We start from the raw sequence: 144,179 nt of genomic DNA on the forward strand, positions 1-144,179 counted from the left end.
GCTCACTAGTTAGATTCAACAGACTGGCATTGCTATTCATCAGAGTGCCTAGATGCAGCCCAGATCATGATGCCATCAGTGGGCAGAGCTTGGCAGCCATTTCAAAGTGGCCAATAGACAATATTTATTTTAAAATAACTTTTACTGTTCCTGCTGCATGATATAGAGCTAGCTGAGCATATCTGGTGAGTCTATGACAAGCCACACATGTGTAGCCACCGGTCAGCACTCAGTAGTACATAAGTTTGAACAGAAGTGAAATTAAAAGTATCATAAAATGACACATTCTATCTAAATCATGAAAGTGTAATTTCCTATCCCTTTAAGTAACAGAAAATGTCTGTGTATAAAGTCTTGCTGGTGATTAATAATATGGGTGGGTTGTGTAGGTTGGGGCTAATTTGATATTGTTTTAAAGGGACAGTAAAGTCAAAATTAGACTTAAATGGATTGAATAGAACATGACATTTCAAACAACTTTCCAATTTACTTCTATTATAATTTGTGCTTTATTCAGTTAGTATCCTTTGTTAAAGAGTAATCCTAGGTGAACTCAGGAGCGTGCACGTATCTTCAGACAGCAGAGTTTGCAAGAACATTTATAGCAATGTTATACATAGTTACAAACACTGCTGCACAGAGTACTAAATACGCGTGCACGCCCCTAAGCTCATATAATATCAGCCTCCTAGGTTTACTCTATAACAAGGGATACCAAAAAAACAAAGCAAATTAGATAATAGAAATAAATTGGAAAGTTGGGTAAAATTTCTGCTCTATCTGAATTAACAGAGTTTAACTATTTGACAGTTTTGGTTTCTGTCTTTGTGTCAGGGTACCAGGAATCAGACTGACACAAGAAGTGCAAAAATAATCCCACCTTTATTAATAAAAAAAGATGACAAAATGCCCACAATTCAAATAATAAGCCAGCAGTCAAAGCCAGAGCTGGTAGTCAGACGATCCGAGTCAGGAGCCTGTCGCACCACGCCCCCTAGCCGTTGCTAGGGGAACAACGTCTCCTTCCCTGCTCGTTGCCAGGGGTAGTGTCGGGTCCGGATTTGTGCGGTGCTGACGTCATCGCTGCACGCTCCTGATGCCGGTCAGACCTCTGTGGCGCGAATCCTGTGCCTATTTAAAACTTTTACTAATGATCTGTCACTGCCCAGGTATATGTGTTACTTTGTGTGCTCGTGGGTGTGACAGATCGTTCTATCTATATGCCTATTACTGTTACTGAACCTGCCTGCCTGACTACTCTACCTGCTTTACCCCATAACTGCTGGATTGTATTACTGTTACTGAACCTGCCTGTCTGACTACTCTACCTGCTTTACCCCTTAACTGCTGGATTGTATTACTGTTACTGAACCTGCCTGCCTGACTACTCTACCTGCTTTACCGCATAACTGCTGGATTGTATTACTGTTACTCAACCTGCCTGCCTGACTACTCTACCTGCTTTACCCCTTAACTGCTGGATTGTATTACTGTTACTGAACTTGCCTGCCTGACTACTCTACCTGCTTTAACCCTTAACTGCTGGATTGTATTACTGTTACTGAACCTACCTGCCTGACTACTCTACCTGCTTTACCCCATAACTGCTGGATTATATTACTGTTACTGAACCTGCCTGCCTGACTACTCTACCTGCTTTACCCCATAACTGCTGGATTGTATTACTGTTACTGAACCTGCCTGTCTGACTACTCTACCTACTTTACCCCATAACTGCTGGATTATATTACTGTTACTGAACCTGCCTGCCTGACTACTCTACCTGCTTTACCCCATAACTGCTGGATTGTATTACTGTTACTGAACCTGCCTGTCTGACTACTCTACCTGCTTTACCCCATAACTGCTGGATTGTATTACTGTTACTGAACCTGCCTGTCTGACTACTCTACCTGCTTTACCCCTTAACTGCTGGATTGTATTACTGTTACTGAACCTGCCTGTCTGACTACTCTACCTACTTTACCCCATAACTGCTGGATTATATTACTGTTACTGAACCTGCCTGCCTGACTACTCTACCTGCTTTACCCCTTAACTGCTGGATTGTATTACTGTTACTGAACCTGCCTGCCTGACTACTCTACCTGCTTTACCCCATAACTGCTGGATTGTATTACTGTTGCTGAACATGCCTGTCTGACTACTCTACCTGCTTTACCCCATAACTGCTGGATTGTATTACTGTTACTGAATCTACCTGCCTGACTACTCTACCTGCTTTACCCCATAACTGCTGGATTGTATTACTGTTACTGAACCTGCCTGACTACTCTACCTGCTTTACCCCATAACTGCTGGATTGTATTACTGTTACTGAACCTGCCTGTCTGACTACTCTACCTGCTTTACCCCATAACTGCTGTGGATTGTATTACTGTTACTGAACCTGCCTGCCTGACTACTCTACCTGCTTTACCCCATAACTGCTGGATTGTATTACTGTTACTGAACCTGCCTGTCTGACTACTCTACCTGCTTTACCCCATAACTGTTGGATTGTATTACTGTTACTGAACCTGCCTGTCTGACTACTCTACCTGCTTTACCCCTTAACTGCTGGATTGTATTACTGTTACTGAACCTGGCTGCCTGACTACTCTACCTGCTTTACCCCTTAATTGCTGGATTGTATATTACTGTTACTGAACCTTCCTGCCTGACTACTCTACTTGCTTTACCCCATAACTGCTGAATTTTATTACTGTTGTCGAACCCTGCCTGCCTGACCATTCTAGTGGTTCATCCTTGGACTACTCTGCCATAGCCACTGGGGACTGTCCTACTTGTGGTGAGTGCCGCCTTCCTCATCTTATTAACTTTCTCTGCTCTGGGATATTCCCTATCATTCCGGCTCGACGCCGGGATAACAAGACTACTGGCCGAGTTTGGTCTGATAGAGGAGTATCCCACAACCATTACAGAGCCAAAGCAAGTAGTCAGACGAGCTGAGTCAGGAGCCAAAGCGAGTAGTCAGACGAGCCAGAATAAGGAACAAGGAGAACAGCAAAGTCAGGAACAAGCCAGGAATCAGGAACCAGAAGAGACATCAGGCAAGCCAGGTAATACACAGAACCTGGAACATAGGAACTAACAAACAGGTCTGAGACAACGCAAGGGCAAAGCATACTGAACAGAGGCCCTTTAAATAATAAGTGATTAAATTAGAATTCTGAGACTGCAACCTGTCTCACACGGATGATGTACAACAGTCTGGCCATAAGAGGGCGTGCAGGAAATGAGCAGCATTACTCACTCTGTACCAGATTCCGTTCCGTAAGAAAGGTGAGTAAAATGGCTCCCAGCAGCACATGGCAAACAAAGCAGGGGGAAAAAATGACAATTTGATGATGTTTTCCTAATTATTCTGTGATATTGGGTTTTTAATAATACAAAACACAAAATACTGGTCTGGATTACAATCACTTTTTATTTGCATGAAAAAGCATTGTATATCATTATATAGTGCAAAGCAGCATTAGATGATATATGCACACAATGGTATAAATATACCTAACACTTCTGTTCTTGATACAAAGGGATTTATCAGACATATAATGTTCCCTTTATTTATACAGTATGTGCTATTATCAGTTCTTGTGGCTTCTAACTAACATGAAAACATCTAACAGACATAATATCAAGTTACAGAACATGACATACATATTACATAGCAAAAGCAAAGGAGAAATGGTAACACTTATATCCGTGTGTGAGTAGAAAATGCCAAACCAGGCACCGGGACTTAGGTCGATAAACACACCCCCAAACAGTACATATGTGAGCCAATATAAGAGGTGTACCTTGAGCACTGAAGAGAGAAATCCTGTGTTTGCACGGAACGATATCCGATGGCAGCGTGTCTGCCGACTTCTCTTGCTTCCGCCTCTATGCAAAACCCGGTCTACAGCTCTGTAAACGTCACCGCGTGACGTAAGGAGGGGGTGTGTGTGTTGACGATCTGTATATTCACCCGGCCCAGCGGTTAGTGAGGAGTAATAACCTGGACTCAATAGCTGGTCAAAGCATCACGGAACAAAGGATGGAGTCCCAGGTTAAAAGATAAAACAAATTCTTTATTCGATTCTTTAAAAGTAAAGTTCAAGTGAGACGCAGCTCACACGGTCACAAAATCAGCCAAAAAAGAGTGGAGAAATGAGCGTAGCACCAGTGGCTTACATGTTTCGGCTAAATGCCGTAATCATAGCCTAAGGTGCTATACCTGTGTGATCTTTAAAAAGAGTGAAAAATGATTCAATTGGCTAAAACACTACAAGGATTAAAAATGTACGCCCATTTTGACACATCTAGCATGCACATAGAAGTTAACCCTACACATGTCATAATGTATTAGAGCAAGGGATGTTTGATGTGAAGAAAACGAAGAAATGCGAGGTGTAAAAGTATATAGAGAAAGATAGTGAAAGAGAGAAAAAATAGGAAAGAGGAAAGAGACTGAAAAGACAGCACATGAATTGGAGGGACAGACTAGCAGCGAGATTAGTAATGTTGACCTGTTATGGACTTGGGATACTTAAAATGCTCACATTAGAGGTTGGATATAACCACAATACACGAGGCAAAAGTCAATGTAAAATAATAATATAATAACTGATATGAACATGGAGATAGTAAGCTGATGTGTCCACACTATAAACTTGAACTCGCACTGTCACTATAGCAATAGGAGGAGAAAAGAAGAATAGAGAGAAGAAAAGAAAAAAGAAGAAAAAAACAAAAAGAAAGAAACTAGGAAAGAAGAAAAGAAACAAAGCTAAAACGGAAAAAGGAAAAATAACAGGGACAAATGTATATACATATAGCACATATATAAATGTACATGAGGATACACCCATATACAAATTAAGCTAATGTATATAAAAAGGAAGACGGAAGGATTGTGTACACAGATTTGATGCTATATATGAGCATATATAAGGTTTATAGGATTTATAACTATGCTACATGAATATGAAGAAACCACAATGGAATCCCTATGTGATAGATTATGCAGCTGTAGCTACACTATATATGACACATAGTACATGCAATACAAGCATTCAAAACATGTGATCATGAGCAACATCTAATTAGAGAATATAAAGAAGAAGAGAAAATTGTGTACACATGTATCTACGATTAGGCACCTAGGAAAACTGTCAGGGAATATAGGACTATAGGAATATGCCAGAGTAAGTGAATAGAACAATAAAAAATAATATATTATAAATTGTCCTATATATTGACATATAAATTTACTCCCAAAAATTGATCAGATCAAATTTGGAGTTTAGACCTTGGGGAAGCCTGGTTTTTAATTGGAAAATCCAAAAGGTTTCACGTTTAGCTAGAACTCTATCTATATCTCCCCCTGTCATAGGGACCTTGGCTTTTTCAATAGCTGCCCACCTGAACGAATTAAGGCAGCAGTTGTGTTTGGTGGCAAAATGTTGCACTAAGGGAGTTGTAGCCGTACCCCTAGTTAGGGAGGAGATATGTTCTCTTATTCTAGAGTTAACATCCCTAGACGTGAGACCAACATATTGAATATTGCAAAGAATGCAGGTGACAAGATATATGACATTGGTGCTGGTACAATTTAAACAGGATTTTATAGGATAAACAGTCCCTGTTACAGTTGATCTGAACTCTGTCGTAATTTGTGCATAGTCACATGGCTTACACTTTTATGGCCACATCTATACATGCCCTGATGTCTCAGCCAAGAGCTAGTATGTTGTGTGGTAGATCTAAGTTGTGTCGGTGATAGAATTGAAGCCAAAGTGGCACATTTTTTGTAAGAGCATCTGATGCCATTTTTCACTACATCAGTGAGCTTGTCATCTGCAATTAGGAGAGGAAAATGCTTCTTGATAATATTGCAAACTTCAGGGTATTGAGCACTGTACTCCGTTACAAAGTAAATACCCTGAAAGTTACTTTTAGTATTCTTGCATTTATCAAGTAGCATTGACTCTCTTGGAATAAGATTAACCTGTTGCCTTGCCTGTTTAATGTGTCGTTTAGAATATTGTCTCGATCTCAGTCTGTTTTCTAATAGGCTAGCTTCATGTTCAAAATCTTCCTCCCTACTACAATTCCTTTTGATGCGCATAAATTGGCCTTTCGCCACAGCGTAAGCGGTGTTGGTGGGATGACAAGAAGTGGCGTGTAGAAGTGTATTGCCTGATATTGGTTTACGAAAGACCTTAGTAGAAATAGTGCCATTACAATTACCAGTGAGTGTGAGGTCAAGATAGTCTATATTGACTGGATCAGAAATGAAGGTGAAACTGAGGTTCAACTCATTCTGATTCAGCCAAGAGACAAATTTGGGCACATCTTCTGAAGGACCAGACCAAATACATAACAGGTCATCTATATATCTCTTGTAGAAATATATAGATGACCTGTAGGGATTAGTGTCTCCATAGATGCAGTTAATCTCCCAGAAGCCTAGGTAGAGATTAGCATATGAGGGGGCAAATTTTGCCCCCATTGCTGTACCCCTTTTCTGAAGGTAGAAGTTTGACTCAAAACAAAAGAAATTGTGAGTGAGTAAAAATTCTAATACACGAATGATAAAGCTTTGAAAGTTCTCAGTGTAATCTGTATAGTTTGCTAAAAAGAATTTTATAGCCATGATGCCTTCTGTATGGGGTATACAAGAGTACAAGGAGACTGCATCTATTGTAACCCATATATAGTTGTCATTCCACTTATGCTTAGCCAATAGGTTAATAATATGTTTTGTATCCTTGGTAAAGGATGGTAAGGTGTTCACTAAAGGCTGCAGAATCGTGTCAAGCCAGGATGAAAGTCTTTCTAGTAGGGAATCAACCCCACTGACGATGGGGCGACCCTTAACATTGATTAAGGATTTATGGACTTTTGGAAAAAGGTGGAACATGGGTGTCTTTGGATGTTGTACATATAAAAATGAAGCAGTCTGTTCATTTAGAAACCCATGTTCAACACCATCATCCAAAATCCCAAGAAGATCCTTTTTAAATCTAGCTGTGGGATTTGTCGTCAGAGGAGTGTACTCTTGTGGATTGTCCAATTGGCGATGGGCTTCTGCCACATAATCAGACCTATTTAGGACAACAATGCTGCCACCTTTATCAGCCGGGCGTATGACAATATTTATGTCATTTTGTAATGTACTCATAGCCTTTTTTAGTCTAATGGGCAAATTTTGGGTGTAACCTGTAGAATGATCATTAAGAGTCTGTAGATCTCGTTCTACCCGAGAGTGAAATGTCTCTATAATTTGTCCTTTGGACTGGATGGGATAGAATTTAGACTTGTCCTTAAAGGTGGCAGCATTGTTGATTGTTCCCTGACTAGAGGAAGATTCAGAGTATAAGTGTTGTAAATTTAGGACATCACAGGCCTCAGTAAAGGACTCCGTGATGTGTGAGTTAGAGACTGTGCTATCGTTATAGGATATGCATTCAGAGATGTTGGATGTAAAATGCTTTTTTAAAGTGATATTTCTAATAAGACGATTAACATCTATCATTGTCTGGAATAAGTCAAATTTAGCTGTAGGGGCAAAACCTAGTCCTAGGCTAAGCAATTCTAGCTGATCCTTGTTAAGCTGAAGGGAAGATAGATTGATAACTGAATCTACTTGTATTTCGTTTGAGTGCGGTTTCCTCTATGCGGTTTCCCTATGAGAGGGGGAGATATAGATAGAGTTCTAGCTAAACGTGAAACCTTTTGGATTTTCCAATTAAAAAACAGGCTTCCCCAAGGTCTATCAAGAAGCATTTTCCTCTCCTAATTGCAGATGACAAGCTCACTGATGTAGTGAAAAATGGCATCAGATGCTCTTACAAAAAATGTGCCACTTTGGCTTCAATTCTATCACCGACACAACTTAGATCTACCACACAACATACTAGCTCTTGGCTGAGACATCAGGGCATGTATAGATGTGGCCATAAAAGTGTAAGCCATGTGACTATGCACAAATTACGACAGAGTTCAGATCAACTGTAACAGGGACTGTTTATCCTATAAAATCCTGTTTAAATTGTACCAGCACCAATGTCATATATCTTGTCACCTGCATTCTTTGCAATATTCAATATGTTGGTCTCACGTCTAGGGATGTTAACTCTAGAATAAGAGAACATATCTCCTCCCTAACTAGGGGTACGGCTACAACTCCCTTAGTGCAACATTTTGCCACCAAACACAACTGCTGCCTTAATTCGTTCAGGTGGGCAGCTATTGAAAAAGCCAAGGTCCCTATGACAGGGGGAGATATAGATAGAGTTCTAGCTAAACGTGAAACCTTTTGGATTTTCCAATTAAAAACCAGGCTTCCCCAAGGTCTAAACTCCAAATTTGATCTGATCAATTTTTGGGAGTAAATTTATATGTCAATATATAGGACAATTTATAATATATTATTTTTTATTGTTCTATTCACTTACTCTGGCATATTCCTATAGTCCTATATTCCCTGACAGTTTTCCTAGGTGCCTAATCGTAGATACATGTGTACACAATTTTCTCTTCTTCTTTATATTCTCTAATTAGATGTTGCTCATGATCACATGTTTTGAATGCTTGTATTGCATGTACTATGTGTCATATATAGTGTAGCTACAGCTGCATAATCTATCACATAGGGATTCCATTGTGGTTTCTTCATATTCATGTAGCATAGTTATAAATCCTATAAACCTTATATATGCTCATATATAGCATCAAATCTGTGTACACAATCCTTCCGTCTTCCTTTTTATATACATTAGCTTAATTTGTATATGGGTGTATCCTCATGTACATTTATATATGTGCTATATGTATATACATTTGTCCCTGTTATTTTTCCTTTTTCCGTTTTAGCTTTGTTTCTTTTCTTCTTTCCTAGTTTCTTTCTTTTTGTTTTTTTCTTCTTTTTTCTTTTCTTCTCTCTATTCTTCTTTTCTCCTCCTATTGCTATAGTGACAGTGCGAGTTCAAGTTTATAGTGTGGACACATCAGCTTACTATCTCCATGTTCATATCAGTTATTATATTATTATTTTACATTGACTTTTGCCTCGTGTATTGTGGTTATATCCAACCTCTAATGTGAGCATTTTAAGTATCCCAAGTCCATAACAGGTCAACATTACTAATCTCGCTGCTAGTCTGTCCCTCCAATTCATGTGCTGTCTTTTCAGTCTCTTTCCTCTTTCCTCTTTTTTCTCTCTTTCACTATCTTTCTCTATATACTTTTACACCTCGCATTTCTTCGTTTTCTTCACATCAAACATCCCTTGCTCTAATACATTATGACATGTGTAGGGTTAACTTCTATGTGCATGCTAGATGTGTCAAAATGGGCGTACATTTTTAATCCTTGTAGTGTTTTAGCCAATTGAATCATTTTTCACTCTTTTTAAAGATCACACAGGTATAGCACCTTAGGCTATGATTACGGCATTTAGCCGAAACATGTAAGCCACTGGTGCTACGCTCATTTCTCCACTCTTTTTTGGCTGATTTTGTGACCGTGTGAGCTGCGTCTCACTTGAACTTTACTTTTAAAGAATCGAATAAAGAATTTGTTTTATCTTTTAACCTGGGACTCCATCCTTTGTTCCGTGATACATATTACATACCCAGTATACATGTAGGTTATAGTAGCCATTTAAATTAAACTGATTATGATCACGTATGTACCGGTTACTGATATTGTGTCTCATGAAATAAAATCAATTTCCCCTCAGTAATTCCTCTGGTATATAACATGTACAATGCTAAGCATATATTGCTAAAAGAAAAGGTTTATCCACAAGATGTGCACGATAAATATATCTCCCAGATGTCAAACATTTGAGACTGATGTTCTTGTTAATATAATTCTCTAATTCTCTATTAATATAAAGACTCCTTTATTCTGTAAATGTAATGATTTCCTCCCTATGGAAATCAAACATACAACTAAGAACACTGGCGTATTAATAAACAACACTGGGGGTGCTTTGGTGGTTAATGGCTATGTAAACTGGTCAGTATGAGGACAGATTTGTATATTCCTGTGTGGTGTTTGTATTCTATCACATTGATATGAGAGAAACTGAGGTGCACATATATAGAGGAACAAAAAACAGCAGGAAAATATAAAGGAGTCTTTATATGAATAGAGTGTTAGAGAATTATATAAACAAGAACATCAGTCTCAAATGATTGACATCTAGGAGATTTCTCCTAGATGTCAATCATTTGAGACTGATGTTCTTGTTTATATAAGTCTCTAACACTCTATTCATATAAAGACTCCTTTATTCTGTAAATGTAATTATTTCCTCCCTATGTAAATCAAGCATACAACTCCTAACACTGGCATATTAATAAACAACACTGGGGAACAAAGTACAGCAGTAGAGCACTTCCAATCTGAGGCTTTTATAACTGGGATTTAGTAAATATAGTAGAATTTTTACTCACTCACAATTTCTTTTGTTTTGAGTCAAACTTCTACCTTCAGAAAAGGGGTACAGCAATGGGGGCAAAATTTGCCCCCTCATATGCTAATCTCTACCTAGGCTTCTGGGAGATTAACTGCATCTATGGAGACACTAATCCCTACAGGTCATCTATATATTTCTACAAGAGATATATAGATGACCTGTTATGTATTTGGTCTGGTCCTTCAGAAGATGTGCCCAAATTTGTCTCTTGGCTGAATCAGAATGAGTTGAACCTCAGTTTCACCTTCATTTCTGATCCAGTCAATATAGACTATCTTGACCTCACACTCACTGGTAATTGTAATGGCACTATTTCTACTAAGGTCTTTCGTAAACCAATATCAGGCAATACACTTCTACACGCCACTTCTTGTCATCCCACCAACACCGCTTACGCTGTGGCGAAAGGCCAATTTATGCGCATCAAAAGGAATTGTAGTAGGGAGGAAGATTTTGAACATGAAGCTAGCCTATTAGAAAACAGACTGAGATCGAGACAATATTCTAAACGACACATTAAACAGGCAAGGCAACAGGTTAATCTTATTCCAAGAGAGTCAATGCTACTTGATAAATGCAAGAATACTAAAAGTAACTTTCAGGGTATTTACTTTGTAACGGAGTACAGTGCTCAATACCCTGAAGTTTGCAATATTATCAAGAAGCATTTTCCTCTCCTAATTGCAGATGACAAGCTCACTGATGTAGTGAAAAATGGCATCAGATGCTCTTACAAAAAATGTGCCACTTTGGCTTCAATTCTATCACCGACACAACTTAGATCTACCACACAACATACTAGCTCTTGGCTGAGACATCAGGGCATGTATAGATGTGGCCATAAAAGTGTAAGCCATGTGACTATGCACAAATTACGACAGAGTTCAGATCAACTGTAACAGGGACTGTTTATCCTATAAAATCCTGTTTAAATTGTACCAGCACCAATGTCATATATCTTGTCACCTGCATTCTTTGCAATATTCAATATGTTGGTCTCACGTCTAGGGATGTTAACTCTAGAATAAGAGAACATATCTCCTCCCTAACTAGGGGTACGGCTACAACTCCCTTAGTGCAACATTTTGCCACCAAACACAACTGCTGCCTTAATTCGTTCAGGTGGGCAGCTATTGAAAAAGCCAAGGTCCCTATGACAGGGGGAGATATAGATAGAGTTCTAGCTAAACGTGAAACCTTTTGGATTTTCCAATTAAAAACCAGGCTTCCCCAAGGTCTAAACTCCAAATTTGATCTGATCAATTTTTGGGAGTAAATTTATATGTCAATATATAGGACAATTTATAATATATTATTTTTTATTGTTCTATTCACTTACTCTGGCATATTCCTATAGTCCTATATTCCCTGACAGTTTTCCTAGGTGCCTAATCGTAGATACATGTGTACACAATTTTCTCTTCTTCTTTATATTCTCTAATTAGATGTTGCTCATGATCACATGTTTTGAATGCTTGTATTGCATGTACTATGTGTCATATATAGTGTAGCTACAGCTGCATAATCTATCACATAGGGATTCCATTGTGGTTTCTTCATATTCATGTAGCATAGTTATAAATCCTATAAACCTTATATATGCTCATATATAGCATCAAATCTGTGTACACAATCCTTCCGTCTTCCTTTTTATATACATTAGCTTAATTTGTATATGGGTGTATCCTCATGTACATTTATATATGTGCTATATGTATATACATTTGTCCCTGTTATTTTTCCTTTTTAGCTTTGTTTCTTTTCTTCTTTCCTAGTTTCTTTCTTTTTGTTTTTTTCTTCTTTTTTCTTTTCTTCTCTCTATTCTTCTTTTCTCCTCCTATTGCTATAGTGACAGTGCGAGTTCAAGTTTATAGTGTGGACACATCAGCTTACTATCTCCATGTTCATATCAGTTATTATATTATTATTTTACATTGACTTTTGCCTCGTGTATTGTGGTTATATCCAACCTCTAATGTGAGCATTTTAAGTATCCCAAGTCCATAACAGGTCAACATTACTAATCTCGCTGCTAGTCTGTCCCTCCAATTCATGTGCTGTCTTTTCAGTCTCTTTCCTCTTTCCTATTTTTTCTCTCTTTCACTATCTTTCTCTATATACTTTTACACCTCGCATTTCTTCGTTTTCTTCACATCAAACATCCCTTGCTCTAATACATTATGACATGTGTAGGGTTAACTTCTATGTGCATGCTAGATGTGTCAAAATGGGCGTACATTTTTAATCCTTGTAGTGTTTTAGCCAATTGAATCATTTTTCACTCTTTTTAAAGATCACACAGGTATAGCACCTTAGGCTATGATTACGGCATTTAGCCGAAACATGTAAGCCACTGGTGCTACGCTCATTTCTCCACTCTTTTTTGGCTGATTTTGTGACCGTGTGAGCTGCGTCTCACTTGAACTTTACTTTTAAAGAATCGAATAAAGAATTTGTTTTATCTTTTAACCTGGGACTCCATCCTTTGTTCCGTGATACATATTACATACCCAGTATACATGTAGGTTATAGTAGCCATTTAAATTAAACTGATTATGATCACGTATGTACCGGTTACTGATATTGTGTCTCATGAAATAAAATCAATTTCCCCTCAGTAATTCCTCTGGTATATAACATGTACAATGCTAAGCATATATTGCTAAAAGAAAAGGTTTATCCACAAGATGTGCACGATAAATATATCTCCCAGATGTCAAACATTTGAGACTGATGTTCTTGTTAATATAATTCTCTAATTCTCTATTAATATAAAGACTCCTTTATTCTGTAAATGTAATGATTTCCTCCCTATGGAAATCAAACATACAACTAAGAACACTGGCGTATTAATAAACAACACTGGGGGTGCTTTGGTGGTTAATGGCTATGTAAACTGGTCAGTATGAGGACAGATTTGTATATTCCTGTGTGGTGTTTGTATTCTATCACATTGATATGAGAGAAACTGAGGTGCACATATATAGAGGAACAAAAAACAGCAGGAAAATATAAAGGAGTCTTTATATGAATAGAGTGTTAGAGAATTATATAAACAAGAACATCAGTCTCAAATGATTGACATCTAGGAGATTTCTCCCAGATGTCAATCATTTGAGACTGATGTTCTTGTTTATATAAGTCTCTAACACTCTATTCATATAAAGACTCCTTTATTCTGTAAATGTAATTATTTCCTCCCTATGTAAATCAAGCATACAACTCCTAACACTGGCATATTAATAAACAACACTGGGGAACAAAGTACAGCAGTAGAGCACTTCCAATCTGAGGCTTTTATAACTGGGATTTAGTAAATATTATCTACAATAGGATCCTTTTTGTTGCTTCTATTTAGAGAGTTTGTCCTCTTTAGGATAATTGTAAAAAGGGTTGTAAACTGTGCATATAAAGTTTATTTGTGTGTAAATATTTGGTGTTTTGTGATACCGGATGTCAATTTTTTTTCCCCTATTTTCTAAATATGTGTAAGGTTTCTTCCCTTGTGAATCTTTTCATGAGTTTTAAGATTATCCATTTGTGTAAAAAAATTTCCACACTCTGTACATGTGAAAGGTTTTTCTCTTGTGTGACTCCTTTCATGAGTTTTCAGACGATCCATTCGTGTAAAACTTTTTCCACACTCTGTACATGTGAACAGCTTTTCCCCTGTGTGAATCCTTTCATGAGTTTTCAGATATCTCTTTTGTGTAAAACTTTTTCCACACTCTGTACATGTGAACGGCTTTTCTCCTGTGTGAATATTTTCATGCTTTTTCAGATCACTCTTTTGTGTAAAACTTTTTCCACACTCTGTACATGTGAAAGGCTTTTCCCCTGTGTGAATCCTTTTATGAGTTCTCAGATTTCTCTTTTGTGTAAAACTTTTTCCACACTCTGTACAAATGAACGGCTTTTCTCCTGTGTGAATCTTTTCATACTTTTTCAGATCACTCTTTTGTGGAAAACTTTTTCCACATTCTGTACATGTGAAAGGCTTTTCTCCTGTGTGACTCCTTTCATGATATTTCAGACTACTCATTTCTGTAAAACTTTTTCCACACTCTGTACATGTGAAAGGCTTTTCTCCTGTGTGACTCCTTTCATGATATTTCAGACTACTCTTTTGTGGAAAACTTTTTCCACACTCTGTACATGTGAAAGGCTTTTCCCCTGTGTGAATCCTTTCATGATTTTTAAGATCACTCTTTTGTGTAAAACCTTTTCCACACTCTGTACATGTGAAAGGCTTTTCCCCTGTGTGAATCCTTTCATGAGTTTTCAGATTTCTCTTTTGTGTAAAACTTTTTCCACACTCTGTACATGTGAACGGCTTTTCTCCTGTGTGAATCTTTTCATGCTTTTTGAGATCACTCTTTTGTTGAAAACTTTTTCCACACTCTGTACATGTGAAAGGCTTTTCTCCTGTGTGACTCCTTTCATGATATTTCAAACTACTTATTTCTGTAAAACTTTTTCCACACTCTGTACATGTGAAAGGCTTTTCTCCTGTGTGAATTCTTTCATGAGTTTTCAGACTACTCTTTTGTGGAAAACTTTTTCCACACTCTGTACATCTGAAAGGCTTTTCCCCTGTGTGAATCTTTTCATGATATTTCAGACTACTCATTTCTGTAAAACTTTTTCCACACTCTGTACATGTGAAAGGCTTTTCTCCTGTGTGAATCCTTTCATGATATTTCAGACTACTCATTTCTGTAAAACTTTTTCCACACTCTGTGCATGTGAATGGCTTTTCCCCTGTGTGAATTCTTTCATGAGTTTTCAGACTACTCTTTTGTGTAAAACTTTTTCCACACTCTGTACATGTGAAAGGCTTTTCCCCTGTGTGAATCCTTTCATGACTTTTCAGATGACTCTTTTGTGTAAAAAAAATTCCACACTCTGTACATGTGAAAGGCTTTTCTCCCGTGTGAATCTTTTTATGAGTTTTCAGGTGTTCCATTCGTGTAAAACATTTGCCGCACTCAGTACATGTGTGTGGTTTGTCACCTGTGTGAATTTTGTGATGTTCTATTAGATGAGATTTACATCTAAAGCTTTTTTCACATTCTGTACATTTGAAAGGTTTCTCCTTTGTATGAATCATTTGGCTAGACTGTAGACCTTTCCCTTCTTTAATATCTTTTGAGTACTCAGTAAATGTGTGTGGTTTATCCTCTTGGATAATCATTTCACTAGATAAGGCAGAAATGTTGTCCTCTTGTTTGATGACTAAATTACTCTCTGTAAATAATGATTGCTGCCCAGTTCCAGCCAAGTCACCATCCTCTCTAAATACCTGCTGTGATATCCCCAATGTTTGTGAATAGTCATTAGTGTATAAGACTTTTGGAGTTTGCGGTATCATTCTGATGTTTCCTGTAGTGAAGGATGGATATGAACTATTCAAGTGTTTGTCTACATAAAAAGAAATGGAATAAAGAAAAATAAGAATTTTTATTTATTTATAATATAATCCATCTCAATAAAAAACTTTTTTTTATACTCAAATGTCTTTCGTTTTGTATTTTTAACTTTATTTACCTGTAAATCACAAATTTAAAAAGGATGACATAGAATGTAAACATTACTACATCATAGTAAACTAAATTACTGATTACTGATGAAAACAAGTTATAGGGCCACATTAAACAAGGTGCATGTGGATAATGTTCTCAGCCAGGGAACAAGTACATCTGTATTCTGGGCAAGAGAGGTGGCATCCACCATCCTAATTTAACATTGCACAAGCAACTGCACATACAGCCCTGCCTGGCTCATGCTTAACCAGTTGAGTGAGAACATGATGTCTTAATCATCACAGAATAATAATCAGTGTGAGATGTTTTGAGAGGGTAAGAAGCAGTGACCTTATGAAAATCTTAATCTTTCGGCTGTGGTTGTTCTATTTATATAAAAAGCCAAAAACTTTATTAGTTTAATAATACTGTAAAATTAAGCACACAAATCAGTGGTGGTTCTGGGGTGGGGAACACTGGGGGAGTTGTGGGTGTTCCATGATCGAGGTCAAGGCAGGGAAAGATGGAGTTACTGGTGTTCTGAGTAATGAACCAGGTCAAGGGGTGAGGTTAGGAAGTTGTTGGACATGATCTGTCTAAAAGGACAGAGAGGGGAGTAGTATTTTTTACCCTACTCCTCAGCCTAATGTGGGTTGCTCCTTCTTTATAACGTCACTGACACAAATGTTCTTAAAGATGCAGATATAAATATAATAGTTTACATTTGTTTAATGAGTGATCTATTTTCCCAGTAATTAAAGTCAGCATAATATCTATTTTACTCACCTAACACATATGAGCTCATGCTGATAACCAGCTCCAATGTCTGTGCTCAGGAAGAGGGTTCCCTTGTTCACTCAATTCCTGATATCTCTCAGTGCTCTGGCTGTGTCTGTTAAAAGTATATTAAATGGTTTAGACAGATAATAATAAATAATGGTTCTGATTAACTGTACGTATGGTATAATTAAAGGCACACATAACAATTCATGTGATACAGATCAGCTGTTTAGGTTATTACATATGTGCTATTGATTCATCACAAACATTTAGTACAGTTAGCTCTGTGGGTGTTATAATTGCCCCTTAAAGGGACAGTCTACACCAGATTTTTTTATTGTTTAAAAAGATAGATAATCCCTTTATTACCCATTGCCCAGTTTTGCACTCCACGGGAGTGAGCACAATGTTATCTATATGACACATATGAACTAGTACTGTCTAACTGCTATGAGCTAAGAGGCGGTTTTCACCGGTTTAAAAATCAGTTTGAGCCTACCTAGGTTTAGATTTTCAAAAATACCAGCAAGGGAACAAAGCAAAATTTAATTTTTTAAGTCAATTGGAAAGTTGATTAAAATTGCATGCACTATCTGAATCATGAAAGTTTAATTTTGACTAGACTGTCCCTTTAAATATGAATCTTCCCAGATCTATACAACATAACGGTATAAAATCTATTTAAGTGGGGCCATATCACAACTTTACAAATATATTATAATCTTTGTTTTTATAATTTATTTGAAACAATATTTCTCCTGAAAGAAAAGTTAAATATAATTTGTTTAAATAGAAGTTAAATTGGATACTGCAGTATTGGTATTGCACTTCCTACTAATTCTCACTGTCAGACATTTTGTCATGTGCTCCACCCCAGTCCTTTAACTTCTCTTGGTCAATACTGAGTTGCCTTAAATCACACAACAATATAGGCATTAAAATGTTCATTTTTTTCATAATTGTTATCTTGGATAGAGTTAAGAAAAAAAAGATTATTTTTGTTTACATAGAGTGATAATATAATGAGATATGTTCTTTTGGCAAATTCAGTCCATTTAAAAGGAACATACAATGTAGAATAACAAAAGCACTTATGCATAATAAAAATACAATGCAATAAAACGTACTATCATTTTAAAAAGAGCAATAGTCTCACATTTCAGCTGTTCCTTTAAATCTCTCTCCTTACCTGGCTGCAGTTTTCCTAATAAATAGCACCCCCTCCATACAGGAAGTGTTTGTATATAATTACTGCTACCTAGCTTTGCCTGTGACTCTATCGAGAGAACCTTACTGCCTGTGTTTAAACTGTATCTTTTTTCCTCTGCAGTTTTTCAGGAGAACCCATTCTATTGCAGTTTATACCATTTCCATGTATGCATAATTCTACCTGCCTAAAGTCCTGTGGGAAATGACTTTCTCAGTGAGTACATTTAAAGTTTATTTGCCTTTTCATTACAAAACGGCCGGATCTACTTTCTACTCCAGCGGATTAATCTGCCTTCAGTGTTTGCTTCCTCACTCACTCTAAGGTAATCCCTTGCCATCCTGCTTATTTAGAATATTCTGCCTGTTTAAAGTTCAATTTCCTGATTCATCTAACAGTAAGCTTTGTGGACATTATTTTAATTTTTATTTTTTGCTGCTACCCTGGACTTATTCTCCATCAGTTTGTCCTGCATTATACCTGTACCTTTGCCGGGACTTTATTCTTTTAATTCAAATTGTTGTCTCCTTTTTTTGTATTTATATCAGTTCCATTTTCTTTCACTGCCCTGTTTAACTTCTGCAGCTCTTATTCTTTGTTGGGCTTTATTTTCCATAAGTAAAACTTGTCTATATAAATTGCAGGTCTGTTTCTGAGTTTTTCTTACCATAAAACCTCATTTCCTTACCTGCATACATTCATTACTTAAAGGTTATCTATGTATTCAAGACCATATTTGCTAGTAACTAGTAGAACAAGTTGTTTTTTTAGTAGGATTGTGATAAATATCCAAGCCCCCCCCAAAAAAATGTTTTTTATTCAGTATCATGGAGCAAACACACATTACTATGCATGCTATGAATCTCACTCAACGTATAGACCTATTATCTCAAAGATTCCAGGACTTGCATACTGAACACCAGACTATGAAAGTTGCCATAGCAACTCTGACTAAAACACACAGTACTCCTATTGAGGCCCCTGAAGCAACCGTTAGCCCACCGGACACATTTCATGGAGAGAGTTGCCAATATTGTGATTTTAAAAATGCATGTGCATTGTTATTCATGCTCAAGCCTAAGACTTACTGCTCTGACCGTATCAAGGTATGCACTGTTATCTCTTACCGTAGAGGTGAGCCTAGTATCTGGGCCAATTTCTTTCTGGAAACTAATGATCCTGTCCTTAACTCTTTGGATTCATTTTTCTCTTCTATGTCCTCATTAAATGCTCACTCTGACCTTTAAATTACTGCAGAAACTGCTTTAAGAGCCTTAAAACAAGGTAGGAGACCAGTTGATGATTTCATTATCGAATTTAAAATATTAGCAAGAGAATCACAATGGAATGACATCAGTCTCCGTAATCAGTGCAGGCTCAGCCTCTCCAAGTCATTAAAGGATCAACTATCAAGGGTTCAGCTTCCAACCACCTTAGAAGAATTGATGAAATTGGCTACAACAATTGATAGAATTTGTGAAAGGAGAAAAGAAAAATATCAGACTGACCAACATCATAGTTTCACACCCATTCCAGCTTACCATTCTCCCTCTAGATGTTCCCTAAGTGAGCCTATGGAGATAGGTTTCACTAGAGGAGCGCTTACCTCTGAAGAAAAGAAGCGTTGAAGGAAAAATAATTTATGTTTATACTGTGCTTCAATTAATCACGATGTAAAGTCTTGTCCAACTATAAAGAAAACTCATTCTGGTAAGAGTCAAGTACAAAATAACTGCTTGTCTATACATTCCATTTCTCATACCTTCTTCACTCTTTGTGTATCCTTGCAGTGGGATCAAAACCATCTGCAACGTGATTGCATCCTTGACACTGGAGCTTGTAGAAGCTTTATTGACTCTGAACTTGTCAGAAAAAATAATATCCCTATTACAAAGAAATCAATTCCTGTAACCATCAAAGTTATAGATGGGTCTTCCTTTGCTAACTGATCTATTACGCATCAAACAGTACCTTTACAGATGACAACTACTACTGGACATACAGAACACATAATTTTTGACGTAATTCCTTTACCACTCTACCCCATAATACGGGGATCTCCTGGTTGCAACTCCATTCTCCCTCCATTTCCTGGAATAAGTAAGTACTAGACTTCCAGCCTGATTATTGTAAAAAAAACATGCCTTCAACATGGATTTCTCATGCATATTACAGAACCAACTTTACCTGAAATATACTTGGAGTTCCAAGATGTGTTCAGTAAAAAACAGGCAGAATGTTTACCTCCACATAGACTGTATGACTGCCCTATTGATCTTATACCTGGGGCCGTTGTTCCTTATGGTCATGTATACCCCTCTCTCCCAGCTTGAACTCAATGGCCTCTAGTTATGAAGCCGTCTACTTACCTGCATTCGCCAGCCAAATACGCTTGTCTAAGCTCGCCTACCATCGCCGCCGCGAACCTGAATACGTTCACCAAAGTTATCAAAAAAGCTGTCAAGAAGCCGCGCACCAAGTACGGAGCAATGAGCAGCGGACTGTTGTTAACTGACAGTCATCGATCTCGCTGCTCATCGGCTTCTTCTCAGCTTTTTTGATAGCCTTTCACTAAGCACCCACACTAAACTACACTGTTTTACCCCCTAAACTGCCGCTCCCGGAGCCCCCCGCACCTAAATAAAGTTATTACCCCCTAAACCGCCACTCCTGGACCCCGCCGCAACTATAATATATTAACCCCTAAATCGCCGCTCCCGGACCCCGCCGCCACCTACATCATACCTATTAACCCCTATCCTACCCCCCACTACACCGCCGCCACCTATATTCACGTTATTAACCCCTATCCTGCGGATCCTGGACCCCGCTGCAAATAAATAAATTGTTTAACCCCTAAACCGCCGTACCAGGAGCCCACCGCCACCTATATTAAAGTTATTAACCCCTATCCTGCCCCCCTATACCGCCATCTATATTAAAATTATTAACCCCTAAACCTTAGTCTAACACTAACCCTAACCCCCCCTAACTTAAATATTATTTTAATAAATCTAAATAAAACTTACTATTATTAACTAAATTAATCCTATTTAAAATTAAATACTTACCTGTAAAATAAACCCTAAGATAGCTACAATATAACTAATAATTATATTGTAGCTATTTTAGGATTTATTTTTATTTTACAGGCAACTTTGTATTTATTTTAACTAGGTACACTAGTTATTAAATAGTTATTAACTATTTAATAGCTACCTAGTTAAAATACTTACAAAATTACCTGTAAAATAAATTCTAACCTAAATTACAATTAAACCTAACACTAAACTATCATTAAATAAATTAAATAAATTACCTACAATTAAATTAAATAAACTAAACTATAGTACAAAACACCCCCCCCCACTAAATTACAGAAAATAAAAAAGAATTTCAAGAAGTTTAAACTAATTACACCTAATCTAAGCCCCCTAATAAAATAATAAAGCCCCCCAAAATAAAAAAATGCCCTACCCTATTCTAAATTATCAAGTAACCAGCTCTTTTACCAGCCCTTAAAAGGGCTTTTTTTTACTTTGGGGCAATTCCCCGCAAAAAGCCCTTTTAAGGGCTGGTAAAAGAGCTGGTTACTTGGTAATTTAGAATAGGGTAGGGCATTTTTTTATTTTGGGGGGCTTTATTATTTTATTAGGGGGCTTAGATTAGGTGAAATTAGTTTAAACTTCTTGTAATTCTTTTTTATTTTCTGTAATTTAGTGCGGTTTTTTGTACTATAGTTTAGTTTATTTAATTTAATTTTAGGTAATTGTAGGTAATTTATTTAATTTATTTAATGATAGTGTAGTGTTAGGTTTAATTGTAACTTAGGTTAGGATTTATTTTACAGGTAATTTTGTAAGTATTTTAACTAGGTAGCTATTAAATAGTTAATAACTATTTAATAATTATTGTACCTAGTTAAAATAAATACAAAGTTGCCTATAAAATAAAAATCCTAAAATAGCTACAATATAATTATTAGTTATATTGTAGCTATCTTAGGGTTTATTTTACAGGTAAGTATTTAGTTTTAAATAGGATTAATTTAGTTAATATGAGTAATATTATTTAGATTTATTAAAATAATATTTAAGTTTGGGGGGGTTAGGGTTAGTGTTAGACTTTAGGGGTTAATAATTTTAATATAGGTGGCGGCGGTATAGGGGGGGCAGGATAGGGGTTAATAAGTTTAATATAAGTGGCGGCGGGGTCCGGGAGCGGCGGTTTAGGGGTTAAACAATTTATTTAGTGGCAGCGGGGTCCGGGATCCGCAGGATAGGAGTTAATAAGTTTATGTAGGTGGTGGCGGTATAGGGGGCGGCAGATTAGGGGTTAATATGTATAATGTAGGTGGCGGCGGGGTCAGGGAGTGGCGGTTTAGGGGTTAACATGTTTATTATAGTTGCGGCAGGGTCCGGGAGCGGCGGTTTAGGGGGGTAATAAATTTATTTAGTTGCGGCGGTGTAGGGGGGGGCAGATTAGGGGTGTTTAGACTCGGGGTACATGTTAGGGTGTTAGGTGCAGACGTTTCCCATAGGAATCAATGGGATATCAGGCAGCAGCGAACATGAGCTTTCGCTATGGTCAGATTACCATTGATTCCTATGGGATCCGCCGCCTACAGGGCGGCGGATTGAAATCCAGGTACGCTGGCCCTGAATAGTGGCGAGCGTACCTGGTAGTAGTTTGATAACTACCAAAAGTAGTCAGATTGTGCCGAACTTGCGTTCGGAACATCTGTAGTGACGTAACCATCGATCTGTGTCGGACTGAGTCCGGCAGATCGTATGTTACGTCACTAAATTCTACTTTTGCCAGGCAATAGGGGTTTATAACTAAGGCGAATCAGCCTCGCCAAAAATACGCTGCGGAATTCCAGCGTATTTGCGGTTGACGGCTTGATAACTAGAGGCCAATGAATTAAAGTCTTACCTTGAAGAAAATCTCTGCAAGGGTTTCATAAGGCCCTCCACATCCCCTGCTGGGGCGTGTATGTTTTTTGTAAAAAAACAAGGCTTCCTCACTCATCCTATTATTGATTATCGTTTAATGTACAAGATCACCATTAAAAAACGTTACCCACTACCCTTAATACCTGAACTAATCGAAAGGCTACAAGATACAAAGATTTTCACGAAATTAGACCTAAGGGGAGCCTATAATTTGGTGCGCATCAAAGAGGGTGATGAGTACCTACCGCTATTAATCAAGAATGTAGATATTAAATTATTTCATAAAAATATAATCGATTTCTTATGGGGTAAGAAAAGGAGAAAAAGCTCAATCAAAATACTCTCTATCGGGGGGACGGAGCTGCCTAGCAAAGAGAGCAGACGTGTGTTCATGGAGCTCCTATGTTATAGCTAACAATGGATGTGTAAATATATAGTTTACTAATGACCTACGCTTTCCAACACCATAGAAAATAAGGGCAATCCTGTAAGCTAACTTCACACCAAACAAACCTTTATTTTGTCGACTATGCAGCTGCCTCAGTAGCGACTCAGTTTGAGGCCTACCCTATCTGACGAAGCAGTTTGGATATAACTCCTCATAACCGTTCTGAGGAGTTCCTCTCTTAACCCTGGAAGAACACTTCTCAGAAATGAGCCTTTTATTTGTACAGCTCCGGGAACAATTTTTTACTACACAGGACACGCAAGATGGCGGCGGCAAGTTCAGACCCTCTGACACTGTCAGTGTACAAGCTTTTAATGGCCTGGACATTTACGCTCCCCAGAAAGCGGCTGCTGATCTAGCGGAGGTAAGCAGACAGCATTACAAACTGAGCGGCGAGAATCTAGCAGACAGCTTATGAGCAGCAGAGCCCGAATCTCTCACTACGGAAGCTAAGTCAGTCACAGATCAGGATCTAAGCACCTACCTGAAAGACTACACGAGAGCGGTATCGCATAAACAGACTCCCGGGGTTGTCTTGGGTACATCGCCTCCTGGATGGACAGACGTCTGTGATCCTCTAACCCCATCTAACAGAGGTACTAAGTGGAGTCTTTGCACTTGGATCTTCTTCCCAGGACAGCCCTTGGAGGCCGGTATAACAGCGGATGCAAATGTAGGTCCCTGTCACTGTCAGCCGCAATCTGGACATTTGTCTCTCTCCCCTTGCAATTCAGTGGGCATCGGTTGAAGTTAGAAGGCGCAGTACAGTAAATGAAGGACTTTAGTATCTATTACACTGAAGCACTCTATTACCCACATGTCAAGTTTTGTTTTAGTAGTTTGGTTCTTTGAAACTTACTGTTCTTGTTATTTTATCGGTTAGACCTGTCCCAATCTACTTATTATTGAAACGCTGATCCTAGAATTTACTATCTACTGTTAAAACTTTTTTTTTACTATAGTTACACATCCTGTATATGACTAGCTGTCCTCCTATGCTCTCAGATTTTTCTTCATGGACATAGCCAGATGCATAATGTTAGATTTAACATGTAGCTTACTGACAACTGCTATTAACAAAAGATAAATGTACTCAATAAGATAGAAGAAGGCAAATAGTTTTATTGCACAATATGACATTTTTTATTTTTTTTATTTTTTATTATATAGAGGTCACTCATTGGTACTCCCTTCAACCCTCAATATGTTTGATAATCTAGAGTTGTATTAGTAAGCATGTATTTTTTAATAATAGATTTGTGGCCAACTGGGATATGGAATACCTACTTTCACGCGCTCCAGATGTTACTTTAGCAGCATTTGTGTTAATGGGGGATTACACCTCAGTACATATTACCCATATAGATTCAAGTTGATTAGAGTAACTCTATATGTCATCTTAATGTATGTTCATACACCTTATAGTCGCTAAGTATCAGCGATACTGATGCTGCAAGATGTAGCTTTTAATCATAGAACAATATGTAACACGCTTGATGACTTGGCTTGTATGCAATGCTTAGACCCCCATATCATTTGTCTACTATGCTATAGAAAAGAAGACCAAATTAACTCATTATAACTCCGCCCCCCCCCCCATAATGGGTCCTTTACCCACTTTCCCCCAATTCAAGCGGCTCTAGTCCGCTGTAATCTTTCATCTCTTTCACAGTACCTTCTTCAGCTATATCCCCCCATGGCCACAGATTTCATATACAATCCAATAGTCTCTTAGCTCTCTACTGTCATACTGTAATTACTTCAGTTTGCAAAGAGTGGTCTACTTAATCCATCTATATACATAACAGAGATATAGCTGCAATAACCAATAACCAATAACCTATATCTATACTACTCCTCATAACATATTAAAGAGACCTTATATTCACCTATGTGAAATCCCACCTCCATACCTATCTGACAACACAAGATTATGTATGCGTTAATTGAAAGATAATAATCATCACATCTTTGCTTAAGATTTATCGTTTACTCTTGAATTGTAACTTTTAATTGCATACCCATGTGGACTTGTATTGTACTGTATTGTACCGTCTTTTTCTTTGGTTTGTCTCAATAAAAATGTTTAAATAAAAAAAAAAAAAATACTCTCTCTTTTAAAAGAACACGGAGGATTTGCACTTCCAGACTTAGGAAAATATAATTTAGCATGTCTGGTGAAAATTGCGGCTGAATGGTTGTTAGATAAGGAATATTATACAGCTAAAGCTCTCGAAGAAGAAATAGTGAAACCATATTCTTTAAAAGCTTTACTGCATACCAAAGTGTTAGATATGCAAAAAGAGATTATAAAGATAAGCCCTGTTATGACTATTATAAAAGCCTGACAACAATATTGCAAGAAACTCAAAGTCAACTATACAGTTTCTAATTATTTAACAATAATTGGTAACCCGCTCTTTCCTGAAGCACTAAAATCTGCGCTATTCCATAGGTGGAAAAGGAAGGGACTAATATATGTCATTCAAATGATTAACTTCAACGCAGAAATATCTCAGATTAAAACATTTGAGGATCTAAGAGCTGAATTTGACCTACCAAGCAAACATTTTTTTGCTTATCTACAAATAAGGAATTTAGTAAACAAATTATTACGCATTCAGAATAAGGAATGGATTTGGTCTCTACTTATTGCTAACTTCAAATTAAGTTAAATGTGAGATTTTTCCATTAAAAAATGGTATAAGGAGTCAATACATCATGAGGGTAATCTAAATGTAAAATTGATTGCTAAAAAAATGGCATTTGAAGGGGTTAAGGGGAATGTACCAAAGACTACATTCAAAATAGCATTAATAGAATAAATAAGATTTTTATCTCCACCAATTTTCGAGAAGCACATATTTATCTATTTAATCAAACTTATCTTACACCTTTGGTTATGGCAAGATGGAGTAGCCAACTTAAAGATAAATGTGTGAAATGTCATAATAGAGGGGCGGATATTGCACTTTACTTCTGGGATTGTACATTAGATAGACAATATTGGAATAAAATAAGCTTCTGGTTATCAAGAATACTAAAAACTGAGATAACAGTTTATCGAGAAACAGTTTTTTCTTTTATTTCCATTAGAAGACAGATTTAATAACAAAACATTCATTGAAATGGCGATTGGTGTGGCTAGGTTTTTGCTTCTGAAAACTTGGATCTCAAAAAAAATTGCCCTCTATAGCAGAAAACTAAATTTATGCTTACCTGATAAATTACTTTCTTTTACGATATGACGAGTCCACAGACTTCATCCTTACTTGTGGGATATTAACCTCCTGCTAACAGGAAGTGGCAAAGAGCACCACAGCAGATATATATAGCCCCTCCCCTTCCCCTCCACCCTCCGTCATTCGGCCGAAGGTATAGGAAGAGAAAAAGGAAAGGATAAAAAGGTGCAGAGGTGACTGAAGTTTACAAAAAATATAAAGAAAAACTGTCTTAAAAAGAACAAGGTGGGCCGTGGACTCGTCATATCGTAAAAGAAAGTAATTTATCAGGTAAGTATAAATTTAGTTTTCTTTTACAAAGATATGACGAGTCCATGGATTCCATCCTTACTTGTGGGAAACCAATACCAAAGCAATAGGACACGGATGAAAGGGAGGGACAAGACAGGAACCTAAACGGAAGACACCACTGCTTGAAGAACCTTTCTCCCAAAAATAGCCTCAGAAGAAGCAAAAGTATCAAATTTGTAACATTTGGAAAAAGTGTGAAGGGACGACCAAGTCGCAGCCTTACAAATTTGTTCCACAGATGCATCGTTTTTAAAAACCCATGTTGAAGCCACAGCCCTAGAAGAATGAGCCGTAATTCTTTCAGGAGGCTGCTGTCCAGCAGTCTCATATGCCAGGCGGATGATACTTCTCAGCCAAAAAGAAAGAGAGGTAGCCGTAGCTTTCTGACCCCTATGCTTTCCAGAATAAACAATGAATAATGAAGATGATTGACGGAAATCCTTAGTTGCCTGTAAGTAAAACTTTAAGGCACGGACCACGTCCAAGTTATGTAACAGACGCTCCTTCTTAGAAGAAGGATTAGGACACAAGGAAGGAACAACAATTTCCTGATTAATATTCTTAATCAAAACCACCTTAGGAAGGAACCCAGGCTTGGTACGTAAAAACCAACTTATCAAAATGAAATATGAGATTAGGCGAATCACACTGTAATGCTGAAAGCTCAGAAACTCTTCGAGCAGAAGAAATAGCAACCAAAAACAGAACTTTCCAAGATAATAGTTTAATATCTATGGAATTCATAGGTTCAAACGGAACCCCTTGCAGAACTCGAAGAACTAAGTTCAAACTCCAGGGAGAAGTAATAGGTCTAAATACAGGCTTAATTCTAGATAGAGCCTAACAAAAAGACTGAACATCTGATACATTTGCCAAACATTTGTGAAACAGAATTGACAAAGCTGAAATTTGTCCCTTTAAGGAACTTGCTGATGACCCTTTCTCCAATCCTTCTTGGAGAACAGACAAAATCCTAGGAATCCTAACTTTACTCCATGAGTAACCCTTGGATTCACACCAAAAATATATTTACGCCATATCTTATAATAGATTTTTCTAGTGACAGGCTTTCTAGCCTGTATCAAAGTATTGATAACTGAACCAGAGAATACTCGCTTTGATGAAATCAAGCATTCAATCTCCATGCAGTCAGTTGCAGAGAAATTAGATTTGGATGTTGGAAAGGACCTTGAATGAGAAGGTCCTGTCTCAACGGAAGTTTCCACGGTGGCAGAGAGGACATGTCCACTAGATCTGCATACCAAGTCCTGCGTGGCCACGCAGGCGCTATCAGGATCACTGAAGCTCTCTCCTGTTTGATTCGAGCAATCACGCGTGGGAGGAGAGGAAATGGCGGAAACACATAAGCTAGGCTGAACAACCAAGGTACTGCCAAGGCATCTATCAGTTCGGCCTGAGGATCCCTTGACCGGGATCCATATCTTGGAAGCTTGGCATTCTGACGAGATGCCATCAAAACCAATTCCGGTCTGCCCCATCTGAGAATCAATGAGGCAAATACCTCCGGGTGAAGTTCCCACTCCCCCAGATGAAAATTCTGTCGACTTAGAAAATCTGCTTCCCAGTTCTCTACCCCTGGGATGTAGATCTGTGACAGATGACAAGAGTGGGCCTCTGCCCAACTGATTATCTTGGATACTTCTATCATCGCTAAGGAACTCCTTGTTCCCCCCTGATGATTGACATATGCCACAGTCGTTATGTTGTCCGACTGGAATCTGATGAATTTGGCCAAAGCCAACTGAGGCCACGCCTGAAGCGCATTGAATATTGCTCTCAGTTCCAGAATATTGATTGGAAGTAGAGACTCCACCTGAGTCCAAACACCCTGAGCCTTCAGGGAGTTCCAAACTGCACCCTAGCCCAGAAGGCTGGCATCTGTTGTCACTATCACCCACGAGGGTCTGCAGAAACAAGGCCCCTGGGACAGATGATCTGGCAACAACCACCAAAGAAGAGAGTTTCTGGTCTCTTGATCCAGAATTATCTTTGGAGATAAATCCGCATAATCCCCATTCCACTGACCGAGCATGCACAGTTGCAGTGGTCTGAGATGAAAGCGAGCAAACGGAACGATGTCCATTGCCGCTACCATTAATCCGATTACCTCCATACACTGAGCCACTGATGGCCGAGGAATGGACAGAAGTGCTCGGCAAGTATTCAAAATCTTTGATTTTCTGACCTCCGTCAGAAATACTTTCATGGCTACCGAGTCTATCAGAGTTCCCAGAAAAGGAACCCTTGTCTGTGGAACAAGTGAACTCTTCTCTATGTTCACCTTCCAGCCGTGAGTTCTCAGAAAAGACAACACTGTGTCAGTGTGAGATTTTGTCAGATGATATGTTAACGCCTGAATCAGAATATCGTCCAGATAATGCGCCACCGCTATCCCTTGCGGTCTGAGAACCGCCAAAATAGACCCTAGAACCTTTGTGAAGATTCTGGGTGCTGTGGCCAACCCGAAAGGAAGAGCAACGAACTAATAATGTTTGTCCAAGAAGGCAACCTTAGAAACCGATGATGATCTTTGTGGATTGGAATATGAAGGTAAGCATCCTTCAAATCCACGGTAGTCATATATTGACCCTCCTGGATCATTGGCAAAATCGTTCAAATTGTCTCCATCTTGAATGATGGAACTGTTAGAAATTTGTTTAGACACTTGAGGTCAAAAATGGGTCTGAATGTTCCCTCTTTTTTGGGAACCACAAATAGGTTTGAGTAAAACCCCTGTCCCTATTTTGGAACAGGACAGATTACTCCCATAGTAAAAAGGTATTTTACACAGCGTAAGAACGCCTCTCTCTTTCTCTGGTTTGCAGATAATTTTGAAAGATGAAATCTCCCTCTTGGGAGAAAATCCTTGAATTCCAATTTATAACCGTGGGTCACTATTTCTAGTGCCCAGGAATCCTGAACATCACTTGCCCAAGCCTGAGCAAAGAAAGAAAGTCTGCCCCCTACTAGATCCGGTCCCAGATTGGGGGCCACCCCTTCATGCTGCTTTGTGGAAAAAGAAGTGGGGGGTCCCCCTTTAAAGTTCCGAAAGGAACGAAAATTATTCTGTTTACCCCTCATTTTAACCAACCTATCCTGAGGTAGGGCATGACCCTTACCTCCTGTAATATCAGAAATGATCTCCTTCAATTCTGGCCCAAAAAGGGTCTTACCTTTAAAGGGAATAGCTAAAAGCTTATGTTTTGATGACACATCAGCAGATCAAGATTTGAGCCACAATGCTCTACGTGGTAAAATAGCAAATCCTGCATTTTTTGCCGCTAATTTAGCAATTTGAAAAGCGGCATCAGTAATAAAAGAATTAGCTAGCTTAAGAGCCTTAATTCTATCTAGAATGTAATCTAATGGAGTCTCAACCTTAAGAGACTCTTCTAGAGCCTCAAACAAAAAAGCTGCTGCAGTAGTTACTGGAACAATGCAAGCCGTAGGTTGTAAAAGAAATCCCTAATTAACAAATAATTTCTTTAGTAGACCCTCTAATTTCTTATCCATAGGATCCTTGAAAGCACAACTATCCTCAATGGGTATAGTAGTACGCTTAGCTAGGGAAGATATAGCTCCCTCTACCTTAGGGACCGCTTGCCATGAGTCCCGAATGGTAGCTGATATAGGAAACATTTTCTTAAAATTAGGAGAGGGAGAAAACGGTATACCTGGTCTATCCCATTCCTTACTAATAATTTCCGAAATTCTCTTAGGAACCGGAAAAACATCAGTGTAAATAGGAACTTCCAAATATTTATCCATTTTACACAATTTCTCTGGAGGAATCACAATAGGATCACAATCATCCAGAGTCGCTAAAACCTCCCTAAGCAACAGGCAGAGGTGTTCAAGCTTAAATTTAAATGACATAGCATCCAAATCTGTCTGAGGCAAAACATTCCCTGAATCAGAAATTTCACCCTCAGACAGTAATTCCCTAATCCCCAACTCATAGCACTGTGAGGGAACATCGGAAATAGCTAATAAAGCATCAGAGGATTCAGTATTTACATTAATACTTGACCTACTGCGTTTACCCTGCAACACTGGTAATTTAGACAATACCTCTGTAAGGGTAGTTAACGTAACTGCAGTCATCTCCTGCAGAGTAAAGGAATTAGACGCACTAGAAGTACTAGGCATCGCTTGTGTGGGCATAAAAGTTTGTGACACTTGGGGAGAATTGGATGGCATATCCTGATTCTCTTCAGACTGAGAACCATCCCTAGGCACACTTACTTTATTTAAAATATGCTTTTTACATTGTAAAGCCCTTTCAGTACAAAAGTTACACAATGTTAGAGGGGGTTGCACAATAGCTTCTAAACACATAGAACAATGAGAAACCTCAATGTCTGACATGTTGAACAGACTAGTAATACCACAAAAGTCATTTAAACACTTATTTATAGCATAAAATAAACATTAGAAAAAACGTGTACTGTGCCTTTAAGAAAAGAAAAAGTGAACAATTTTTCCAAAACGCACAAAAAAACGTTAAATTATTCCCAAATTTAACTTAATATCGTTGGTTAATCCAAAAATTACTGCACCCAGAAGCAAGGGCAGAAATAAGGCTTTAGAAGTACTTATATCAACATATAGTCAAAAGATAGATAAAAATACACTCTGCACCTACCGGCCCCCAGGGTACTTTGAATCAAGTTTCCAACCCTTCAGACCGGGTACACAGTCCAGGAGCCACGAGTTACTGTTTGCTGCTGCTAAACCTGAAGAAATTGCGCCAAAATAGGCTCTGCCCCTTAAGGTCAAAAGTTGGAGTAGGCCCAAACAACACCGCATGGAAATGCAGTTTTGCACTAAAGTAAAAATACACACACAATATAACCCTCAAGCATAAAACCAATAAGTTTTAAGTGCCAAAAATAAAAAACATAAAACATCGTTTTTTATATTGTCTCCCATGTCACATAATGCCCAAATATCAACTAATGATAAATATAAAATAGGGACTCCAGTAACACCCCTCTTATTAAAATAGGTTTTACTGCTTACCCCATTCCCATACAGGGAAATAATGCCAGCCAGTTCTGATACACCAAGTCTCCTCAGAAAAAAAGGCTGCACATACCTTAATGCTGCTTGTAGCATGAAACCGGTCTCCACACTGAAGATGTCTCATGGTTACCTTCAGAAGTCTTGTGGGAACCAGCGTGGATCTTAGTTACAAATGCTAAGATCATCAAACCTCAGGGCAGAAATCTTCTTCCATATCCCCCTGAGGAAAATAGTACGCACCGGTACCATTTAAAATAAAAAAACTTCTTGATTGAAGAAACTAAAACTAACACCTCACTTTACTATGTCTTCCTAGTATAACACAGGCAAAGAGAATGACTGAGGGTGGAGGGGAAGGGGAGGGGCTATATATACAGCTCTGCTGTGGTGCTCTTTGCCACTTCCTGTTAGCAGGAGGTTAATATCCCACAAGTAAGGATGAAATCCGTGGACTCGTCATATCTTTGTAAAATAAATAAATAACTACATTTTTAAACAAATGACAGCAGAACAATGCAAGATAGAAAAGGATAAAATTAATGAAGTCACTAGTTTCTTTAAAAAAATAGGAAATATTTATTGGCTCTAAGTCAATAGACTTACAAAAGAAAATCATCTACCCATTAAGATCTACAGAATACGTTATGAATGCTATACTAAGAAATGAACTCCCTCAGATATATTAGGTCTAGAAAGGGAGAAGGGTGATTTGATTTTGATCTTGATTTTTAATTCGATTTCAAATTATATTCAGCTTTTTTTTTCCCTTTCTCCTTTTTCTCCTTTTCTTTCTTTTTCTGGCTCACTAGAAAATAATATTCAGGTGGGGTACAATGCTATGTGATTTAACCAGCAACAGACACAATTTTTGGTATGAAAAAGGGACACAGAATGGCCAACATTCAATGGTTACACAATTGTCTTGTGATATGTTTTTTTTCCCCCCCTTTGGTTATTACTGTACTTGTATGCTAAAATGGGCTGAAATCTTAAGTATGTAAACTAATGTTACCCTCTTGTTTCATTTCATTTGTTTCTTTTTTTTTCTGTACCCCACATGATTTCTTAATAAAAACATTAAAAAAAAAAAAAAAAAAAAAAGGAGGGTGATGAGTGGAAAACATAATTTATGTAAGAACTTACCTGATAAATTAATGTCTTTCATATTGGCAAGAGTCCATGAGCATGTGACGTATGGAATATACAATCCTACCAGGAGGGGCAAAGTTTCCCAAACCTCAAAATGCCTATAAATACACCCCTCACCACACCCACAATTCAGTTTAACGAATAGTCAAGAAGTGGGGTGAAAAAGAAAGGAGTAAAAAATAACTGCTTTATACAAAAAATATCATAACCACCATAAAAAGGGTGGGTCTCATGGACTCTTGCCAATATGAAAGAAATTAATTTATCAGGTAAGTTCTTACATAAATTATGTTTTCTTTCATGTAATTGGCAAGAGTCCATGAGCAAGTGACGTATGGGATAGCAATACCCAAGATGTGGAACTCCACGCAAGAGTCACTAGAGAGGGAGGGACAAAATAAAAACAGCCATTTCGCAGAAAAAATGAATCCACAACCCAAATATAACTTTATTCTCAAAAAATAAAAACTTAAGCAGAATCAAAAATAAAAACATAAGCAGAATCATCAAACTGAAACAGCTGCCTGAAGAACTTTCCTACCAAAAACTACTTCCGAAGAAGCAAATACATCAAAATGGTAGAATTTAGTAAATGTATGCAAAGAAGACCAAGTTGCTGCTTTGCAAATCTGATCAACTGAAGCTTCATTCTTAAAAGCCCAAGAAGTGGAAACTGATCTAGTAGAATAAGCTGTAATTCTCTGAGACGGGGCTTTACCCGACTCCAAATAAGCTTGATGAATCAAAAGCTTTAACCATGATGCCAAAGAAATGGCAGAAGCCTTCTGACCTTTCCTGGAACCAGAAAAGATAACAAATAGACTAGAAGTCTTCCTGAAATCTTTAGTAGCTTCAACATAATTTTTCAGAGCTCTCACCATATCCAAAGAATGTAAAGATCTCTCAAATGAATTCTTAGGATTAGGACACAAAGAAGGGACAACAATTTCTCTATTAATGTTGTTAGAATTCACAACCTTAGGTAAGAATTTAAATGAAGTCCGCAAAATCAGAAAAGGAGATTCACAAGAGAGAGCAGATAATTCAGAAACTCTTCTAGCAACAGAGATGGCCAAAAGGAAAAGGAACAACACTTTCCAAGAAAGTAGTTTAATGTCCAAAGAATGCATAGGCTCAAATGGAGGAGCCTGTAAAGCCTTCAAAACCAAATTAAGACTCCAAGGAGGAGAGATTGGCTTAATGACAGGCTTGATACGAACCAAAGCCTGTACAAAACAATGAATATCAGGAAGTTTAGCAATTTTTCTGTGGAATAAAACAGAAAGAGCAGAGATCTGTCCTTTCAAGGAACTTGGAGACAAACCCTTATCCAAACCATCCTGAAGAAACTGTAAAATTCTAGGAATTCTAAAAGAATGCCAAGAAAATTTATGAGAAGAACACCATGAAATGTAAGTCTTCCAAACTCGATAATAAATCTTTCTAGAAACAGATTTATGAGCCTGCAACATAGTATTAATCACTGAGTCAGAAAAACCTCTATGACTAAGTACTAAGCATTCAATTTCCATACCTTCAAATTTAATGATTGAAGATCCTGATGGAAAATAGAAGAAGGTCTGGTCTTAATGGAAGTGGCCAAGGTTGGCAACTGGACATCCGAACAAGATCCGCATACCAAAACCTGTGAGACCATGCTGGAGCCACCAGCAGCACAAACGATTGCTCCATGATGATTTTAGAGATCACTCTTGGAAGAACTAGAGGCGGGAAAATATCAGCAGGATGATAACACCAAGGAAGTGTCAACGCATCCACTGCTTCCGCCTGAGGATCCATGGACCTGGACAGGTACCTGGGAAGTTTTTTGTTTAGATGAGATGCCATCAGATCTATTTCTGGAAGCCCCACATCTGAACAATTTGAGAAAACACATCTGGGTGGAGAGACCATTCTCCCAGATGTAAAGTCTGACGACTGAGATAATCCGCTTCCCAATTGTCTATACCTGGGATATGAACCGCAGAAATTAGACAGGAGCTGGATTCCGCCCAAACAAGTATCCGGGATACTTCTTTCATAGCTTGAGGACTGAGAGTCCCATCCTGATGATTGACATATGCCACAGTTGTGATATTGTCTGTCTGAAAACAAATGAATGATTCTCTCTTCAACAGAGGCCAAAACTGAAGAGCCCTGAGAATTGCACGGAGTTCCAAAATATTGATTGGTAATCTCACCTCTTGAGATTTCCAAACCCCTTGTGCTGTCAGAGATCCCCAAACAGCTCCCCAACCTGAAAGACTTGCATCTGTTGTGATCACAGTCCAGGTTGGACGAATGAAAGAAGAATTATACGATGGTGATCTAACCACCAAGTCAGAGAAAGTCGAACATCGGGATTTAAAGTGAAGGTTAAGTTTGCTCGATTATATTATTGCGCCTGTAAATAGAATGGTACTTTAATTTATGATTTTTTTTTATTTTCTTATATTTACTTAGTTCTCACCGTTTTTGCAAAGATTTTTCAACAACCTGTGTTTTGTTTTTTTTATATCACTTCGGTCACGTTCTTTGATAAGCTAATGGTAAATCTGGCTGTTAGGCGGCCGTCATATTACGTCACAGCATTACTTGACGTTCTGCGCATGCATTGCCTTTACTTCCTCTCCCTTCTAAGCAAAGCTCGCTCCAGTTTAGCGCATGCGCAATAAGGATTACTTACAGCAAATATTCACTACGTCGTCTTGAAACACAAAGTTGCAACAGTATCAGTCACGCATGTGCAAATTGACTAGACCACGAAGTGTGTGCATGCGCAAATTGTTAAGGTAAGCGAGAACACGCTTTTGAACTACGAATAGAGCGGGTGGGACCGCTCTATACGTAAGAGTGTCAAAAACCAGGAAATTCATGGAGGGAGGAGTAAAGAAAGGCACTGTACGTACATAAAAATAGTTTTTAATAAAATATTATATATCTAAATAATTAAAACAGAGTTAGATCAGACTATATAGCATATAAATAATATAATAGGGTTGACAAAAACGGAAAACTTTACCTTCACTTTAAGGATATTAATTGTGATATCCTTGTATAATCCCTGCACCATTGGTTCAGCATACAAAGCTGGAGAGGTCTCATGAAAATGAGCAAAGGGGATCGCGTCCAATGCTGCAGTCATGAGACCTAAAACTTCCATACACATAGCTACTGAAGGGAATGACTGAGACTGAAGGTTCCAACAGGCTGCAACCAATTTCAAACGCCTCTTGTCTGTTAGAGACAAAGTCATGGACACTGAAACTATCTGGAAACCTAAAAAGGTTACCCTTGTCTGAGGAATCAAATAACTTTTTGGCAAATTGATCCTCTAACCATGTTTTCGAAGAAACAAATCTAGTTGATTTGTGTGATATTTTGCAGAATGTATAGACTGAGCAAGTACCAAGATATCGTCCAAATAAGGAAACCCTGCAATACCCCACTCTCTGATTACAGAAAGTACGGCACCGAGAAACTTTGAAAAGATTCTTGGAGCTGTCGCTAGGCCAAAAGGAAGATCAACAAATTGGTAATGCTTGTCTAGAAAAGAGAATCACAGGAACTGATAGTGATCCGGATTAATCGGAATATGAAGATATGAATCCTGTAAGTCTATTGTGAACATATAATGCTCTTGCTGAACAAAAGGCAGAATAGTCCTTATAGTCACCATTTTGAAAGTTGGTACTCTTACATATCGATTCAAAAGCTTTAGAACCAGAACTGGTCTGAATACATTTTCTTTCTTTGGGACAATGAATAGATTTGAATAAAACCCCAGACCCTGTTCCTGAATCAGAACTGGCATGATTACTTCTGATAACTCCAGGTCTGAAACACATTTCAGCTAAGCCTGAGCCTTTACTGGGTTCGCTGGAATGCGTGAGAGAAAAAAATCTTCTCACAGGCGATCTTACTCTGAATCCTATTCTGTACCCCTGAGAGACAATACTCTGAATCCAATGATTTTGGACCGAATTGATCCAAACATCCTTGAAAAATTTTAATCTGCCCCCTACCAGCTGAGCTGGAATGAGGGCCGACACCTTCATGCAGACTTGGGGGCTGGCTTTGATCTCTTAAATGCCTTGTATTTATTCCAATGTGAGGAAGGCTTCCAATTGGAAACAGATTCCTTTGGGGAAGGATTAGATTTCTGTTCCTTATTATGTCGAAAGGAATAAAAACGGTAAGAGGCTTTAGATTTACCCTTAGGTTTTTTATCATGAGGCAAAAAAAGGAAATTTATGCTTACCTGATAAATTAATTTCTTCTACGATATGACGAGTCCATGGATTCATCCCTACTTGTGGGATATTATCCTTCTGCTAACAGGAAGTGGCAAAGAGCACCACAGCAGAGCTGTATATATAGCTCCTCCCTTCTCTCCACCCCCAGTCATTCGACCAAAGGTATAGGAAGAGAAAAGAAAAGCTAAAAGGTGCAGAGGTGATTGAAGTTTTGAAAACAAAAATATAATCTGTCTAATATGACAGGGAGGGCCGTGGACTCATTGTATCATAGAAGAAATCAATTTATCAGGTAAGCATAAATTTCCTTTTCTTCTACTAGATACGACGAGTCCACGGATTCATCCTTACTTGTGGGATACAATACCAAAGCAACAGGACACGGATGAACGGGAGGGACAAGACAGATACTTAAACAGAAGACACCACTGCTTGAAGAACTTTTCTCCCAAAAATGGCCTTAGAAGAAGCAAAAGTATCAAATTTGTAAATTTGGAAAAAGTATGAGGGGAGGACCAAGTCACAGCCTTACAAATCTGTTCAACAGAAGCATCGTTTTTAAAAGCCCATGTGGAAGCCACCGCTCTAGTAGAATGAGGCCACTAGGTCTGCATACCAAGTCCTGCATGGCCACGCAGGCGCTATCAAGATTACCATTTAAAATAAAAAAGTCTTGCTTGAAGAAAATAAAAACTATCATTTTATCACCTCTTTTACTTTACCTCTTCCTATTACAAGTATAGGCAAAGAGAATGACTGGGGGTGGAGAGAAGGGAGGAGCTATATATACAGCTCTGCTGTGGTGCTCTTTGCCACTTCCTGTTAGCAGGAGGATAATATCCCACAAGTAAGGATGAATCCGTGGACTCGTATCTAGTAGAAGAAAACTCCCTTCCCCCCAGTGACAGTTAAAATTATTGAATCCAACTGAGAACCAAATAATTTATTACCTTGGAAAGAAAAAGATACCAATCTGGACTTAGAAGTCATATCAGCATTCCAATATTTAAGCCACAAAGCTCTTCTAGCAAAAATAGCCAAAGACATATATCTAACATCAATTTTGATGATATCAAAAATGGCATCACAAATGAAATTATTAGCATGTTGAATCAACTTAACAATACTAGACAAATCATGATCCGATACTTGTTGCGCTAAAGTTTCCAACCAAAAAGTTGGAGCAGCTGCAACATCAGCCAAAAAAATTGCAGTCCTAAGAAGAAGACCTGAAAATAAATAAGCTTTCCTTAGAAAAGATTCAAGTTTCCTATCTAAAGGATCTTTAAAAAAAAGTACTATCTTCCGTAGGAATAGTAGTACGTTTAGCAAGAGTAGAAATAGCCCCATTAACTTTGGGGATCTTTTCCCAAAACTCCAATCTAACTGCTGGCAAATTATACAATTTTTTAAACCTCGAAGAAGGAATAAAAGAAGTACCAGGCCTTTTCCATTCTTTAGAAATCATATCAGAAATAGCATCAGGAACTGGAAAAACCTCTGGAATAACCACAGGAGGTTTATAAACAGAATTTAAACGTTTACTAGTTTTAATATCAAAAGGACTAGTTTCCTCCATATCTAATGTAATCAACACTTCCTTTAATAAAGAACGAATATACTCCATTTTAAATAAATAAGAGGATTTGTCAGTGTCAATATCTGAGGCAGGATCTTCTGAATCAGGTAGATCCTCATCAGAGGAGGATAATTCAGTATGTTGTCCTTCATTTGAAATTTCATTAACTTTATGAGAAGTTTTAAAAGACCTTAACATTTATTAGAAGGTGGGATGGCAGACAAAGCCTTCTGAATAGAATCAGCAATACATTCTTATAAATTCACAGGTATATCTTGTACAATAGATGTTAAAAGAACAGCAACAGGCAATGTACTATTACTGATGGACACATTCTCTGCATGTAAAAATTTATCATGACAACTTATTACAAATCACAGCTGGAGATATAATCTCCACAAGATTACAACAAATGTACTTAGCTTTGGTAGAACTGTTATCAGTCAGCAGGATTCCAACAGTGATTTCAGAGACAGGATCAGATTGAGACATCTTGCAAATGTAAGAGAAAAAAACACATATAAAGCAAAATTATCAATTTCCTTATATGGCAGTTTAGGAATGGTGAATAAAATGCAAAGAGCATAGCCCTCTGATAGAGGAAAAAAGGCAAGAGGCATATAGGAATGGGGTTTAAAATGATGAAAATATTTGGCGCTAAGTATGACGCACAAACAGAGATAATTTTTTGACGCTAACAACATCCGGAAATGACACACTCGTGTCATTGAAGATGCAACCTTGTGAAAGGACTCAGCGTCGACAAGGACGCCGTAAATTACAAAAAAATCTTGCACCAAAAATGACGCAATATAGTTTGGCACTTCGCGCCCTCGCAAGCCTAATTCTGCCTGCGAATTAAAAATGACAGTCAATTGAAAAAAAGACTATACCCCAGGTAAGAAATACATTTTCCGAAAAAATGCATTTCCCAGATATGAAACTGACAGTCTGCAAAAGGAAATATACTGAAACCTGAATCATGGCAAATATAAGTACAATACATATATTTAGAACTTTATATAAATACATAAAGTGCCAAACCATAGCTGAGAGTGTCTTATGTAATGAAAACCTACTTACCAAAAGACACCATTCCACATATAGCAGATAGCCAAACCAGTACTGAAACGGTTATCAGTAGAGGTAATGGAATATGAGAGTATATCGTCGATCTGAAAAGGGAGGTAGGAGATGAATCTCTACGACCGATAACAGATTTCGAGATTTCGCATGAGGAAAACCATTGCATTCAATAGGTGATACTCCCTTTACATCCCTCTGACATTCACTGTACTCTGAGAGGAATCGGGCTTCAAAATGCTGAGAAGTGCATATCAACGTAGAAATCTTAGCACAAACTTACTTCACCACTTTCATAGGAGGCAAAGTTTGTAAACTGAATTGTGGGTGTAGTGAGGGTGTATTTATAAGTATTTTGAGGTTTGGGAAACTTTGCCCCTCCTGGTAGGATTGTATTCCCATACGTCACTAGCTCATGGACTCTTGCCAATTACATGAAAGAAATATTAGTCAGAGTATTAACCTTACATACAATAAATAAATAAGAAATACATTTAGCTAATGGAATTTTATAAATTTTATAAATATTTATAATTTAGAGTTTAAATTGATAGATATTTTGAATATTAGGGGCATTAGAATGACTCAACTTATGGGCAATGACTCAATGTTTGTTTAGTGTATTATCCTGTGAATATGGAATAAAGCTAAAGTTTTAATATTATTTGTAAATACAACTTTAAATACATATTTTGATGGTCCCTGTTTGGAAGATTTAGCGAGTAATGAAGAAATGGAGATATTCAACAATACAAAGAAGAAAAAATCTGAGATACCACTTTGGTGATATATCCCTTTAAATATTGAGGAGGTAAAGTAACAACGAGGAGTCCAATCAGAAGAGAGAGTGGGGGATTTAAAGAGAGTCTGACGAACACACAGTATCTTGACAAAGCCCTATAGAAGGCGTAGAACTGTGGAAGTGAGAGATATTGAAAGACACAAGAGTTTGCAACAAAACGCTGGAAATCCCCCATAACTGAGAACCTGACAGGGGGCAAAAAAGATCTGTATAACAGCTACTAACTCTGCGTACAAAGTGCTTAAGTGCAGAGTGACATCCGCCCTAGAAACAGGAGACCGGTCGGAGGAGGAGAAACTTAGGAATACTTGCGCAAGTATAATCTGGTGCTGACATGGAGTGATGTCACGCTAACAAACAGCAGCGTGGAAGTTCTTGGAGAAAAACGGCTTTTTGGAAGCCAAACATAGCAAAGAGAAAGAAGTACAAGGTTAGACTCACACATAACCCCAGACATACAAGGAAGAGAGGTAAGAAAGCCTTCCAGTTTATACTGATATACGAAACACATTGATACTGTGGGATATAACAAAGGTACAATACTTTATGGATCATGGCTTATAAAGAGACTACAGGTTATTAACATAACCTTTATTGGGACATTATAAGAACGGTGATATTGGAGTACCGCTACATTTCAGTGTAAAGCATACAAAATATAAATACAGCTACTGTATCAAGAAATACAATTATATATATTTTTATTCCTGAGGGACATATTGAAATATTTTACACATTTTATAAAATGTATGAGTCATTAGCCCAAGGTTTACATTATTTTAAGAATGTTTTAGGAATTTTGTGGCCATATAGTATGTATAATTGGTGTGAATATATGGATTAGATTAAAGGTTTTAAAGAGAGAGTAACTTTGCGAGGATTGAAACCCTCAGGAGATAAAGTGTAATATTTTAGCACGATTGCCACCTATTGGTAGGAATAGAAAGAAGGTATGAAAACTTTTTAAGAAATTTTATATATATATATATATATAGATGTAATGAATAAAATGTTTTTTGGTGCATTTTTATCCATCTGATCTCTGATTAAGAAAGAGATTGAAGAATGATTAGACTCTATATAAGGGTAACATTACTAAAAGTATATTATTAAGACAATATCCATTTTAAGAACAGTGTAAAACACATATAAAATACATGGCTATTTTGATTGGGAAATCTGAAAAGGAGATAGATGGGATAAGGTTAGGAAATCCATTTTAACCCGACAGCTTGTAGAGCCCTCTTAAATTTTTTGTTTCCATAAACTTCACCCTTCCTGAGCAGGGGTGATAAGATCATGTAAAACAATACAAGTGTTGCTAACAAACTAACATAACAACCCTTTGTCTACTCTGTAACAAGGCTCCTACAAATAAGGCAAACTATGTGGGATTATTAGTTACTGGGCACCCCTCTGCGCTAGTTGCCGAGCACCCCTCTGCGCTAGTTACTGGGCGCTTGTTACTGTGTGCCCCTAGATAAAGCAGGGCTGATAATGTGCGCTTTGGAGGCACAGTGTGCATTAACCCTTCACTGGAACAGAGAGCCACACTGTGTGTATTAACCCTTCACTAGCACAGACAGCAGCACAATGTGTATTAACCCATGTATTGGCACAAAAAGCAGCACAGTGTGTATTAAGCCTTCACTGGCACAGGGAGCAGTACAGTGTGTATTAACCCTTCACTGGAACAGAGAGCCAAACTGTGTGTACTAAACCTTCACTAGCACAGAGAGCAGCACAGTGTATATTAACCCTTCACTAGCACAGAGAGCAGGACAGTGTGTATTAACCCTTCACTAGCACAGAGAGCTGCACAGTGTGTATTAACCCTTCACTAGCACAGAGAGCAGGACAGTGTGTATTAACCCTTCACCCCAGAGGCAGAACTTTTTTACACTTTCTGCAATGAGATTTTTTTAATGGAAACATTTTCTGCAGGTTATTTTAAAATAAAATAAAATTTTAAATTAGGCATTAACACTAAAGCACCAATTCAGTTGCAATGTGTTGATTAACTGGAGAATAAAGCAATTGTAAAAGTTTTATAATATATTGCAGCAGTTGAAAAATCGGATTGCAAATTAGCCGCAGACAAAAAAAATAATACATTGTAAAATGTCTCTTGAATAAATGTGTTTCCTTTTCTTTTGATCTAGCATAGAAATGTAGTAATAAAAAAGGTTCATTGCTCATAAGAATGTCATTCAGAAAACACACCTTTGCAGACTGGGAAAAGTTAGGGGGCTGAGAGCCAATCAACACTGCAGAGCCAGTCAATACTGCATATTTGACTTTTCACTTTAAACAGCACTTTGCTGTGGATGCGCTGTGTTAAGGAAAAACTTACACAGTGCTGCCAGAGCAAAGCTCTTTTTGAAGAGAACAGCCTGATGTGGAGTAGTGCTGCAAAGTTAAATCAGTAACAGTTCCTGCATGTGCCCTGATCTTTCTGCAGACATACTGCATTTTCTGCGATGACATCTCAGATCACTGCATGTTCTACCTGCATGTTCACTAGCACAGAGAGCAGCACAGTGTGTATTAACCCTTCACTGGAACAGAAAGCCACACAGTGTGTATTAACGCTTCACTAGCACAGAGAAGAACAGTGTGTATTAACCCTTCACTAGCACAAAAAGCAGCACAGTGTGTATTAACCCTTCACTAGCACAGAGAGCTGCAAAGTGTGTATTAACCCTTCACTGGCACAGAGAGCAGCACAGTGTGTATTAAACCTTCACTAGCAGAGTGTATTAACCCATTCACTTGCACAGAGAGCAGCACAGTGTGTATTAACCCTTCACTAGCACAGAGAGCAGCACAGTGTGTAATAACCCCTTCACTATTATTATTAACCCCTTAACTAGCACAGAGAGCTGTGCAGCTTGTAATAACCCGTTTGTTAGCACATAAATCTGCAGTGTATAACCCCTTCACTAAAAGCTGCACAGTGTGTATTAACCTTCCACTAGCACAGAGAGCTGTACAGTGTGTATTAACCCTTCACTATCAAATAGGGCAGCACAGAGTGTATTAATCCTTCACTAGCACAGAGAGCAGCACAGTGTGTATTAACCCCTTCACTAGCACAGAGAGCAGCACAGTGTGTATTAACCATTCACTAGCATAGAGAGCAGCACAGTGTGTATTAACCCTTCACTAGCACACAGAGCTGCACAGTGTGTATTAACCCCTTCACTAGCACAGAGAGCAGGACAGTGTGTATTAACCCTTCACTAGCACAGAGAGCAGCACAGTGTGTATTAACCCTTCACTGGAACAGAAACCACACAGTGTGTATTAACGCTTCACTAGCACAGAGCAGAACAGTGTGTATTAACCCTTCACTAGCACAAAAAGCAGCACAGTGTGTATTAACCCTTCACTAGCACAGAGAGCTGCACAGTGTGTATTAACCCTTCACTGGCACAGAGAGCAGCACAGTGTGTATTAAACCTTCACTAGCAGATAGCAGCACAGTGTGTATTAACCCTTCACTGGCACAGAAAGCAGCACAGTGTGTATTAACCCTTCACAAGCACAGAGAGCAGCACAGTGTGTATTAACCCTTCACAAGCACAGAGAGCAGCACAGTGTGTATTAACCCTTCACTAGCACAGAGAGCAGCACAGTGTGTATTAACCCTTCACTAGCACAGAGAGCAGCACAGTGTGTATTAACCCTTCACTAGCACAGAGAGCAGCACAGTGTGTATTAACCCATTCACTAGCACAGAGAGCAGCACAGTGTGTATTAACCCTTCACTAGCACGGAGAGCAGCACAGTGTGTAATAACCCCTTCACTGTTATTAACCCCTTAACTAGCACAGAGAGCTGTGCAGCTTGTAATAACCCGTTTGTTAGCACATTAATCTGCAGTGTATAACCCCTTCACTAAAAGCTGCACAGTGTACATTAACCCCTTCACTAGCACAGTGAGCAGCACAGTGTGTATTAACCCCTTCACTAGCACAGAAATCTGTAGTGGGTATTAACACTTCACTAGCACAGAGAGCTACACAGTGTGTATTAACCCTTCACTAACACAAAGGGTTAAACAACACTTTCTATCCCATTACCTGGCACAAGCAGGTAAATAACATGCACTAAAAGGACAACAATTATAAACTTTTTATCACACAATACACACAGCCTGACTCACTCACCCAGCTACGGCTGCACAGGACATAAATGGGAGGGGAACAAAGGTCTGATCAATACTGAACTACATCACCCAGAATACATGCTGAGAAGTCACATGTTAAGCAGCAGTCAATCAGACTAAAGAAAATACAAAGGAATCTAGCTGGAGCTCCACTCTAGACAGGAAACATGTGACCTCCACTCAAAGCTTTTTTTTTTCTTTTTTTTAAATCAACTTTAATGTAACAAACAACCTATAGGCAATCATTCTGAAAACGAAACATTTTGCAGCTTTCTTGTTCTTCATTCACAGTGTTTTATGCTGACTGTCATTTATAAGGTAATCACTGTGACAGTCATTTATAAGGTAACCACTGTGACTGTCATTTATAAAGTAACCACTATGATTGTCATTAATAAGGTAACCACTGTGACTGTCATTTATAAGGTAACCACTGTGACTGACATTTATAAGGTAACCACTGTGACTGTCATTTATAAAGTAACCACTGTGACTGTCATTTATAAGGTAACCACTGTCACTGTCATTTATAAAGTAACCACTGTGATTGTCATTTATAAGGTAATCACTGTGACAGTCATTTATAAGGTAATCACTGTGACAGTTATTTATAATGTAACCACTGTGACTGTCATTTATAAGGTAATCACTGTGACTGTCATTTATGTAATCACTGTGACTGTCATTTATAAGGTAATCACTGTGACAGTCATTTATAATGTAACCACTGTGACTGTCATTTATAAGGTAATCACTGTGACTGTCATTTATAAAGTAATCACTGTGACTGTCATTTATAAGGTAACCACGGTGACTGTCATTTATAAGGTAATCTCTGTGACTGTCATTTATAAGGTAACCACTGTGATTGTCATTTATAAAGGTAGTCACTGTGACTGTCATTTATAAGGTAACCACTGTGACAGTCATTTATAAGGTAACCAATGTGACTGTCATTTATAAGGTAATCACTGTGACTGTCATTTATAAGGTAACTACTGTGACTGTCATTTATAAGGTAACCATAGGGTTGCCAGGTGTCTAGTATGTGACCGGAGAGTCCGTTTTTTCAGCCAGCTTTCCAGTAAAATTTGCAGAAAGATACCGGACAGCTGGCTGAAAAAAAAATCTGTTTTTATTAAGCAGATCACTGCTTTTTATCCATGCAGATCCAGGTTCCTTTTACCCACTGCAAGTGGAAGAGTAGAAACCCTATGCTTTCTAGTCTTCCACAGCGTGGGGTTAACAAACTGAAAGTAATCATTTTTCTCAGTGGCGGCTGGTAAATTCAAAGTAGTCTAGGTGTAGACTGGAGCCCCACTCTAGACAGGAAACATGTGACCTCCACTGACTCTAGACAGGAAACATGTGACCTCCACTGACTCTAGACAATCTGGAGACAACCTGGCTACCCCGGTCTGACACTATCTCCTTGGGTAACCCATGTAAACGGAAGGCAAAAATTCCCCCGGGCAAAAATTGAAGCAAGCTCCTGAGCGGTAGGCAGCTTCATCAAGTGAATGCAATGTGACATTTTAGAAAAATGGTCAACCACCATAAGGATAACAGTATTGCCATTGGAAACAGAGGGCTCGACAATGAAGTCCATGGAAAGATGTGTCCAAGGACGCTCACCATTAGCAATAGGTTGAAGAAGACCCACAGGAAGATGTCGAGGAGTCTTATTCTGTGCACAAACTGAGCAGGAGGCAACATACGCAGCAATATCAGAACGAAGACCTGGCCACCAGAATTGTCGTGTGACAGACCAAATAATTTGGTTCTTACCTGGGTGACCTGCGGCTTTAGGATAGTGGTAAGTATGCAAATGTTTAATTCGAAGATTCTCAGGAACAAAACACTTACCACTAGGTTTCTCAGGAGGTGCATTGGTTTATGCAGCCAGGATCTCCTCCCCCAAGGGAGAAGTCAAATTAGTACGTATGGTAGCCAAAATATGGTCAGGAGGTATAACAGGAGTAGGTACAAACTCCTCCTTGGACAGAGGCAAAAATTGTCGAGAGAGGGCATCAGCCCTAACATTCTTACTACCAGGCAGGTAGGAGACCACATAATTAAACCAAGACAAAAATAGCGCCCATCTGGACTGTCAGGGCAACAAACGTTTTGCTTCAGATAGATAAGTTAAATTCTTGTGGTCAGTAAGAATGAGCACTGGCACACTAGTACCCTCGAGAAGATGCCTCCATTCCTTGAGTGCCAAAATTATGGCCAGTAATTCCCTGTTGACAATTTCATAATTGCACTCCGCTGGAGACAATTTCTTAGAGAAGAAACCACATGGATGCAAGGAACCGTCAGGCGTAGGACATTGAGACAAGAGGGCACCTACTCCAGTCTCAGACGCATCGACCTCAAGAACAAAAGACAGACAGGATTAGGATGAGCCAGAACTGGAGCGGCAGCAAAGGCAGTCTTAAGACTATCAAAGGCCTTAATGGCAGTAGGTGACCAATGGAGTGGATCATTCTCTTTACGGGTCATGTCTGTGATAGGTTTGACCAAGGAAGAAAAGTTTTTAATAAACTTTCTATAGTAATTGGCGAACCCCAAAAAATGTTGAATAGACCGAAGACCAACTGGGCGAGGCCACTGCAGAACTGCAGATAACTTGTCAGGATCCATGGAGAACCCTGCAACAGACAGAGTCTGATGGAACTCACATTTCTCGAGTTTACAAAACAGGCCGTTCTCACGTAGTCTCTGAAGAACCTGTGTAACATCAGAACAATGAGCCTCAAGTGTGGGTGAGTGTATGAGGATGTCGTCTAAGTACACCACAAGACACTGTTGCAACATATCTCGTAGGACATCATTAATAAATTCCTGAAAAACAGCAGGAGCATTACATAGGCCAAAAGGCATTACAAGATACTTATAATGCCTGCTCCTGGTGTTAAATGCTGTTTTCCATTCGTGACCCTCCTTAATCCTAACGAGATTGTACACTCCTCTCAAATCAAGTTTAGTAAAGACCGTAGCTCCCTTGAGGCGGTCAAAGAGTTCCGTAATGAGCGGAATAGGGTAAGCATTCTTAATGATAAGACGATTAAGACCCCTATAATGGATACATGGTCTTAACTCGACACCCTTTTTCTTCACAAAGAAGAAGCCAGCCCCTGCAGGAGAGCAGGATTTGCGGATGATTCCCCGCGACAGAGCATCAGCAACATACTCCTCCATAGCACAATTCTCTGCAACAGACAGAGGGTACACCCGGCACTGAGGAGGAATGGCTCTGGGTTGCAGGTCTATGACACAATTGTAAGCCCGGTGAGGAGGCAACGTACCAGCACGCACCTTGTCAAACACGTCTAGGAACTCTCTGTACTCCTCTGGCAATTGAGATACCGAAGAAGTGCACAAGACTTTAACTGGTCTCCGAAGACAAGTGGAAATACATTGCGTGGACCACAACAAAATTGTGCTTTTGGAGCCAGGGATAACCCAGAACAACCGGAAAATGCGGAGATTTTATCACCTGGAACTGGAGGGTTTCAAAATGGAGAGCACCAACAGCCATGGACAATGGAGCAGTTTCGTGAGTAACGAGTGTGGGCTGAAGGGGCCTGCCATCAATGGCCTCAATAGCAAGCAGAACGGACCGAGGCAAAACAGGAATGGAGTGCTTGGATACAAAAGCACTGTCAATGAAATAGCCCGCAGCACCGGAGTCAACAAGAGCCTGAGTGACTATGGAGGAGTCCACCCAGGAAAGGACAACCGTGACAAAAGGTTTCTCCTTAAGCGGTTCCGGGGACGAGGATAAACCACCCAAGGTCTGCCCCTGACAGGACCTTAAGTGTGAGCGTTTCCCGGCCGTGTAGGACAAGACTTCAAAAGGTGGCCCTGTAACCCACAATAGAGGCAAAGCCCCTCCCTCCTCCTAACGGCCCTCTCCGCCGCGGAGAGACACGTGAATCCCAACTGCATTGGCTCAGCAGTACCTGGTGACTCGGGACCAGGAGGCATGGGAGGAGAGGGAGGCATGGGTGGGAGACAACGGAACAGGAGGCTTCCGCAAGTGCTCCTTGAAAGAGGGCCTCTCTCTGAGTCTGATGTCAATTAAGATCGAAAAAGACACCAATGCCTTGAGATCCTCTAGTAAATCTTTGGCATCAACTTCGTCTTTAATCGTATCAGAGAGCCCATGAAAGAAGGCAGCAACAAGGGCTTCATTGTTCCAACCTACCTCTGTGGCAAGCGTACAAAACTCAATAGCATACTGAGCAACAGATCTTGTACCTTGCTGAATGGACATGAGTCATTTAGCAGCAGAGGAGGAGCGAGCCGGAACATCAAATACCCTTTGAAAGGAGGCCACAAATTCAGGGTAATTTGAAATCACAGGTTTATTAGTCTCCCACAAGGGATTAGCCCAGGCAAGAGCTGTGTCAGAGAGTAACGAGATGAGAAATCCCACCTTAGCTCTGTCAGAGGGAAATGCCTGAGGTAACATCTCAAAGTAAATGCCCACCTGGTTCAAAAACCCTCTGCACTGAATAGGATCGCCTCTATATCCCTGAGGTAGAGGTGCAGAATCGGACATGCTCCTGGTAGGCATAGCTGCAGCAGCGGAAACAGGAGCAGCCATAACTTGCGGGCACTTTGGTCCAAATGTGCAGTGCGAGTCAGCAGGGTTTGCAGGGCTAGTGCAAATTGATCCAAGCGGTGATCCTGTTCATCCATCCTGGAAATGATGGCAGGTAAAGGTGGATTATTAGCACCATCAGGATTCATGGCCTTTGTATAATGTCAGGGTGCCAGGAATCAGACTGAGACGAGAAGTGCAAAAATAAACACACCTTTATTAATAGCAAAAAATAAAAAAAAGTCCACAAGTCAAATAACAAGCCAGGAGTCAAAACCAGAGCTGGTAGTCAGACGAGCCGAGTCAGGAGCCAAAGCGAATAGTCAGACGAGCCGGAATCAGAAACAAGGAAAAAAGCAGAATCAGGAACAAGCCAGGGATCAGGAACCAGGAAGGACGTCAGGCAGCCAGGTAATACACAGGAACTCTCACAAACAGGTCTGAGACAACACAAAGGCAAAGCATAAGTGAAGACATCACAATTCTGAGACTGCATCCTGTCTCACATGGATGATGCACACCAGTCGGGCCATATAAGGAAGTGTAGGAAATGAGCAGCATCCCCCACAATGCACCATAGTCAGGAAGAGAGGTGAGTAAAATGGCTGCCAGCAGCACATGGCAAACAACAGGGAAAAAACCCTGACATTGATTGAGTAGATGCTAGTGCGCGCACTGGTTTGAAAAGGCGCTCCTACCGTTCCACCTATCAGCCTTACTCCTTATTTGATGTATTCCAGCGATTGGTCTAGGCTAGTGGACGGTTCTGGGAGCAAAGTCAGTAGTATTTGCCGTAGTCAATGTCAGACTAATGATCGATCCTCTCCTCTTTCACAGGTGTTTCACAGGTGTTGTGAGAACAGTACAGCAATGCGTATCGGCTCACATAGAGCCTTTGTCAAGATACCTGATCTCACTTTTCCTTCCCCTAATAAAGGCATTTTGATTAACCCATTATTGTACTGGTTTTGTTATTCTCAGATGTTCTTTCATTACAAAGTCTCTTTATCCAGTTATACATCCTCACTTTAATCCATAATTTATTTTAGCACAGATGATAGTTCAAGAAAGGCAGATTATAACAGAGAAGTAAAATTATATATAATTTAACACATTCTCACTTCATTTTATATAGCCTCTTAGTTCTCTAATATAAAAATTAATATTAATAAGTGAAAAATATATATAGTTAACTAGGATTGCATGTAGTTTAATACATGTTCTGATAAATTTATTTCTACACCCTAATCTAAAAATATAAAGTATTCTCATCATACTGTTTATAAACGCTCCAATTTCATACATTTAATACAATAAAAAAACATAAAACAAATTTAATAGTAACAACTTGTCTAAAAATTCCTCATGCAACTTTTAAAAATTCTTCTATAGGAAATGCATATTAAATCATAAATAAATAGATAAAAGAAGGAAGATTAAAAATGGGTTTCAATACTCCATATCTTTCAAAAATACCTCAAGGAGTAACCCATCCCCATGAATTAATAGACCCAATAATTCTAAATGACAGTGAATAATTTCATAGTCATTATTTTAAATTAGATTAGACTGTTCAGATGTAGTTCACTATTTAAACCTGAGGGGTATAGGGTACCAAACTTATAGATTAGTTCTGCTTCTTGGCGTAAGAGTTTGTTCTCCATGTCCCCTCTCCTACCATATGGGAGTACTTTTTTGATTCCCCAATATTTCATGCAACTTACTTTCCCTAAATGTATTTCATGAAAATGTTTATATAATACTGTATCCTTCCTATGATGTTCAATATTTAGAATATGCTCTCTAATCCTATCTCTCACTTTTCTACTTGTTTGACCTAGATAAATTAAATTACAGTCGCATTTTATTGCATAAATTACATTCTCCTCTGAACACCTAATTATACCATTAATTTTAAATACTCTCCCTGTTTTCTGTGATTTTAAACATTTTTAATTTACTACTATACTGGCAAGATTTACAAGAGTGACAAGGATAAAATCCTTCTATCTTATTCCCCTCCAAGTCTTTAATACCCTTGTCCAACGTTGAAATTTTTTTCTTTTTAAATTCACTGGGTGCTAGTAGATTTTTGAAATTGTGTGCTTTTTTTATAGATAAATCTAGGGTTTCTCCCTATATTAGGGCCTAATAGAGGGTCTTTCAACAAAAGGTGCCAGTGTTTATTTATCACCTTTTTAAAAAGTTCATGCTGAGAAGAATAGGTAGTGATTATTGGTACAGTTATTTCAGTATTTCTATTTTCATTTTCCCTTATTGTTTTATTCTTCTTTTTTAATAAATCTTGTCTATCCACATTTTTAATCTCACTGGTCAGTTCTTCTATTCTATTCTTATCATAGCCTTTTTGTTTAAATCTATTAACAATGATTTTGGATTGTCCCTCATATTCTTCCAATTTAGTGCAATTCTTTCTTAATCTTAACAACTGTCCTTTAGGTATGTTTTCCTTCCATGTATCAAGGTGATTACTTTTTGCATCAATGTAATTATTTATATCTACCTTCCTAAAAAAGGTCCTAGTTACAATCTGTCCATCCATTATCTCAATTTCTATATCCAAGAAGCTAATTTTATTAAAGCTATATTCATGTGTGAAAGTCAAACCAAAACTATTACTATTCAAGTCTTCAATAAATTGGTCTAATAGTTCAAAATCTCCTTTCCAAATAAAAAACATATTGTCTATAAAACGCCTATAGAGCACAAGTTTCGCACCCCTTGGGGACCCTTTTACCAGTTTTTCTTCAAAGTTCCCCATGAATAAATTCGCATAACTGGGTGCGAACCTTGTGCCCATAGCTGTTAGCTTGGTCTGTAAAAAATAATTATCATCAAACTTAAAATAATTTTTATTTAAAATAAATCGAATACAGTCTAGAATAAATCTTCCTTGTTCTTCTTTCATATTCTCATCCAAGCTAAGATAAGATTCTATTGCCTTTATACCAAAATTGTGATCGATATTAGTATACAATGCACTAACATCACATGTTACTAAAATCATATTTTCCTCCCATTTTATAGTTTCAATTATATTAAGAAAGTGTGTTGAGTCAGATAAATATGAGGGTAGATTTTTAACGTAACCTTGCAGGAAATAATCTATATATTGAGATAAATTGGAAGTTATACTCTCTATGCCTGATATTATAGGGCGCCCTGGTGGTCTCTCCAAATCTTTGTGGACTTCCGGGAGGAAGTAAAAAATTGGGGTCAAAATTTTTTTACCAGCAGAAACTCATATTCAGAATCATTAATTAATTTTACAGATTTAGCATCATTCAATAATTTTTCTAATTGTTTAAAATAATTATCGCCTAGATCACTATTTAACTTTCTATATGTTGTAGTATCACTTAATAGTCTTTGTGCTTCCTCTAGATAATAAGTGCTGTTCATAATCACTATCCCTTCCACCCTTGTCAGCTTGCTTGATCACCAAGTCATTTCTATTTTGTAGTTCATTTAGAATTGTTTTTTCTTTAAGTGATAAATTCCACTTCATATTTTTATTATTTGTGGTATCTAGTTCATCTAGATCTTTTTTAACTAACTTTTTTCAAATGACTCAATAAAGTTACCTTTTTCATGACTCAGAAAAAAATGTTGATTTCTTTTTTAAATTTGTGTGTATATAACAGTTGGATGAGGGTTGGAATTTATCATCTATACTATTTTCAACCACAGGATTTTTTAGGAAATATTTATTTAACGTCAATTTCCTAATGAATTGATTAATGTTAACAAGATGTTCAAACTTGTTAAGCTTGGTGGAGGGAGCAAAGGATAAACCTTTATTTAATACCCTTTCTTGTTCACTAGTCAATGGTATACTACTATATTAAATATTCCTTTATTTTGTGTTTCAATAGTTTTTTTTTTAATTTCAATTATTTCTTTTTCTATATTCAATTTTCCCTTTCCTCTCCCTCTGTTCCCTCTCTTCTCCTTTTTCCTTTTGAAGGATTGTGGGTTCTCTCTCTGCCCCCATCTAAAAAGATCACTAGATGTGCTTGGCTGTGTAGTCTGATACTCATTGGGATTACTTTCCAATACTTCGTATTTATTATATGTAGGTATTCTCCAATTTGCTTGTCTCTCTTCTCTATGGTCTGATCTATCACTATATTGGTTCCAGTCATTATTTCTATTATACCACCCTCTATCTTTTTCAATCCTTCTTTGGTACCATCCTCTATTATTATTTCCTCTAAAGGGTCTTATATAATTATCATCATTATGTTGTTCCCTTTCATTTTTAAAATACCCCTGTTTTTCCTTATTTGCTCTTGGGGAATTATAATTTTTATAGGATGCATAATATTTATATTTAGAATTACCCTCATAATTATTTGCCCCATTGTCACGATATTTTCCATTATATTCCCTATTGTTAGTGTAGCTTTGACTAAAACTTCTATTACTATGATTGTGCTCCCAATTGCCTCTCTCTGTTTTTCTTCTCTGGTCTCTCCTCTTATCCTCTCTAAACGAACTTTCAACATTATTTATGTAGGAATCATTCCTCTTTTTCTCTATATTAGATGTGTTACTTAAACCACTATTACTATTTTCAGTCAATTGTTTATTTTCCTTCCTTTTGCTAAATAGTATAATGTTTTTAGTCACATTCTCTGTATCTGAACTAGTTGCTCCTTCCAATTTATAATCTTCTTGATCTCTCGGATACTTGTGCCATTTTGTTTTTAATATATCCCTCTTAAGATCTTGCAATTTTTTAATTAATTCTTGTTCCTTATCTTTTGAGATTTCTTTTTTCTTATTATCTAGAAATTTTTTATGTTTTGTTATATCATCACTAATATTTTTTACAGCTAGTGTTCTGGCTTTAATTATCACTTTTACTAAATCTAAAGATGCTTTTTCTAGGATATCAAACCATTCCCCTTTATGAACTTCATTTAATTCAAAGGTGCAATCTTTTTTGATATAAAGGCCCCTAGGGACCATACCCAAAGTGACATACTTTTCCATAAACTTCAACTCTGTGCTTATTTTTAATTCTTTCATTAATAATCCTTCTAGATTTTCTAAATTCATATTTCTACAATTTATATCTCCTTCTTTCCCTTCCAAATCTTTAGAGTGGTCATCATTGTTTGTAATGGATTCATCAATTAGATTTAGTATACTTTCTCTTGTTTTAAATATCTCCATTTTATTAGCTTTAATACTTAAGGGGTTAAGATTCAACCAGTGAAATAATAATAATAAATAGTACTATACCTATATCAAACTTAATAAGACTTAACTTTAAAAATGCCTATACACAATTCAACTTAAATTAAATGAATTTAAAAGAGACTAAGTTCAACTAGACCTGTGAGAAAAGAGAAGCTAAAACAATTAGATTGGTCTAGGAGCTAGGTCAAGCAGCACTTGCCTACCCACTATTCACACTCCTCACACTCCTCGCCACCCACCCACCCTTGTTTTATTGCATCTTGTTTTTTCACACTTTGTGATTCTTGTTTACTTATGTTTTTAATTTTCCCATCTCGAAGTTTGAGAATATCTCTAATTACCACTCTTTGATAAGTGTCTATCTCTGGGAATTGAGAGATTTGGGGCATATAGGTTGATTTTTTCACTAGTTTCTTTTGCCATTCATTGGTGTCTCCATTTGTATTTTCATTCTCCTCTAGTAGGGATACAAGATCCTGTGTGTCAGAGTTAGTATCGTCATGTTTAGCAAACATTTTATTTAAAGCCATTTTCCTAGTAAAGAGATGTACATCTTTGATCATTTCAAAATAGTCTATATTATTAGTTGGTGAGAAGGAGAGGCCCTTTTTCAGAACATTAATATGGTCTGGGGATAGTTCTTTATTAGATAGATTGATAATCTGTAAATCTGTTGTTTTCACCACCTCGGTCTCTTTGACCAGACTTCCTTGTTCCTGTTGTTCCCATATCCCCACATCGACCTGTTCCTTAGGTTGCGCCCTGATTTTCCCTCTTCTCCTTTTTCTTTTGTTTTTGGTTTGGTACCTGCCTCGTTTTTTGACTCAGTTTGAAATAGTATAGCTAGTCTTTCATTAGCACTTGAGACTAATAATGCCCTATTAGATGGACCCTCTTCTGCATCTTCAGCAGCTGAGGATTCATACTCTGATGTGGACACATCTTCTCTATCTCCTTTAGGCGGCAGGTGGGTTCTGTTCGTCCCATGTAAAGATCCTCCCTTTCTCAAAATCTTTTATATCTCTGCTTAGTTTATCACATTTCGTTTTAATGATCTCTCTTTTGTGTCCAGTTCTTCCCTTAGATTTCTATATGCAGTTTTAAAATTATCCAAGGTTTCAAATTTAGCCAATTTAGTTGTCATCTCTGAGATTTCTGTTCCTAATTCCTCTACAATTTCTGTCTCGTAATCAGACAGTATAGCAACAAGTACTTCTGAACAGGAGATTATGGCTTGCTCCCATATTCCCCTATAACTTTCTATATGGAAACTGAAAGATGGGAATAATCTCACTCTCAGACCCCTTGGGATGACGTGTTTGGCTAGGTACTTGTCATACGCACTTTTGTTCCATACTGAACGTGTGTGCTTTCTAAATAGTTTGCCTAGTGTCTTAAGACCTGACTCCCAGTTATCAGATTAAGGGATATAGTACTTTCTACATTCTAAACAAAATTGAAGGAATGGTCCTTGAATCTGACACTTGGTTTGCCACATGTGATGTGGAATCATTATACACATCCATAGAACATAAGTGGGGTGTCATGCCGTAAGATACTTTTTGGAAATGGAGGCGAGTGCCAATACGCACAAAAATGAATGTATATTAAGATTATTAAAGTTTGTTCTCAGCCATAACTACTTTGTCTTTAATGACAAATTCTTCCTCCAAATGCGTGGTACAGCCATGGGCACAGCATGCGCTCCCACATACACAAACATATATCTTGGTTGGTGGGAGCATGAACACGTATTTGGAGAAAAGATGGAACAATATACAGACAACATCTTATTATCGCTCAAATATATAGATGACATCTTCATATTATGAAAAGGTGAAGAATCACTATTTTAACAGTTTATAAACGAACTTAACTGTAATGATCTTAATTTGAGACTAACATGTGAGATAAGCGATACAGAAGTGACCTTCCTGGATTTAACAATTTCAAGAGATATGTTTGGACAAGTACAATCTAGTCTATATAGAAAGGAAACAGCTACAAATTATATATTGTCTTTTGACAGTGCACACCACCCATCCACTAAAAAAGCCATCCATATGGGTAACAGGGGTTACCAGAATAGTATTCTTAAAAAAGCCTATCATAAGGCACTCCATACAGATAGGAATGACTTACTGTTCCCCAAACAAAAACAAACTAAAGACACAAGAATCAGATTTGTTGGCACTTACAATACAGCCCACAGAGAAATACTACAATATTGAACAAACATGCCCATATATTGCAAATTGATGAAGATCTGGCGAAAAATGTGGGACAAAAAATTGCAATCAGTTGGAGGAGAGCACCGATGATTAGAGATAAAGTTATGAAAAGTAATTTCATAAAGATATCAAACCGTAGAAAGGATGGCCTGACAGGCACATACCCTTGTGGCACTTGCACATTCTGCATCTACATGGCTAATGTCAAGGAAGTACCCATTTTTCCTGGAGGAACAAAGAAAATCAACGTACTATTTAACTGTAGAACATACAAAATAATTTATTGTTTGGAATGCAGCTGCAAGAAAATATATTGGCATGTCTACCAGGGAATTCAGGAACAGATTGGGTGAACATTTGGGTAGTGATGTCGCTAATAGTTCGCCAGCGAATAGTTCCCGGCGAACATAGCATGTTCGCGTTCGCCGCGGCGGGCGAACATATGCGATGTTCGATCCGCCCCCTATTCCTCATCATTGAGTAAACTTTGACCTTGTATCTCACAGTCTGCAGACACATTCCAGCCAATCAGCAGCAGACCCTCCCTCCCAGACCCTCCCAGCTCCTGGACAGCAGCCATTTTAGATTCATTCGGAAGCTGCATTGTTAGTGAGAGGAGGGACAGTGTAGCTGCTGGTGATTTCATTGGGAAATTGATAGCTAGGCTAGTGTATTCAGTGTCCACTACAGTCCTGAAGGACTCATCTAATCTCTGCTGTAAGGACAGCACCCCAAAAAGCCCTTTTTAGGGCTAGAACATCATTTCTTTTTTCCTTTGTAATCTAATTGCAGTTGCCTGCCTGCCAAGCCACTTGCCCAGTGCCACCACTCATATCTGGTGTAACAGTAGTGTAAATTTAAAAAAAAAAAAACTTTTTTGACTGTGAAACATCAGTCTGCTAGTGTAACCTAATTGCAGTTGCCTGCCTGCCAGCGTGTGTGCCAGGCCCACTTGCCCAGTGCCACCACTCATATCTGGTGTAACAGTAGTGTAAATTTAAAAAAAAAACTTTGACTGTGAAACATCAGTCTGCTAGTGTAATCTGATTGCAGTTTCCTGCCTGCCAGCATGTGTGCCAGGCCCACTTGCCCAGTGCCACCACTCATATCTGGTGTAACAGTAGTGTAAATTTAAAAAAAAAACTTTTTTGACTGTGAAACATCAGTCTGCTAGTGTAATCTAATTGCAGTTGCCTGCCTGCCTGCCAGCGTGTGTGCCAGGCCCACTTGCCCAGTGCCACCACTCATATCTGGTGTAACAGTAGTGTAAATTAAAAAAAAAAAAAACTTTTTTGACTGTGAAACATCAGTCTGCTTGTGTAATCTAATTGATGTTGCCTGCCTGCCAGCATGTGTGTCAGGCCCACTTGCCCAGTGCCACCACTCATATCTGCTGTAACAGTAGTGTAAATTTTAAAAAATCAAACTTTTTTGACTGTGAAACATCAGTCTGCTAGTGTAATCTAATTGTAGTTGCCTGCCTGCCAGCGTGTGTGCCAGGCCCACTTGCCCAGTGCCACCAGTCATATCTGGTGTAACAGTAGTGTAAATTTAAAAAAAAAAACTTTTTCGACTGTGAAACATCAGTCTGCTAGTGTAATCTAATTGCAGTTGCCTGCCTGCCAGCGTGTGTGCCAGACTCACAGCATATACTGTGCCCACTTGCCCAGTGGCCCCACTCATATCTGGTGTAACAGTAGTGTAAATTAAAAAAAAAAAAACTTTTTGGACTGTGAAACATCAGTCTGCTTGTGTAATCTAATTGTAGTTGCCTGTCTGCCAGCATGTGTGCCAGGCTCACAGCGTATACTGTGCCCACTTGCACAGTGCCACCACTCATATCTGGTGTAACAGTAGTGTAAATTTAAAAACAAAAAACTTTTTGGACTGTGAAACATCAGTCTGCTTTTTTGTGTCAGGCTCACAGCGTATACTGTGCCCACTTGCCCAGTGCCACCACTCATATCTTGTTTATTTTGAAAAAGTTTTATTAAGTTTTCATAACAGGTTATGCATAACAAATTTCGGCAAGTACAATCAGATTAATTAGATGAAATGTAAGCAATCAGCAGAATATTAATGGTGTCTATCTCTTACCCATATTGGGTTGAGACCATTTTATACCATTTTATACCAATATATACCATTTTATACCATTTTATATGATTTTATGCAATTTTATACGTTTTTATACGTTTGTTTATGCTTTTAAACGGTGCTACACGGTAGCCCCTCGTTTACATAAAGGAATATGAAAACTTTTAGCAAATGTTAAGTATTAACAGAATCAACAAGAGCAAGGTCTACCCATAAAATGGTATCAGAGAAAAGTCGTCAGTTATCAGTTGTTCGGCTGGTCAGTTGATCAGTTGACCCCGGCTCTCTCAGAAGTGTGCAACAATGCATTGGTTGAAATTATTGGGGCTCTATGTTTCTTTGCATTCTAGCTTCGTGGTACATAATGAATGGCTCCCACTGTATGATGAATTCATCTTTGGTATTTAGATTCTCAGCAGCTAAGCTAGCCATTTCATAATGATGAATTATTTTTTTTGCAATGAAGGTGAAGTTTGGTGGAGTGGATTTCCAATACTGTGCTATGCAAACTCTAACCACCGTGCAAATGGTCATGGCTAGTTTTTGATGTTGTCTTAAAATATTAGAGATCGGAAAGTGTAATAGGGCCTGTTCCGGTGTCAGTTGTATATGTTTATGGAAAAGATCGCTAAGAAATTTTGAAGTGTTTTCCCAAATTTCTTTCGCTCTCTCACACTCCCATCACATATGTATGTACGATCCCCTTTCATTACATCCTCTTTAGCAGAGATTCGGGGAGGGTCCTTCTGACCCACCGAATCTAGTCGGATATATATACCATTTGAATGCTACCTTGAGATAGTTCTCTTTCAGCATAGCATTATGTGAGAAGGAGAGGCCTCTGTCTAGATTAGTTAGCCAAGTCTCCAAGGACCAAGTCCTATTAAGGTCTTGTTCCCATTTCAGAATATGCGGGGGTTTGGCCTCTCTAGATTTGCTATTGAAAATAAGATATAGTGTAGAGATTGTTCTATGCACCGGTTCTTTAGCTAGGCATAAAGATTCGAAAGTTCTACTCAATGGTAGTTTGGAAAGCTCAGTTACTGCATGAGTTCTAGATCTTAACTGTAGATAATGATACCATATATTTTTGTCATTTGGGTCAATGTCCCTGTATTGTTCAAACGAAAGAAAACCTCCCTCAACATAAACGTCTGCAATTCTATACAGTCCTTTGTTAGCCCATTTGGTCTGTGTGTGGGAATCTATTGTGGTTTGTGGTAATACTAGAGGTATTAATTTTGATTTGTCCTGTATCAAAGGGAATTTAGCAGTCAGTTTGTTCCATAAGAAAATTGTATGGGACAGTGCTACGTATTTATTTAGTGAGGGGTGGCTATTCTTTTTGGGAGACCATAGTAGTCTATATATCTGGTCAGTGTTAGCTATCTGTGATTCTATCTGTGTCCACAAGGGTTGTTTTATATTATTAAACCAATGTATGGTTTGGGCCATCCGAGCTGAATAATAGTAGGATACCAATTGTGGGAGGCCCAACCCCCCATCCTTCCTGTGTGTACTCATAATTTTTTTGTTTATCCTAGGGTGCTTTCCCTGCCAGACAAAGCGCAAAATATCTCTTTGAAGTGCATTGAGCTCGGCTATGGGGATGGAGATTGGTAGGGACCGGAATAGATATAAGAGCTTCGGTAGCAAGGTCATTTTTGTAGATATAATTCTGCCATAAAAGGAAATTTTAAGTTTCAACCATTTCGATATTAAATTTCTTATATGGGCGAACATTGGAAGATAGTTTGCTTGGTATAGCGAAAAAATGTAAGTTGTGAGATTGATACCTAGATACTTGAGCTTTCTATGGGCCCAAGTGAAGGAGAAGTTGATCTCCAATAGCTTTTTAGTATGTTGGGGCAGATTTATTCCAAGAGCTTCACATTTATCCCTATTTATTTTATATCCAGATAAAATACCATATTGTTGGAACATCGAGTATAAGGGGGGGAGAGAAAGGAGGGGTTTAGTCAGCGATAGTATGATATCATCCACAAATAATGAAATCTTATAGTCATTGTCTCCTATTTGAAGACCAGAGATATTAGGGTCATTTCTAATTTGAATGGCTAGTGGTTCAATACAAAGGGCAAATAATAAAGGGGACAATGGGCACCCTTGTCTCGTTCCGTTCCTAATTGATATCGTTTTGGATTGATATCCTGACAGTTTCACAAAAGCTGACGGGTGAGAATAAAGTGTGGTGAGGGCGTTGAGAAAAGCACCCGAGATACCTGTTTTCTCTAACACTGCAAACATATACTCCCAATTAATTCTGTCAAACGCCTTCTCTGCATCCAAAGAGAGGAACAGAGAAGGCGTCCTTTCAGCATTGGCAAAGTTGATCAAGTCAATTATTTTACGTGTGTTGTCCGGGGCTTCCCTGCCTCTGATAAAATCTACCTGGTCCGGGTGGATCAGCCTCTCGAGAATAGGGTTAAGTCTGTTTGCCAGAATTTTTGTAAATATTTTCATATCTTGGTTTATCAATGATATAGGTCTATAATTCTGGCAATTAAGCTTATTTTTACCCGGCTTTGGGATTACTGCTATTCTAGCCGTTAGCATCTCATTGGGAATCTCCTTTTTTTGCATTATGGAATTGAATACCTGAGCTAACAGGGGAGCTAGTTAGTCTGAAAACAGTTTGTAAAAAATTCCGGAATAACCATCCGGACCAGGTGTTTTGGAGGTCTTTAAGTTTTTAATGGTGTGTTTTATCTCCATCTCAGAAACCGGCGCATTTAGTCTAGATTTTTCGTCCTCAGTGATTGTTGGGAGTGAGTTTGCGTCTAAAAACGTGTCTAATTTCGCTGATCTGTCGAACAGACCTTGATGTGTGGGGAGATTGTAAAGATTGTGATAAAAGTCAGCAAAGGTGTTCGCAATTTGAAGGGGGTAATTGGTGTTCTTATGATCTGATAGTTGTATTTGGGGGACTGTAGTACATCTAGTTATTTCCTTAAGCTTGTTAGCTAGCATTCTGTCGGGCTTATTCCCATATATGTAGTAGTGCGAATCGATCTGTTTAATAGATCTAGCTGCTTCTTTGTTTAATAATTTATTTATTTCTTCATTTATGGTTTTCAGTTCTAGTCTCTTTTGTCTAGTGATATTAGCCGTAAATTGGGATCTTAACACATTAGCCTTAGCTTGTAGTTGTGTCAGTTTGTCTTTATGTATTCTATTTCTGTGACTGGATTCAGTAATCAGGTTGCCTCTTACATAGGCTTTGAGCGCTCCCCAGATAAAAATAGGATTAGGCGTGTTATCTGTATTTAGTCTAATGAAATCTATAATGTGTTCCCTTATTTTCTGAGAGACTAAAGCGTCCTGTAGTAGGTTGGCATTAAGGGTCCAGGATTTGGTCCTAGCAGGATTGATAATTCCCGCTAGAGTGGTTTCCACGATAGAATGGTCTGACCAAGGGCAATTGTTAATTTTAGCGCTTGTTAGTAGAGGGACCAGGATTTGACTAAGGAAAATGTAATCTAGTCTGGACTGGGTATGGTGCATTGGGGAGAAATAGGTATAGTCCCTAACCTTGTCATGTAGAGACCTCCAACTGTCTGTCAGGTTGTGGTCTAAGGTAAAATCTTTTAGAATATTTATGGTGGAGCTAGGGGGTCTGACTTTTGAAAATTTGGTTGTCGTTCTGTCCAGGTCTTGGTCTAGAGTTAGGTTAAAGTCGCCCCCCATGATAATCTTATATTTTTTCCATTGGGTCATTAGTTTGCTTAGTTTAGTAATAAAGGGGCCCTGGCGCTCATTTGGGGCATAAACATTAACGATTAGGATCGGGGTGTTTTGAATTAAACCTCTAACAAGTAAAAAGCGTCCCTCTCTATCTCTAATCATTTCTTCCTCTTTGAAGTTTAGGGAGGAATGAATTAAAATGGTGACCTCGCATTTTTTTTTCCCACTTATTGCATGATATTGCGTTGGGAAAACTTTATCCCAATACTTGGGAGTGAAATCTCTGGTAAAGTGAGTCTCTTGTAATAGGACTATGTGAGCATGTAATGATTTATATGTAGTGATAGCCTTCTTTCTTTTCATATCGGAATTAAGCCCTCTGACATTATGTGAGAGGATTTTTATAGACATATTGGGGTTAAAGGTATTTTAATATCGACTGAACCCCTACGTAGAGTTTGCAAGTGAGTGAAAGACTGCAAGCTGTTAAAGGTTTTGGATATGACCCTGCACATTGAGAGGTTCTGAGAGTGAGAGAGCCGGGACCTACCTGACAGCCAAACCATGGGGAGACACCTATTTTCATCCCACAATGGGGGAAGCACAATTGCAATTGAGGTAATACATTTGAGGAGATCAAAATCATCTGATGACATGCCTAAACGAACAAAACACATATTATAATGAGCAAAAATAAACTTAAACTTTACAATGGTTTCCCTTGTCAGGGAGGAACATTTTAATGAAGCGGGTGAAGGGCACTTTTTCAAGCATCTAGGGCAAACCTTCCTATGGGAGGACTGGTGGGGGATAGGGGAGGGTGGAAGGGTTGAGTGAGTGTTGGATGTCTGTGGTAGTGTGATATGGCTGAAAATACAGGTTTTATGTCTTGTGTCATGACAAGCAGCGTTAATAAGAGTGTAAGAGGGAGGGGAAGAGGGGTAGGGGAAAGGGGAGGGTCATTAGGAGGGGGTTAGGGATGAATTAGTGTGATATGTGCGAAAAAATGGAGGGCATGAGAAATGATGCTTAGGCGGAGTGGCATGTGTCTGAGTCTTATGAAGGGAAGGAGAGGGAAAGGAGGGAAGGGGGAGATAAATAGTGCAAACAAACTTATGAGTGATTCTAGTGACAATCATGACATTCACAACACTCTGTAACAGTATTATTAATTATAATAACAGTATTAACATCATTAACTTCAATGACAACGACCCCTGAGTGAGGCCAAAATATAGCCAAGCCTGCAAAAAATAGGATGTGCAAACTTGACTGATACAAAGTTCTTGGACCTGCAAGTCATTTTGACTATAGTAGATGGGTTATTTTATGTTGTTAGGGCTTGATAGCCTCAGGTCCACTCTCAGTAAACCAAAGCTATAGAGACTTAATATTTAAGATTCTTCTGGACCTTTTGTTTTGTCAGGTCGGGGAGGATTCTTCTTCAGAGCGGGACTCAGCTTCTGAATGAATATTTGAGACAGTCTTATTTTTCCTATGTTTCTTCGGTTGGCCCACTGGGGTCCACTCTTTTTGGATGTGTTTCTTCTGGGGGTTTTTGTTAAAGGGGGTTTGGGGAGGATCGAAGGGGATCTCCAATCTTCTAAGAATCGATAGTCCCTCACCCAAGTCCGAGCAAGCATAAGCGACATTACTATATGAAAAAGCCAATTTGAAAGGAAAAAGCCATCGGTACTTGACTTGGGCCTTCGAGAGGGCTTGCGTAATGGGTTTGAGATCCCTTCTCTTCCGCAATGTGATTGGTGCTACATCCGCATAAATTTGGATGGAGTGGCCCTCAAAATTTATTGTTGGGAGTTGTCTAGCCGCTTTGAGATTAGTTCCTTCACATGGAAATAGTGGAGTTTGAGGACAATGTCTCTTGTGGAGGACTGTTGGGGTTTGGTGAGAGCTCTGTGTACTCTGTCCATTAAGAGCTTATCTGGTTCAACATCTGGGAACAGTTGGTGAAATAGAGAGGTCATGGTCTCGTCCAGATTTTTGTATGTTTCTGGTAGATTTCTAATACGTAAGTTAGATCTGCGGGATCTATTCTCAAGGTCCTCTATTTGATCCTCTAGTTTATTTATATATTCTGCATGGTCTGAGATAGATTTTTGTATTTGAGGTATTTCTTCTGCTATTGCATCTGTTTTTTCCTCCAGTTCAGCAGTGCGAGTACCAATTTCCTTGATATCCTGTCGGAGATCCGACAAAGCAAATTTAAGCTCTTCCTGGAACAAAGATTTAATTTGAGAAAGCAGCTCTTTATTTTGAATTTCCGATGGGATAGGTGCTGCCATTTCTGCCAAGCTGGTGTTCAAAGAGTCTCCTTGGGTAGGAGAGCTTTTATTCATCTGTTTGTGTTTCAGTTGGGATTTTGATAGGCATTCTTTGACTGTTTGCGTTTTATTCTTCATCATGTGATGCGATAGAGGGCCCAGAGAAAGAAAGAAAAAGAGTATGGAAGTAAGTTGTATCACTTTGGTTTAGTAAGCAGCTCAGGGGTTAAACGATGAAAGAGAGGTTACTTTGACATAGATCAGAGCATGAATCTAGATCTATACTGCAAAAGATAGGAATGAGCAGATTGATCCCCTTCACCCTCACCTCATTTCATTCACGGTGCATACATTGTAACAGTTATGAGTGGAACATAAAACTTGTGAGGCAGGATGTGTATGATCTGTTAGGAATTGACCGTTTACAGTTCCTCAGTCTGGCGACTTCTTATCCGTCCCTGAAAACACTCCTAATGTGGGTCCCAAAGTGCAGTCTCTAGTTCTGCCTCCTTAGGCTTAGGAGGTAGTTATGATGTTTCTTGCAGGGATAATGTGAAAAGGAACTGACCGGCTTAGTGGGTGCTTCAGCACATTGAGATAACTTTATGTGTTACACACAGCAAACTGCAGCTAAAAAAGCCTCTTGCGTAATTACAAAGTCTATAGGGTGATTAATCTATTCCCCATTGGGGAGTGCAGGAGTCAACTTTCCCCTTACTGTCTAACCATTAGCCGTTTGAATGGATGGGGGTCTAATCAGCCATGTGGTGGGAACGGCCCAGTCAATATATCAATGAGTCCAGTAACTCCCTCTCAGGGTCTGGCCTAAACGCCACCTGTCAGTGGTCTAGAATGGTACATATAAAGCTTAAGTAGATTGCGTGGTTTGCTTACCCCTCTTCCTAGGTTTTCAGCCTTATCCAGGTCTCTTATGGTTGTACCCTCAGGCGAGCAGGATCCGGGAGGCCCGTAGGCCTTAAAGGGTTGCAGCCAAAATGGCGGAGTTTCGCGCCACTGCGCTAAGCCTGTTCTCTGTGGGAATCGTTCTACCCCTGTTGTATGGAGTGTCCGCTTTGGTGTCCGGTGTGACCGGGTTCTCTATATGTCTCTGGATAGAGCATAGTGGTATGGGGTTTCCCCCGATGTCAGCGAGCAGAACCGTGCAGCTCAATACCTCCGGGCACGTGCAGTGATCACAACCGCTTACCCCCTCCTTCCTTCTTTCTGCAATCAGTCTATGTGACCCTCCGGAGCGGAGCCCCGACCCTCCGGAGTGGTGTAACAGTGTTGCTGGAAGGGAGTATTCGATCCGTTCTAGGGATTGCCAAAACCTCCTTCGTGTAGCTCCCCACGCCACAAGCTGCTGCGGTAACACAGAAAATCAGAGCCGTTTGCTGTAGTGAAAAGTTCAGGAGTAGCTGCTCCAATGTTTATCCAGCTTTCAGCCAGCTGCTTGAGTTGTTTTTTGTGAGAAAAATAAAATAAAGTATTTACAAGAAATAAATGTTTAAGTTCGGGAGCTCTGCACACACGCGTCCTCACAGCTCAGGAGCTAGCCCCGCCCTCCCATATCTTGTTTAATAGTAGTGTAAGTGTACATTTAAAAAAATAAAAACTTTTTGGACTGTGAAACATCAGTCTGCTTTTTTGTGTCAGGCTCACAGCGTATACTGTGCCCACTTGCCTAGTGGCACCACTCATATCTTGTTTAATAGTAGTGTAAGTGTACATTTAAAAAAAAATGACAGGCAGAGGCAGGCCACCCCGCAGGTGCCGTCGTGGTCGTGGTGCTGTGATTCCCTTTGGCCCTAGAAAATTGCCCAGTGTTCAGAGGCCACGTACCATGAACTCGAAAAGTTCTGAGGACATAGTTGACTTTTTAACACAGGACACCCAATCTTCTATAGCTTACGCTCCGAACCTTGACGCACCATCCTCCTCCAGCTTATCTTCGGGCAGCACCTCTCAAGTTACCAGTCGCCCGCCTGCCACCACCATCAACACTAGCACCACAACCGCTTCACTTGATCTGTCAGAGGAGTTATTTACACATCAGTTGGAAGAAATGAGTGATGTGCAACCATTATTGCCAAAGGATGTAGATAACAGGGATATGTCTCAGTCAGGCAGCATTACACACATGGACGTACGGTGTGATGATGATGATGTTGTACCTGCTGCGGGAGTTTGGTCTGTCACTGTGAAGCGGGCGTAACCCTTACACTACCTGATCGATACAACATCATACCTGATGTTTAAAGCACGTTATTCCAAACAATTTAGGAACGTTAGGTGATTTATGCCCTTTATGGATTAAAATCAGACTCTGCATCAATTATGTAATATTTCGTGGGAGTTTTGCCATGGATCCCCCTCCGGCACGCCACAGTCCAGGTGTTAGTCCCCTTGAAACAGCTTTCCCATCACTATTGTGGCCAGAAAGAGTCCCTGTGGGTTTTTAAAATTTGCCTGCCTATTGAAGTTTGCGAACCCAAATTTTTAGGTTTGCGACATCACTACATTTGGGGAATATAAAAAATGCCAAAAAATCACATCAGTTGCAAAGCATTTCATGGACCATCATAATAGTAAACCTGAACTTAAATGCTGGATACTACAGAAACTAACACTGGGCATCAGAGGTGGTAATATAGAGAATGCCCTATTGAAAGCAGAATCCAGATGGATTTTCTGGTTGCAAAGCATGACACCCAATGGACTCAATGAGACGATAACGTACAGTGCTTTCCTACAGCAACTGATATTTCACAGGACATACAAAGACATAGATATCTATCATCTATGGTAAACAGTCCCCTCCAATAAACATGTTGTATACACATTGTAGACCAGTCATGGAGAACGGACGAAAATAAAGAGACAAACGAGTGGATATATGCCTGTCTGATTAGATCCTTTCCTCCGTATATTATTCCATAATGAGGTGGTAACATAGAAAACATTTTAATGAAAACAGGATCCAGATGAACCCTCTGGTTGCAAAGTATGACATTAAATCGACCTAATGAAATAAACACATATAGTTCCTTCCTACAGGAAATGATATCTTATGGGACATACAAAGAAATAGACACTTTTCATCTATGGTAAATAGTCCCCTCCAACAAACATGTTATGTATACACTATAGACCAGTTATAAATAAAAGACATAAATGAACATACAAATGGGTGGATATATATCTATTTGATTAGATCCTCTGTCTCCTATATATACTGTCATACATATACTAACTCAGTTCATATAAATATCACTTGGAGTTTTGAAATCAATAATATATGTTACCGTACAGCTATATGAATATATGATGCCATGAATAGACCTGCATTAACATCACAGCCCATGTCTTTTTGGTGCAGAGTAATTCCGAGTATAATTTGTCTAACATCTACCTACGCAACCCTCATTGTGTTTCTTATAAAACAATTGTGCAAAATAATGAAAAGAACTATTATACCGCCAATTTGGACACGATATACATTATTGATCCCCAGATTTGACAATCGTATCTTACTCTCTATCTATAATATGCATTAAGAAACCAGAACGTAAACACACAAAGGGAATTTATTAGATCTTAGGACCATACACCCCCCCCCCATCCCTCCACCTTCTATTGGTCTAAATAACGATGATGAAAATACGTCATCTTGACACTAATTTTGTTAGGATGATGCTGATAGGTCAATGCTGGCTTAAACAAATGTAATCGGCCACAGGATTGGTCGATGATCCTTTAAATACTTTGTGTGGCAGCCGGGCGCCTCTGAAAAAGCAGTTGCAAAACGCGCATCAGGCGTTCCCACTGCTCCTCTCTGACAGCCTGCTTATTTAGCTTAATTTGTTTGCCTCTAAGGCAAAATTTTACCATAGACTTTAGTTTAAATTTTGACTATTAGTTACACGTTGGCTTACTAGCTCTAATTTTAAAGGGAGCAATTGTGGATTTATTTAATAATCTAAACATAGTCCTAGTTGTTACTTTTGGCTATATCTGTAAGTGGTTTATTCGTCTTTGATTGAAACATAGCGTTAATTGATAAATATCTTTACTTTAACTTAATGAAATAGTAAGCATACTCTATATGGACTGTCAGCCTAATACTTAACACTGACATAGCAGGTTCAGACATTTTATATAAGACTCGTGATATATTCACTACAAAGAACCATGCCCTAACCGGTATGCTTTGTCAACCTAATAAGTACTGACATAACAACGTCTGATACGCTATACAGAAACTGTGATATTTTCACTTAAAAGCACTAGGCATTTAACTGACAAGCTCTGAATCTCAATACAGCTCCCAGTCTACATTTATGGGATATGATGTTTGTGATATAGTTTAAGTGGACAACTGATCCATATATATATAATCCACGCACTTTACGGAGCTACAGCCTTTAAATTTAATTGACATTTAACAACTATTGAGTCTGTGGTTAAAACACTTATTGTAAAGAGCTATATAAACCGGGCTTTATAACACAGATTGATCACTGTGTCATATCAGAGAGGAGTTTTGTGTGTCAATCGTCACTATGACACAATTTTATTTGAACTAATTTTAGTAGTGGATTTCACCACTCTCTTTTTTAGATATTATGTTTATATAAAAGTTACGTTTAAAATCATTACATAATACACCACACAAGTATACACAGAATTGGTTATTTCTCCAAACAAGTGTGCCATATTATGCCTCTCTTTCTCAGTCCCTTCTTCCTTTGAATACAGTGGCCTAGATTTGGAGTTTGGCGGTAGCCGTGAAAACCAGCGTTAGACAGTGATGTGCAGTCACTAGAGGCAGGTGAGGCAGTGCTTCACCTCTCATATGGGCAAAAATATAAAAATTTTTATTGGCTTTAAAAAATAAAATAAATAAAAATTGCAAATTTTTTTCCCCCAGCATTTTTTTTCACAGCTATATGTTGTGCAATGGAGAGGCACAATCAGGTCTGCCCACCATTACACAACATGCTGCGCCACCTACTGGATGAAAGTGGTTAAGATCATTGCATGGCCCATAAGTGCTTTATTTGAGGCAGTCCTATTTGGGCTGACCCAATCCAGTGAGAGGCATTAGTAAGTGGAACTTAGGGTTGGGGCTGGATGTTAAATCATATAAAACAAAACAAAAACGGAAAAAAACAACTTTAATTTATTTTGTTGCTGTCCTGTGAAGCTGCCAGCTTTTGCTAAAGTGAAAAAGAGAGTTCAGTACTTCCCCTCCAAGTGCAGTGGAATGTGCCACTGTCACTTCCTTAATACAGACAGAGGCAGATCAGGAAGAGAGATGCAGTCAATGAGCAGTGTTTTAGCCACATCTTAGTAAGTTCTGCAACCTTAGATTTCACTGAAAGGGATTCTGTTAGTGAAAATTATAATTTAATGAATGTGGTTTAGTGTTTTTTTTTTTTATTGTTTTACAACAGTTAAAGAATACTTTTTGGATTTTGTTTCCTCAAACTTTACACCCACTAACTTAGCAGCTTGCCTCTGTACTAATGTATAGTCTTACTTTCTGAACTCTCTGTAGATCTGCTGTTTTTGTTTTATTACTTAAAAATGCAATGGTCCCTCCCCCCCCCCCCCCACCCTTGTGTGTGTGTGTGTCTCTCTCTATCTATCTATCCATCTCTCTTCTTATGTGTTGTTCTCCCCCCTCTTTCTCTCTCTGTCTCTCTTCCTCCCCCTCTGACTCTCTCATCCCTTATGTGTCTCTCTAACCCTCTGTGTTTGATTGTCTGTATCTCTCTCTCCCTCTCTCTCTCTCTAACTTTCTGTGTGCGATTGTGTCTCTCTCTCTCTCTCTCACATCCTCTGTGTGTGATTGTGTCTCTCTCTCTTTCTCTCTAACCCTCTGTGTGTTTCTCCCCCATCTCTCTCTCCCCCCGAGTGCTTTTCTGTGTTTCTGTCTACCTTTTATTTATTTAATTAATGAATTGGTAGTGCCATCTGATAGTGTGGCTTTATTTAAAGGGGTGGGGTCAAGCGCCCCATCATCTTTAAATTTCACCAGCCGCCACTGGATCAAGACATTTTTATATTTACTGAATAATGAAAGAATCTATAAGCATAATTTGCAGCATTAAAGTAAAAAGTATGTTTTAAACATATTTTAACCCTTTGAGTGCTAATGACGGCTCTGAGCCATCACAGAGTTTCTCACTCTGGTGCTAATGACGGCTCAGAGCCGTCATGAGCACTCTCCCACCTTGAGGGAGATCTGGGGGCTCCTTACTGATCCTACCCCAGCGATCGTGCCTGTAGAGTGACAGGCATCGACGGGGCTTCACATGATGCGCGGTGACGTCACGCGTAATAACGTGATGGCGTCACCGTGCAACTTTATTTATACTTAACAATGTTAAGTATAGGAGGAGGGGGCATGCTGCTTAGAAGCCTGTATCTCAGGCATCTAAGCAGCTACAGACCCCCAAGACATTGTTGGAAAGGTATTCGCCTAACCTGTCCAACAGTGTAAGTCTTGGGGGTCTGTAAAAAGAAATAAAAAAGTTTAAATTTTTTTTTTTCAAAAATAAAAATAAATAAATAAAATATTAGCACCCAGGTGGGAAATGGCTTAGCAGCCAAAGGGTTAATGGGCATGGATTTCTAGATCTCATAATCAGAGCTAGCATTTTGTTATCTGGCAAGTGTTTCTGTTACAATCCTTTAGACTAAAATCAGATGTTTACTAAGTTGACCAGTTTTCCAAGAAACCATTTAAAGGGACATGAAACCCATATGTTTTCTTTCATGATTTAGAAAGAGCATGCAATTTTAAATAACTTTCCAATTTACATCTAATATCTAATTTTCTTCATTCTTTTCATATCCTTTGTTGAAAATCAGTAGCTGCTGATTGGTGGCTGCACATAGATACCTCATGTGATTGGCTCACCCATGTGCATTGCTATTTCTTCAACAAAGGATATCTAAAGAATGAAGGCGTATCCTAGCCACTGCCTCACCAGCCTCTGACGTCACTGCCCGTCACTGGCGTTAGAGGCTCCTAACGCTGGTTTTAGGCTACCGCCGGTATTTGGAGTCAGTCAGGAAAGGGTCTAACGCTCACTTTTCAGCCGCGACTTTTCCATACCGCAGATCCCCTTACATCAATTGCGTATCCTATCTTTTCAATGGGATCTTTCTAACTCCGGTATTTAGAGTCGTGGCTGAAGTGAGCGTTATAAATCTAACAACAAAACTCCAGCCGCAGAAAAAAGTCAGTAGTTAAGAGCTTTCTGGGCTAACGCCGGTTCATAAAGCTCTTAACTACTGTGCTCTAAAGTACACTAACACCCATAAACTACCTATGTGCCCCTAAACCGAGGTCCCCCCACATCGCCGCCACTCGATTAAATATTTTTAACCCCTAATCTGCCGACCGCCACCTACGTTATCCTTATGTACCCCTAATCTGCTGCCCCTAACACCGCCGACCCCTGTATTATATTTATTAACCCCTAACCTGCCCCCCACAACGTCGCCTCCACCTGCCTACACTTATTAACCCCTAATCTGCCAACCGCAAAGCGCCGCTACTTACGGTATCCTTATGTACCCCTAATCTGCTGCCCCTAACACCGCCGACCCCTATATTATATTTATTAACCCCTAATCTGCCCCCACAACGTCGCCTCCACCTGCCTACACTTATTAACCCCTAATCTGCCGACCGAACCGCACCGCTATTATAATAAAGTTATTAACCCCTAATCCACCTCACTACCCCTATAATAAATAGTATTAACCCCTAATCTGTCCTCCCTAACATCGCCAACACCTAACTTCAAACATTAACCCCTAATCTGCCGACTGGAGCTCACCACTATTCTAATAAATTTATTAACCCCTAAAGCTAAGTCTAACCCTAACACTAACACCCCCCTATGTTAAATATAATTTAAATCTAACGAAATTAATTAACTCTTATTAAATAAATTATTCCTATTTAAAGCTAAATACTTACCTGTAAAATAAATCCTAATATAGCTACAATATAAATTATATTTATATTATAGCTATTTTAGGATTTATATTTATTTTACAGGTAACTTTGTATTTATTTTAACCAGGTACAATAGCTAAAATAGTTAAAATAATTACAAAATTACCTGTAAAATAAATCCTAACCTACGTTACAATTAAACCTAACACTACACTATCAATAAATTAATTAAATAAAATACCTACAATTACCTACAATTAAACCTAACACTACACTATCAATACATTAATTAAATACAATATCTACAAATAAATACAATGAAATAAACTATCTAAAGTACAAAAAATAAAAAAGAACTAAGTTACAAAAAATAAAAAAATATTTACAAACATCAGAAAAATATTACAACAATTTTAAACTAATTACACCTACTCTATTGGCTGTTCCGATCAGCCAATAGAATGCGAGCTCAATCTGATTGGCTGATCGGATCGGCCAATCGGATTGAACTTGATTCTGATTGGCTGATTCCATCAGCCAATCAGAATTTTCCTATCTTAATTCCAATTGGCTGATAGAATCCTATCAGCCAATCGGAATTCGAGGGACGCCATCTTGGATGACGTCTCTTAAAGGAGCCTTCATTCGTCGGTAGTCCGTCGGGCCAGCAGGATGTTCCGCGTCGGAGGTCTGCAAGATGGATCCGGAAGAAAGAAGATTGAAGATGCCGTTGATAGAAGACTTCAGCCGGATCATGGACCTCTTCAGCTCCGCTTGGATGATGACTTCAGCCGGATCATGGACCTCTTCAGCTCCCGCTTGGATGATGACTTCAGCCGGATCATGGACCTCTTCAGCTCCCGCTTGGATGATGACTTCAGCCGGATCATGGACATCTTCAGCCCCCTGCTTGGGCTTGGATCAGGACATCGGAGGAGCTCTTCTGGATCGATCGGTGAACCTGGTATGGTGAAGATAAGGTAGGAAGATCTTCAGGGGCTTAGTGTTAGGTTTATTTAAGGGGGGTTTGGGTTAGATTAGGGGTATGTGGGTGGTGGGTTGTAATGTTGGGGGGGGGTATTGTATGTTTTTTTTTACAGGCAAAAGAGCTGAATTCTTTGGGGCATGCCCCGCAAAGGGCCCTGTTCAGGGCTGGTAAGGTAAAAGAGCTTTGAACTTTAGTAATTTAGAATAGGGTAGTGCATTTTTTTATTTTGGGGGTCTTTGTTATTTTATTAGGGGGCTTAGAGTAGGTGTAATTAGTTTAAAATTGTTGTAATATTTTTCTGATGTTTGTAAATATTTTTTTATTTTTTGTAACTTAGTTCTTTTTTATTTTTTGTACTTTAGATAGTTTATTTCATTGTATTTATTTGTAGATATTGTATTTTATTAATGTATTGATAGTGTAGTGTTAGGTTTAATTGTAGGTAATTGTAGGTATTTTATTTAATTAATTTATTGATAGTGTAGTGTTAGGTTTAATTGTAACTTAGGTTAGGATTTATTTTACAGGTAATTTTGTAATTATTTTAACTATTTTAGCTATAGTACCTGGTTAAAATAAATACAAAGTTACCTGTAAAATAAATATTAATCCTAAAATAGCTATAATATAAATATAATTTATATTGTAGCTATATTAGGGTTTATTTTACAGGTAAGTATTTAGCTTTAAATAGGAATAATTTATTTAATAAGAGTTAATTTATTTCGTTAGATTTAAATTATATTTAATTTAGGGGGGTGTTAGTGTTAGGGTTAGACTTAGCTTTAGGGGTTAATAAATTTATTAGAATAGCGGTGAGCTCCAGTCGGCAGATTAGGGGTTAATGTTTGAAGTTAGGTGTCGGCGATGTTAGGGAGGGCAGATTAGGGGTTAATACTATTTATTATAGGGTTAGTGAGGCGGATTAGGGGTTAATAACTTTATTATAATAGCGGTGCGGTCCGCTCGGCAGATTAGGGGTTAATAAGTGTAGGCAGGTGGAGGCAACGTTGTGGGGGGCAGATTAGGGGTTAATAAATATAATATAGGGGTCGGCGGTGTTAGGGGCAGCAGATTAGGGGTACATAGGGATAATGTAAGTAGCGGCGGTTTGCGGAGCGGCAGATTAGGGGTTAAAAATAATATGCAGGGGTCAGCGATAGCGGGGGCGGCAGAATAGGGGTTAATAAGTGTAAGGTTAGGGGTGTTTAGACTCGGGGTACATGTTAGAGTGTTAGGTGCAGACGTAGGAAGTGTTTCCCCATAGACAACAATGGGGCTGCGTTAGGAGCTGAACGCGGCTTTTTTGCAGGTGTTAGGTTTTTTTTCAGCTCAAACAGCCCCATTGTTTCCTATGGGGGAATCGTGCACGAGCACGTTTTTGAAGCTGGCCGCTTCCGTAAGCAACTCTGGTATCGAGAGTTGCAGTGGCGTTAAATATGCTCTACGCTCCTTTTTTGGAGCCTAACGCAGCCTTTATGTGGACTCTCAATACCAGAGTTATTTTAAAGGTGCGGCCAGAAAAAAGCCAGCGTTAGCTACGCGGGTCGTTACAGACAAAACTCTAAATCTAGCCAAGTGTGTATTAAGCCTTCACTAGCACAGAGAGAAGCACAGTGTGTATTATCCCTTCACTAGAACAGAGAGAAGCACAGTGTGTATTATCCCTTCACTAGTACAGAGAGCAGCACAGTGTGTATTATCCCTTCACTAGAACAGAGAGAAGCACAGTGTGTATTATCCCTTCACTGCCACAGAGAGAAGCACAGTGTGTATTAACCCTTCACTGCCACAGAGAGCAGCACAGTGTGTATTAACCCTTCACTGCCACAGAGAGCAGCACAGTGTGTATTAACCCTTCACTAGAACAGAGAGAAGCACAGTGTGTATTATCCCTTCACTAGTACAGAGAGCAGCACAGTGTGTATTATCCCTTCACTAGAACAGAGAGAAGCACAGTGTGTATTAACCCTTCACTAGCACAGAGAGTAGCACAGTGTGTATTAACCCTTTACTTGCACAGAGAGCAGCACAGAGTGTATTAACCCTTCACTAGCAGAGAGCAGCATAGTGTGTATTAACTCTTCACTAGCACAGAGAGCAGCACAGTATGTATTAACCCCTTAAGGACCACAGCACTTTTCCATTTTCTGTCCATTTGGGACCAAGGCTATTTTTACATTTCTGCAGTGTTTGTGTTTAGCTGTAATTTTCTTCTTACTCATTAACTGTACCCACACATATTATATACCGTTTTACTCGCCATTAAATGGACTTTCTAAAGATACCATTATTTTCATCATATCTTAGAATTTGCTATAAACAAAATTATAAAATATGAGGAAAAAATTGAAAAAACAAACTTTTTCTAACTTTGACCCCCAAAATCTGTTTACACTTCTACAACTACCAAAAAACTCCCATGCTAAATAGTTTCTAAATTTTGTCCTGAGTTTAGAAATATCCAATGTTTAAATGTTTTTTTCCTTTTTTGCAAGTTATAGGGCAATAAGTACAAGTAGCACTTTGCTATTTCAAAATTTTTTTTTTTTTCAAAATTAGCGATAGTTATATTGGAACACTGATATCTGTCCAGAATCCCTGAATAACCCTTAATATGTATATATTTTTAAAAAGAAGACAACATAGGGTATTAAACTTGGGGCATTTTGACTCTTTTCATGCAACCATTTTACCACCAATCTATGCCAAATTGTGATTTTTTGACAAAATAGCAATTTAAGAATACATTTACTGAGAATGTTAAGGGTTACTGCCAAATAACACCCCAATATGTGTTCAGCAACAACTTCTGAGTACAGTGATACCACCCATGTATAGGTGTGTTGGGTTCTCTGGGGTGCTAAAAGGCTTTATTTTTAGGGGGCGCATTCCAGTTTTCCAACTTGGAATTTTCACATTTGTCATCATGCACCCATGTCCTATTTAGATAATTTCTGAAGCCAGACAATGTAATTTACCCTCATCAAACCATATATTTTTGAAAAGTAGACACCTTAGAGTATTTTAAATCCACTAACCAAACACTGCCATGAAGACCAAGTAACTCTCCAAACAAGTAAGGGACAATGTTGCTGAGAAGTACAAGTCAGGGTTAGGTTATAAAAAAATATCCACATTTTTGATGATCCCCAGGAGCACCATCAAATCTATCATAACCAAATGGAAAGAACATGGCACAACAGCAAACCTGCCAAGAGACGGCTGCCCACCAAAACTCACGGACCGGGCAAGGAGTATTAATTAGAGAGGCAGCACAGAGACCTAGGGTAACCCTGGAGGAGCTGCAGAGTTCCACAGCAGAGACTGGAGTATCTGTACATAGGACGACAATAAGCCATACACTCCATAGAGTTGGGCTTTATGGCAGAGTGGCCAGAAGAAAGCTATTACTTTCAGCAAAAAACAAAATGGCATGTTTTGAGTTTGCGAAAAGGCATGTGGGAGACTCCCAAAATGTATGGAGGAAGGTGCTCTGGTCTGATGAGACTAAAATTGAACTTTTCGGCCATCAAAGAAAACGCTATGTCTGGCGCAAACCCAACACATCAAATCACCCAAAGAACACCATCCCCACAGTGAAACATGGTGGTGGCAGCATGCTGTGGGATGTTTTTCAGCAGCCGGGACTGGGGAACTGGTTAGAGTTGAGGGAAAGATGGATGGTGCTAAATACAGGGATATTCTTGAGCAAAACCTGTACCACTCTGTGTGTGATTTGAGGCTAGGACGGAGGTTAACCTTCTAGCAGGACAATGACACCAAACACACTGCTAAAACAACACTTCAGTGGTTTAAGGGGAAATATGTAAATGTGTTGGAATGGCCTAGTCAAAGCCCAGACCTCAGTGATAACACCCATGTATAGGTGTGTTGGGTTCTCTGGGGTGCTAAAAGGCTTTATTTTTAGGGGGCGCATTCCAGTTTTCCAACTTGGAATTTTCACATTTGTCATCATGCACCCATGTCCTATTTAGATAATTTCTGAAGCCAGCCAATGTAATTTACCCTCATCAAACCATATATTTTTGAAAAGTAGACACCTTAGGGTATTTTAAATCCACTAGCCAAACACTGCCATGAAGACCAAGTTACTCTCCAAACAAGTAAGGGACAATGTTGTTGAGAAGTACAAGTCAGGGTTAGGTTATAAAAAAATATCCAAATCTTTGATGATCCCCAGGAGCACCATCAAATCTATCATAACCAAATGGAAAGAACATGGCACAACAGCAAACCTGCCAAGAGACGGCTGCCCACCAAAACTCACGGACCGGGCAAGGAGGGCATTAATTAGAGAGGCAGCGCAGAGACCTAGGGTAACCCTGGAGGAGCTGCAGAGTTCCACAGCAGAGACTGGAGTATCTGTACATAGGACGACAATAAGCCATACGCTCCATAGAGTTGGGCTTTATGGCAGAGGGGCCAGAAGAAAGCTATTACTTTCAGCAAAAAACAAAATGGCATGTTTTTAGTTTGCGAAAAGGCATGTGGGAGACTCCCAAAATGTATGGAGGAAGGTGCTCTGGTCTGATGAGACTAAAATTGAACTTTTCGGCCATCAAAGAAAACGCTATGTCTGGCGCAAACCCAACACATCAAATCACCCAAAGAACACCATCCCCACAGTGAAACATGCTGATGGCAGCATGCTGTGGGATGTTTTTCAGCAGCCGGGACTGGGGAACTGGTCACAGTTGAGGGAAAGATGGATGGTGCTAAATACAGGGATATTCTTGAGCAAAACCTGTACCACTCTGTGTGTGATTTGAGGCTAGGACGGAGGTTAACCTTCCAGGAGGACAATGACGCCAAACACACTGCTAAAACAACACTTCAGTGGTTTAAGGGGAAACATGTAAATGTGTTGGAATGGCCTAGTCAAAGCCCAGACCTCAGTCCAATAGAAATCTGTGGTCAGACTTAAAGAATGCTGTTCACAAGTGCAAACCATCCAACTTGAAGTAGCTGGAGCAGTTTTGCAGGGAGGAATGGGCAAAAATCCCAGTGGCAAGATGTGGCAAGCTCATAGACTTATCCAAAGTGACTTGGAGGTGTGATTGCCGCAAAAGGTGGCTCTACAAAGTATTGACTTTAGGGGGGTGAATAGTTATGCACATTGACCTTTTCTGCTATTTTATCCTAAAAAAAAAAAAACATCTTCAAAGTTGTGGGCATGTTCTGTAAATTAAATTATGCAAATCCTCAAACAATCCATGTTAATTCCAGGTTGTGAGGCAACAAAAAAACACCAAAAATGCCAAGGGGGAGGAATACTTTTGCAAGGCATTGTATGTGTTCAACAACATCTCCGGAGTACAGTGATACCACCCATGAATAGATTTGCTGGGTTCTCAGGGGGCTAAAAGGCCTTATTTTTAGCAGGCGCAATCCAGTTTTCCAACTTGGAATTTTCACATTTGTCATTATGCACCCATGTCCTATTTAGGTCATTTCTGAAGCCGGCCAATGTAATTTACCCCCATCAAACCATATATTTTTGAAAAGTAGACACCCTATGGTATTTTAAATGCTGGTATTTTAACACTTTCCATGCACAAATTCAACCACCAGTCTTTGTCAAACTTTTGGGTAGTCATTTTTGTGTGTTATTTTTCAAACAAATTGTATTTTAGGCATGGATTCTCAGTTCCTGTTATGTGTCACTGCCAAAGAACACCCTAATATTTGTTCAGCAAGATATCCTGAATACATTGATACTACCTATGCATAGGTTTGTTGGGTTGGTTGGTGTTACGGTACCAACAGGATACCAAGGGTTAATACCAGATGAACAATGTCCTGAATAGGGAATCAGCAATTCACAACCCCAATCAGTTCCCCCTCAAACATGAGACCAAGCTCCACATTTCAGGTTTAAAACAGAATGACATTTATTAAAGGCTATGCCTAGTATTTATGCAGGTCTGACCCCCCAGATGGGGGGGTTGAAAGAATCTTATACATTAGATGGCGGGAACACGCCCTTTGACATGATACAATGGAATTATATTACTTAAACACTTTAAACACAAGACACTCTTGGCTCTTCTTATCACTTAGGCGTTTTCTCTCTGAGGGTGATCAAACAATGGCATGCTTATCACTAACTAGATTATAGCTGGAGCCAGCAACTTGTATTTAGAAAATAAAGTTAACGCTTTCAGTCCTGACCGAAGGGTCCGTCACATAGCTCCCCCCTTGTGGAACACTCCGGCAGACCCGGCTTGACCCTTTGGCGGGTCAACCTGGGGATGACCGGACTAGGAGGTGATAGGCATGTCAGTTTGCTGGGACAATCCATCTGTATTCCCATTATGAGAGAGAATTCCTGTCCATACAAACAAGGGTTCAACTTCCTCAGTGCCCAGACTTGGGCTAAACAGTCCTTCAAAATCCCATCAGCTTCTTTACGAGTTTTTTGTACCTGCTCTTTATAGGTATCCACAATCCCTTCATACTGACATAGGGTGCCCTTGAGTTGCTGCACCTCACTATGAGCCAGCGTCAGCTTCTCCTCAAGTGTCGCTAAGTTTGTCTTTAATGTTTCATGTCCCACTCTCAAGCTGGTGTTTTCTGCAGTCTGTCGGTGCAGCTGGTCTAGCAGAGATTCCTGTTCTAAACGTGCTTTTTCCTCTGCACTCCTCTTCTCTCCCGCTAGCACTGTTACATGATTATTTAACGTGACCATTTCATCCTCTACGTGGCTCTTCTCCTTCATCAGCGCATTGTAACGTGACTTCCACATATCAATAGCGGATAGAGATTTACTGAGCTCAGCGTCCTGGGGCTTAGCAGCAGGTGGGTCAGTCTCTGCTGCACGGATCTGGGCACGGGTAGTCACAGGGTTAACATCAGCGGGACCCATAGGAGCGTAGGCAGAAACAAGAGGGGCCAAGTTATTTCCAAGGAGAACATCAGCTGGTAAATCCTTCATGACCCCCACATTCACAGGTCTAGCGCCCCCTCCCCAATCCAAATGCACCCTGGCAACAGGCAGGCGGAACATAGTGCCCCCTGCTACCCTCACAGCCACAGTGTCTCCAGTGTGCTGTTTCTCAGACACCAAGTTCTTTCGAAGCAAGGTCATGGTAGCACCAGTATCCCGTAGACCACTGACCTCCTTCCCATTCACTTTAACCAGTTGCCGGTTATTCCGGTGGGCAGCTTGCACAAGGTCTGCCTCATGTAGGATGCCCCAGCATTCTTGCGCCTCTACGTAGCGGGCCGCAGGCTGAGGATTATGTGGGATTCCGCTGGCGGGTCTTCTCCAGGACTGTGCTTGGTTCGCTGCGTTTAGGGGACACTCTGGTCTTTTGTGCCCTAGTTGCTTACATCCAAAGCACCGAATAGGTTGGGAGTAGCCCCGCAAATTGAACCGGGCTCTCTGAGGGTAGTTCGTGGCCAGAGGCCGTGTGGTATAGCGGTGCGCCGGGGGTTGGTAACTGGCAGCTGCTGGGGTGACTGGGGGTCTGTACTCCACTCTAGCAGGGGGCTTAGTGGTAGCAGTGTCCAGTTTGCGGGCATCCATATACTCATCTGCCAGGCGAGCAGCTTCATGCAGGGTGGAGGGTTTACGGTCCCTAACCCACTCTCTAACTCCTGCTGATAACTTGTCAAAGCAATGTTCCAACAGGAATAGCTGCAGCACCTCTTCCCCAGATACGGCTTGGCACCCCGCTATCCAGTGAGCTGCTGTGCGGTGCACCTTACATGCCCACTCAAGGTAGCAATCTCCAGCTAATTTAACAGTGTCTCTGAACCGCCTCCGGTATGCCTCCGGTGTAACCGCATACCTGGAGAGCAGAGCCTCTTTTACAGTATTATAATCCCCGACTTCCTCATCTGGAATGGCCCGAAAAGCCTCACTGGCCCGGCCGGATAATTTTCCGGATAATATCGTGACCCAGTCCTCTGCGGGTACCTTGTGTAGTGCACATTGCCTCTCAAAATCCGCAAGGTACCCATCAATCTCTCCTTCTGTTTCCAAGAAGTTTTTAAAAGCTGCAAAATTTACTTTTCTCTTTTCCACTGGGTTTGCTGCAGCGCCGCTTTGGCGAAGTAGGCTGGCCTCCACAGCTGCTATGACCCGGTCGATAATTTCCGCAGATGGATTGGGGCCATAATGTGCCAGTCTTATTTTAACCGCCCGATCAAAGCTTGCTTCTTCAGGGGTTCTGTCTGATATGCTGGGCCCATTGGTTCCTACGGTCCCTGGTACTCTTTCCATCTTAGTCAGTATTGTAATAATCCCCCTCTTCCTGAGGTTACTGGCTTGTGTAGTTGCTCTTCTGGGCGATAAGGTTCATTCCGTCGCTTGCCACCAATTGTTACGGTACCAACAGTGTACCAAGGGTTAATACCAGATGAACAATGTCCTGAATAGGGAATCAGCAATTCACAACCCCAATCAGTTCCCCCTCAAACATGAGACCAAGCTCCACATTTCAGGTTTAAAACAGAATGACATTTATTAAAGGCTATGCCTAGTATTTATGCAGGTCTGACCCCCCAGATGGGGGGGTTGAAAGAATCTTATACATTAGATGGCGGGAACACGCCCTTTGACATGATACAATGGAATTATATTACTTAAACACTTTAAACACAAGACACTCTTGGCTCTTCTTATCACTTAGGCGTTTTCTCTCTGAGGGTGATCAAACAATGGCATGCTTATCACTAACTAGATTATAGCTGGAGCCAGCAACTTGTATTTAGAAAATAAAGTTAACGCTTTCAGTCCTGACCGAAGGGTCCGTCACAGTTGGGGTTTGCAATGCCAAACTTCTTACATGTGTTTGTGATTTTTTTTTTAAATTTAACATATCTTCTTTGACTATCTTCTTTTAGGGGGCTTTTTTACATACCCCAATGTATTTGCTCACCATGAAAATGTGCATATATTTCAGAAGTTGAGACCCCAAGGTATTGTATATGGGGTGTTTTGATGCCTTTGATGCAACTGTTTTAGCCAGAAAAAATGGAAAAAAGTGTGTGGTGGTATTTTTTTTTCATTTCTACACACACATTGCCTTTTTGCTATGATTTAGAAGAGCCTGTTGTATGTTATTGCAAAAAAAAAACACTCCAGGTTGTTTTCTGCAAGACCTCCTGAGTACACCTATGCCCCCCATGCATAGGTTTGCCAGGATTTTGGGAAGGTTCTGTTCCAATTTTATGACTTGTAAATTTAGTTAAAGTGAGAGTTTTTTTTTCTGATTGGCCTATCTTTAGTTTGGGGGCTATCACATACCCCATTTTTATTTACTGCCATGAAAGTGTATTTTTTAAAAAAATTTGACACCCCAAGGTATTGTATATGGTGTGCTTTGATGCCTTTGATGCAACTGTCTTAGCCCAAAAAATTGGAGAAAGTGTATGGTGGTAATTTTTTTCAATTTTCATTTGTACACACACACACTGCTTTTTGACTATGATTTAGGAGAGACTGTTTTAAGTTATTGCAAAAAAATACCAGATTTTGGAAAGGTCATGTTACAATTTTATGACTTGTAATTTTAGTTATTAAAAGTGAGAGTATTTTTTCTGATAGGCCTATCATTAGTTTGGAGCCTATCTCATAGCCCATTTTTATTTATTGCCATGAAAGTGTATATTTTTGAAATGTTGACACACCAAGGTATAGTATATGGAGTACTTTGATGCAACCGTTTTAGTCCAAAAAATTGGAGAATGTGTATGGTGGTAATTTTACAATTTTAATGTTTACACACACATTGCTTTTTGACTGTGATTAAGGAGAGCCAGTTGTAAGTTATTGCAAGAAATACAGGTTTTCTGCAAAACCCCCTGAGAACACCCATACCCCCCATGCACAGGTTTGACACGGGTTTTGTTAAATTACAGCACCAATTCTAGAACTTATAAAAAATAGAACAGTGAAATTTAAAAATCTGGCACAGTAAAAGTAAAAAAGAAAAAAAAACTCAGTAACAGTAAATGTACCCCCCCCCCCAAAAAAAACAACAACCCCACAATGGCAAATGTAAAAAAATTTTTTTACCAGTGTGTGATACCGCTTGAAGCAGTCCCCAATGCAGAGTCCAGGCTGCCCATGGCAATCAGGACAGTAAAAGGTGATGTCCCTTTTCTGCCCCCTCTTGGTACAGAGACTGCATTTCTTCTGAGGATTCTGCTTCGCCGCAGTAGAGGGGATTTTGAAAATAAAATGGGTAGCCCCAACTCTGCTCTCTCCCATCACCGCCCGGGGAGCAGGTGCATCATGGTACAAAATCCCCGAAATGATCTGGAGCTGAAACTGTAAAAAAGTCAGTTTCATTCCGGGGTTTTTTGAACAACAAAAAAGTGTTGTGGGTTGCTATCTGCATTAAGTAAATTGCAACCTTTTTGTACCAGGCCTTTGTATTCCGCATAATTAGGTAGGGCTGCAGCAACTGATCTGCTAGATCAACCCCAACCATATGCCGGTTATAGGCCTTAAAGCACACTGGCTTCCTTATGATCTCAGTTCTGCCATGTACAGAGACCGCCACCATCCTCTCTGTGTGGATGGTGGTAAGAAGGTATACATCCTTCTTGTCTCTGTACTTAAGTGCCAACAGCTCCTCTTGGCGCAGAGCTGAGGTCTCCCCCCTTTGTAGCCGGGTGCATGCAAGTTGTCCTGGGAAACCTGTGCGGTTCTTTTTAATTGTACCGCAAGCTACTGTATCAAAGCAATACAGTAGCTTGAACAAAAGGACACTTGTATAAAAATTGTCTAAGTACAAGTGATACCCTTTGTTCATTAGGGGTAAAATCAGGTACCAGACAATCTTGCCAGTGGTTCCCATATGTTCTGAGCAGCCTGGAGGGTCAAGGTGGCTATCTTTTCCCTCATACACCCGGAAGGCCTGAGTATACCCAGTCTCACTCTCACAGAGCTTATACACCTCTACTCCATACCTGGAGTGCTTAGAAGGAATATACTGCTTGAATCCCAGCCTTCCCTTATACTTCATCAGGGATTCATCCATGCATATATTCCTTCCAGGTGTATAAGCCTCTACAAACCTGGCAGTAAAGTGGGTAATCAGGGGGCGGGTTTTATACAGCCTGTCAAACTGGGGATGCTCCCTAGGGGGGCACAGGCTGTTGTCGCTGAAGTGCATGAAATGCAGAATCATTTCATACCTCTTCCTCAACATACTCTGTAAGAAAATGGGGGTAGAGCAAATGGGGCTACTGCTCCAGTAGGAGCGGATGGAGGGTTTCTTTATGATGCCATCCACACATACCTGTGTCTCCTGGTAGTCACATCGCAATTGTATGCAGAGTGTTTGTCCGATATGCTACAATAAAGGTATGAATTGATACACCTTATCTTGACTTAAGTGCTTGTGTTGTGCTTAATTCAGTTGACATTTCATTTGGTCTGGGAACCGTATACTGGGGAATTTTCCTTGTTGTTATTTATACCTGAGAACGAGCAGCCTGGTCTGCAAGCTTAGGTTTGTGCCGGGAGAGGCGCCGACACAGCTTCCCTTTCTTGGCTCCTGTTCAGACCAAACTGCTCACCATTCTTAACTCTCACCCTTTTGTGTACATATCTGAGCATATGGCAGGGTCACAATTGGGGTCTGAGTCAGACATAGAGGCGTCTGACTCTGAAGCAAGGAAGGCATACGCCTCATCAGCACTATATGTTCTCTGTGACATAATTTATTTTTATCTGTCACAGAGAAAACAAAATTACTAAAAAACACAAAATTTTAATTTAAATTAACTTAATGGCAGCTTTTGGGTCAGAAAACAATTACTAAAAAAAATTAACCCCCCAAAAATATGACCAGAGAGCAAAAAAAGTGCTGCTATGCTATTGCCAGTGATTTATAGTGATCACTGGCAAACTAGGGGTTAATGGCTCACAATTTTTTCACAATTAATTTAAACTAGCTAAATTGCTTTGAAAAGAGCCTCTGGGTCTCTCAAAAATAAACAACAACAAAAATGAACCCCTAAATAAAATTGCACAGACATCAGTGATTTATAGTGATCACTGGCAAGCTTGGGGTTAATGGCTCTGAAAAGAGCCTTTGGGTCTCTAAATTTTTAACAAATAAATGAAATAAATCTCTCTCTCCTAAACACAGGTCTCTCTCCAAAAAAAAACGCAAATGAGGAGAGGGAGGGAGATCCACACTGATCAGAGTCAATATTTACAAATATATATTGACATGATCAGACAAATGGAATATTTTTTTATTTTTTTTTATTGTTGCAGGCTCAGATTGGATGACCCTAGCTTGCCCCTATGATGAGGCAGGCTAGGGACACCCCCAGAAGCCCCATGATGCACTGGGAATCGCCATCTTTGAAGCCACATGGGGGAGGGGGAAGGTGGCTATATGGGGGCTATATGGGGCTATTTTTTATTATAATCTACTATATGTATATATTTTTTAATTATATGTTGTTTTACTAAGTGCCTCAACCCACCAAGGCACTTAGCACACTTACAGAGCATCAGAAGCCTGCCTGATGGCATCCGATGCTCTGTCTGACTGCTGGGCTCCACGTGGAGTGAAACCAGAAGTGATCGCTCCGGGGGAGTGATCAAAATGGAGCCCAGCAGTCCGGAACAGTATTGCAGAATGCCACAACATCGAGGCATCGCTGCAATACTGTTTGAGCGTCTGGAAGTGATTTTGATCGCTTCCAGCGCTCAGATTACCCAAGGACGTGTCAGGCACGTCCTTGGTCATTAACTGACACCCTTTGGAGGATGTGCCTGACACATCATTGGTCGCCAAGATGTTTCACAGAAAAATTGCTAATCTTCCTGACATTCATTGTTTTGTACAGGCTTTGGTTCGTATCAAGCCTGTCATTAAGCCAATTTCTCTTCCTTGGAGTCTTAATTTGGTTTTGAGGGCTTTACAGGCCCCTCCGTTTGAGCCTATGCATTCTCTGGACATTAAATTACTTTCTTGGAAAGTATTGTTTCTTTTGGCCATCTCTTCTGCTAGAAGAGTTTCTGAATTATCTGCTCTTTCTTGTGAGTCTCCTTTTCTGATTTTTCATCAGGATAATGCGGTTTTGCGGACTTCATTTAAATTTTTACCTAAGGTTGTGAATTCCAACAACATTAGTAGAGAAATTGTTGTCCCTTTCGTTATGTCCTAATCCTAAGAATTCTTTGAAAAGATCTTTGCATTCTTTGGACGTGGTTAGAGCTTTGAAATATTATGTTGAAGCTACTAAAGATTTCAGAAAGACTTCTAGTCTATTTGTTATCTTTTCTGGTTCTAGGAAAGGTCAGAAGGCTTCTGCCAATTCTTTGGTGTCTTGGTTAAAGCTTTTGATTCATCATGCTTATTTGGAGTCGGGTAAATCCCCGCCTCAGAGGATTACGGCTCATTCTACTAGGTCAGTTTCTACTTCCTCTGCTTTTAAGAATGAAGCTTCTGTTGATCAGATTTGCAAAGCAGCAACTTGGTCTTCTTTGCATACTTTTACTAAATTCTACCATTTTGATGTTTTCTCTTCTTCAGAAGCAGTTTTTGGTAGAAAAGTTCTTCAGGCAGCTGTTTCAGTTTGATTATTCTACTTATAATCTCAGTTTTTTCATTATAAAGATTAAAACTTTTTGATTTGGGTTGTGGATTCTTTTTTCAGCGGAATTGGCTGTCTTTATTTTTTTTTTTTAAATCAAAGTTTTTTTTATTGAGGTGTTACAACAGAATAAGATTATCAAACACAGTGCAAATATTGTAAGTTTCTAACATGTTTTCAGAAGTAGTACATCGTTTTTCCAACTAAAATGAAGCCAACATCTCAAATATAATTCCTATCTCAATTACCTTACAAAGAAAGAGCTAAATACATCTCATATCGACACAGAGTGTTTGATTTATAAACAATATGCACCTCTTTTACATTTTGTTTCTTATATTAAGACATAATAAACTTTATGTTAATTAAACAACCATGAAAACCTATACCTCTTATAGAGTGATACTTTATATACAATATAAATGTATTCATTATCTGAGACTTTACATAAAAGAGGAAGCCAAAACAAGTAGCTCTCATTCAAAATATTTTGTGCAAGGACATGATAAAAAGTGTTATGATTTTTTTTCTTACCCGTAGACAAAGGGGAGAAAAAAAAAAAAAAAGTAGATCTCCTTAATTAGAGGGAATGTTGTGAGAGTCTCAACACTCTGTTGTTCTCTATTTTCTGATTAATTATTAATTATTGTTCCCCGTGTAGTGTTAGCCAACTCTCCCATATCATATAGTGTAGATCAGCCTTTCCCATTAAGTTATAAACGTATTGTTCCATTTGTTTCATATACGAAAGTTGCTCTACAACGTTTTGAATGGAAGGAAGTAAAACCTGCTTCCATTTTCTAGCAATTATTAATTTAGTGGCCGTAAGGAAGTAAATTAGGAAGATCCTTCTCGGTAAAGGCATTCTAGGGAAGTTTAAATGTAACAAACTGAGTGAAGGAGAGAAGGGGATATTGTAATGTAGGTCTCCCAATAATTTCATGCAAGAACGCCAAAAGGGCCTAATCTGCGGGCACTCCCACCACACGTGCAACCAGGTACCTCTCTGACCCCACTGTCTCCAACAAACTGGGGAGGAAGTGGGGTAGAATTGGTGTAAACGCACAGGCACTAAGTGCCATCTCCAAACTATTTTATAATGAATCTCCCATAAAGTTGAGCAATGTAGGTATTTTCTAGCAAACACCATTGCTTTATACCAATTTCCTAGATCAAAAGTCTCGTGTAGATCGTTCTCCCAGGCCAATTGGGTTGAGGTTTTAATTAGTGGCTGTTCTTCAATTAATAAGGAATAAAGAAAAGACATCATGCCCCTAGGTTTATGTTTTGATGACCAGCATGTTTCCCATTTGGTTTTTTCCCTCCACTCACTATTTTGTAAGCCCCAGCTTCTCAAGAAACTAAGTAGCCTGATAGTCTCAAAACTATATTTTCCTGGAATATAGTACTTTGTCATAAAGGAGTCTAGAGTAAAGTTTTCTATACCGTCATGTATGTCACCTACCAACATGTCTCTATGCTCTAGCCATATATTCATATGCAATTCCTGTAAGCACCATGCCACACTCACAACAGGATGGATAGGCGAAGGGTGTGGGGCCAAATGACCTCTATGTCTATTTTTATCCCAAAATCTAAGGGCATCAAGTATAAGTGGTTGAGTTATTCCAAGTTTATCCCGACAATGTGCAGGAATCCAAACTAAATCAGCAAGTGTCATATTCAATGGTATCATGTCGCTTTCGACTTCTTGCCATCTGAGACTAGAGTCTGCAGTACTCCATCCCATGATATGAGACAACCTAGCTGCATCATGATAAGCCAGTATACTTGGTAATTATAGACCCCCTTGCTTAATGGTTCTTTGTAAACTTCCACTGGAAATCCTTGGCTTCTTACCTCCCCAAATATATACAGAGATCATACTTTGTAATCTATTAATTATCGATCTTGGTATTTGAATGGGGATACAACGAAAGAGGTACGTAATTTTTGGGAGGAATGACATTTTGATGGAGGCAATCCTGCCTGTCCATGAAATTTCTGAGTACTCCCATGACTCCAATATCTTTTTAAACTCCTGCATTCTGTCTGTAAAATTCCTATCTATCATTGTGGTCGTATCAGGGCCCAGATGGACTCCTAAGTGTTTTATGCTATTTTCTGTCCACTTAAAATTATATCTGTGTTTGATATCTAATATTACATCGTCTGGAATCCCTATCGGCAATGCTTCAGTTTTAGCTAAGTTTAACTTATAGAAGCTGAGCTCTCCAAATTTCTGGATAACATCCATGATGGCGGGTAATGAGGTTTTGGGGGAAGTCAGCAAAAGGGTGATATCATCCGCGAAAAGCGCAATCTTATGGGAGGAGTCTCTAAATGTGATACCCTCTATTTTAGCATCACTCCTAATAGTCTGGGCAAGTGGTTCTATAGCAAGCGCGAATAATAAGGGTGACATGGGACATCCCTGCCTTGTTCCATTAGACACTATGGCCTAGATTTAGAGTTCGGCGGTAGCCGTCAAAACCAGCGTTAGAGGCTCCTAACGCTGGTTTTGGCCGCCCGCTGGTATTTGGAGTCAGTGATTAAAGGGTCTAACGCTCACTTTGCAGCCGCGACTTTTCCATACCGCAGATCCCCCTACGCCATTTGCGTAGCCTATCTTTTCAATGGGATCTTTCTAACGCTGGTATTTAGAGTCGTTTCTGCAGTGAGCGTTAGAGCTCTAACGACAAGATTCCAGCCGCCTGAAAAAAGCAGGAGTTAAGAGCTTTCTGGCTAACGCCGGTTTATAAAGCTCTTAACTACTGTACCCTAAAGTACACTAACACCCATAAACTACCTATGTACCCCTAAACCGAGCTCCCCCCACATCGCCGCCACTCGATTAAAAATTTTAACCCCTAATCTTCCGACCGCCACCTACGTTAGACTTATGTACCCCTAATCTGCTGCCCCTAACACCGCCGACCCCTATATTACATTTATTAACCCCTAATCTGCCCCCCACAACATCGCCGCCAGCTACTTACAATAATTAACCCCTAATCTTCCGACCGCAAAGCGCCGCCACCTACGTTATCCCTATGTACCCCTAATCTGCTACCCCTAACACCGCCGACCCCTATATTATATTTATTATCCCCTAATCTGCCCCCCTCAACGTCGCCGACACCTGCCTACACTTATTAACCCCTAATCTGCCGAGCGGACCGCACCGCTACTATAATAAAGTTATTAACCCCTAACCCGCCTCACTAACCCTATCATAAATAGTATTAACCCCTAATCTGCCCTCCCTAACATCGCCGACACCTAACTTCAATTATTAACCCCTAATCTTCCGATCGGAGCTCACCGCTATTCTAATAAATGTATTAACCCCTAAAGCTAAGTCTAACCCTAACACTAACACCCCCCTAACTTAAATATAATTTTAATCTAACGAAATAAATTAACTCTTATTAAATAAATTAATCCTATTTAAAGCTAAATACTTACCTGTAAAATAAATCCTAATATAGCTACAATATAAATTATAATTATATTATAGCTATTTTAGGATTAATATTTATTTTACAGGCAACTTGGTATTTATTTTAACCAGGTACAATAGCTATTAAATAGTTAAGAACTATTTAATAGTTACCTAGTTAAAATAATAACAAATTTACCTGTAAAATAAATCCTAACCTAAGATATAATTAAACCTAACACTACCCTATCAATAAAATAATTAAATAAACTACCTACAATTACCTACAATTAACCTAACACTACACTATCAATAAATTAAATAAACACAATTGCTACAAATAAATACAATTAAATAAACTAGCTAAAGTACAAAAAATAAAAAAGAACTAAGTTACAGAAAATAAAAAAATATTTACAAACATAAGAAAAATATTACAACAATTTTAAACTAATTACACCTACCCTAAGCCCCCTAATAAAATAACAAAGCCCCCCAAAATAAAAAATTCCCTACCCTATTCTAAATTAAAAAAGTTACAAGCTCTTTTACCTTACCAGCCCTGAACAGGGCCCTTTGCGGGGCATGCCCCAAGAAGTTCAGCTCTTTTGCCTGTAAAAGAAAACATACAATACCCCCCCCCAACATTACAACCCACCACCCACATACCCCTAATCTAACCCAAACCACCCTTAAATAAACCTAACACTAAGCCCCTGAAGATCTTCCTACCTTGTCTTCACCATACCAGGTTCACCGATCCGTCCTGGCTCCGATATCTTCATCCAACCCAAGCGGGGGCTAGACATCCACTGAAGAAGTCCAGAAGAGGGTCCAAAGTCTTCCTCCTATCCGGCAAGAAGAGGACATCCGGACCGGCAAACATCTTCTCCAAGCGGCATCTTCGATCTTCTTCCATCCGGTGCGGAGCGGGTCCATCTTGAAGCAGGCGACGCGGATCCATCCTCTTCTTCCGATGTCTCCCGACGAATGACGGTTCCTTTAAGGGACGTCATCCAAGATGGCGTCCCTCGAATTCCGATTGGCTGATAGGATTCTATCAGCCAATCGGAATTAAGGTAGGAATTTTCTGATTGGCTGATGGAATCAGCCAATCAGAATCTAGTTCAATCCGATTGGCCGATCCAATCAGCCAATCAGATTGAGCTCGCATTCTATTGGCTGATCGGCACAGCCAATAGAATGTGAGCTCAATCTGATTGGCTGATTGGATCAGCCAATCGGATTGAACTTGATTCTGATTGGCTGATTCCATCAGCCAATCAGAATATTCCTACCTTAATTCCGATTGGCTGATAGAATCCTATCAGCCAATCGGAATTCGAGGGACGCCATCTTGGATGACGTCCCTTAAAGGAACCGTCATTCGTCGGGAGACATCGGAAGAAGAGGATGGATCCGCGTCGCCTGCTTCAAGATGGACCCGCTCCGCACCGGATGGAAGAAGATCGAAGATGCCGCTTGGAGAAGATGTTTGCCGGTCCGGATGTCCTCTTCTTGCCGGATAGGAGGAAGACTTTGGACCCTCTTCTGGACTTCTTCAGTGGATGTCTAGCCCCCGCTTGGGTTGGATGAAGATATCGGAGCCAGGACGGATCGGTGAACCTGGTATGGTGAAGACAAGGTAGGAAGATCTTCAGGGGCTTAGTGTTAGGTTTATTTAAGGGTGGTTTGGGTTAGATTAGGGGTATGTGGGTGGTGGGTTGTAATGTTGGGGGGGGGGGGTATTGTATGTTTTCTTTTACAGGCAAAAGAGCTGAACTTCTTGGGGCATGCCCCGCAAAGGGCCCTGTTCAGGGCTGGTAAGGTAAAAGAGCTTGTAACTTTTTTAATTTAGAATAGGGTAGGGAATTTTTTATTTTGGGGGCTTTGTTATTTTATTAGGGGGCTTAGGGTAGGTGTAATTAGTTTAAAATTGTTGTAATATTTTTCTTATGTTTGTAAATATTTTTTTATTTTCTGTAACTTAGTTCTTTTTTATTTTTTGTACTTTAGCTAGTTTATTTAATTGTATTTATTTGTAGCAATTGTGTTTATTTAATTTATTGATAGTGTAGTGTTAGGTTAATTGTAGGTAATTGTAGGTAGTTTATTTAATTATTTTATTGATAGGGTAGTGTTAGGTTTAATTATATCTTAGGTTAGGATTTATTTTACAGGTAATTTTGTAATTATTTTAACTAGGTAACTATTAAATAGTTCTTAACTATTTAATAGCTATTGTACCTAGTTAAAATAAATACCAAGTTGCCTGTAAAATAAATATTAATCCTAAAATAGCTAAAATATAATTATAATTTATATTGTAGCTATATTAGGGTTTATTTTACAGGTAAGTATTTAGCTTTAAATAGGAATCATTTATTTAATAAGAGTTAATTTATTTCGTTATATGTAAATTATATTTAAGTTAGGGGGGTGTTAGTGTTAGGGTTAGACTTAGCTTTAGGGGTTAATACATTTATTAGAATAGCGGTGAGCTCCGATCGGAAGATTAGGGGTTAATAATTGAAGGTAGGTGTCGGCGATGTTAGGGAGGGCAGATTAGGGGTTAATACTATTTATGATAGGGTTAGTGAGACGGATTAGGGGTTAATAACTTTATTATAGTAGCGCTCAGGTCCGCTCGGCAGATTAGGGGTTAATAAGTGTAGGCAGGTGTCGGCGACGTTGAGGGGGGCAGATTAGGGGTTAATAAATATAATACAGGGGTCGGCGATGTTAGGGGCAGCAGATTAGGGGTACATAGGGATAACGTAGGTTGCGGCGGTTTACGGAGCGGAAGATTAGGGGTTAATAATAATATGCAGGGGTCAGCGATAGCGGGGACGGCAGATTAGGGGTTAATAAGTGTAAGGTTAGGGGTGCTTAGACTCGGGGTACATGTTAGAGTGTTAGGTGCAGACGTAGGAAGTGTTTCCCCATAGGAAACAATGGGGCTGCGTTAGGAGCTGAACGCTGCTTTTTTGCAGGTGTTAGGTTTTTTTTCAGCTCAAACAGTCCCATTGTTTCCTATGGGGGAATCGTGCACGAGCACGTTTTTGATGCCGGCCGCGTCCGTAAGCAACTCTGGTATCGAGAGTTGCATTTGCGGTAAAAATGCCCTACGCTCCTTTTTTGGAGCCTAACGCAGCATTTGTTTTAACTCTCGATACCAGAGTTAAATTTATGGTGCGGCCAGAAAAAAGCCCGCGGAGCGTTAACAGCCCTTTTACCGCCGAACTCTAAATCTAGGCCTTTGAATTTTTCGGATTGAAAACCTACCCCCCTGTTGCCGTAGGGCAAGAGTATAAAGCCCTTACTGCTTTCGTAAATTGAAACGGGAAACCAAATCTCTCCAGGACTCCCCATAGGTAATCCCACCTCACCCTGTCAAACGCTTTTTCTGCGTCTAGAGACAGGGCAAGGAGGGGGACCTTTTGTCTCTTAGCTTCTGACATTATATGAGCCAGTCTTCTAGTATTATCAGGACCCTCCCGACCAGGGATAAACCCTACCTGGTCCCCATGTATCAATATTGGTACCACTTTAGCTAGGCGATTAGCCAATATTTTGGAATATAGCTTGGTGTCTATGTTTATTAATGATATGGGTCTGTAACTTCCGCATTCTACCGGGTCTTTGTCAGGTTTTAACAATGTGATTATGTTTGCTTCTAGAAACTCCAATGCTACCGTTCCTTGTTGCATGATCTCGTTAAAGAATTTATATAAAACAGGAATAACAAGCTGGGAGAATGTCTTATAAAACTTCCCCGAGTACCCATCTGGGCCGGGTGCTTTTCCTATCTTAAGTTGTTTAATTGCCAATTTAATCTCTTCAGTCGAGACCTGTCCTCCTAAGGCTTTTACTTGGTCTGCCGACAAAGTGGGGAGATCTAGGTTCCTTAAAAAGGAACTAATTTCGTCATTCCTTGGGAGTTGATTACCCTGCGTGGACTGGATGTTGTAAACGGATTTATAGAATTTACTAAAGGCTAGTCCTATTTCTTTAGGGGAAGAAGCTAAAGCGTCACCTCTATTAATAGCTACGATTCGTTTCTGAGCATCTCGATTACGCAGTTTATTTGCTAAAAAAGTAGTGGGCTTATTGTTACAATAGTAAAATCGCTGCTTGAACTTGTCTAGAGTTCTCTGGATTCTTAACAGTTCTAAATGTCTGATCTGTTTTTTGACCGTCTGAATTTGTTCATTAACCTTAGTGGAATAGATTCTAGAAATTTTAAGTTGACACTCTCTAAGTTTACATGTTAATTCAGCTAGCGTGCCCCCTCTTTCCTTTTTTGCTTTTGCCGCTACCTTGATATAGTGACCTCTCATGTACGCTTTGAGAGTAGCCCAAAGGTTTTGATAACTTGTTTGGCCATCGTCATTTAATTTCAGGTATTCTATCATGACCTCATTAGCATGTTGTATATCTGCCGGAGACTTGATTAGCCAATCGGCTAATTTCCATGTGAATCCCTCACTAGGAATTATTGGGCCAATCTCGAGGGTCACGGAGTGATGGTCTGACCACGAAATTGGGAGAATCTTGGAGCCCTCCAACTTATCTAAAAGTTTAGCCGTTACAAAGAAAGTGTCTATTCTAGAAAACGATCCATGAGGGTTCGAATAGAAAGTATAATCCCTTACAGATGGATTATGCGCTCGCCAAGCATCATATAGCTGGAAATGACACATCAACCTCCTAAACGCACCTGCCTTGGATTGTGCAGACCTATCTTTTCTGAGTGTAGGAGGTACCAATTTATCTATGTCAGTATCCCACGTAAGATTGAAATCCCCACCTACACATAATTCTCCTTGTCTAATAGATGTTACCTTCCCCATTATTTTTTTAAGGAATCGTGTCTGTTTTAGATTGGGAGCGTAAACATTTACCAGGGTAAAAAGCGTATTATTAAGTTTACACACTAAGAAAATATATCTCGCCTGTGGGTCTATTTCACTGTATATTTCTTCAAAACCAACTGAGTCCCTGATCATAATGGCTACTCCTCTAGATTTAGTGTGGTGGGAGGCCCTATATATATGTGAGTAATTGCGAAAATTAAATGTCTCACCTCTCTGTTGTAACCAATGCGTTTCTTGGATAAACGCTACGTCGGTTCTATGTCGTCTAAGTTGGTTAATGAGAAGGCTTCTTTTGGTCGGAGAATTTAGGCCCTGTACGTTATGGGAGATAAACCTTAAGCCAGACATTTTCTAATACTAATAAGTGTAGTAAGTAAAAGAGTAGGTTATTGGGGGTGTAAAAAGGGAAGGAAGAGGGGGAAGGGATTAAGGAGGAGGAAGAAGAGAGAGAAAAAAAAAATAGGGGGGGGAGCTTTGTCTACGTGTGATCTACTATCCAATTGCACAGACCTCTGCTTCTTTACAGAGGTAAAAATAAGAACTACCTATAACAATATTGTATAAGTAGCGGATGAACACCGCCTATTTGTCCACCTATAAAGGAGTGAACACTATATGAGAAGTTTAACCTAGTTCAACCTGCTTAAATTATAACTTCCAACAACTTCTGAAAAAGGAAAGGGGAAGGGGGGGGAGCTGAGTCACTTGTAATATTTAGGGACAGTGTGTTTCCGTCTCAATGGTTATCTTGGTAGATAGTGAAACTTAGTAGCATGTGTTGACTAATATTATTTAAAGCAGTGTATGCAAAATGTGACTTGAAGTATAACTACAAACAACTTCCCAAGAGGAAAAAGAAAAGATAAGGGGGGGGGGAGCCAAGGCCTCTTACAATGCTTAGGAATGAAGTGTTGCTGTATCAAAGGTTATCTCGGAAGATAATGAAACTCAATGTCATGCACTGACTAAAGCTATTAAGGCAGTGAACTTAAAACGTGAGTTTTGATAATGTCAATGGTACATTACTGAGGTAAGCCCAGCGTAACTGGAAAAAAAAAGAAGAGTAAAATATATGTGGATAGGAGAGAGTCTAGGTGGAGAAATACTCCGCGACTGAGCTGAAGAGAGAATAACTAAAAAAGAAAAAAGAAACATTCTTACAGTAGAATAAGGGAAGGGAAACAATAAACATTTATATAAAAACATTACTACTTCCCTTGTACATAACTATATTCTCAATCTCCATATAGCAATGAAAAAGGAGCATTAATACATAACCAACCTTTGTATTATTCGTTCAGTGTTTCAATGATCCATTGGAACCTATGCTTAATAAGTAAAAATCTATCAACATTCTTATCTTATTCTTAAAGAGTTAGTACTAGAAAACATAACTACTCATAACATCTACAAAATAAGCTTAATAGAGCAATTGACCTGTTGTTATAAATTATCTGCGTCTGACCGCTACACCCTGAATTAGTGAGTTAAATATCTAACTCTGATATAAGGAGTTTCTAGAGAGTCTTAAAAAAAAAAAAAATACTTTATGTGATGTTCGGGTCTCCCATTGTGGGTGTTGAGGCTCTATCTTGTTGTTTGTTTGGCCTTTTAGCCAGTGGTTGCCACTCTGTCGCTGATGGTCTTAAGTTCCTCTGTAAAGCTGGGGCATGGTCTGGAATTGCTGCCTGTTGCCCTAGACCTAGAGTTGTTAGGAGCTTCAATCCCTGTTCGAGTGAAGAAACCACGTAACTCTTGTTGTCATGTTGAAAGAAAAGTCTCACTGGGAAACCCCATCTATACTTAATCTCAGCTTTCCTCAAACCCAGTGTGATAGGCGCAAATTATCTCCTTTTTGCTAGGGTAAAAGAAGAAAGGTCTAGAAACAGTTGTACGCCTGGATATTTTTCATTTAGCGTAGTATTGGAGAAGGAGGCTCTCATCAGTCTTTCCTTAAAAGTAAAATAATGGAGACGGACAATGACATCCCTTGGTAGTTCTGAGGCCATTGTTCTCGGTTTAATTGCTCTGTGAGCTCTATCGATCAGAGCATCTGTGTCTTTAAGAGGGCCCAGAAGGACTTGAAAAAGGGCAAACAAATAATCAGGTAGGTCAGATGGACTGATATCTTCTTTAATACCTCTTATCCTGATATTATTCCTTCTGGACCTGTCTTCAATGTCTGCCATCTTGGATTCGAGGTCGCTAATGATTTCGGCCAATGATTGGGCATATGAGAGCAGGTTAGCCTGATCTACAGCCATATCTTCTTGTTTTCTCTCCAAGGTCTCAGATCTTTCACTTTGTGCATTTAAATCTCTACTTAATTCAGCCACCGAGTTCAGAATTTCAGACCTAAGTGAGGTGTAGTGGGTGTCTATCTTAGATGACAATGCATTTATCGAATCCAGTATCTTTGAGCCAGAATGAACTGTTTTCCCTTTTGAAAGAGGCTCTGGGTCAGGGATCCCCTTATAGGAGGGAAGTGAATCTCTGGACTCGTCATCTGAGCCTTCCCTATCTGAGAGCATTCTATTAGAAAAGTGGTCAACTACTGTGCGTTTGGGACCGTCTCCCGGTCTTTGTTGATGTTTTTTCTTGTTTGAATGTGCCATTTTAAAGCTTTTACCGGGGAATTTATTGCCACCAGCATCAGGATCTAGAAAGGATATAACTTTAGTGATGTGACTTCTTCAGACTGATGTTTATGAATAAGTCTCTGTAAGTGGCTACAATCACTGTATTAAACGTTTGGGCTTGCTCCTAGTAATGTGTCAGTCGCCTAGCTTCTCCACCTCTCCCCCATCTAGGGATCTAGTGTGCGGACATGATGTGGGTTGGTCTCTTTATTGAATTTTATGGTTTGCCCACATATGATGTAGAAAGAAGGAAGCCCACAGTAGTTAATGATAAGCCTTTAATAAAAGAGCCTTAGTTAGCACCGCACCTCAGGGATGGCGTCCTCACTTGACCAGGACGGGAAAAGGAGAGAGGGTATGACCTGCTGCAACACAGCACAGCAGGAAAGGGGGAGGTGCGTGCTTTATCAATTTGTGGTTTTAATATAACAGGCAATTAGAACAGTTCGAATGACACATGGGCCACAGAGAAGGGGACAGGGGGAAAGTAACTTCTATGGCATTCAATATTTCCCCACAGTGTCCCTGAGGCAACAATTGAAGAAACTTTCTTTTTGAGCAATGCAGTCAGATCAGTTGTTTTTCCTAATAACAGATAATAATTATGTGAATTGTAAAAGGTAGGAGGCCTAAACAACTTTGATAATTCTTATGTGAGGCTTAGGGTGCTGGGACCTCCATCTCATGTGAACAAGCTACTATGCATTTTCCCAACAAGTGAAACAAACAGACAGTATGATCAAATAGCCAAAGTGAGATTGTCTTTTTATCAGCATATGACACGTAGATCTATTATGATAATTCCAATAATGTAAATCTTAAGGTCAAATAGTATTTTCTAGGTGAGGATATGCTTCCCCTAGGGAGAAATGTACCTGCTTGCTGAGGAATAAAGATGTTCAGTCTATTATCTCAAAAAGACAATATGGGATATAGTACAAATGTGGAAGTGCTGTTATTATCAGACCGGATGGTCCACTATATATAGCTGAGGTTGTCTGAGAAGTCTTTATCAGTTAAAACTGTGTCTCACCCCTCCGGTGTGTGGTGATTGGTAACTGCGCCACAGTATAACTAAAAATGGCGAATTTTCGTGCCAAATCCCTTGTGCTGAGCTGCAACAGTCTCTAACTTATATTATGGGAAATAAACTTGTCAGCTCTAGAGTTCAATTTGGGCAGCTTCACACAATTAGCTCAGAGGTGCACGGTATTCAAAGAAGTGCTGTCCTGTATCTGTTCTCTATACCCAATTTAATTGACAGGTCCCGGAGCACTTTAGGCCAATGTCACTTACTATTGCTTTATATGATTTGTCTCACCGCATGGGCACCGGGAGATCTGGGACCTCCGATCTGTCTCACCTGACACTTCCAAGTTTTACCCTCAGGTTCTGAGCGGATCACTTGCCTTCCGAAAGCTGTGCGTTGTGTTCGGTGGCTCAGTGTGGATGGCCTCAGGGTCTAACCGGCACCGCTGTTAATCACCGCTGTCTAAGCGTCTGCTATCTCTGCAGCTGTATGTCTTCTGGTGTCCTCCGGAGCGGATCCCCGACCCTCCGGAGGTGATGAGATAGCAGGCTGTAAATGGCCACTCTGTCGATGCGTTCACCCGGTACTTGCAGCGATAGTCAGAGTAACAGGGTTCAGAGTCTATGGATTCTGCAACACTCGGGCTTGTTCAGTATATATTCAGCAAATCTCCAACTTACTAAATATTTCTTGATCAGCCAGCATTGGTCACTTTATATAGTATAAACCCTGGTTTTATCTATAACATCATGAGAGCTACATAAAACCACAGCCTCTTCATATAGCGGTTAGCTCCGCCCCGGCTGTCTTTATTTTTATCCCTCACTCTCTAATGACTCTTACGTGGAGTTCCACATCTTGGGTATTTGCTATCCCATACATCACTAGCTCATGGACTCTTGCCAATTACATGAAAGAAAACATAATTTATGTAAGAACTTACCTGATAAATTAATTTCTTTCATATTGGCAAGAGTCCATGAGGCCCACCCTTTTTGTGGTGGTTATGATTTTTTTGTATAAAGCACAATTATTCCAATTCCTTGTTGATGCTTTCGCTCCTTTCTTATCACCCCACTTCTTGGCTATTCGTTAAACTGAATTGTGGGTGTGGTGGGGGGTGTATTTATAGGCATTTTGAGGTTTGGGAAACTTTGCCCCTCATGTTAGGAATGTATATCCCATACGTCACTAGCTCATGGACTCTTGCCAATATGAAAGAAATGATTTTATCAGGTAAGTTCTTACATAAATTATGTTTTTTTTTTCGAAAATCCTTAAAAAATTGAAGTTTCCTTAGAATATGGTAATTCTAAAAAAAGTTCAATCACTTAAAATAAAGAGTCGATATAGATAGTCAATGTTACCAAGATATTGATTACCTAGAATATAATTTTATTAATTATTTCTGTTCTTAATTAAAGGGATATAAAGGTGCAATAATGTTTAATATGTTAGATCAGTTTATTATTGTACCACTGATTGTATATAACTATGTATTTAAAGGGACAGTCTACACCTTGGTCATCTTAAAGTCTTACCTTAGATTAAGCTGCAAATAGCCTCCTGCACCTTTATCATGCAGCAGAAACAGTAAAAAAAATGGCTCAATTTGTGCATAGAATTAATCTGAAAAGTGGTCAGATTAAGCTTTACATAAAAAACAGGCAATCCTAAAACCTGTAACAATAGGAGAGTTTTGTAAAGGGGGGATTAATGCAAAGTGCCTAAAAAATTAGTCTTAAAATCTAAAGTTATCAAGCAATCAAGAAAAAATATAAAATATAACATATATAAATATTTAAATAATATTTGTATGGAACTGTGCCTCAAATAGATATAAACAATATATAAATAGATATAAACAATATATAAATAGATATAAACAATATGTAAATAAATATAAAAAATATATAAAAATATAGATATAAAAATATAAATAAATATAAACAATATATAAATAAATATAAACAATAAATAGATATAAACAATATATAAATAGATATAAACAATATATAAATAAATATAAACAATATATAAATAGATATAAACAATATATAAATAGAGTTAAACAATGTATGAATAGGAAATATAATAGATATGTACTCCATGCAATATGTATATATATATATATATATATATATATATATATATATATATATATATAAATATAAAAATATACAATTTTATTTGTTAAACCCCTTAGCGACCGACGACGTATGGGGTAAGTCCTATAAAAAAATACAGTTAACGAACAAGGACGTACCCCATACGTCGTCGGTCCTTGAAAGCAGTGGAAGCGATCCTGATCGCTTCCAGACGCTTTCCAGTTATTGCAGTGATGCCTCGATATCGAGGCATCCTGCAATAACATTTCTTAGCCATCTAATACAGAGAGCCACTCTGTGGCCCTCACTGCATCGGACATCAATGTTGTTGGGTCTGAGCCGATGTGGGAGGCGGGTGGGCGGCCATCAATAGGAGTTATCATCAAGAGGGGGGGCGGGATTGTGGGCGGGGTCGCGCACGGACAAGCACAAGTGCATGGGGCGGCAGGCGGGTGTGGGTGGGAACCATTAAACTATTGAAAATGTAATGATATTAAGTGGGAGAAAGGGGGAAGGGAATTGGGAATTTTAAAGATCTAAGGGATCTGATAGGGATAGGGGGTTGGTATTTGGGGGGGAAGCTACACTACAGAAAAAAATAAAAAAAAAATAAAACAAAACAATTTTATTGTAAACTGGGTACTAGCAGACAGCTGCCAGTACCCAAGATGTCTCCCAATAAGATAGAGGAGGAGGATTAGAGAGCTGTTTGGGGGGGATCAGGGAGGTTGGGGGCTAAGGGGGGATCCTACACAGCAGAACAATTAAAAAAAAAAAAAAAACCTTATTTTAGTACTGGCAGACTTTCTGCCAGTACTTAAGATGGCGTGGACAATTGTGAGGTGGGGGAGGGAAAAGAGCAGTTTGGGAGAGATCAGGGGGTGTGATGTGTCAGGTGGGAGCAGATCTCTACACTAAAGCTAAAATTAACCCTGCAAGCTCCCTACAAGCTACCTAATTAACCCCTTCACTGCTAGACATAATACACGTTTGATGTGCAGCGGCATTTAGCGGCCTTCTAATTACCAAAAAGCAACACCAAAGCCATATATATCTGCTATTTATGAACAAAGGGGATCCCAGAGAAGCATTTACAACCATTTGTGCCATAATTGAACAAGCTGTTTGTAAATAATTTCAGTGAGAAGCCTAAAGTTTGTGAAAAAGTGAAAACAATTTTTTATTTGATCGCATTTGGCGATGAAATGGTGGCATGAAATATACCAAAATGATATACCAAAGATATCAGTGTTCCAATGTAACTATCACTAATTTTGAAAAAACGTGGTTTGGAAATAGCAAAGTGTTACTTGTATTTATTGCCCTATAACTTGCAAAAAAAAAACATGTTAGCATTAGGTATTTCTAAACTCAGGACAAAATTTAGAAACTAATTAGCATGGGTGTTTTTTGGTGGTTGTAGATGTGTAACAGATTTTGGGGGTCAAAGTTAGAAAAAGTGTGTTTTCAATTTTTTCCTCATATTTTTTTATAGTAAATTATAAGATATGATGAAAATAATGGTATCTTTAGAAAGTCAATTTAATGGCGAGGAAAACGGTATATAATATATGTGTGTGTACAGTAAATGAATAAGAGGAAAATTACAGCTAAACACAAACACCACAAAAATGTAAAAATAGCCTTGGTCCCAAACGGTCAGAAAAGGGAAAAGTGCTCTGGTCACTAAGGGGTTAAACATATAGATATAAAACACATTATATGACTAAATCATACATGATTTTGTAAAAAATTATATATTTGTTTAAAAAATGCATTTGTCGAAAATCCTTAAAAAATTGAAGTTTCCTTAGAATATGGTAATGCTAAAAAAAGTTCAATCACTTAAAATAAAGAGTCGATATAGATAGTCAATGTTATGCGTAGTATATGATTGATACTAGTCGAATCCTTACCAGACTTTCTATGAAGCGATGCAATGTTTTTTGTTGAGGATTTTTTGCTGAATAGCAACTTCCTGCACGCCCACCTATGTGGGATAAAGTCACCTTCGTTACGGATTATCTGGAAGGTGACTTCATCCCGCATAGGTGGTGTGCTGGAAGTTGCACGGACACTAGGACGCACTGAGTTTGATTCAATTTTGGATGTAAGCATTATAGGTCAACGGATCGATCGTCTATTCAGCAAAAAATCATCAACAAAAAACATTGAATTTCCAAAGAAGCATTTTTTAAACAAATATATCATTTTTTATAAAAACATGCATGATTTAGTCATATGATGTGTTTTATATCTATATGTTTAAACAAATAAAATGGTATCTTTTAATATATATACATATTGCATGGAGTACATATCTATTATAGTTCCTATTCATACATTGTTTAACTCTATTTATATTATATTTATTTGAGGCACAGTTCCATACAAATATTATTCAAATATTTATATATGTTATATTTTATATATTTTTTCTTGACTGCTTGATAATTTTAGATTTTAAGCCTAATTTTTTTTAGGCGCTTTGCATTAATCCCCCCCCCTTTACAAAACTCACTTTGAAATGGCTGCCAAGCTCAACCCACTGATGACATCATGATCTGGGCTGCCTATGGCATCCAATCAGAAAAGGCTCACTAGTTAGATTCAACAGACTAGCATTGCTATTCATCAGAGTGCCTAGATGCAGCCCAGATCATGATGTCATCAATGGGCAGAGTTTGGCAGCCATTTCAAAGTGGCCAGAGACAATATTTATTTTAAAATAACTTTTACTGTTCCTGCTGCATGATATAGAGCTAGCTGAGCATATCTGGTGGGCCAATGACAACACTCAGTAGTACATAAGTTTGTTAACAGAAGTGAAATTAAAAGTATCATAAAATGACACATTCTACCTAAATCATGAAAGTGTAATTTCCTATCCCTTTAATTAACAGAAAATGTATGTGTATAAAGTCTTGCTGGTGATTAATTATCTGGGTTGGTGTAAGTCAGGGGTTAATTTGATATTGTTTTATGTACTGTTAAAGGGACAGTAAAGTCAAAATTAAACTTAAATGGATTGGATAGAACATGACATTTCAAACAATGTTCCAATTTACTTCTATTATAATTTATGCTTAGTTCTCTTAGTATTCTTTGTTAAAGAGTAAATCCTAGGTGAACTCAGGAGCGTGCACGTATCTTCAGACAGCAGAGTTTGCAAGAACAATTATAGCATTGTTATACATAGTTACAAACACTGCTGCACAGAGTACTAAATAAGCGTGTACGCCCCTAAGCTCATATAATATCAGCCTCCTAGGTTTACTCTATAACAAAGGATACCAAAAGAACAAAGCAAATTAGATAATAGAAGTAAATTGGAAAGTTGGGTACAATTGCTGCTCTATCTGAAACAACAGTGTTTAACTCTTTCACTGTCAGTTTTGGTTTCTGTCTTTGTGTCAGGGTACCAATAAGACGAGAAGTGCAAAAATAATCCCACCTTTATTAATAATAAATGATAAAAAGTCCACAAGTCAAATAACAAGCCAGGAGTCAAAGCCAGAGCTGGTAGTCAGATGAGCCGAGTCAGAAGCCTGTCACACCGTGCTGCTCTAGCTGTTGCTAGGGGCGCGGCATCTCCTTCCCTGCTCGTTGCCAGGGGTAGTGTCGGGTCCGGATGCGTGCAGCGCGGACGTCATCAGCGCATGCTCCTGATGCCGGTCAGACCTCTGTGGCAAGAATCCTGCGCCTATTTAAAACTTTTACAAATGATCTGTCACTGCCCAGGTACAGGTGTTACTTTGTGTGCTCCTGGGTGTGACAGATCGTTCTATCTATATGCCTATTACTGTTGTAGAACCTGCCTGACTACTCTACCTGCTTTACCCCATAACTGCTGGATTGTATTACTGTTGTCGAACCCTGCCTGCCGGACAATTCTAGTGGTGTGCCCTTGGATAACTTTACTGTTGTCAAACCCTGCCTGTCTGACCATTCTAGTGGTTTATCCTTGGACTGCTTTACTGTTGCCAAACCCTGCCTGCCTATTCTAGTGGTTCATCCTTGGACTGCTCTGCCATTGCCGCTGGGGACTGTCCTACCTGTGGTGAGTGCAGCCTTCCTCATCTTATTAACTTTCTCTGCTCTGGGATATTCCCTATCATTCCGGCTCGACGCCGGGATAACAAGACTACTGGCAGAGTTTGGTCTGATAGAGGAGTATCCCACAAGCGTTAAAGAGCCAAAGCGAGTATTTAGGCGAGCCAGAATCAGGAACAAGGAGAACAGCAAAGTCAGGAACAAGTCAGGAATCAGGAACCAGAAGAGACATCAGGCAAGCCAGGTAATACACAGGAACTTGAACACAGGAACTAACAAACAGGTCTGAGACAACGCAAGGGCAAAGCATACTGAACAGAGGCCTGTTAAATAATAAGTGATTACATTACAATTCTGAGACTGCAACCTGTATCACATGGATTTTGTACAACAGTCTGGCCATAAAAGGGCGTACAGGAAATGAGCAGCATCAAACACTCTGTACCAGACTCAGTAAGAAAGGTGAGTAAAATGGCTGCCAGCAGCACATGGCAAACAAAGCAGGGGGAAAAAACTGACACTTTGATGATGTTTTCCTAATTATTGTGTGATATTGTGTTTTTAATTATACAAATAATTTGAAATACTGGTTTGGATTACAATCACTTTTTATTTGCTTGAAAAAACATTGTATATCATTTATATAGTAAAAAGCAACATTACATGATATACGCACACAATGGTATAAATATACCTAACACTTGTGCTCTTGATACAAAGGGATTTATCAGACATATAATGTTCCCTTTATATATACAGTATGTGCTATTATCAGTTCTTGTGGCTTCTAACTAACATGAAAACATATAACAGACATAATATCAAGTTACAGAACATGACACACATATTACATACCCAGTATACATGTAGGTTAAAGTAGCCATTTAAATGAAACTGATTATGATCACGTATGTACCGGTTACTGATATTGTGTCTCATTAAATAAAATCAGTTTCCCCCCAGTAATTCCTCTGGTATATAACATGTACAATGCTAAGCATCTATTGCTATAAGAAAAGGTTTATCCGCATGATGTGCACATTAAATATATCTCCCATATGTCAATCATTTGAGACTGATGTTCTTGTTTATATAAGTCTCTAACACTCTATTCATATAAAGACTCCTTTATTCTGTAAATGTAATAATTGTCTCCCCTATGTAAAACAAACGTACAACTCCTAACACTGGCATATTAATAAACACTGGGGGTGCTTTGGTGGTGAGTGGTTGTGTAAACGGGTCAGTATGAGGACAGATCTGTATATTCCTGTGTGGTGTTTGGAGTCTATCACACTGATATGAGAGAAACTGAGGTGCACATATATAGAGGAATAAAGGACAGCAGAAGAGCACTTCCAATCTGGGGCTTTTATAACTGAGATTTAGTAAATATTATCTACAATAGGATCCTTTTTGTTGCTTCTATTTAGAGAGTTTGTCCTCTTTAGGATAATTGTAACAAATGGGAAAATTCAGGTGGCGCTTAAAAAAGCTGTGGGTTAAATACTAATACAAACTCTTAAAAATTCCCTCTTTTAAAAAAATTCTTACTAGATGCAGTCAGCTCTTCAAAACACTTAATTTATTAAACACAGTATGAAGACAATTCAAATGTCATTAAAAAATTGTTCAAATATCATCACAAATTCAATCATACGTTTTGGCCCAAAACAGTTACAATCACCATTCATACAGCCTACAATTTTTATTCACTGATAACTTTAACTATACTATATAAAAATTGATAAAATAACAGGTCAATATCAGTGCTTAATCAACAATAAAATAATTCAAACATAAAATGCTCCTTCAACTTTTTTAGGTATATCGAGCTTCTATGAATTTCCTTACTGATCGTATCCTATGTAAACACTATGCAACATATAACCACCAGTGCAATGTTTGATATAAGAGAACCGTAGTGTTAACTTGCTGTTAGTCAGTTCAAACAGTATCAGCTGTCTCCAATTGTAAATAATGTGCAATGTTCTTAAACAACTTGGTTATCCAATCACCACCTCTTTCCAAATGCGCTTCCAAATTACAAACACTCTTGGTGCTGGGTGTGCTAATACAGTCTCTTTCCAAAAGTATCACTTTTTTTGTCACAGGATTAATTAAGCGTGTTAGTCTCCTCTAATTATATCTGACATTATCAGTGCAGGGAACCCTGTGCTCTTAATCACACATGTTCTCACCTGCTCCTTATTGATGTCTTGTCCGGCTGTTCCCCACCGGCAGGTACGCTGTGTTTGGTGCATCTCAGGATACTGGGTTTCTTTAGTAACGATCTTCACTTGCGCAAGTCTTGGTATGGTTACTATTTACCTCCCAGCCGTCAGGAAAGCCTTAGGTCTCTGCACATAGGTACTAAGTACGCAGAGTCCTTGCGTTTAGAATAAACTCCAAATTCTTAAGTTCCACAGAGAGTATGCTTATCACCTTCAACGTTTCACCCTTAAGGAGTGGGGCTTTCTCAATAGGATCCTTTTTGTTGCTTCTATTTAGAGAGTTTGTCCTCTTTAGGATAATTGTAAAAATGTTTGTACACTGTGCATATAAAGTTTATTTGTGTGTAAATATTTAGTGTTTTGTGATACCGGATGTAAAACATTTTTTTTCCCACTTTCTAAATATGTGAAAGGTTTCTTCCCTTGTGAATCTTTTCATGAGTTTTAAGATTATCCATTTGTGTAAAACTTTTTCCACACTCTGTACATGTGAATGGCTTTTCTCCTGTGTGACTCCTTTCATGAGTTTTCAAACTACTCATTCCTGTAAAACTTTTTCCACACTCTGTACATGTGAATGGCTTTTCTCCTGTGTGACTCATTTCATGAGTTTTCAGACGATCCATTCGTGTAAAACTTTTTCCACACTCTGTACATGTGAAATGCTTTCCCCCTGTGTGAATCCTTTCATGAGTTTTCAGATGCCTCTTTTGTGTAAAACTTTTCTCACACTCTGTACATGTGAAAGGCTTTTCCCCTGTGTGAATCCTTTCATGAGTTTTTAGAAAACTCTTTTGTGTAAAACTTTTCCCACACTCTGTGCATGTGAAAGGCTTTTCCCCTGTGTGAATCCTTTCATGAGTTTTCAGTCTACTCATTTCTGTAAAACTTTTTCCACACTCTGTACATGTGAACGGCTTTTCCCCTGTGTGAATCATTTCATGAGTTTTCAGATCTCTCTTTAGTGGAAAACTTTTCCCCTGTGTGTATTCTTTCATGAGCTTTCAGACTACTCTTTCGTGGAAAACGTTTCCCACACTCTGTACATGTGAAAGGCTTTTCCCCTGTGTGAATCCTTTCATGAGTTTTCAGTCTACTCATTTCTGTAAAACGTTTTCCACACTCTGTACATGTGAACGGCTTTTCCCCTGTGTGAATCATTTCATGAGTTTTCAGATCTCTCTTTAGTGGAAAACTTTTCCCACACTCTGTACATGTGAACGGCTTTTCCCCTGTGTGAATTCTTTCATGAGCTTTCAGACTACTCTTTCGTGGAAAACTTTTCCCACACTCTGTACATGTGAAAGGCTTTTCCCCTGTGTGACTCCTTTCATGAGTTTTCAGAAGATCCATTCGTGTAAAACTTTTTCCACACTCTGTACATGTGAAAAGCTTTTCCCCTGTGTGAATCATTTCATGAGTTTTCAGACTACTCATATGTAGAAAACTTTTTTCACACTTTGTACATGTGAAAGGCTTTTCTCCTGTGTGAATTATTTCATGATATTTCAGACGATTCATTCGTGTAAAACTTTTTCCACACTCTGTACATATGAAAGGCTTTTCCCCTGTGTGAATCATTTCATGAGTTTTCAGATGCGTCTTTCGTCTAAAACTTTTCCCACACTCTGTACATGTGAACGGCTTTTCCCCTGTGTGAATCCTTTCATGCCTTTTCAGACTACTCTTTAGTGGAAAACTTTTTCCACACTCTGTACATGTGAACGGCTTTTCCCCTGTGTGAATCCTTTCATGCCTTTTCAGACTACTCTTTAGTGGAAAACTTTTTCTACACTCTGTACATGTGAAAGGCTTTTCCCCTGTGTGAATCATTTCATGAGTTCTCAGATCTCTCTTTAGTGGAAAACTTTTCCCACACTCTGTACATGTGAAAGGCTTTACCCCTGTGTGAATCATTTCATGAGTTCTCAGATCTCTCTTTAGTGGAAAACTTTTCCCACACTCTGTACATGTGAACGGCTTTTCCCCTGTGTGAATCCTTTCATGAGTTTTCAGACTACTCTTTAGTGGAAAACTTTTTCCACACTCTGTACATGTGAAAGGCTTTTCCTCTGTGTGAATCATTTCATGAGTTCTCAGATCTCTCTTTAGTGGAAAACTTTTCCCACACTCTGTACATGTGAAAGGCTTTTCCCCTGTGTGAATCCTTTCATGATATTTCAGACTACTCATTTCTGTAAAACTTTTTCCACACTCTGTACATGTGAACGGCTTTTCCCCTGTGTGAATTCTTTCATGAGCTTTCAGACTACTCTTTCGTGGAAAACTTTTCCCACACTCTGTACATGTGAAAGGCTTTTCCCCTGTGTGAATCCTTTCATGAGTTTTCAGTCTACTCATTTCTGTAAAACTTTTTCCACACTCTGTACATGTGAACGGCTTTTCCCCTGTGTGAATCCTTTCATGAGTTCTCAGATCACTCTTTAGTGGAAAACTTTTTCCACACTCTGTGCATGTGAAAGGCTTTTCCCCTGTGTGAATCCTTTCATGAGTTTTCAGATGTTCTATTCGTGTAAAACATTTGCTGCACTCAGTACATGTGTGTGGTTTCTCACCTGTGTGAATTTTGTAGTGTTCCAGTAGATGAGACTTGCATCTAAAGCTTTTCTCACATTCTGTACATTTGAAAGTTTTTTCCTTTGAATGCATCATTTGGCTAGACTGTAGACTTTTCCATTCTTTAATATCTTTTGAGTACTCAGTAAATGTGTGTGGTTTATCCTCTGGGATAATCATTTCACTAGAAAAGTCATAAATGTTGTCCTCTTCTTTGATGACTAAATTACTCTCTGTACATAATGATTGCTGCCCAGTTCCTGCCAAGTCACCATCCTCTCTAAATACCTGCTGTGATATCCCCAATGTTTGTGAATAGTCATTAGTGTCTAAGACTTTTGGAGTTTGCGGTAACATTCTGATGCTTCCTATAGTGAAGGATGGATATGAACTATTCAAGTGTTTGTCTACATAAAAAGAAATGGAATAAAGAAAAATAAGAATGTTTATTTATTTATAATATAATCCATCTCAATAAAAAACATTTTTTTATACTCAAATGTCTTCCGTTTTGTATTTTTAAAGGGACAGTCTACACCAGAATTGTTATTGTTTTAAAAGATAGATAATCCCTTTATTACCCATTCCCCAGTTTTGCATAACCAACACAGTTATATTAATATACTTTTAACCTCTGTGATTATCTTGTATCTAAGCCTCTGCAAACTTCCCCTTTATTTCAGTTCTTTTGACAGACTTGCAGTTTAGCCAATCAGTGCTTGCTACCAGATAACTTCACGTGCACGAGCACACTGTTATCTATATGAAACACATGAACTAACACCCTCTAGTGGTGAAAAACTGTTAAAATGCATTCTGAAAAGGTGACCTTCAAGGTCAAAGAAATTAGCATATGAACCTGCTAGGTTAAGCTTTCAACTAAGAATACCAAGAGAACAAAGCAAAATTGGTGATAAAAGTAAATTGGAAAAATGTTTAAAATTACATACCCTATCTGAATCATGAAAGTTTATTTTGGCCTAGACTGTCCCTTTAACTTTATTTACCTGTAAATCCCAAATTAAAAAAGGATGACAAGAATGTAAACATTACTACATCATAGTAAACTAAATTACTGATTACTGATGAAAACAAGTTATAGTGCCGCACTTAACAAGGTGGATGTGAATCATGTTCTCAGCCAGGGAACAAGTACATCTGTATTCTGGGCACGAGAGGTGGCATCCACCATCCTCATTTAGCATTGCACAAGCAACTGCACATACAGCCGTGCCCGGCTCATGCTCAACCAGTTGGGTGAGAACATGATGTATTAATCATCACAGACTAATAATCAGTGTGAGATGTTTTGAGAGGGTAAGAAGCAGTGACCGTATGATAATCTTTAGCTTTCGGCTGTGGTTCTATTTATATAAACAGCCAAAAACTTTATTAGTTTAATAATACTCACTGTAAAATTAAGCACACAAATCAGTGGTGGTTCTGGGGTGGGGAACACTGGGGGAGTTGTGGGTGTTCCATGAGCGAGGTCAAGGCAGGAAAAGATGGAGTTGCCGGTGTTCTGAGTAATGAAACAGGTCAGGGGGCGAGGTTAGTTGGACATGATCTGTCTAAAAGGACAGAGGGGGGAGTAGTATTTTTTACCCTACTCCTCAACCAAATGGGGGTTGATCCTTCTTTATAACTGTCACTGACACAAATGTTCTTAAAGATGCAGTTATAATAGTTTACATTTGTTTACTGGGAAAATATAATAGGTCACTCAATAATTAAAGTCAGCATAATATCTATTTTACTCACCTAACACATATGAGTTCATGCTGATAACAGGCTCCAATGTCTGTGCTCAGGAAGAAGGTTCCCTTATTCACTCAATTCCTGATATCTCTCAGTGCTCTGGCTGTGTCTGTAAAAAGTATATTAAATGGTTTAGACAGATAATAAATAATTGTTTTGATTAACTGTACATATGGTATAATTAAAGGCACGCATAACAATTCATGTGATACATTTCAGCGGTTTAGGTTATTACATATGTGCTATTTATACAGCACAAGCATTTAGCAGTGAGCTCTGTGGGTGTTATAATTGCCCCTTAAAGGGACAGTCTACACCAGATTTTTAATTGTTAAAAAAGATACATAATCCCTTTATTACCCATTACCCAGTTTTGCACAACCAGCACAGTTATATTAATATATGAGAGGCTAAGAGGCGGTTTTCACCGGTTTAAAAATCAGTTTGAGCCTACCTAGGTTTAGATTTTCAAAAATACCAGCAAGGGAACAAAGGAAAATTTAATTTTAAAAGTAAATTGGAAAGTTGATTAAAATTGCATGCACTATCTGAATCATGAAAGTTTAATTTTGACTAGACTGTCCCTTTAAATATGAATCTTCGGGGCGGAGCTAAGCCATCCATAATGGAGGACGCATGAAGGATTAGCTCCGGGTGTAGTTACAGCAAAACCTGAGTGCTTGCTACAGAAAATGCACAGAGAACGGCACTAAGTGGAATCGTAAGCATCCCCTAGTCGCTGCCCGACATTAGCTGGCTGCAAAGGAAGCGCTTTATAGGGCTGAGGAGAAGCAACGCAATGGCGCAATGAGAGGGCGGCCTAGAACTAATTAAGTGGAAAGGAGCCACAACACAGTCAAGACCAGAGATCTCTCAGACGGAGGACATATGGCTAGAGCTCCGGTAAGCCACACTATACCTGAAAGGGCAAATTACGCCATAATATAGGGCGAAAGGCGCAGAGACACTGGGAAAAGGTATATAGGCTGAGCGCCACGTGGGAAGCTACTTCTAGAGAAGGGGCCAGCTAAGCCGCAAGTGAAAGGATATTATCAAGACAATCTAGGCTATATATATATATAGATGTTTATTGAGAGACATGCTAGAGAAGAAGGAATGCCCCAATGAAAGGAAATAATGAGAAAACACAGTAGGATGAAGGCATAATAACTGTAATACCAAGGTGACAGCACCACCCTACCAGTATCAAGATTGCTCCGGCACGGGATGGAGTCTGGTCCTCAACTCAATAATAATATAAGATTAAATAATCCCAGCCAATGAGTCTTATTAATGAATAAACCAGATAATTTAATGGTTACACACAAATTCAGACACTATCTGATAATGCATAACAAATAATGGGAGGAAAACAAAGATGCACTCACACAGATCCACACAAACCCCATCCACCAAACCACACATCTGAAAACAACATTCATACATAAATATACAAAAATAACAAACAATAACAGTATAAATGCACCCCCAGGGCGTCCCCAGGGAGTGTAGGACAGAAGCACCTGTCACATAACCTGTGTGAGAGACTTTGGTATGATTGTATCACTTCAAAAGAACATGAAAAAGAATAAATGACAAAAATGTGATACTTTGTATCCAATATGATTGAAAAGATAGTGCCACAAAGTCATAAACTTGCATCCGGATATATAATATTGTGTTAAGGTACAGTCCAGATAAATTGTAGCATACAATATCCTATGAAAAACTCGATATCTAACTGGATACTAATAGAGCCAAAAGTCTGTATTATATAGTTCATAATGCATTCACCGTAGCCCACAGATTCCATATCTTTAACAATATAACGAAGGGTGCTCCTTCTTTAGACAGCAAAACACACAAACAAAAAACAATAAAAACCCTATTGTGTGCTACTAAAAGAAGAAGTAATTACAAATATTGAGAAAAAGGGACTATATATATATATTACAAAGCTTTAACAGCATTATCTACCTCTCTTGCCCTATTCTTCTAAGCAGATAAGGGGAAAGGGAAAAGACAGAATAAAATCTCGTTTGTATAACTGTGCAAAACACAGCATGGCAGCCAGAAGACAAAATAAACTAGCAACTCCACTCAAATCAGTAGCTGTGCAGGACTTCTTTAAACTATCTAAAGGAGATAAAACCAAAGATAAAGGAGACATATTACCAGAAGAGGAAATGGAGTCTGATGGGGAATCAATACTAGCTGAGGGATCCCACACCCCAGTCACTAAAGCTGACATTACCAATCTAGTCTCTAAACAGGACATCACTTCAATTTTTGATAAGATGTGGGAGAAAATGGACACACTTCAGACTACTGTAACAAACAGTTTAGCTGAGATTAAGAATGATATCTCTAGTCTGGGCACAAGGGTTGAGTCCCTGGAGGAAAAGGAGGAGACCATGGAGGAAGAGATAACAGCAGTCATGCAACAAATTTCTGACCAAAAACAAGAACTAGCAGAAGTTAATGAAAAGTTAGAAGACCTAGAAAATAGGAATAGAAGATGTAATATTCGACTAAAAGGTATTCCTGAATCAATAACAACACCAGATCTAACTTCCTATTTACTACAACTCTTCCAAGCAGTCACAGGATCTTCGGAGGAAGGAAAGTTTCAGATAGAAAGAGCTCATAGAGTTCTGAGAGCTAAACCGAGGGACACGGAACCTCCAAGAGATGTGATCACTAAATTACTGAGATTTCCTGAAAAAGAGGAGATCATGCTGGCGGCAAGGAAAAACCCTACCTTCAAGTTCAAAGGGACTGTTGTACAACTATATCAGGGTTTATGTGTCAAGACACTACAAAAAAGGTCTTCCCTTCGTCCTCTAACACAGTTATTGCGGAAGAACCAGATCATATACAGATGGGGATTCCCCTTTGCCCTCCATATACACCACGAAGGGAAAATAATTACGCTCAAAGAAAAACAAGATGTTCCAGGGATCTGTCAGATACTTAAATTGGAGTGCCCAGAGGTTCCTGATAATCAACAAGATAACAACAGAAGACCCCTTCAACAACAGAGAGGAATCCAGCAAACGGAGAGATGGACAAAAGTTCCCAAAAGAAAACAAAGACCTTGAAGGACTAACCAGAGACAAAAATGGGACGGTATTTATGTAGATATTTGTGCTTCTATACCTTCTTCTACAGCAGGGAGGAGAGTACATAATCAAGGGGCATAATGTTTATGATTCACTGTAAGCCTAAGGAGGTAAATAGGTGAAGCAGTTGTGAGCTCCCCGACATGGGGTAGGATCCAGTTTATTCAATGTGAATTGTTTGAAATTCTTTGACATAATTTGATTAGGTTATCTGCAATAGATAAAAGATGACTAAGAGTTAAATCATACTTGGTATATCTAATGTTATACAGGTTATACCCAGGGCAAGATAAGCCAGTTCGCTTAGTTTCTAGAGCACTCATGTTTTATTTTGTATAGGGTGCAATCCAGCATTTTTTTAATATAACTACATACTCAATTAAAGTGAAATGTTTGGGTGGAATTCAAAACACCAGAGAAATATTAATGTTGTATATAAGAATGTGACTATGTTTAAAATTTGGTTATTTTTTTTTTATTTCAAGTTCCGTTGAGCAGTATAATGAAAAATTTTCTCTCCAGAAAACTGACAATCAGAATGTCAAAAACAGAAGTGAGGATGAGGAGGAAGTACTATCCAGGTATAGGGGGTTGAGGAGGGGGGACACTACATATGGCAGCTAAATTAAATATCATATCCCACAATGCAAGGGGTCTAAACACAGACATAAAGAGGAAAACAGCGATGACAGAATACTAAAACTTGGGGGCCAAAATCATATTCCTCCAGGAGACACATTTCGTCCAACAGCAAATTCCTAGACACTGGTCAAAACATTTTCAGCAACATTTTCATGCCACTGCTGATAGCAAAAAAAGGGGGGTATCTATCCTCATACACAACTCACTCCAATTCACTAAGGAAGAGATCATAAAGGACAAGGAGGGAAGATATATTATAGTAAGGGGTAACTTACAGGGAGCACAGATCACACTGTGCAATATATATGCTCCTAACGAACAACAACATGCCTTTTTTGCAAATCTATCTCACCTCCTGACTCAATGGTCGCAAACAAAAATTATTTTAGCAGGTGACTTTAATATAAACTTAAGTACAACTAGAAAGGACACCTCATCCAAAATTTCTAGCAAACAGTTAAGACTAAATTCTATCTCTAAATCCATTAGAGACACACTAGAGAGCCACAATATTTTGGATACATGGACAACACTATATGGCCAGACCTCAGACCATACATATTACTCACCTGCACATAAATTATACACTAAACTTGATTATATTTATATTAGCCAAATTCTGCTACCTAACCTAATATTTTCAAAAATTCACGCTTCGGTATGGTCGGACCATTCTATTATACAAATACAATTAGACGGAATAATAAATGTAAACAGACAGAGATCATGGACGTTTGATCCAGTACTTTTAAAACAGCCAAACATACAATCTAACATTCTTGGAAACCTTAAAGAATACTGGAGAATAAATGCCAATTCTCTAAGCAGTCCGGGCATTACATGGGCAGCCCATAAGCCTTTCATTAGAGGCATGTTGATAAAAGAAAAAGCAAAACACCTGAAAAAGCTTAGAAGTATGGTAGACATCCTACAGCGAGACATTGAAGACCTAGAGAGAATACATAGATCCACCAGGTCCCAAACAATATTAGAACAGTTAACACAAAAAAGAAAAGACCTGCATAAAATCCTAAATGATAACTCCCTTAGAGCACTACATAAATTGAAAACATTTTATTTTCTACATGCAAATAAACCTGACAGATATCTAGCCCATAAGCTGAGGGAAAGGACAAAAACTATGTCTATCCAACAAATACAAAAAATAGACGGGACAGTAACATCAAACCCACAAGAAATAACAGATTGCTTCGCACAATATTATGAGACGCTCTATAATGGACACACAGCACAACACACCACCCAAACAGAACTTATCAAGTCCCAACTTTTAGAGAAAGCAGATATGCCCAAATTAGACAAAGAGGGGGTGGAGGCGATGGAGGCAGAGATCACAATGCAAGAAATTAGTTTAGCAATAAAAGACCTCAAAAATGGTAAAGCACCCGGACCAGACGGGTTTTCGGGAGAATACTACAAATTATACAAAACAAACCTGTTACCACATATACATAAATTTTGTAATGATATTTTGTGGGGTGCCCAGATCCCACCAGACCTACTAAGAGCTAAGATAGTAGTAATTCCGAAACCGGGAAAAAACCCTAAACTACCCCACAATTATAGACCAATTTCGTTAATTAATCAAGATGTGAAAATTTTCACAAAAATTTTGGCGAATAGACTAAAGCTATATCTCCCCTCGCTGATTCACCCCGACCAAGTCGGTTTCATTAGGGATAGGGAAGCCCCTGACAATGTACGACGTACGATAGCCCTGGTGGAGTATTTGGAGAAAACGGAAACGCCTTCTCTGCTCCTATCACTGGAAGCAGAGAAGGCGTTTGACAGGGTGGACTGGTCATACATGCTAGACATTCTGAAACATGTGGGATTCGGAGACAAATTCATTAAGGCAATAGAGAGTCTATATTCAGCACCTACAGCCACGATAAGAGCAGCAGGGTATCAATCAAGGCCCATTAATATATTAAATGGCACACAACAGGGATGTCCGTTGTTGCCCCTTCTGTTTGCCCTCTGTGTGGAGCCTTTAGCGGCTTGCATTAGGACTAACACAGATATTAAGGGTATCCAACTAGAAAAGGGGGAACACAAATTAACTTTATTTGCGGACGATATTTTACTTACGCTCACAAAACCTTTGAGGTCTCTCCCCAATCTTTATCAATTAATAGATGAATTCTCCAGTGTCTCGGGGTTCAAAATTAACTCAGACAAATGTGAGGCTCTCCCATTGTCAATACCGACGCATACACAAAAATTAATAGAAGCCAATTTTGATTTTAAATGGGCTAAACACTTGATTAAATACCTGGGGGTACAAATTACATCCACACCAGAAACCTTATTCAAAGCAAATTATCCTCCACTCTTTAAAACTATAAGGAACGATATAAGGAAGTGGCGGAAGGGCAGCTTCTCATGGTACGGTAGACTAGTGGCAATAAAGATGAATGTGCTCCCAAGATTGCTATATCTGTTTAGAGCTCTACCTATCAAAGTCCCACAAAAGGATTTGGAGGATTTGCAGTCAGAAATAATTAGATTTATAAGAGGCAATAAAGCGGCCAGAATTGCTGCACACATACTCAAACAGCATAAACACTTAGGAGGCATAGGTGTGCCCAATTTGGTGGACTATTATCAGGCAGCCAGGTTGGCACAGATTACATTAATAGCTAAGGGCTGCAGAGGTCTCACATGGCCTGGCATCGAAGCAGACATAGGAGGTTATAGCAACCCAATAGACATCATATGGAACCCCAATACACAAACACAGAAGTCACAGCAAAAACTGAAGATCACGGAGGAAACAAAGCAGTTATGGCACCATTTGACCAAAACACTGAAACTTATTCCACAGCAATCCACGACAATACCACTTAGAGCACTGATACGCATAGATTTTCAGAGACAGGTAGCCAAATGGGAGAATAAGGGACTTTACAGAGTAGCAGACGTTCTAGATAAGGGAAAAGTGATGACATATACACAGATAAGAGAAAAAATACACCCAGTCACTTTACCATGGTTTTTATATCTCCAAGTATCCAGTGCAATCAACAAATATAGGCAAGGCCATATACCCGTTACACTCACTACTCTAGAACAGCTTATAAAATCATCGGACAGGGAAAAAAAAGTAATATCGCGGATATATTTGGCGCTACAGGAAGCTAAAAACAAAACAAAACCGAAGTTACATGAGAACTGGGAACTAGACCTAGAAGCTAGGTACGAGAAAGAGGAATGGCAGAATATTTTTGCTAGTATCAGTAAGGGATTAACAGGAGCAGACCTTATAGAGAACGCACTTAAGACTTCATACAGATGGTATCTCACACCTTTGAAATCATCACATTACACTTCTCAAGATAGCAGATTATGTTACAGGGGATGTTCGGAGATTGGATCCTATATTCATATGTGGTGGGACTGCCCAAAAATAAAACCTACATGGCATAAACTTGAAAACCTCCTCACACAAATGTTAGGAGATACATTTAAGCTGACAGCATCACAGGCTTTACTACATGTCCCGCAAGAATCTTTAAATTCGGCGATTAATACACTGATCAACATACTATGTACAGCCACAAGACTTTGCATAGCTAGGTACTGGAAGGTAGGGGCACCAGGGTGGTCGGAAGTAATAGATAAAATAGAAGGCATTTATGCGATGTCCGAGTCAGCAGCATGGATACAGAGCAAGATGGGGCACTTTCAGAATATTTCGATACATTGGATAATGAATAAACATAGAGCTGTTAGGATTACTAATCTAGGTCCTAAGGGAGCACAGAATGCATAAGGGAATAAAAGTTTAGGGCAGTGATACTCCTCATCCATCAGAAAAACAGTTAGAGTGAGAGAATAAATAGAGGAAACAAATACCGAAATAAAAAGGGAAAAATGAAGAAAATAAAGTAAGAGACTTTATTGACTGCTCAACGGGAAAAATTAATGTTTTAACTTTGTTAAACATTTGGTTTGTTGTTAAAGTTAGTGGGGAGGGGGGGGATAGTTATACAAAAAATAAAGGGTGTCGATACAGCAAAGAATGGAATGACCATTGTTATAATCTAAAATGCTCTTGTCATGATTGATATGTTGTGATACGTACCAATAAAAATTATTTCAACCTAAATATGAATCTTCCCAGATCTATACAACATAACGGTATAAAATCAATTTAAGTGGGGCCATATCACAACTTTACAAATATATTATAATCTTTGTTTTTATAATTTATTTGAAACAATATTTCTCCTGAAAGAAAAATTAAATCTAATTTGTTTAAATAGAAGTTAAATTGGATACTGCAGTATTGGTATTGTACTTCCTACTAATTCTCACTGTCAGACATTTTGTCATGTGCTCCACCCCCAGTCCTTTAAAGGGACACTGAACCCAAATTTTTTATTTTGTAATTCAGATAGAGTATGCAATTTTAAGCAACTTTCTAATTTACTCCTATACTGAATTTTTCTTTGTTCTCTTGCTATCTCTATTTGAAGAAGAAGGCATCTAAGCTTTTTTTGGGTTCAGTACTCTGGACAGCAATTTTTATTGGTGGATGAATTTATCCACCAATCAGCAAGGACAACCTAGGTTGTTCACCAAAAATGGGCCGGCATCTAAACTTACATTCTTGCATTTCAAATAAAGACAACAAGAGAATGAAGAAAATTTGATAATAGGAGTAAATTAGAAAGTTGCTTAAAATTTCATGCTCAATCTGAATCACGAAAGAATTTTTTTGGGTACAGTGTCCCTTTAACTTCTCTTGGTCAATACTGAGTTGTCTTAAATCACACAACAAGATAGGCACTAAAATGTTCATTTTTTCATAATTGTTATCTTGGATAGATTTTTTTTTTGTTTACATAGAGTGATAATTTAATGAGATATGTTCTTTTGGCAAATTCAGTCCATTTAAAAGGACCATACAATATAGAATAACAACGTATAGACCTATTATCTCAAAGATTCTAGGACTTACATACTGAACACCAGACTATGAAAGTTGCCATAGCAACTCTGACTAAAACACACAGTACTCCTATTGAAGCCCCTGAAGCAACCATTAGCCCACCTGACACATTTCATAGAGAGAGGCGCCAATATCGTGATTTTAAAAATGCATGTGCATTGTTATTCATGCTCAAGCCTAAGACTCACTGCTCTGACCGTATCAAGGTATGCACTGTTATCTCTTATCTTAGAGGTGAGCCTAGGACCTGGGCCAATTTCTCTCTGGAAACTAATGATCCTGTCCTTAACTCTTTGGATTAATTTGTCTCTTCTATGTTCTCATTGTATGCTCACTCTGACATAAAAATTACTGCAGAAACTGCTTTAAGAGCCTTAAAACAAGGTAGGAGACCAGTTAATGATTTCATTATCGAATTTAAAAGATTAGCTAGAGACTCACAATGGAATTTCATCAGTCTCCGTAATCAGTGCAGGCTCAGCCTCTCTGAGTCATTAAAAGGATGAACAATCAAGGGTTCAGCTTCCAACCACCTTAGAAGAATTGATGAAATTGGCTACAATTGATAGGAGAATTTGTGAAAGGAGAAAAGAAAAATATCAGACTGATCAACATCATAGTTTCACATCCATTCCAGCTTACCATTCTCCCTCTACATTTCCCCCAAGTTAGCCTATGGAGATAGGTTTCACTAAAGGACTGCTTACCTCTGAAGAAAAGGAGCGTTGAAGAAAAAATAATTTATGTTTATACTGTGCTTCAATTAATCACAATGTAAAGTCTTGTCCAACTATAAAAAAAACTCATTCTGGTAAGAGTCAAGTACAAATTAACTGCTTGTCTATACATTCCATTTCTCCAACCTTCTTCCCTCTTTGTGTATCCTTGCAGTGGGATCAAAACCATCTGCAATGTGATTGCATCCTCGACTGGGGCTTGTAGAAGCTTTATTGACTCTGAACTTGTCAGAAAAAATAATATCCCTATTACAAAGAAATCAGTTCCTGTAACCATCAAAGTTATAGATAGGTCTTCCTTTGCTAACTGACCTATTACGCATCAAACAATACCTTTACAGATGACAACTACTACTGGACATATAGAACACATAATTTTTGACGTAATTCCGTTACTACTCTACCCCATAATACTGGGGATCTCCTGGTTGCAACTCCATTCTCCTTAATAGCAGTAGGTGACCAATGGAGTGGATCATTCTCTTTACGGGTCATGTCTGTGATAGGTTTGACCAAGGAAGAAAAGTTTTTAATAAACTTTCTATAGTAATTGGCGAACCCCAAAAAACGTTGAATAGACCGAAGACCAACTGGGCGAGGCCACTGCAGATAATTTGTCAGGATCCATGGAGAACCCTGAAACATAGATAAAATAACCTAGGAAGGTTACTTGAGTCTGATGGAACTCACACTTCTCGAGTTTACAAAACAGGCCGTTCTCACGTAGTCTCTGAAGAACCCGTGTAACATCAGAATGATGAGCCTCAAGTGTGGGTGAGTGTATGAGGATGTCGTCTAAGTACACCACAACACACTGTTGCAACATCTCGTAGGACATCATTTATAAATTCCTGGAAAACAGCAGGAGCATTACATAGGCCAAAGGGCATTACAAGATACTCATAAAGCCCGCTCCTGCTGTTTAATGCTGTTTTCCATTCATGGCCCTCCTTGATCCTAACGAGATTGTACGCTCCTCTCAAATCAAGTTTAGTAAAGACCATAGCTCTCTTGAGGCGGTCAAAGAGTTCCATAATGAGCGGAATAGGGTAAGCATTCTTAATGTTAAGACGATTAAGACCCCTATAATCGATGCATGGTCTTAACTCACCACCCTTCTTCTTCACAAAGAAGAAGCCAGCCCCTGCAGGAGAACAGGATTTGCGGATGATCCCCCGCGACAGAGCATCGGCAACATACTCCTCCATAGCACAATTCTCCACAACAGACAGAGGGTAAACCCGGCCCGAAGAGGAATGGCTCCGGGTTGCAGGTCTATAGCACAATCGTAAGACCGGTGAGTAGGCAACTGTCAGGATTTGACTTATGAAATGTCCCTTTAAGATAAGATCTCCTCCCCACTCTAATCCCTATTTAACTTCACCTGTTCCCAGAATTCATTGCTTGATTATTGAAGCTAACTGGGAAGTTATTTTGAATCTCCTTTCCACACTTCATGGAAACTGAGTCTAATATTTCCCTTGTCACTTTCTACTACCTTCAGTGAATTTTGCCTGCATGAACTTGTTCTCTCTACAAATAATCCAATCTGCTCCTTTCTATTTTGGAGTGCATTCAATTACCTGCAGAAACAGCTGTTATATCCCCCTGCACGGATTCTGCTTCAGAAGATAGACGCTCCCTGCTGACGTCACTCCGCACCTCCATCGCATCTGAGCGCAAAACGCCATCTTACTTCCAAACGCTAAGATCTTAGCAGGAGCACCGCAACTTTCAGTCTTACCAAACATTGATTCCTAAGTTTTTCAAGGTATGTGCACCAACGACATGCTCTGCATTAAATATTATAATGCATTAATACTTTATTGGATGTAAACGATATCGGTCTCTTATTCCAGCACTACAATTCAAGCTATTTGATTTACGGTAGCACCTTGCTATTTCCACAAAACAAACTGCTTACTAATATCACCTCTTGTTTGGGTTTATTATACAAAGTTAATCCAGTAACTACTATGATGTTTTTCTTTACGAATCTCAACATTATTCCTATTAGTTCTACCTTCATTCAAAGAGTTTAGAATTAACTAACGAAAATTGCTTTCTTTATTATAATCATATCTATTAGTTAATAGAAGGTGATTTATTTTCATAACTGATTCTCAGGAGAGTCACACAAACAGAGAGTCATTCTGTTTTGTGGCCTAAAGACACACATATCATAAATTAAATTGCTTTCATTCAGGTTCCTATTATCTAGATATGATATTTAGGAGTAAATGACAGCATACACTTTCTTAAAATATAAAATGTTATTTCACCACACTTTAATCCTTGTCAGTTTATTACAGAATAATCAAGCCCATTAAAAATGAATAATAGTCACATATTTCTAGGTTACCATGGATCCAATAGAAATGTCCAACCAAATTTCCTCTCTTAATCAGAAGGTGGAAATACTGGCACAAGGATTAACTGAGATAAAAAATGAGAATAGCACATTAAAACGAATTCTCAATGAATATGTTACTCAAAAGTCCAATGAGATGCCAGAACCTCAAGTTAATCCCCCCATTCCCTTTAATGGTGACCGCACGAAATTTCGTGAATTCAAGAACGCCTGTCTGCTATTATTTACCCTGAAACCTAGAACCTATTGCACAGAAAAAATTAAAGTTTTTACCACAATCTCCTATCAGGAGAGCCCAGAGCATGGGCAGATAGGTTTCTTGAATCAGAGGATCCAATCCTAAACTCCCTAGAAAACTTTTTTTTAACTATGGCTGTGCTATATGACGATGTTAATAAACAACAGACTGCTGAACAACGACTAAGATCTCTCAAACAGGGAAAAAGGGCAGTGGAAGATTACATAGCGGACTTCCAACTTTGGGCTACTGACTCCCAGTGGAATTCAGTTAGTTTGAAAAATCAATTTCGCCTAGGTTTATCTGAACATCTGAAGGATGAACTTTCTAGAGTGGAATTCCCAGAGACCCTAGATGCCCTAATTAAGTTAATTATATCCATGGATAGGAGATTTCGCGAGAGAAAAAGTGAAAGACTACATTTTGAAACACCACCTAAAAGATCATTTCATCCTATCCTAGAGAAGGCACATTCTTCTTCTATTCCTATGGAAATTGGTACTATTCGGGGACCCCTTACACTAGAAGAAAAACAAAGAAGACATTCAGCTAATCTATGCCTTTATTGTGCTAATAAGGACCATGATGTTGCCACGTGTCCAAACCCCTTACGTCAAAAGAAGGGTAAGTTGACACATAACTATACAATTAGTAAACCTATTCATCCATCTCATTTTTCAATAACATTGTCATTACAGTGGGATCATCTTCAATTACAGAAAGAAGCAATAATTGATTCAGGTGCAGATGGTATCTTTATTGATGAATCAGTTGTAAAATTAAATAAAATTCCTATTGTGCAGAAAATATCTCCTGTTATTGTAAGAGTAATAGATGGTACACAGATTTTGAAAGGACCCATCACTCATCACACAATCCCACTATTAACCATAACACCAGATGGTCATAAAGAATTTCTAACATACGATATCATTCCTAGTTCAATCCATCCAATAGTCCTCGGTTACCCATGGTTACAAAAACATAACCCAACAATAGATTGGCGTCATAATAACATAACATTTACCTCCCAATATTGTTTGGAAACATGTTATCCTTACATGACTATAGGCAACTTAACATCTGTTTTACCTCACGAATATCAGGATTTCAGTGATGTTTTTAATTTAAAAAATGCTGAATCTCTCCCACCTCATAGACATTTTGATTGTCCTAGCGATACAAAACCAGGAGTTGAAATACCCTCAGGAAAAATATTCCCACTCTCACAAAAAGAATTAATTCATCTAAGAGAATATTTGGATGAAAACCTTAGAAAAGGTTTCATTTCCCCGTCTTCTTCACCTATTGCCTCAGCCATATTCTTTGTAACCAACAAAGATGGCACTCTCAGACCAATTATAGATTATCGTGCTCTTAACGCTGTCACAATTAAAAATAGGTACCCATTACCACTCATCCCAGAATTAATAGCACGTCTCCATGGAGCAACCATATTCACAAAGTTAGATCTAAAAGGAGCATACAATTTAATATGTATGAAATCTGGAGATGAGTGGAAGACAGCTTTTAAAACAAGGTATGGTTTATTCCAATACAATGTCATGCCTTTTGGTTTGACGAATGCTCCTGCCACATTCCAGTTTTTTGTTAATGAGATCTTCAAAGAACTTATGGATGTGTGCGTCATTGTCTATCTAGACGATATTCTCATTTATTCAAAAAGTATAGATGAACATAGAAAACATGTTAGATGGGTGCTATCTACCCTAAGAGACCATCAATTATATGCTAAGATGGAAAAGTGCCATTTCCATAAAGACACCATTAAATTTTTGGGATACATAATCTCTCCCAAAGGTATTCAAATGGATCAAGAAAAATTAACAGCTATAGCAAATTGGCAAGTTCCCACTTCGTTGAAATCATTACAACGATTCCTAGGTTTCACCAACTTTTATAGGAAATTCATAAACGAATATTCCACTATAGTTCAACCTCTGACCCGTTTGACTGGAAAACAAAAATTCATCTGGGATTCCAAGGCAGACCAAGCTTTTCTTCACCTAAAGGATAAGTTTACAACATTACTCACAGAACATATACAGAAAGATAGAGCTGCACCGTAATAAGATGCAGTTCAAAGACCAGGATATAAGACTAAACACTAGTAAAGATTCAATTCAAATACTAAGATAAATCAAAAATAAGTGAAATTTATTTACAAATTAAATAATCAAACAATGCATGGTGAAGTGCAAATGTTACCTTAATACAGAAAAAAGAAAAGAAATATAACAATAATTAACCACGTATAAATACCCCCACATATACACACAAAGGACAAACAGACAAACAAACAATACACATGGGCCCCACTTAACACTCAAAGCTGAACCTAAGCCGGCAAATAAATAACAAGGTAAAGTTCCATGATTAGAAAATGATAATGCAAATGAAGAAATGGACAACAAATTATAATAGTTACTCTGAACTGTTCATGATTATGAGTGATGAGAAAACAGGATGAGTCAAATAAATAAGGAATGAAATGATGGTGATGGTAGATGAAAACAATTATAAATCCAAAGGCTTAGGTGAGCTTGCAGGTGTAGAGTACAGCAACAAAACAGCAACCAAACTATATTATGTCGTTATGGGTGGGGAGGTGTGGCGGACGTGCTCAAAATAGTTCAATAAAGGGTAACAGTTTCTGTGAGGGGCGAGTATCCAATATTCAAGTGAGGCATATGGCACGCACAACACTATACTTCAAGCTACAGATACAGGGGCTTGAAGTATAGTGTTGTGCGTGCCATATGCCTCACTTGAATATTTACGACAGCTTTCCACCCTCAATCTAATGGCCTTACTGAACGTTTGAACCAAATTCTAGAGCAATATTTGAGATGTTTTATAACGAACCAACAAGATGATTGGTACGATTTGTTGCCTAGCGCTGAATTCGCCTATAATAATTCTACAAATAGCTCTACCAAGGTATCTCCATTCTTAGCCACGTATGGATATCATCCACGTGCTTATCCAAATACTTTGACTAGCGTCCATTCACCGTCAGTTTCAACCTACACTGAAACTCTGAAGAATGTCATGGAATCTTTACATCAACATTTGGTTGCAGCTAAAACAACTCAGAAAAAGTACTATGATAAAAAGAGAACACCTGCTCCCGTATATAAGCCGCAAGATTTGGTATGGTTATCTACCAAGAACATAAGATTGCCAGTTCCAAGCAAAAAATTAGCAGATCAATTTATTGGTCCATTTCCGATACTAAAGGTGATCAATGAAAATGCAGTAACCTTGAAGTTACCATTTACTATGCATATTCATCCATCATTCCACATATCACTTATCAAACCCTACCAGGGAACGGATGATCCTCAATCCATAACGAAACCCGTTGTTTTGGCAGATGCTGAGGATTATGAGGTTGATGATATTCTTGACTCAAGGATACGTAGGAGAAGGATTGAATATCTAGTGCATTGGAAAGGTTACACAGATGATGAGAATTCCTGGGTTCCTTTGCATGACTTGAATGCTCCTGATTTGTTGCAGAACTTTCATACTTCCTTTCCGTTCAAGCCAGGTCTTAGAAATGCTCGGAGGGGCTCTTGAAAAGGGGGATCTGTCAGGATTTGACTTATGAAATGTCCCTTTAAGATAAGATATCCTCCCCACTCTAATCCCTATTTAACTTCACCTGTTCCCAGAATTCATTGCTTGATTATTGAAGCTAACTGGGAAGTTATTTTGAATCTCCTTTCCACACTTCATGGAAACTGAGTCTAATATTTCCCTTGTCACTTTCTACTACCTTCAGTGAATTTTGCCTGCATGAACTTGTTCTCTCTACAAATAATCCGATCTGCTCCTTTCTATTTTGGAGTGCATTCAATTACCTGCAGAAACAGCTGTTATATCCCCCTGCACGGATTCTGCTTCAGAAGATAGACGTTCCCTGCTGACGTCACTCCGCACCTCCATCGCATCTGAGCGCAAAACGCCATCTTACTTCCAAACGCTAAGATCTTAGCAGGAGCACCGCAACTTTCAGTCTTACCAAACATCGATTCCTAAGTTTTTCAAGGTATGTGCACCAACGACATGCTCTGCATTAAATATTATAATGCATTAATACTTTATTGGATATAAACGATATCGGTCTCTTATTCCAGCACTACAATTCAAGCTATTTGATTTACGGTAGCACCTTGCTATTTCCACAAAACAAACTGCTTACTAATATCACCTCTCGTTTGGGTTTATTATACAAAGTTAATCCAGTAACTACTATGATGTTTTTCTTTACAAATCTCAACATTATTCCTATTAGTTCTACCTTCATTCAAAGAGTTTAGAATTAACTAACGAAAATTGCTTTCTTTATTATAATCATATCTATTAGTTAATAGAAGGTGATTTATTTTCATAACTGATTCTCAGGAGAGTCACACAAACAGAGTCATTCTGTTTTGTGGCCTAAAGACACACATATCATAAATTAAATTGCTTTCATTCAGGTTCCTATTATCTAGATATGATATTTAGGAGTAAATGACAGCATACACTTTCTTAAAATATAAAATGTTATTTCACCACACTTTAATCCTTGTCAGTTTATTACAGCAACGTACCGGCATGCACCTTGTCAAAAACGTCTAGGAACTCTCGGTACTCCTCTGGCAACGTCTGAGGTAACATCTAAAAGTAAATGCCCACCTGTTTCAAAAACCCTCTGCACTGATTAGGATCACCTCCATATCGCTGAGGTAGAGGTGCAGAACCGGACATGCTCCTGGTAGGACTAGGTGCAGCAGCGGAAACAGGAGCAGCCATAACTTGCGGGACATTTTGGTCCAAATGTGCAGTGCGAGTCAGCAGGGTTTGCAGGGCTAGTGCAAATTGATCCAAGCGGTGATCCTGTTCATCCATCCTGGAAATTATGGCAGGTAAAGGTGGATTATCAGCACCATCAGGATTCATGGCCTTTGTTTAATGTCAGGGTGCCAGGAATCAGACTGAGACGAAAAGTGCAAAAATAATGACACCTTTATTAATAGCAAAAAATAATAAAAAGTCCACAAGTCAAATAACAATCCAGGAATCAAAAACCAGAGCTGGTAGTCAGATGAGCCGAGTCAGGAGCCAAAGCGAATAGTCAGATGAGACGGAATCAGGAACAAGGAAAACAGCAGAGTCAGGAACAAGCCAGGGATCAGGAACCAGGAGGGACGTCAGATAGCCAGGTAATATACAGGAGCTCTCACAAACAGGTCTGAGACAACGCAAAGGCAAAGCATACTGAACAGAGATACTTTAAATAATAAGTGATGACATCACAATACTGAGACTACATCCTGTCTCACATGGATGATGCACACCAGTCTGGCCATAAAAGGAAGTGCAGGAAATGAGCAGCATCCCCCACAATGCACCATAGTCTGCAAGAGAGATGAGTAAAATGGCTGCCAGCAGCACATGGCAAACAAAACAGGTAAAAACCCTGACAAGTGTGTTGTGGTGTACTTAGATAATATCCTCATACACTCACCCACTCTTAAGGCTCATCGTTCTGATGTTACAAGGGTTCTTCAGAGACTACGTAAGAACGGCCTGTTTTGTAAAGTTTAGAAATATATGAATTCCATCAGACTCAAGTAACCTTCCTAGGTTATGTTATCTCCGTTGCAGGGTTCTCCATGGATCCTGACAAGTTGTCTGCAGTCCTGCAGTGGCCTCGCCCAGTTGGTCTTCACTCTATTCAATGTTTTTTGGCTTTGCTAATTACTATAAGAAGTTTATTAAAAACTTTTCTTCCTTGGTCAAGCCTATCACTGACATGACCCGTAAGGAGAAAGATCCACTCCATTGGTCAACTACTGCCAATAAGCCTTTTGAGAGTCTTAAGACCGCCTTTGCTGCCGCTCCAGTTCTGACTCATCCTAACCCTGTCCTGTCTTTTGTTCTTGAGGTCGATGTGCCTGAGACTGGAGTAGGTGCCCTCTTGTCTCAACGTCCTACGCCTGACGGTTCCTTGCATCCGTGCGGTTTCTTCTCTAAGAAATTGTCTCTGATGGAGTGCAATTATGAAATTGGCGACCGGGAATTACTGGCAATAATTTTTACTAGTGCTCATTCTTACTGACCACAAGAATTTGACTTATCCTTCAGAAGCAAAACGTTTGTCGCCCTGACAGGCCAGATGGGCACTATTTTTATCTCAGTTTAATTATGAGGTCTCCTACCTGCCTGGTAGTAAGAATGTTAGGGCTGATGCCCTCTCTAGTAAATTGTCGCCTCTGTCCAAGGAGGAGTCTGTACCTATTCCAGTTATACCTCCTGACAATATTTTGGCCACCATATGTACTAATTTGACTACTCCCTTAGGGGAGGAGATCCTGGCTGCACCTCCTGAGAAACCTAGTGGTAATACTTTGTACCTGAGAATATTTGAACTAAACTATAGCACACTTACCACTATCCTAAAGCTGCAGGTCACCCCGGCAAGAACCAAATGATTTGGTCTGTCACTCGACAATTCTCGTGGCCAGGTCTTCGTTCTGATGTTGCTGCGTATGTTGCCTCCTGCTCAGTCTGTGCACAGAATAAGACTCCTCAACATCTTCTTGTGGGTCTTCTTCAACCTATTGCTAATGGTGAGCGTCCTTGGACACATATTTCCATGGACTTCATTGTCGAGCTCCAATGGCAATACTGTTATCCTAATGGTGGTTGAGTGTTTTTCTAAATTGTCACGTTGCATTCCCTTGAAAAAGTTGCCTAATGCTCAGGAGCTTGGTTCAATTTTTGCCCCGGAGGTCTTCCATTTACATGGGTTACCCAAGGAGATAGTGTCGGACCGGAGTAGCCAGTTTGTCTCCAGATTTTGGCGTTCCTTTTGTGCTCAAATGGGGATCCAGCTTTCCTTCTCGGCATATCACCCTCAATCCAATGGGGCTGCGGAACAGTCTAATCAAGCTCTCGAACTGTTCCTCCATTGCTAAGTCTCAGATCACCACAATAATTGGTCTGAACTGTTACCTTGGGCAGTGTTTGCTCGTAATAGTGCTATTAATGCTTCCTTCCAGTTATTCCTGTTAATGGCGAATTACGGGTTTCAACCATCCTTGTTGCCCGATTCTTTCATGTCTCAGGGAATTCTGTCTTTGGAGGAGCATCTCCAGCAACTCCGTTCCACATGGGTGCAGATTCAGGATTGCCTTCATCGTTCTATGCAGCGCCAAAATTTCAAGGCTGATTGTAGGCGTCTGCCCCTTTCTACCAGGTTGGTGAGAGGGTTTGGCTGTCCTCCCGCAACTTGAACCTTCGTGTGCCTTCCAATAAACTGGCCCCCCTTTATATTGGTCCTCTTTTCGGATACTCTGACGGGTTAATCATTTGGCCTATGCTCTTGACCTTCCTCCTGCAATGCGCATCTCCAATGTTTTTCATGTCTCCCTCTTAATAACATTAGTTTGTAATCGGATTACCACTGTGTTGCCTCATCCCCGTCCTATCTTTGTTGACAACCATGAAGAATATGAGGTCAGCAGCATTATTGACTCTCGTATGTCCAGGGGCCGCATACAGTATTTGGTTCACTGGAGGGGCTACAGTCCGGAGGAGCATTCATGGGTTCCCTCCTCTGATGTTCATACTCCCGCCCTCCTCTGTGCCTTCCATGCCCGTTTCCCCAATAAGCCTTTTGTCCTCCCGTGGGGGAGGGGTTGTTGAGGGAGGGTACTGTCATGGTTTTTTCCTGCTTTGTTTGCCATGTGCTGCTGGCAGTCATTTTACTCACCTTTCTTGCTGAATCTGGTTCAGAGTGTGTGATGCTGCTCATTTCCTGCACGCCCCCTCTTATGGCCAGACTGTTGTACATCATCCGTGTGAGACAGGATGCAGTCTCAGAATTGTGATGTCATCACTTATTATTTAAATGGCCTCTGTTCAGTATGCTTTGCCCTTGCGTTGTCTCAGACATGTTTGTGAGTTCCTGTGTGTTACCTAGTCTGACGTCTCTTCTGGTTCCTGATCCCTGGCTTGTTCCTGACTTTGCTGTTCTCCTTGTTCCTGATTCCGGCTCATCTAACTACTTGCTTTGGCTCCTGACTCTGCTCGTCTGACTACCAGCTCTGGTTTTGACTCCTGGCTTGTTATTTGACTTATGGACATTTTATTATTTTTGTTATTAATAAAGGTGTGATTATTTTTGCACTTCTTTTCTCAGTCTGATTCCTGGCATCCTGGCATAAAACAGAGCAGGTTTGCTTTGTTTTTCTCTGGGGGTTTAGCCATAGTTCATGTCAGTCTCCTCAGTAGAACAAGTGGTGGCTTTTAAGCATTTGGGAACTTGGGGGGTACAATCCCCTTTGCGCCTCCCATATAGTTTATGATGCCCTTCTTGTGAAAAGTCTGAGTAGGTTTATTCAGTCTTTTTTTTGTTTTTTTCACAGGTCCATGTTAGGAGTTTTGCCTTTCAAACTTTGTGAGCTGCCCTGCTGCCGGGCAAATTTTTATTGAGGTAAGTGTTGTTTTCTTTTGTACAGAAAGTCTGGCACTTAAGGGGTTAATTATTCCTGACAGTGTTCAGGTTTTTACTATTCAGGGCAGTTTCGTGGGGCACGGTGAGGATGTCAGCTGAGTCTGAATGTTGGTCATTAGTTTAAAACGGAGTGTTTTTCACATGATGAATGTTTTTTTATGGGGAGTTTTTTTTATTAAAGATTTAGACAAGCACATATGTATGGACAGAGAGATAGAGAGGCGCCTCATGGGACAGTATCGTGCCAGAAGAGAAATCAGACAGTGCGAGAGCACGTAAGTAAATATACTCACAAAAGTGGCGGCATATATGAATGCCTAGTAGAGCAGGACGGGACTAACTGTCGCCCGACAGACAAACGCTCCAGTGCTTGGACGTGGGATCACGGAGCCCGTCAACCAATCGGCAGCCACATGCGGTCAGCGTCAGTGGTAGGAACTGTTCCGGGAGTAGCCAATAGCCAGATGTCACAGGTCGAATGTCGGGTCAACGGACCAATCGGAAAAAGGAGAGCGTAGAGCAAGTAATAATATAAAAACTCGTATTTATTGAGTTGATTTAAAAACAAGAAGCATACAGCAACGCGTTTCTCGACCTACGGGTCATTTCATCAGGCGTATATTTACTTACGTGCTCTCGCACTGTCTGATTTCTCTTCTGGCACGATACTGTCCCATGAGGCGCCTCTCTATCTCTCTGTCCATACAGGTGCTTGTCTAAACCACATTGTTCAAGAGTGCTGCCTGCTCCTCCAAGAAAGACACTGGGAACTATCACTACCGGGATTGGTTCGGAACCTTGCGCACCTCACATAGAGACTCTCTCTACTCTATTTTTTTATTAAAGATTTGGCTCTTATATTTCAGTCAATTTTGCGGCAGGCAGCTTGTTTGTTATGAACTTCTTAGAGCGCTCTGAGTGTTTCTCCCGGCGGCGGATTTGCATTGTGTTGACGCCCACGAATGGCAGGACTGTTTGGCGCAAGGGTTGCACACTCTTACTCTCAGCGTTAGTAAGTTCAGTCTGACATACGCTAAGGAAGTGAGCGGTTATACTGCTGCTTCTCCGGTGCTGGATATGTTGCTGAAGTGAGGTCCGGATCATTTCGAGATTTAATCCATTTGGTAGGAGGTTTGTTTAGCACCTCAGCTGAGCTGTATTGTGTAGAGGTGCTTGATAGGGCTCAGGGTTTTTTTTGGTCATTTATTTTTGTTGCGTTTTCTTAAAGGAACAGTAAAGTGTTTTATTTTTGGCACAATTTGTTATTTTTTATTTAAATTGTTTGCTTAATTTTGTGTAAAATGGATCAAGAGAACTTGCAAGCAGTAACTTGCAATTTATGTTTAGATTCTAATGTAGAGCCACCTATGCCTTTCTGTTCCTCATGTATAGAGAGGATCTTTCAGTATAGGGATAGGCTTTTTGATACTGTGCCTTCATTTTCTAATGAGACTGTTGTGCAGGAGTCTCCTGTTAAAGCTGTAACGCAGCTTTCTCCCCATTCATCCCAATCTCAATCCTCTTCTCATTCAGTGCCATGCGTTTCACCTCAGGTTGGTTTCTCTTTGCAGGATTTGTTTACTCACATATCCTCTGCTATATCTGAGGCTTTGTCTGCTTTTCCTGTGTTGCAGGGGAAGAGCAAAATAATTTCTGATTCTGTGGTAGTTATGTCTAATGTTTCTTCTCACAGGACTGAAGAAGAAGATATATCTGTAGCGTCTGAGGGTGAAATTTCAGACTCTGATAGTGTCTCCTTTGGCTGATTCTGAGGTTGTTTCTTTCAGATTTAAGCAGGAGCACCTCCGTTTGTTGCTCAGGGAGGTTTTGGCTACTTTGGATGACTCTGATTCGACAGTCATAATTACTCCCAAGAAGGCTAGCAAACTTAAATTTTTTGATTTTCCTTCTGTGGCGGAAGGTTTTCCTGTTCCAGATAAGAGTTTCAGAAATTATTTCACGAATGGCTGAAGCCTGGAATTCCTTTCTCTCCTATTTTTAGGAAGATGTTTCCTATTGAAGATTCTTTTAAAGAATCCTGGCAGATGATTCCTAAGGTTGAGGGAGCTATTTCCACTTTGGCTAAGAGGACCACTATTCCTATTGAGGATAGTTGTTCTTTTAAAGATCCCATGGATAAGAAGTTGGAGGCTCTGCTTAAAAGAATTTATGTTCACCAGGGGTTCCAATGGCAGCAATGTATTGCTACGATAACCAGTGCGGCTGCATATTGGTTTGATGTGTTGTCTAATTCTATACAACAGGAATCTCCTATGGAGGAGATTCAGGATAGAATTCAAGCATTCAATTTAGCTAATTCTTTTATTGCGGATGCTTCTCTTCAGGTCATTAAGTTAGGAGCAAAGATTTCAGGTTTTGCTGTTTTGTCATGCAGGGCCTTATAGTTAAAGTCCTGGTCTGCGGATGTATCATCCAAGTCTAAGCTTTGATCCATTCCTTACAAGGGGAAGACTTTGTTTGGACCTGGTTTGGCTGAGATTATTTCTGATATTACTGGAGGGAAGGGACATTCTCTACCTCAGGATAAGAGAAATAGAAGGGTTGTCAGAGTAATTTTCGCTCCATTCGTAACTTCTCTGGTAAGTCTTCCTCTTCCTCCTCCAAGCAGGATCAGCCCAAGCCCTCTTGGAGGTCCACCCAGTCCTGGAGCAAGGGGAAGTAATTTGCCTGCTGCTGACTCAAAGTCATCATGAAGGGTCTGCCCCTGATCCGGGAATGGATTGTGTGGGGGGCAGGCTGTCTTTGTTCGTGCAAGCCTGGGTAAGGGATGCTCCCAAAAAGGAGGGAACTTTCAGACCCATTTTAGATCTCAAGATAGTAAACAGATTTCTCAAAGTTCCATCATCCAAGATGGAGACTATTCGGTCTATTCTACCTCTGGTTCAGGAGGGTCAGTTATGACTACAGTAGATCTGACGGATGCATATCTACATATTCCCATTCACAAGGACCATCACAAGTTTCTGAGATTTGCTTTTTTAGACCAGCATTTTCAGTTTGTGGCTCTTCCTTTTGGTATTGCAACAGCTCCAAGTGTGTTTTCAAAGGTCCTGGGTGCGTTATTGGCAGTTCTTGGATTGCAGGGGGTTGCAGTAACTCCTTACCTGGATGACATTCTGGTTCAGGCGCCATATTTTCAACTAGCAAACTCTCACTGAGTTGTTGTTGTCTTTTCTGCGCTCCCACGGTTGGAAGGTGAATTTAGGAAAAAAAATCCTCGATTCCGGCCACAAGAGTGGTATTTTTGGGAACCATTATAGATTCTCTTGGAATAAAGATCTTTTTGACAGAAGCAAGGAAGTAAAAAATGTTCAATTAATGTCTGGCTCTTCAGTCATCTCCTCGGCCATCGGTGGCCCCCTGTGTATGGAGGTTATTGGTCTGATGATTTCGGTCATGGACATCATTCCGTTTGCTCAGTTTTCATCTCAGACCTCTGCAGTTATGCATGCTGAGTCAGTGGAACGGGGATTATACAGATCTGTCTCCAAAGATTGTTCTACATCAGGCTGCAAGAGATTCACTTCCGTGGTGGTTGTCTCAGGATAATCAGTGAAATAATGTTTCTATCTATTTATGAATACTATTTGTGTTTAACAGTATGTGTGTATATGTTCTTTTTTGTAAAATTTGCATGTATTTTTGCAATTATTTGGATTAAGTCAGTCCTATGCATTAGTTAATTGAGACACGCACTTTATATAAATAAATAAGAGAGTTTCGATATACTAGTTTAACCTTAATCATTTTTTCTTATGTCCTTTTATGTATAACGCTAACGATTTTCATTGCTATATAATTTGGGATAGAATCCTTTAGCCTAATTATGGTATAGACTTAATAGTAAGAATATTAGAATGGTGATAAATAATTGCCGTTTTTTAACTAGACGTGCTAAGTTGTAGTCACCTATGTACTTATTCTTACTGTTTATTGCCTACTTTAGGTAACAACCTGATATACAATGTTCGGTATAATTTGTTTATATATTATGATACTGAGAAGTATTATGTACTCTATACTGGATGTCACATGATACATATCTGTGGGCTATTTATATTATGCATGTTCGCATATCCTTAACTCAAAGCTCCCCCTTCTTGATACTTGCATAAATCCTGAGGGTTAAGTGGGAGTATAGTTTGGCTCCCCTGTGGCCAATGACTGTGTGGAGTAATATTTTTAAACGCCCCCCTTTCCAAGTATCCAGCAGGTCGATGATTACGGCACTATGCCAAAACTAGTAGGACTAGCTGTCTCTTGTGCTGGTGTCATTGGATTTTATCCTATTGTAATAAAGTCTACAGATGTTTTTACCTGTACAGAGACTCTTTTCATCATTTATGCTTTATACTATTTCTTGGACTACAAGGAGTCCGTTTTTCCTAAAGAGCCTCAGCAGTCTCCACCAGGTGTGAGAAGCCGTTTCCGCACACAGTACCCAGGAGGGTTGAAGAACCGGCACCATTGAGAGAGAGGATTGGAGTGGATTCGAGAGGTACTCACACACACCTTTGGTGGCGTCACACGCTACACTCAAAGATACTAGTGTAAGCAGTATCCGCAATGGAATGAGGTTCGTCTAGTGACTAATTCCACACCGGAGCTGTGGTTCACCTATGATGATCGGATCTCGCCACTGGTAACTACTTCGGCAACTGTTTAAGTGAATGGTGTGGGTTTGCTTCCAGCGGGGTGAGTGTGTGAGGTTATCACAACTGAAATTTGTACCTATATATTTTACTCCTCTCTTGTTTCTTTGCCGCTTACATATTCTCTCCTGGTGTATTTATACTGTGTTGAATGATATGGACATTTAAGTTGCACCTGGGTTTGTTTACCTGTATAAAGTGACAGTCACGACAGGGATTTTCGTCTTGTTTTTTGGTTGTCTCAGGATCGTCTCTTTCAGGGAACCTGTTTTCGCAGGCCTACCTGGGCGATCGTGACCATGGATGCTAGTCTGCTGGGTTGGGGAGCTGTCTGGGATTCTCTGAAGGCTCAGGGTGTGTGGACTCAGGAGGAATCGGTTCTTCCTATAAATGTCCAAGAACTGAAGGTAATATTCAATGCTCTTCTAGCCAGGCCTCAATTGGCTTCAAACCAGTTATCAGATTTCAGTCAGACAATATAACGTCTGTGGCTAACATCAGTCATCAAGGGGGAACTCTGAGTTCCTTGGCGATGGAGGTCGCCAGGATTATTCAGTGGGCAGAGGCTCAAAATTGCTGTCTGTCTGTGATTCACATTCCAGGGGTGGACAATTACGAAGCGGATTTTCTGAGCAGACAGTCTTTTCATCCAGGGGAGTGGAAACTTCATCCGGAAGTGTTTTCCAGTTTGGATTCTCAAGTGGGGTCAACCAGAGTTGGATCTTAAGGCATCTTGTCACAATGCCAAGCTTCCGAAGTACGGATCGAGGTCAAGGGATCCTTAGGCATTTTAATAGATGTTCTAAGCAGTTCCTTGGAAGTTCAGTCTGGCATAAGCGTTTCCTCTGTTTGCCCTTCTTCCTTGGTCATTGCTCGGATCAGGCAAGAGAGGGTGTCAGTGATTCTCATTGCACCGTCTTGGCCTCGCAGGATTTGGTATGCAGAACTGGTGAAGATGTCATCTCCACTGCAGAGTCTTCCATTAAGGAAAGACCTCCTTCTTCAGGGGCCCTTCCTTCATCCAAATCTCATTTCTCTGAAGCCGACTGCTTGGAGATTGAAATCTTGATTCTTTTTTAATGTGGCTTTTCTGAGCCAGTTATTGAGACTATGATTCAGCCGTGTAAGCCTGTGACTAGAAAGATTTACTACAAGATATGGCATAAATATCTGTATTGGTGTGAACTAAGGGCTACTCTTGGAGTGGAGTTCAGATTCCTCGGATTTTGTCTTTTCTCCAGGAGGGTCTGGAGAAAGATTTGTCTGCTAGTACCCTGAAGGGTCATTTTTCTGCTTTATCTATTTTGTTACATAAACGTCTGACGGATATGCCTGACGTTCAATCTTTTTGTCAGGCACTGGTAAGAATCAGGCCTATGTTTAAGTTTGTAACTCCGCGTTGGAGTTTTAATTTAGTTCTCAGAGTTCTTCAACAGGCTCCGTTTGAGCCTATACATTCTTTGGATATCAAGTTTTTTACTTGGAAGATTTGTTTTTGGTTGCTATCTCTTCAGCTCAAAGAGTTTCAGAGCTTTCTGCGCTGCAGTGTGAGTCTCCTTTCATTATTTTCATTCAGATAAGGAAGTACTGCGTACTGCTCTAGGTTTTCTTCCCAAGGTGGTTTCTGATAAGAATTTTAATCAGGAAATTGTTGTTCCTTCTATGTGTCATAATCCTTCTTCTCATAAGGAACGTTTATTGCATAACTTGGACATAGTTTGTGCATTAAAATATTATTTGCAGGTGACTAAGGATTTTCGCCAGTCTTCTTCTTTATTTGTTTTTTTTTCTGGGTAATGTAAAGGTCAGAATGCTACTGCTACTTCTCTTTCTTGTTGGTTGAGGAGTGTTATTCGTTTGGCATATGAGACTGCTGGTCAGCAGCCTCCTGAGAAAATCATGGCTCATTCCACAAGGGCTGTTTCTTCTACTTGGGCTTTCAAAAATGGTGCCTCTGTAGATCAGATTTGCAAGGCTGCCACTTGGTCATCTTTACACACTTTTTACTTTTGCTTCTGCGGAGGCTGTTTCTGGGAGAAAGGATCTTCAACCAGCGGTGCCTTCAGTTTAGACTGTCTTGTACCTCCCTTATCATCCATGTCCTCTAGCTTGGGTATTGATTACTAATAGTAATTATGATGATCAATGGACTTACTGTGTCATTAGAAAGAAAATAAAATGTATGCTTACTTGATAAATGTTTATTTCTTGACACGGTGAGTCCACGGCCCACCCTGTATTTTCAGACAGTTTATTTTTTCATAAACCTCAGGCACCTCTGCAGCTTTTATTACTTTCCTTTCACCTTTCCCTTTGGTTAAATGACTAGGGATTGTGGATAAGGGGAGTGGTATTTAACAGTTTTGGCTGTGGTACTCTTTGCCTCCTCCTGCAAGCCAGGAGTGATATTCCCAATAGTAATTATGATGATCCGTGGACTCACTGTGTCAATAAAGAAACAAATTTATCAGGTAAGCATAAATTTCATTTTTAATTCTTGCACTTGCTAAGTAGGAACTGGTGCTGTATAACGTGTATTTTAATTAATATAAACTCTTGCACTTTCTAAGTAGGAACTGGTGCCTTTATAACATGTATTTTATTTAATATAACCTCTTGCACTTGCTAAGTAGGAACTGGTGCCTTATAACGTGTATTTTAATTAATATAACCTCTTGCACTTGCTAAGTAGGAACTGGTGCCTTATAACGTGTATTTTAATTAATAGAACCTCTTGCACTCGCTAAGTAGGAACTGGTGCCGTATAACATGTATTTTATTTAATATAAACTCTTGCACTTGCTAAGTAGGAACTGGTGCCGTATAACCTGTATTTTATTTAATATAATCTCTTGCACTAGCTAAGTAGGAACTGGTGCTGTATAACCTGTATTTTATATAATATAAACTCTTGCACTTGCTAAGTAGGAACTGGTGCCTTTATAACCTGTATTTTAATTAATATAACCTCTTGCACTTGCTAAGTAGTAACTGGTGCAGTATAACGTGTATTTTATTTAATATAAACTCTAGAACTAGCTAAGTAGGAACTGGTGCCTTATAACGTGTATTTTATTTAATATAAACTCTTGCACTTGCTAAGTAGGAACTGGTGCCGTATAACGTGTATTTTATTTAATATAAACTCTTGCACTTGCTAAGTAGGAACTGGTGCTGTATAACGTGTATTTTATTTAATATAAGCTCTTGCACTTGCTAAGTAGGAACTGGTGCCGTATAAAGTGTATTTTATATAATATAAACTCTTGCACTTGCTAAGTAGGAACTGGTGCCGTATAACCTGTATTTTATATAATATAAACTCTTGCACTTGCTAAGTAGGAACTGGTGCCGTATAATGTGTATTTTATTTAATATAAACTATTGCACTTGCTAAGTAGGAACTGGTGCAGTATAACGTGTATTTTATTTAATATAAACTCTTGCACTTGCTAAGTAGGAACTGGTGCCGTATAACGTGTATTTTATTTAATACTAGTACTAAAGCCCGTGTACACGGGCCATTTTTTTCAGAACAGCGGTCCCACCCCTTGCTCTCTCCCCCCTTTCTTTTACTCTCTCTTCCCCCCTCTCTTTTGCTTTCTTTCCCCCCTCTCTTTTGCTTTCTCTCCCCCCCTCTTTGGCGCTCTCCCCCCCTCTTTGGCTCTCCCCCCCCTCTTTGGCTCTGCCCCCCCCCTCTTTGGCTCTGCCCCCCCCTCTTTGGCTCTCTCTCCCCCTCTTTGTCTCTCTCCCCTCTTTTGCTCTCCTCTTTGGCTCTCTTTCCTCTTTGGCTCTCTCTCTCCCCCCCTCTTTGGCTCTCCCCCCCTTTTAGCTCTCTCCCCCCCCTTTGGCTCTCCCCCCCCCCCTCTTTGGCTCTCTCTCCCCCCTCTTTGGCTCTATCTCCTTTTTGGCTCTTTTGCCTCTTTGGCTCTCTCTCTCCCCCCTCTTTGCTCCCCCCCCCTTCTCTTTGGCTCTCCCCCCCTTCTCTTTGGCTCTCTTCCCCCCCTTCTCTTTGGCTCTCTCCCCCCCTTCTCTTTGGCTCTCTCTCCCCCCCCCCCCCTTCTCTTTGGCTCTCTCTCCCCCCCCCTTCTCTTTGGCTCTCTCTCCCCCCCCCTTCTATTTGGCTCTCTGCCCCCCCTTCTCTTTGGCTCTCTGCCCCCCCCCCTTCTCTTTGGCTCTCTGCCCCCCCCCCCCTTCTCTTTGGCTCTCTGCCCCCCCCCTTCTCTTTGGCTCTCTGCCCCCCCCCTTCTCTTTGGCTCTCTGCCCCCCCCTTCTCTTTGGCTCTCTGCCCCCCCCTTCTCTTTGGCTCTCTGCCCCCCCCCTTCTCTTTGGCTCTCTGCCCCCCCCTTCTCTTTGGCTCTCTGCCCCCCCCCCTTCTCTTTGGCTCTCTGCCCCCCCTTCTCTTTGGCTCTCTGCCCCCCCCCTTCTCTTTGGCTCTCTGCCCCCCCCTTCTCTTTGGCTCTCTGCCCCCCCCTTCTCTTTGGCTCTCTGCCCCCCCTTCTCTTTGGCTCTCTGCCCCCCCCCCTTCTCTTTGGCTCTCTGCCCCCCCACTCCTGCTCCCTCTCTGGGTCTGTCTTCGCGGGGCCACGCCCCATCGCGGCAACACCCGCTCGGCCACGCCCCTCGTGACGCCCGGCCACGCCCCTCGCAACGATCCCGTCGGCCACAAACAGCTGTGAGGTCTGGGGAGCGCTGTTGAGTAGCTCGCGCTCCCTATCTCACAGCTGCTTGTATGCTGTGTACCTCGCGCTCCCAATCTGTCAGCTGTCAGCTATGCCGAGGTGCGCGAGAATAGAATCTAAGGCCAAGTGTTTGTCTGTACTGCGCATGACGGCTTCAGACAAACACTTGTCTTTTATAATATAGGATAAACTCATGCACTTGCCAAGTAGGAACTGGTGCCTTATAACATATATTTTATTTAATATAAACTCTTGCACTTGCTAAGTAGGAACTGGTGCTGTATAACGTGTATTTTATTTAATATAAACTCTTGCACTTGCTAAGTAGGAACTGGTGCTGTATAACCTGTATTTTATTTAATATAAACTCTTGCACTTGCTAAGTAAGAACTGGTGCTGTATAACGTGTATTTTATTTACTATAAACTCTTGCACTTGCTAAGTAGGAACTGGTGCAGTATAAAGTGTATTTTATATAATATAAACTCTTGCACTTGCTAAGTAGGAACTGGTGCAGTATAATGTATATTTTATTTAATATAAACTCTTGCACTTGCTAAGTAGGAACTGGTGCTGTATAACGTGTATTTTATTTATTATAAACTCTTGCACTTGCTAAGTAGGAACTGGTGCCGTATAACCTGTATTTTATTTAATATAAACTCTTGCACTTGCTAAATAGGAACTGGTGCTGTATAACGTGTATTTTATTTAATATAAACTCTTGCACTTGCTAAGTAGGAACTGGTGCTGTATAACCTGTATTTTATTTAATATAAACTCTTGCACTTGCTAAGTAGGAACTGGTGCCGTATAACGTGTATTTTATTTAATATAACCTCTTGCACTTGCTAAGTAGGAACTGGTGCCGTATAACGTGTATTTTATTTAATATAAACTCTTGCACTTGCTAAGTAGGAACTGGTGCCGTATAACATGTATTTTATTTAATATAACCTCTTGCACTTGCTAGGTAGGAACTGGTGCCGTATAACGTGTATTTTATTTAATATAAACTCTTGCACTTGCTAAGTAGGAATGGGTGCTGTATAACATGTATTTTATTTAATATAAACTCTTGCACTTGCTAAGGAACTGGTGCCGTATAACGTGTATTTTATTTAATATAACCTCTTGCACTTGCTAAGTAGGAACTGGTTCCGTATAACGTGTATTTTATTTAATATAAACTCATGCACTTGCCAAGTAGGAACTGGTGCCTTATAACATATATTTTATTTAATATAAACTCTTGCACTTGCTAAGTAGGAACTGGTGCTGTATAACGTGTATTTTATTTACTATAAACTCTTGCACTTGCTGAGTAGGAACTGGTGCCTTATAACCTGTATTTTATTTAATATAAACTCTTGCACTTGCTAAGTTGGAACTAGTGCAGTATAACCTGTATTTTATTTAATATAAACTCTTGCACTTGCTAAGTAGGAACTGCTGCCGTATAACCTGTATTTTATTTAATATAAACTCTTGCACTTGCTAAGTAGGAACTGGTGCTGTATAACGTGTATTTTATTTAATATAAACTCCTGCACTTGCTAAGTAGGAACTGGTGCAGTATAACGTGTATTTTATTTAATATAAACTCTTGCACTTGCTAAGTAGGAACTGCTGCCGTATAACCTGTATTTTATTTAATATAAACTCTTGCACTTGCTAAGTAGGAACTGGTGCTGTATAACGTGTATTTTATTTAATATAAACTCTTGCACTTGCTAAG

At 39.3% G+C, this 144,179-nt stretch overlaps 2 protein-coding genes across 3 annotated transcripts; both read right to left on the minus strand.

Annotated features, from left to right (window-relative positions):
* Nucleotides 1-13,708: 13,708 nt before the first annotated feature.
* On the minus strand, nucleotides 13,709-112,578 carry LOC128659831 (gastrula zinc finger protein XlCGF26.1-like). 2 transcript variants are annotated; one of them, XM_053713405.1, is made up of 3 exons: nucleotides 112,469-112,578; nucleotides 109,159-111,114; nucleotides 13,709-15,403 (listed from the first exon to the last, which is right to left on the minus strand). In XM_053713405.1, the coding sequence occupies exons 1-3, from the start codon at nucleotides 112,485-112,487 to the stop codon at nucleotides 13,977-13,979; spliced, it is 3,402 nt and encodes a 1,133-aa protein (XP_053569380.1). In that variant the 5' UTR covers nucleotides 112,488-112,578; the 3' UTR covers nucleotides 13,709-13,976. The 2 variants fall into 2 exon arrangements, with proteins under 2 accessions (XP_053569380.1, XP_053569379.1); XM_053713404.1 differs by lacking the exons at nucleotides 109,159-111,114; nucleotides 112,469-112,578 and adding an exon at nucleotides 16,807-16,913 and having other exon boundaries at nucleotides 13,709-15,919.
* LOC128659833 (gastrula zinc finger protein XlCGF7.1-like) lies at nucleotides 106,487-109,271 on the minus strand. Its single transcript, XM_053713407.1, has one exon. It carries the CDS (start codon nucleotides 109,126-109,128, stop codon nucleotides 108,529-108,531), a length of 600 nt encoding a protein of 199 aa, XP_053569382.1. The 5' UTR covers nucleotides 109,129-109,271; the 3' UTR covers nucleotides 106,487-108,528.
* Nucleotides 112,579-144,179: the final 31,601 nt, after the last annotated feature.

Source organism: Bombina bombina, chromosome 5 (assembly GCF_027579735.1).
Source record: "Bombina bombina isolate aBomBom1 chromosome 5, aBomBom1.pri, whole genome shotgun sequence".
Lineage (NCBI taxonomy): Eukaryota > Metazoa > Chordata > Amphibia > Anura > Bombinatoridae > Bombina > Bombina bombina.

Bases quoted from the DNA above. Each gene is read 5' to 3' on its own strand.
- LOC128659831 (XM_053713405.1), bottom strand. The intron at 15,404-109,158 runs GTTTTCCACGAA...TCACATGTACAG, and splicing joins ATGTACAGAGTGTGGGAAAC to AGTGTGGAATTTTTTTTACA.
- LOC128659833 (XM_053713407.1), bottom strand. From the start codon at position 109,128: ATGAAAGAATACACACAGGGGAAAAGTTTTCCACTAAAGAGAGATCTG.